This window comes from Pseudopodoces humilis, chromosome 2 (assembly GCF_049639895.1).
Source record: "Pseudopodoces humilis isolate 2021_Gansu_Grassland_sample_001 chromosome 2, ASM4963989v1, whole genome shotgun sequence".
Taxonomy (NCBI): Eukaryota; Metazoa; Chordata; class Aves; order Passeriformes; family Paridae; genus Pseudopodoces; species Pseudopodoces humilis.
The window spans coordinates 98,619,589-98,736,750 of record NC_142201.1 but is presented as its reverse complement, the minus strand read 5'-3'; the positions used below and the strand labels follow the sequence as shown (position 1 = coordinate 98,736,750).

The following is a 117,162-nucleotide window of genomic DNA, read 5'->3' as shown; positions in this document are numbered from 1 at the left end:
AAACACATTCTTAGATTCCCTTGGCTCAGCTGAGATACTGAGAGGCTGCAGGACAAATAAAGACATAAAGGTCTGAAGTTAAATTTTCATCCTTCCTCAGTCTCTCACCTTCTGGCCCTAGTCCAAGACTGATCTCATTAGGGCAAAACTCTGGAAGCTAGCAGTTGCCCTTGTGGCCTCAAAAGACCTTTTTTATACTTCAAAATTACTAAACTGAAAAAATATCCTACCCATACTACCTTTACACCACCAATGACTTGGGAAGGCATCAGACAGATACAGCATTAGTTAGGTATTTCTTGATGCTGTCTTTAACTGCAGTAGGATTTCAGAGCTCTGGCCCAAACAGCTAGTGGAAAGCTGGACTGCACCTATGACTACACTGACCATTTTCTCTTCTCTTGATGTGCTTCTGAAAAGATTGAGGGTTCCTCCCAAAATGTCTCCTTTGGAAGGGGCAGAAGACAGACTTGCCTCTGATCACAACCATCAATGCAAACAACATTCTACAGCTCAGTATCATCAGCAGCTGGTATTGATCTCCAGCTCCACATCCAATTACTGTGAAAGTATTTGCCGGAAGATACAGAAAATCCTGGCTCCAATGGAGTCACAAAAAACATTCTACATCAGTTTTCAGGGAGCCAGGGTTTTCCCCAGATCATAAGATATTGCTTTGTACGGACAGAGGGTATTCAGATGGTATTTATACCTTTGTTACATGCCATTACAGTAAAGCCTAAGAAGGGCTCTTCACATAAAACATTAAGACAAGCAAAATTTCCAGTAGCCATGATAGTAAGGATCTTGGACAGAAATGAAGTCTGAATAGTGCAGAGTGGTTTTTTCCAGATGGCTCAAACACTGCACATTTCCAGACTGACACTTCTGTTGTTCTCAGTTTAAATAGCATGTGCATTTGCAAATTAAGTACATCATTTTATGTCTTGTAGCCACTGTACCCATGCTTTTTTAAATTTCACTGTTTCTAGTTACATCTGTATTATTCATGGACTCATGGAATCACAGAGTTTTTAGGCTTGGAAGGGACCTCTGGAGATCAACTTGTCCAACCTCTCCTGCCAAGGCAGGGTCATCTGGAGCAGATGACATAGGAAATGCATCCATGTGGATTTGAATGTCTCCAGAGAGGGAGATTTCACAAGACCCTGAGCTGCCTGTTCCAGTGCTTTGCCCTGCTCCATGGAAAGAAGTTCTTCCTCATATGTGGGCAAAACTTCTTGTGTTTCAGTTTATGGCCATTGCTCCTTGTCCTGTCACTGGGCACCACTGACAAGAGTCTGGCACCATCCTCTTGGCACCCTCCATGGAAATATTTCTATGGATTATTGAGACCTCATCTCAGTCTTCTCCAGACTAAACAGACCCAGCTACCACAGTCACTCCTCATAAGAGATGCTCTAGAACCCTCATCATCTTTGTGACCTCTGTTGGACCCTCTCCAGTATCTCCATGTCTTTCTTGTCCTGAGGAGCCCAGAACTGGACACAGTCACACTTTTCCGTGAAGTGTGCTGCTTTTGAACTGTGGGCTAAGATCCAAAACTGCACAAACCAAAAGGTCCCAAATTTGCATTTAAGTATCAGCTCTGTGCTTTACATAATTTATTAGTCACCTGAAACTACTACTTTATGGGAGCTGACATATTTTAAAATGTGAGACTACTATAGCATTCTGCACACAGAAGATCAAATTAGAAGTATCTGGATGAATGATTTGACTGTAATTGCTTTGTCATCTATCTGTTCTTGAGATGATTGTGCTAAAACTCTCAACAACAGGGACTCAAACTCAAAATATTTTAAAACATTATTTAAATTTAAAAAAAAATTAATCTTTATAGGAGTAAACTAGGGAAGATCTCAATTTTAAACAGTGGGGAAATTGAAGTCTAGGTTGCTTCACTTCATTAACTTGCTCAAATTACTAGTCTAAAGCATTTGGGTAGAGATAATGCCCACAATTCTCAATTAACTAAACAGGTGATTAACCAAAACAAATTACTCTCCAATTTCTTGCAACACAAAAAATACTTCTCCCTGACAGACTGCACATACACCTTACAGTCATCTCTCTGAAAATTACAGAATGCTGATAACTCCAAGGTTTTGGGTCTTTTTGGGTGTGTAGGAGCACGGTCTGCCCTGTTCCTTTTCCAGAATACTCTTAGTCATCAGGTGCCTGGTATCCAATCAAAATTCTTTCAGTCCTGCATCACATTATCAAACTGGTGATGTGCTAGGATATCATGTTTTATTAGTCAAAAACAGTATATTCCTTAAAGGAATATACTCTAAATTAGGAAGACTAGGACTTACTGATATTCAGTAGTAGAAACATGCAAATTTTCAAGAAGTTTTAGGATGAAGTATCAGTCATTCTACAGATGTTAAAAAAAAGCCAATATCTGCAATCTAATAAAACACCTGTTGCTTTCACTTTTTAGCTGTGCTACTTTCAATTCATCTCAGTGTCCCAGTATAAGTAGTATTTTAGTAGCATATGACCTCATTCATACTAAAATGGTGTTTTGCAGATTGCCAGTCACTATTTAAAAATACACTTTAAATATTCTAGCATATGGAAGATGTTCCAAGAAGAAATTAAAAAAAAAAAAAAAAGTATTGCCTGAAATTGCACACAGAGCAAAAATCACTCACAATCTAACATCGCATATCCAGACAACTGGAGCAACCAAGAGAGCATTTCCTTATTGTTCTGAGGTATTACTTCTGGTCTCCTTGCCTAGGTAGTATTTTAACTCAGAAAAAGCTCTAGTCTCATGAATGGCTGAATTCCATCAGATTAATTAAATCATTAACACCAGCAGGAAAAACACATTGTGCACTGACTTACAAAATAAGACATAAGCAAATTTAGAATTAATGGCAAATTGATATGCAATAGCTGAATTCACTTACATGGGATCACACAGGTTTAATAAAGATCATTCCTGCAAAATTAAAGATTGGCTTAATCTAGGTAATGTAGATTTACAGGAGCTGACCCAGAAATTTTTACACCTGCATTAAGATCATTTGCAAATAACTACATTGTGAATTATTTGAAAACCTGACTAGTGAAAAACTCCATCACTTCCACAGCAAACTCCAGGCAGAAACTGTGAAAAGCTAATTCTGCTGAGAGAAAGAAAGCTGTAGCCTTTGAGATATGATGCTGCCAAAGACCCTTGTGTAACTGTGTGGAAAACAAGATGAAAGCTGAAGTTAGAAATATTACTGGAAAAGCTTCACTATTGTCAGAAATCAACAGGTGCAAATTTACACACTTTACTCACATCAGCATAGAGATGAAAATAACCTTTAGAAGCTAATTATGGGAGGAATGATGGTTGGTCATCTCAGCAGGGAATGCTGAAGAAGGATTCAGTTTGACAGTGTGCAGCAATTCTCTGCAAAGTCAACAGCTGAATGTTCAAAGCCAGCATTGGCTAGTACTGACTAACTGGAAACACCAGCATTTAAACAAAAATGCATCGATTTTGCTCATCAATTGTGCAGATAAATTACATTCAGCTTGGTCCTAGATGAGAAAGATAGTCCCCTCATATCTATGTAAAATGGAGTAATCAGTCCATTGCAACTGGACTTGCTGTTCCTGAAGGACATACTTAGCTTACCTTATTTAAGAGTTTACCTGAAGAGGGCACTGCAAGATATTACAGCCTCACCTTTTGATGATGGCTGAGGTCATCATACTATTATGGATACATGCACAAGACTTTCAAGGCAGCACACTCTTTCATGAAGTTTTGCTGCTCTGAGGAAGAAATCAGCATGCAGGAGAATATGGCAAAATCCCAAACAACAGCTGGTATTCTGGCAATACTTGAACCCTCACTGGATTCAGCACTGAAACTGCCTTTGGTAATACTGCCAGCTGCAGACACAGAGGAGAAGTTTAGAAACAACAAAATCTAGAATATTTATTAGCAAAAAGAACTCATCAGCAAATGCAGCTCATAATAGTCCGGGAAGTCCTCACACCTCTAGATATTTATCTGCACTTGCAGTCCAGTCAGCCAACTGTATCATGATCTACATCAAAAGAAGTATGATCAATAGGTCAAGGGAGGAGATTCTCCCCACTTGCTCTGCTCTTGTGAAGCTCTACCTGGAATGCTGTGTCCAGCTCTGGGACCCCCAGAATCAGGACATGGAGGAGGGAATCCAGAGGAAGCCACACAGAGGCTCTAAGGGTTGCAGCCCCTCTGTTCTGGAGACAGGCTGGGAGAGCTGGTGGTATTCTGCCTGGACAAGAGAAGGCTCTGAGGAGAACTTAAAGTTTCCAGTGCCTAAAGGGACTCTAAAAGAGCTCTAAGAGTGCTAAAAGAGCTGGAGAGCTGATTTTGGACAACATCTTAGAGTGACAGGACAAGGGAGAACGGCTTCCCACTGATAGAGAGAAGGTTTAGATTGGATATTAGGAAGAAATTCTCACCTGTGAGGGTGGTGAGGTCCTGGCACAGGTTGCCCAGAGAAGCTGTGGCTGCCTGTTGTGTTTTAATATTGACCAAACATCAGGCACCCACAAAAGTCATTTGCTCACCCTCTTCTGTTATAGTTGGGCAGAGAAGAGGGCAAAAAATTAACCGAGGGCTCATGAGTTGAGATAAGGATTGGGAGAAAAACACTCCAAGGGCAAAACAGGTTCAAACTGAAAGGTATAAGGTAATTTTTTTATTAAGAGTCAAAGGAGAATAATGAGAAGTAAAATAAGCCTTTGAAACACCTTTTTTTCCCCCCTCTCTCTTTTTCACTGACAGTGCAGGGAGACAGGGCATGGGGGTTTAGGTCAGTTCATCACCTAAGATCTTCTGTTTGCTCAGGGAGAGGAGTCTTTTCTCTGCTATGCCATGGGGTCCCTCCCATGGGCAAACAATCCTCCCAAAACTGCTGTGGCATGGGTCACTTGTCCATGGGGTACAGACGTTTAAGGATAGGCTGCTCTAGTTTGGAAGCAAGGGCCCTCTTTATCTCTTGAAGCAAAGGTCCTCTGTCTCTGCTTGGGTCTCCCACTGGATCACAGCTTTCTCTAGCATTCACCCTCCAGTGTGAGCACTTTTCCAATGGCATCCCCCATGGACTTCATGGATTACAGGAGGAAAGTTTGTTTTAGCATGGTCCTCACTGTGGCTTGAAGAGGAATCTTAGTTCCTATGCTTGGAGCACCTTTTTCCCATTGACCTTAGTGCTACCATGATGTTTACTCTTATATGTCCTCACTTCCTCCTCTGCTCTGACTAGAAGAAAAACTGCTGCTCACAGGTACCATTGTCAACAAGTTCCCCCAGTTCAAAGATTCCTACAGGATCCCTCAGCACTGAGAGGTTAATCTCCTCCTCTAACTCTCCGTGCTGGAGAGTCACTTGCCACGTTTTTCACTGCCGGCCATGCGGTCCCACCTCCACCACTTGAGCAGTGGCAGCCACCACGGCATTGACGCTGTTTAACGCCTCTCCTCATGCAGGGTGCTGGGAAGGAGAAGCTGCTGCCCCTTCCCTTCCCTTCCCTTCCCTTCCCTTCCCTTCCCTTCCCTTCCCTTCCCTTCCCTTCCCTTCCCTTCCCTTCCCTTCCCTTCCCGCACCTTCCCTTCCCGCCCCTTCCCTTCCCGCACCTTCCCTTCCCTTCCCTTCCCTTCCCTTCCCTTCCCTTCCCTTCCCTTCCCTTCCCTTCCCTTCCCTTCCCTTCCCTTCCCTTCCCTTCCCTTCCCTTCCCTTCCCTTCCCTTCCCTTCCCTTCCCTTCCCTTCCCTTCCCTTCCCTTCCCTTCCCTTCCCTTCCCTTCCCTTCCCTTCCCTTCCCTTCCCTTCCCTTCCCTCCTATCATTCTATGACTCTATGATGTCTCCCTGAAAGTTACAATATTATAACCAGAAAGAGCAGTATAGATGTATCAGACATGTGACTATCATGTAATGACAGGATATGTGTATGTGAATTTATGTTGCTCCATAGAATGAACTATATTAAACAAGAAATCAAATGGTTACAGTCAAAATCTGTCAGACCTATGACCCGCCTCCTCATTTATAGTTGTACTTCTCTGACATGATCTGCAATGATGGATGCTCACACCACCTTCTCCTATGAATCCAAATTCATCCAAAATTGCTTATTCCAGTGAAAGGCATTCTTTTTTTTATAAACCTAGAGGCACACCAGGAGAAAAAAAAAAAAAAACTCAAACAAATACTTTGCCAAGATTTATCTGCCAAGATAAATTAGACAAGACAACTTCAAAGACTATTGTACCTAGGGACAGCTCCTCTGCAGAATAAAAGACAACTCTGCCAATTTTCTACTAGGACATTAACAAGAAAAGGTTGGGTAAGGACAGTGAAGTGCTACTTTTTCAGAGGGGGTTAAAATAGCCCTTGAACTTTGCTTTTTATCAATGATCACCCTGAAATTGACTGCAAGTGGAGGACTAAGCAGTACAGCTCTTTCATTAGTAATACCACATTTTTCCTCTTGTTACAGGAATTTAATAGGGAAGAAGCAGATATTCTTGTGATCTAATGTACAGGACTAAGCCAGTCAGTCATATTAAGACTCCAGAATATTCCAGTATTAAGTGACCCACTGCAGAGGCCCAGAGAAGCTGACTTTAGTTGTGGGATGGATTATGCTGGTGCGTCCTCCTGCCCAGGTCACACTATGATCTGACGCTCATTAGACATCAGCCTTGATGAACTGCACCTGAGCTAACCCCCTCTTGAGCTTATCAGAAATATTGTTCCCAGGAAATGGTGGTATCTAGCAAGCACCTATTTTTTAAACACACTGCCTTGGAAATTTATTTTTCTTGCCTGAATCATAGTCCAAGTGGAATAATATTTTTGTTACTGAATCCTGAAAGAAACTCCTTGACCTGAATTGAAGCCAGGATGAAAAATTGCTAATGACTAAAGCCCATTCTCTTTCAACTCTATAAACAGTAGTTCAAAATGAGTTGCTTAGAGCTCTCAATTATAAGGGGCTAATGCATACTGAAGTCCACTCTCTATTGACTCTATTGAAGGTTAGGATTTTTCCTTCTATTTTTTTCTTTCTCTCAGGGAATTTTCTCATATTTGTTGCCTAAGAGATGGTAACTTGGGAGATGGCTACTTGGGAGACAAAAGATGTGGTTGGGAGGAAGTGGAGGGGGAAGGGTGTGGTTTGTTGCTGTCTCTTGGCTGGGGAGATTTTTCTTGGAAAGTGCAGAGATACCCTGAAGATTTTGGCGGTGGGGGGTGCATGCCACAGGGGCTGGGCTCAGCTCCTTGCTCTCTCTCGCTCTCAGGCTTGGAGGGGAATGGTGCCACTGTAGGGGAAAATTTACAGCCACCATGGAGGTCAGCCCTTTACTGCTTCTCGTACCGTGGGCGAACCTTTGCTCCTAAGAGTGGCCATAAGTGACCTAAGAGGTCCCAAGAACTGGGATCTTTTCAACACCTGACCTCACTGGGAAGGACCCTCACCACCTACTGGAGTGCCCCAGGGGAAAACCCAGGACACCTTCCTCCACCTGCCTCTGAGGGAGCATCTCCGAATTGCTGCTGCCCAGCCCCGCTGTTTTCTGCTTTGGCCTTTTTGCTACACTTTAACCTGAGATCTTATGACTGCCCTGTGGATACCCTGTGGTTCCTGGCACATCTCCAAAGTATTTGTTTTGCCACCCTGGGGGTGCTCACCGCTGCTGTTCCAGCCTGCTCTCTGAGGTTCCTGCTCCGGTCTGTTTTGCCATCCAGAGTGCCCCTGAGACCGGCTGCCCACTGTGAGTTTGCAGAGGGAGCCGCATCTCCCCCTCGCACCGGCCGAGGCGCCACTGAGCGTGTGGAGAGAGGCGGCTGAGCCCGCGCCACAGCGCCCCCTGCCGGCGTGGGGGAATCACCACACCCGCCCGGCCCGGAGCCATCAGCGCCCCTGCCGGCCCTGCCCGGAACTGCACCCACGGGAGCCTGACAGCCCAGAGAAGGCTGCTACTGACTGGGTCTCTGGTTGTTTTCCTGTTTGTTGTTACTGCTGTTGTTGCTGTTTGTTTGCCTTGTTATTTATTAAAAAAAATAATAATTATATATTATATATAGAAATATATTATATATATTATACACATATATATTATAAACATATATAATATATAATATATACACATGTATATATTACATATATGATATATATAATAACACAAACTATATAGTACAACATAAATTATATATTATCATTTATGAGCATATATTTATATTGTATGTATATTATATATGTATATATACATATATTTATCATTTAAATATATATATATGTATATATTCCAGCAAAAAACTGTTACTCCTTTTCCCATTTCTTTACCTGAAAGCCCCATAATTTTGAAGTTATAGTAGTTTGGAGGGCAGGGTGTCATATTCTCCATTCCAATGGAGATTCCGCCATCCTTGGCAGGCATTTGTCTTTCAAACCAACACAGTCTATAAATTGGAGTCCAAAGTGAGACCCCTTGAGCTCTCTATTCCCAGAAGAAAAGGGAGCTAATATGTATGTCCCAAAAATAGATAATCGGATGGCTGTTGAGGCAACAATTAATTGTTGGCAATAAACAAGGACTTTTGATATTAACATACCAAGATAAAGAACAAGATGTGGCTGGAAAAAGGGGCCAAGGTGGAGATAGGGCAGCACTTTTCCATGAGAAAGAACCACACAGAGTGTGGCAAAGGGGCAAGAATGGGCATAGAGGTGGAATTAAGACCACCAAAGGCCCCTGAAGCCCTCCAACACATTTCCAGAAAGGCCTGAAAGAACAGACTGTGCATGATACATACATTTTTCACATTATTATATAGAAAGTGAGAAAGCTGTCTTCAAGGTGGAGAAACATTTTCATAGAAAGATATCCCCTCAAGCCCAATTGGTGCCTGTCCCAGGACCCTGGACATCTCATGGGCCAGATCAACACAGCTGGAACACCACTGAAACCAGGATCAGCATCCCCTCTGCTGGATCTACATTGGCATCAGGACTAGTGAGGATCAGGTCTCCCCTCCCCTTCCCTCCCCTCCCCTCCCCTCTTACCAAAAACCCCAAAATTAACAAAATTCCCACCTTTTTTGTACGATTTCAAGTAATCCAATTCTGATGATTTTATCACTTAAACTGAAACATGCTTGCTACAGGGTTTTTGACAGATTGGCATTAATACTCTTAAACATATGAGTTACCTTTGAAAACCAGTAATTCCAGACAACAGAAAATAAACTCTAATTTTTTAATCCCTTCCTTACACCTAATCTATAGTATGACTAGAAGTAGCTGTTTACAGAAACTTGCTTTTCAATGCTGCCCCTCAGAGGGCACATTCTAGAAATCCACAGTATCACAGAATGGCCTGGGTTGGAAGGGAATTACTCGAGAATTTCAATCCTTCAAATACAACAGAAAATTAGAAAATTACTACTGAACAAACTAAAAGAGAAATAACCCCTTTTCTTTTAAGTCCTGTATACCCACATATTAGAAGGTTTTGCTATTCCTCTTCACACCACCATTCACAAATTTCCCCATAATCTCATTTAAGCTTCCTTAAACTAAGAAATGGATACAAAATTTAGGGCAGCAGATTTCTGTGAGACTATTAGATGCTGTGCAAATGACTCATTGTTTTATCATAGATTTCAGGGAGAAACATTGAAAGCATGGGTCTGGAATCCTCTAACACAGACAAGTAGAGATACATGACCAACAGAAAACAAACTGTTCTTTAGAGCTAGATTTTTCAGAGAACTTTGCAAGATATTTTCAACCTTTTGGAACCATACATCATACAATGGTGTGATACAATTTGTAATCCCACTTGTTCTAAGATTTCCCTTATTATCACTCTACTGATAGTCTGGGATAGTTTATTGTAACTCCTAAATCTGACAATAGATTAACTGAACAAGCCACACTGTTATTAGTAACTTAACCTACATCATCAGTGGGTAAAATCATTAAAAAAACTTTAACAGTAAAAATATTGTACATGGCACTCTTTCACTGTTTCAGCTTGGATTCTAGTATGTAATATCAATTATTAGCTCTCAAATTCATAATCCTTTGTCTCATCAGAACAGAACATTTTCTTTTGTAGTTTTTTTTTTGTACATGCATTGTATACACATTGTACAGTAACAAAAATTCAGTTCAAATTGCTGGTTACACTGTATTGTAAAGGATTAGAATCATGGAAGCACAGCTTCAGGGAAAAGACAACTTTCTAATATCCAGCCTAAACCTTCCCTGACACAGCTTCACTCCGTTCCCTCAGGTCCTCTCACCAATCACCAGAGTCAAGAGATTGGAGCTTCCCCTCCACTTCCCCTGGATTTGAGGAAGTTGTAGACTGCAATGTCATGTCCTCTCAGTCTTCTCTTTGATGTCCACATTTTAGTCGCTAGAACTCAGAACCTGGGCCATAAAGATGCATAATAAACATTCAGACATTCACTTTACTATACAATGTTAAAAGAAAAAAATTTAAAAAATAAAAAGGATGCTCAAGTCCACCACAGATAAAATCTATTTTTGATAAGCAATGAACACCTAGCCTGCAGAGTTACTAAGATAAGCAATACTGATGATGCAGAGGTATTTGGACAATTATCCTTCAAAAAGAAAAAAGGCAGAGATTTCTTTATGGCTTGATTACTGTTTAAAGAATCTTAACCCAAATACAGTGTTTGAAATGAAACCCACCTGATACTACTGAGTCATGGAATCATTACGGTTGGAAAAGACCTACAAGATCATTGAGTCCAACATATGACTGAACACCATCATGTCACCTTCACCTTGGAACTTCAATATCTGTTAGCTAATATCAGTGAGCTTGGGGCTCAACATCAGGATGTTACCTTTTTTATTCTTATTTGTATTCTTGTACATCTTACAGCACTGGTACATTAACAATGACTTGTCTTGAAGGTTTATTAGAAAATGGTCTCTGCTCATTCCTTATATGTAAACTTTATTGCACTACTTAAATGATACCTTGGTTAACTGTCTGTAATGATTTTACTTATTTACGTGTATATATATATATATATATATATATCTTTATTTTTAAGAATAAATTTTTAAATAAATTAATTAATTTTTAAAAATAAAATAAATAGTCTTCAGCATAACAGCTTTTTTTAGGCAGTGTGTATCTACTGTTCAAACAGAGGATCACACTTTGGGGATTTAGTGTGCAAGACTAAGAACAAGTCCCATGTGATAGTCTCCACTTGTGGTACTAATGAATCCACTCCGTGGCTCTTGGCCCATACTACATCATGGCATGATTCCCTTATTCATGCAGCGTGGTGTGGTAATCTCCTGCTTTGCATAAGTGCACAGCACTTGTTCATTAACATTTCTTTAAACACCCCAAGAAACAGGTAGGAAAGACTATGCATTTTCCATAGTGTGAGCTATGGCTCTTAGTTACAGCTGGGCAGGCTTTGCAGAGCAGAAATGAGGGCTGCAGGCATGTCTTCAGAGTTATTTTGATTCACAACCAGTTTTTTGATTCAGGCCAATTTCTGAGCTGCTGGCGGATACATGGGGCTGATAGAGTAGCCAGGAAATAATGGGACATGCTAAAGTTCCCCAGGTCATGCTGGTAGGTCACACTCCATGCTGGCAGCAAGAAGGACAGTGTGCTTGCAGACCCCGGGCCAGAAGACTGATCTGAGCTCTGGAGAATTAACTTCTCAACAGGTATTTTCAGATGACACATGATGAACAATCCTAATATTAATCCTCAAATGATAATATGAGGGATAATATGGGACAATATGAGAAACAAAATTTTTAGTTACTTGGGGAAGGTCTTTAAAATTATTTAGGCAGAGAAACAAAGTATTAAAAATTGGAAAAGCCTCTGTCTCTGTGCTGAAGACCTAGTGCTGGTTCAGACCATCCTTAGAAAATTCCAAATTGGGCATCAAAGTCACGATATGACAAAGTGAAGAAAGAAGACCACATGTCAGTGGCTCAGGCACTAGACAGCTTAAGTTGTGGTCTTGATCTCAGAATCCTGCCTTTTTAGCCACATATTTTTTTGCTTAGTGTTTTCAGAGCAGAAAGTAATGCAAATCAGGTGTGTTAGCAGCTTGTTTCCAGGAGGCTGCAGATAGCTGTTACTTATTCTACTCTTCATTACTTTATTTGGGTATTATTTCTGCCGAAGTCTTCATTCATTCAATGCCAAGTTTGCCCCTCTCTTCCACTATTTCCTATCTTTTCCAATTACAGCCTAAAACTCCTATTTCCCTCACTCTTTGGTTTGGTGTTCTCCAAGTTTCCATCACCACATAGGTCCTGGTAAGTCCTTCCCACCTGACAAGAACAGCTGAACTTTCAGTAACAGCAGGTATGTATTTCCAGGTATTTCCAGGTATTTCCAGGCTTTTGTGCACTCCACTGGATAAGAGTTCCCATATGACCAAGCTGAAAACTGAAGAGAGGCGTTTCACTAGCCCTTATCTGATCCTGCATTTAATTTCGTCAGTCAAAACAGAACTCACCATCTAGAGGACATGTCATTTTTACCCAATTATGCTTTTTTTTTTTTTTTTTTTTCCCCTTATGACAGCAAAATAAGAAGGATGTCAACAATTTTGCTTTCTCATGGGATAAAGACTCTTGGACTACATTTTGTTGAGAACTGTATCAGTGTCACAACATGTGTCTTGATTGTACCTGCAATACAAACTCAATATAAATAGCAATGATTCCTTTCTGAGACTATGACACTTTGCAATTTGCTTGTTTTGAGGAACTTCTGAATTCTTGTCACTTGTGCAGGTAGAATCACAGAATCATTTAGGTTTCAAAAGATCTCTAATACCACTGTGTCCAGCTGTTGCCCCTGCAGTCCCAAACCCACCACTAAACCATGTCTCTCAGTGCCCCATCTAAAAGTCTTTTGAACACTTCCATGCTAAGGCAGTACTCCTCTAAAATCCCCAGAAACGCTTTCCTGTGACTCAAGCTAACTGGATTGAGCTATAGCAGAGAGAGCATACACTGAGGTAAGAATACCAAATGCTAAGGAAATCTTGCTTTCCTGTTTAGCTTGAAATCCTCTGCACAAGTGAGAGAAGCCCAGGATGAGGGTAGTGTTTAACCCAGGACGTGTAAAACAATGAACAAAGTAATACTTAGCTGATTGGATGTACTCTAGTTGATTAGTCTAGTTGATTAGTCTAGTTGATTAGTTCCTTCCCATTATGTTACAAGTGACATAAATACAGTCTGGGGGAAAGCTAAAGTAAGTGCTGCTACTGTTACTAAGAGAATTATTCTGAATGTTCAGCACTATGTGGTTCACGATTTTCTGTTTCTGGTTTAAGCATGATCCTCTGCAAACTCAGCATGGCCCTTAGCCTTCCCTCAAGATGCCACTCACATTTTTTTCACTGGCCAGTATTATTCGTGAAATACAATTGTTCTACTCACACTTCAGCAGATGCTTTTCAAACCCTTCTTTTCCATTGCTCAGGTTCCCACAGCTAATAAGCAAACAAAAATTAACATTCTGTCCTTTTTATGAACTTCCCAAGATCTTGTTAAAATTTTACCATCCTAGAATTTGACAAACAAGTGCCTAGAGATAAGCTGGGGATTTCCATGTGCACAATTATAGGTTTTGGGTGGTGAAAGTGCAGCCAACGGCCAATAGCCAACCCTCTGACCTTTTCATGGTCCTTCAGCATGGCAGTGTCTGTGCAGAAAATAAATGGTGTAGATGCATAGCTAAAAAAAGATCAAGGCCAAGTCAAAGTCGTGATTAGACAGCGAGTCCCAAAGAAATCCTGTTTGTAACACAAAGAGATGTTTAGTGTTAATTCAATACAGCTTAATATATATATATATTCTATATTCATAGTCACAAGCATACATATCTATTATGATTTTAGTGATATTCTGACTTTAAAAAATGTAGGTAGCACAACCTTTGATAAAAGCACTGTACGAAGAGGGCAGTTCAGAAATCATAGAGTAGTAGAGTATCCTGAGCTGGAAGGGACCCACAAGGATCACTGAAGATCAGTTGAGTAAGTGCTGTGGAGGGAGCAGCCAGGTATTGTCTACTATTGGGGAGTTTCTGTGTGGATTGCTGATTTCCTCTGTCAGAAGTATTGTTGCTGTTAGTGTTTGTTTTCTAAACTCATTGGAGTTTCCAATAAATTGGTCTTACCTCAACCTGTGATCTTTACCTTTTGTGCTGCCTGTTCTCCTCTCTAGCCCACCATGTGGTGGGGTAGGGTGGGAAGGAAGGACAGTGAGTGCACAGTTTCAGTGGAAGCAATAAATTGGAGAGTACCATTCCTAAATGACTACACCTATCAGTCACCCTCTCCTTCAGGCTGGACAAGCCAAGTGACCTCAGCCACTCCTTGCAGGGCATCTTCTCAAGACCCTTCACCATATTTGTAGCTCTCCTTTGGATGTCCTCTAATAGCTTTATACCCTTCTGATATTGGGGCGCCCAAAATTGCCTCCAGCACTCAAGGTGAGGCCACCCCAATGCAGAGCAGAGCAGAGCAGAGCAGAGCAGAGCAGAGCAGAGCAGAGCAGAACAATTCCCTCCTTGGCCCAGCTGGTGATGGTGGGCCTGATGACCCCTAGGACACAGCTGGCCCTCTTGTGACTCATATCCAACTTTCTGTAGACCAGGATCCCCAGGTTCCTTTCCCCAGTGGTGCTCTCCAGTGTCCTGTTCCCCAGTTTGTCCATACCTGTGGGGCTGCCCAATCCCAGGTGCAAAATCTGACATTTGTCCTTGTTAAACTCCTTACAAATACCTGGAGACAGCAGAAGACAGCAATGGTACAGAGAGAATGTAGACTATAACGAGAAAAATTTCTACATAGACTTGTAGAATTAGGGAAAACTACAAAGAGTCATTCAAGCTGTATCACTAGCAGACATCCATCAGTTCATGGAATCTAAACTTTTCTGTGCTGACTTAGGAATAACTACCTCCTCTGTGCTCCATGGCTAACATTAGATTATGGAAGTTGCTTTATAAAGTATCTTGACTCTAGAACAGGATGGATATTTCCTTCTTCCTTTGCTTCAGTGTAGTGCAAGATACACTGGAAAAAAGAAGAGAGGGATAAATGGGGTTATGCCACTTGTGCCAACCCCCAGCAATTCTTTTTGGAAAAGCTCACACTTCTTGATCATGATAGACATGGCTGAGTAAGTTCCCTCTTCTGCTTCAAGTGGTATCTACCTCCAAATACTTCTGGCAAAACTGCATACAAAATTTTTTGAAGTTCATTTGTGGGGCAAATCATGTAGTTTTCCTCTATCATTACTTTTTTGTATAGGGGCAGTGTACAAAAGTGTTACCCTGTTACCCTGTTTTACAGGGTGAAGTGATTTAATTTTAAGAATTACAGAACAGTAAATTTAAACTGTGTTCTTCTGGGGTTACTTAAACAACACATATCAAGTGATTTAATGAACCTTGCAGGCAGCCTGCTATAGAGGTGGAGTAACAATCTGCTGGCTTACAGGCTCAGGTACTGCAGTATTATTTCTAAGGCTTTGAACTTCTTTTCTTTAAACAGTGTATTTGATTTTGTGTGGCACAGAAGCAAAGTTAATAAAACTTGTCAAACTTAAAGCAGATCCACTGTTTCCTGGCAGGACTTCAACTACCTGTTGAGGTGTGCAGGTGGGCCTCCAAACTGCTCTTCACCATGTTCTGTAGTGAGCATATTACTTGGCATTACCCTGGAAAACAAGAACTTGACTGTAATGCATCCAGCTCTGGGGTCCCCAGCACAGGAAGGACAGGGACCTGTTGGAGTGAGTCCAGAGGAGGCCACCAGGATGATTAGAGGGATGGAGCAGCTCTGCTGTGAGGAAAGGTTGAGAGAATTCAGCCTGGAAAAGAAAAGGCTTTCGGATGACCTAACTGCAGCCTTCCAGCACTTGAAGGGAGCCTACAAGGAAGATGGGAAAGAGACTACTTACAAGGGTATGCAGTGACAGTTTTGCAAAATGTGGAATATATAAAATTCTCATAAGAAATTATATTCCTTAATGTTTGGTCTTTGTATACTTTCAAGCCAAATCAACAAGAAGGGAGAGTTAATCCCTGAAACAGATAGCAGCTAACAAGTAAGTTCTAGGTGATGTCCAGGTGTCAGAAAAGCAAATTACTTGTTGGTAGAATTGCCTTGTTAAGGCTTAGGGCTTGACATGCTTTAATGATCTCAGATGTCGGGCAAGGAAAACAAAGGGAAGAAGGATATCCAATGATAGTGGGGAAAAAGAGTGCAGAATTTATGTGCCACAAGCATATCTGGCCAAAAGAACTATAATAAAGCCAACTCAGCAATCGTGCTGAGGTCAGCTCGAACTGGATGAAGGGTAAATCTGGCAAGGGGAGATTGTTACCACTGACTCACGGACCACCAACTCAAGAAACTCACTGACTCAAAAGACTAATTGGCATGAGAAGCAAGAATCATTAAAAAACAGCAGATAGAATACTAATTAATAAGAGAACTATGTAACTTGCAATGAATAAACACTAACTCTTTTGATAAAACGTATTAATAGTAAAAAGTTTTCATTGATAGCATGTGTTATTTGTGGAAGACCACTGAGCACCTAGGCTTGTGCAAGTATGAAATAAATTGTCAATGACTCTCTTCAGTGTTTAATTATTGGCAAGTTGCACATCAGGTTGCTCATCTGATTTTTGTGGACAATAACAGGACAAGGGGAAATGGCTTCAAACTGAAAGCAAGCAGGTTTAGATTGGATATTAGGAAGAAATTCTTCCCTTGAGGGTAGTGAGCCCCTGGCACAGGTTATCCACGGAAGCTGTGCCTGCCCCATCCCCATCAGTGTTTAAAGGCCAGGTTGGAAGGGGTTTTGAACAATCTGGTCCAGTGCAAGGTGTCCGTGCCCACGGCAGGGGCTGAAACTGGGTGAGCTTGAAGGTGCCTTTCGACTGTGGTTCTGTGGTGCTTAGTTTTCCTATCTATACACTGCGCTTCCATTTAGACAAGTATGTACTAAGCAAAACGCTTGACCGGAGTCTGCTCAGTTTTACGACGACCGTTTATTATCGGCGGCCATATGAAAAGTCAGCATTATTGCTGGAACTCCCATCGCAAAGCGCACCCGAGGAACGCCTACGGCACGGTCTGCCGAACCGAGGGATAGAGAAAGAAAGGCTGTGAGGGAGCCAACCCGCTCGCCCGACGCTCCCCCGGCTGCGAACGCGGTCAGGCCTCAGCGGGGCGAGCCCCGGGCCCCGTACGGCCTGAGGGGCGGCCCAGCCCCGGCGCGGCTCCGGCCCGCCCCGCGCTCCCGCCGTGCCCCGCGCGCTCCCGCCCTGCCCCGCGCGCTCCCGCCGCCGCAGCCCCGGCACGCAGTGGAGCGGAGATGGCGCTGCACGTCCCCAAGGCCCCGGGCTTCGCCCAGATGCTCAAGGAGGGGGCGAAGGTGAGTCCGCCTTTGGATGGATGCGCGGATGGATGGATGGATGGATGGATGGGTGCGGGAGGAGTCTCAGGGTAGCGGTGCGGAGTAAGCCCCGGAAGGCCGGCAGGGCCCGGCGGCGCCCCGTGTCCCGCAGGCCGGGCCCGGGGGGTTCGGGCACTGCTCCACTCCCGGCTCGGGGCCCCTCCGCAGCCTTTGCGCTGCGGGGATCGGTGCCTGCCCGGCCCTGCAGGGCGGTGCCCGGCGCACGCGGCCTTCCAGAAAGCTCTATGGGGCCGGGATCCCGCTTCTCGGCCTTCCCCCGGGCCGGGCCCTGCCGCTTCATCCTGCAGCCCCGGGGATGCGCCGGGGCCCGACTCGTGCCCGCGCCCTTCCGAGAGATCTCCGCGGGGCTGGACAGCAACATTCAGCCGGGGCCCTGTACTTGAAGCTATTCGGAAGTGTCTGGGTCGTCCTGCTCGACCTTTTGTAATACCTTTGTCAGTGATTCTGAACAATGTAGTGTTTTCTATATATTTCCTTTCATTTAATTTCCATTTCATTGTATTTAGCGTTAACTTAATAATTTGGTAAAGTTGAAGAACTGTGCCTTAATAAAGGAGAAGCTTTCTTTGAAAAGTGGGCAGAAAGCAAGCAGGTGTGGGATTTTTTTCTTTTTTATTCATAGAACCAACAGAAAAGTTTGGATTGGAAGGGACCTTAAAGATCATTTAGCTCCAAGCCCCATTCAACCTGGTCTTGGATGCTTCCAGGGTTGTGCATCCACAGTTTTTCTGGGAAATCTGCCAGAGCCTCACCACCCTCACAGGGAAGAATTTCTTCCTAACACTTAATCTAAATCTACTCTTTTTCAATGTGAAGCCATTCCCTCTTGTCCTTTCTCTCCAGACCCTTGCCCAAAGTCCCTCTCTCCCTCAAGAAAGAGGGAAAATAGGAAGAAAGAAATTCTTAAAGTAGTTAATTAAAGTTAAATTAAATTTAATTAAATTAAAAGTTAATTAAAGTAGTTTTCTGCTACTTAATAGAAGGAAAAGTGAAGATAGCAGATCTGAAACCCCTTTGTGTTTCTTTTTTGAATCCTTCTTGAATCCAAATAATGGCATATGTTCAGGGTAGGGGCAGAACAGGGAACCAGAGTGGCCTCAGTGTTGGAAAATTCAAGGCCAAAACATCAAGTTTTCTTATGCAAAACAAGGACACAGCTGGCAATCTAAAATGTTTGGTTTGTATTTAGAGAGTAAACATTATTACTACTTTTCTCCCTTCTATTATGGACTGCACAGTACTTTTTATCCTGCTTTTTCTTTCTTAACGTCCTTTCCGGGGATCCCATCTTGTCTTAAGGTTTCCAAACCAAAGCCAGGCTGACCACCTTCTCAGGCACAGGCATTTTACTTAATGATTCTACTTTGAATTTTCAAACTGCACATATTTTGAACGTGGAAGTGAGTTACATGTGAAGTGAGTTTACAATGGTGCGAGTAAAGAAGCATGTACAGAAACCCTTGCCCTTTGCCAAGTGGGTCTTGCTTGTTTTCTGTTTCTCTTTGGCATGTCACAAAACTTTTTTAGAAGATTGAAGGGATGCAAACTGTATTGCAAGTCAAGTCACTGTTCAGATTTTCTGTTTAGAAGTTTCTTATGCTTGCTGAGCTGCCTAGTTGAGGTGTACACGGTATTTCTCACTGTCTTTGGGTAAGGTTTGGTGTCTGTTTAAACTGTAAGTGAAATACCAAGTGCATATCAATAAAAAACTTTGGGGGACTAAGTAGATCAGCACTGCTTTGATAAGAAATTTCTAGCTCATCGCTTTTTTTTTTCTTAGCCTAATTCTGATCAGTCATTTTTCTCTTTAGCATTATTCAGGGCTAGAAGAAGCTGTCTATAGAAACATCCAGGCATGCAAAGAACTTGCTCAAACCACTCGTACAGCATATGGACCAAATGGTAAATAAATCCTAAAATTATTGCTGTATTTTTGAGACAAATGCTATGTTTGGAGGCTAAACATACCTTGACAAAGAAGCAGCTGTTTATTTCTGGGGGAAACACGTTGGACTTGCTCTAAAACTGCAAATATCTGACTATTTCTTTGTGTCTGTAGAAATCAGGTTCTGTTTTGACAGTTCTTGAGTTACCCTTAGTGTCTGCTTTTGCCAGGTTTTTAGCAGTTACTGTATTCTCTTTGAAAAGCGGTATAAAATACATGAAAAAGCATAAAAATTAAAGGAAACAGAATAACACGGCAGATAGTCATAGCGAACATAGTCTTGTTCAGCCAGATATATGGAAGCAAAAGGTTCTCCTGTATAATTTAATTAAATAATGTGCAGGTATTTCTGAACAGAAAACTTTTTACTCAGAAATTACTGATTTCTCCATAATGTCCCACACATCAAGTGTTATTTCGCAAAAATGTTTTAAAGTTCTTAAATGATAAACAGAGCTAACATTTTAATATGCAAGGTACACCTGAAAGTCAGGAAGCAGTGTCCGTGTGCAAAATATTGTTTGCATAATGAATGATTTTTTATAAATCGTTTTCCCATTTAGGAATGAACAAAATGGTTATCAATCACCTGGAAAAGCTTTTTGTTACAAATGATGCTGCTACTATCCTGAGAGAGCTAGAGGTAAGTTTTCTTTCTTGAGATGATGTCAGCTGTCATCTGGTGATTCTGCTCATGGGCTGTTAGGGTTCTGACTGTCAGTAAGGAAGTGTCACTACCAGATGGTTTACATGTGTCACTTTGGAAGAAATTTACTTTTTTCACTGAATTTGAGGTCCACAGTGAAGAATATAATTATTTTGTGAAGCAGCATTAATAGTTGTAGGAGATACTTAATAATACCATACTTCCCCCCAAAACCAGTAGGTTTCAAAGAGAATATATCTAGAAATGCACTAGTTTGCAAAAGTCTGCATGACACAGCTGTTGAGTTAATCTCCCGGTGTAGTTGCCTGCCATGTTCTCCTGACTGCTTAGAATCCATCAATGGAATTTAAGAGTCTAAGGCTATAGCAGCATCCTTCTGTAAATACTGTAAAGGCATGAAAAGGCTGTCCTCTCCTAATTATTTTTCCGACTTCAAATTGATATTTGTGACACAATGTGAATAATATTTTCCTGAATTTTATACTTAGTGATAGAAATAATGCAAATATAAAGTATTTCCTTACTGAATGTATTGTGTTGGTGTTCAGTATGAGTAGAATAACTGTGGAAGTCTCAGTTCTGTTTGTAAAAAATATTATCTGCGTACTAGTGACCTAATCTGATATGTTTTGCATGTTACTTTCTAGTATAAAATGTCAAGTATAAATATTCAGGAATACGGTGTTTTACTGCATTTATTTGAAAGAAAAGTGAAGCAGTGCAATCTTTAAGCAGAGCTCTCCCACATCTCCCCCCTGTAAAATGGGACTGTTACTTAGACATGTACTTTGTGTGTTACACATGAATTCAATTTGGAGATCTAAACTCCGGACTGTTTTCCCGTGTAGAACTCAGTTGTGAAGCCACTGCATCCTGTAAAAGTAGCTCAGAACCAATGTCAGGGATGTCTAATGCATGTTGTAGTGGCAATGTTCAGTTCTCTGATTTTTTTTTTCTTTGAATATATGTTTGTGTTTTGTCTTACTAGGGAAGTTAGCCAATTAAGATTATCTGTGCTGCTTTCTTTTCCAATTTTGTGCGTTCTTAGTATCTCTAGGCGCAATTCGAGATAAGAGAGTTTAGAGAGATGTGTAGAAAAGCCTGAAGCTGTAATCTTAGGTGGGGTGTTAGTCACTGAGATGTGTAACTTCTTTCAAAGGTCCAGCATCCTGCTGCGAAAATGCTTGTGATGGCTTCACACATGCAAGAACAAGAAGTTGGAGATGGAACAAACTTTGTCCTTGTTTTTGCTGGAGTTCTTCTGGAGTTAGCAGAAGACCTTCTGAGGATGGGGTTATCTGTCTCGGAGGCAAGTTATAGTCTCATTAAAGTTCACACAGCTTGAATCCAGATTGCCACTGATCACTTTTCTTGGGTCATAATACTGTGAATCATCTGCTTTCTTCTTACCTAATTTTTTAGATAAAGATGTTTGGAGGGGAACCATGTGTTATGTTGCTTGTGACTGCTTACTTGCCTTGTAAACTTCTGCATCTGTTAATGTTTTATGGCTATTGAAAAGCAGAAGCGTTGTAGTGAATATTTACTGTTTGCTGCACAGGTGATTGAAGGATATGAAAAGGCTTGCAAGAAAGCCCTAGAAATTCTTCCGGACTTGGTGTGCTGTTCTGCAAAGAACCTTAGAGATATTGAAGAAGTGGCATCTTTGTTGCACACATCAGTCATGAGCAAACAATATGGCAATGAACGGTTCTTGGCAAAGCTTATTGCTCAGGCCTGTGGTAAGTGGGCAGGAATAAGCGTGGGCACACAGCTAAAAAACTGAGTAGGTTTGCTTATTGTCCTTACATCTTCATGTAAGATAGAAAGTATGGTTAGTTTAGCAGGTTGGATTGGATGGAACACTTTACCTCTGAAATGAGGGTAATCTTCCTCAGGTTGAACTCTGCATTGGCATTGTAGCTCAGAAAAGGTTTGCCTTTCCTACTAGGCATTTCTAGAAATAGTTTTCAAGTCCTTTTAGTGCAGAAACCTCTCTTTCTCCCTCTTTTTTATATCATTAGGAGAATGTATTGCGCATCACATAAGCTGTTGCTAGTTGCAGCCACAGAACAATGCAAGTAAGACTAGTTGTGTTGAATTGTTCTCCCTTTAGATTTCTGGGATAAAACCTTCATTTCTAGTTGCAGTGATTTCTCTAAGTACTGTAGATCAGACTTATCTCTTGACTCTATGTGTGCATATTTGAACTTAATTAACTGAGCAGCCTGAATAAATGTTTCTGATTATTACTTTGTAAAAACGAAATTTCTGTTTCTCTTTATGCCAGTTATTAGCAGGTTATAATTGTCTTGAATTTAGACAGATATCTCATATCACTGAAATTTAGTGGTTCAGAAAAATTCCAGGCATTATTTTTGGTGTCACTGTTCTACTTTATTCATTCGGTTCATTAGGCAAGACATAATGTTTGTTTTTTTGGTTTTTTTTCTCCAGTTTCTATTCTTCCTGATTCTGGTCATTTCAACGTTGATAATATCAGAGTGTGCAAAATTGTGGTAAGTTTGAAGTAGCAGGCTTTACTGTAATTATTAAGGTAAACTGTGTAATGAGGGTTAATTTTTGAACTTCAGGAGAGTCTCTTCTAATTTTGTTCTGGCATTTGTACTAAATTTTGGAAATTAGTCTTTGCTGCTCTTTTTTAGTGCCCAGTAGCAGCATTCAGAAACAAAAATCATTCATATTGAAAATTATCTAAAATGGGTCCCTCTTAGACAATGTTTGTTGTTGCTGAATAAGCTAAAGTCTTATACTTTAGGGTATTACATCCAAATGATTGTAAGGTCTGCTTTTCAGGCAGAGTAATGCAGCTTTCTGATAAATAAAAGGTCAGTAATACAATGTTCCCGAATAGACTCAGAACAGTTTGGGTTGGGTTGGAATGTGTCTTAAAGATCACCCAGTTCCAGGCCCCTGCCATGGGCAGGGACCTTTCACATGGGCAGGGACCTTCCACTAGATCAGGTTGCTCCAAGCTCTGTGCAACCTGGCCTTGAACACTTCCAGGGATGGGGCAGCCACAGTTTCTTTGGGCAGACAGGGCCTCACCACCCTCACAGGGAAGAATTTCTTCCTGATATTTAATCTAAACTTACTTTCTTTCAGTAGGAAACCATTCTCTCTTGTCCCATCACTACTTGTCCTTGTAAAAAGTCTCAGATTCCATTTATTTCCTTTCAGGGTGCTGGTATTTCTGCTTCCTCAGTACTGCATGGCATGGTTTTTAAAAAAGAAACTGAAGGAGATGTTACTTCTGTCAAAGATGCAAAAATAGCTGTGTATTCCTGCCCTTTTGATGGTATGGTAACTGAAACTAAGGTATGTTAAAGCTCAAAATAAGTTGCATCTCTATTTATTCATATGTACTCTTATTTTTAGACTTAGCTATAAATATTCTCAACACTTGGTGATTGAGATATTTCAGTGAATATTGATTTTATTAGTTTAAAAAAGTTAGTAGAAAAGTTCTGAACTTTGATTGCTTCACAGGGTTTTTGAGATAGGGGAAATGGTGTTGGTTTTGTTGGGTTATTTGAGCCAAACTACAGCTTGAATTTCTGAACCTCAAGGTTGTTTAGAATGGCCTGGTGATTTCTGGTTTTTTTCCTTCCTGTTTTACCCTGTTGCCTGAGAGGGTGTCACTCTTACAAAATAGGATGACTTGAAGTTTATAGATAGATTGGGAGACAAAATGGTTTGTCAGAAACTTGTAGGCATGTGGCTTAATGCTAAATTGTAACAGTGTATGTGTTTTACTAGGGCACCGTCCTAATAAAGAATGCTGAAGAGCTGATGAATTTCAGTAAAGGAGAAGAAAATCTAATGGATTTGCAAGTCAAAGCTATTGCTGATAGTGGTGCAAATGTAGTAGTAACAGGTGGCAAAGTGGCAGATATGGCTCTTCATTATGCCAACAAGTACAATCTTATGTTAGTCAGGTAAGTACTAGGAGAGCATGAAAACATTTGGACTACCAGATTTATGAAATGTACTTGCCAAGTTAAGAGAATACTCTTGTATGTGTTAATGTTGTTATGGAAACTTGTTTTTAAAGGTTGAATTCCAAGTGGGACCTGAGAAGACTCTGCAAAACTGTTGGTGCAACAGCCCTACCCAGACTGGTATGTACTTCTCAAATGAGGTGTAGGAGGGTGAGAACTGATGAGCAGGTTCAGTTCTTAACTCATGTTTTTCTTTCTAGACTCCCCCTACTCTTGAAGAAATGGGTCACTGCAATAGTGTGTATTTATCAGAAGTTGGGGATACACAGGTTGTGGTGTTTAAGCATGGTATGTATGTTCTGTAGAACTGCTGACACTGCTGTTCTGAGGTGCGTTTGTATGTGTTTTGGATATAAGATTAAATAATTAGTTCAGTAATGCATGTCTCTGAACAGAAAAGGAGGATGGTGCCATTTCTACTATCCTCATTCGTGGATCTACAGACAATCTGATGGATGACATAGAGAGAGCAGTGGATGATGGTGTCAATACTTTCAAAGTACTCACAAGGGTAAGTAATGAGAACACTTGAGTTACCCGAAGTGAGAAGTGGATCATTTGAGGCACGGCTTGAGCCTGCTCTGTGCCCATTTGCTACAAAGGCTGTAGATATTAATCTGCTCAGGTGCCTTCTGGAGCTGGAGAGATAACTGTAGTATTGAGGTGTGGAGAGCTGTGTAGGGAAGACAGCTGTTGTTGTGAACACAGGGTACATAAAAGGTGGTGCTCAACATGGACTGCACTCAGTTTTCCAGTAGTGAGTGAGTTCTTGAAGGTGGATTACCTTTACCACTTTTTAAAGATAGTTAGCTCTTTCTTGACTTACTCCCTAAATGTTTTGTAATATTCCTTGGAAACCAGGCACAGAAGAAAAGCTAGATAGCTTTGGGATCAGGAGAAACTGATTTGTTGCAGACTCAATTTCTAGTTGATAATTTTGCTTCATTGCTGATAATTCATGCTTCCTCTACAAAATACAGGTAGGTTTTTATGGATAGAAAAACTCAGTTTTAGAGAGGATTTTTTTTTTGTGAGCAGTTTATGTGGTCTTAAATATAATTTAATTTTTATTCTTTTTATACAAAAGAAAATGTTCCTGTATTTAACTGGAAAACAGTATGCAAAAATGTTAAAACTGTTAGAATCTTAATCTCCTCTACATACCAAGACATGGACATTGATTTGAGTACAGAACTGCTGTGCATTTTTGGTTGTCTCCAGGAGCTGTCCTGTTTTAAGATTTATGATGATTACTTTGTGGGTTAAGAGACCAGAGTTAATAAGTAAATTCTGGTTTGCCAAAGGATGTACAAAGTGCTTAATTTAAAATGAAAGAATGAAATTAAATGAAGGAAAACAAAACTGAAACTCCCAACACCTTGTAATACCTGTTGACGTAAACTCAGTGTACAGTAGATTGGTTTTCTGTATGATATTTCCCACCAAAATAATAGAAAAGATGAGAAAATCTAGGAATGCTGTTGCAGTTAGCCAAGAGTTGCAATTTTTTAAAAAAAGCCAAAAAATCCTCCACACAAAACCCATTGCATTATTATTTTGATTTTTACAAAAGAAGCTGTTTTTCTCCAAAGACATTGGAATGAATGAGGAAATTCTGGTAGATTTCCCTTATAATGCATATTTGTTCTGAAGTGGATTCTTAATAAGTCTGTGTGGAACAAAATTCTGTTGCATTCTTGATAGACTAGAAAAATCCTTAAAAAAATAAGAAATAATGGATGCTTTGAGCAAAACATTGTTTTTTGGTGTGGTCTTTCCACAGGATAAACGTCTTGTTCCTGGAGGTGGTGCGACAGAGATTGAATTAGCCAAGCAAATCACATCCTATGGAGAGGTACAGCAAACAGGCTTCTTGGCTTTTCATCTTCATATGCACGTCTTACAAAAAAGTACAAATATTATTTCATACCAACATATATATATGTGTAATAACAAGTGTGGGAGGAAACGCCTTCCTATCTTACAGTTTATGAAGTGCTGACATGGTTTTCAATTTCATTTTAGACTTGTCCTGGGCTTGACCAATATGCCATCAAGAAGTTTGCTGAGGCATTTGAAGCCATTCCTCGAGCACTGGCAGAAAACTCTGGAGTAAAGGCTAATGAGGTCATCTCCAAACTGTATGCCGTGCATCAGGAGGGGAAGAAAAATGTTGGCTTTGATATTGAGGTAAATAGTCTCTCATGTTACTTGTTGCCTTGCAGTCCAGGGTTATACTTAACAGTACTTCTATCAGTATGAAGTATTTATAGATTATTTTAAATTGTTGGAAGCTCTGTGAGGCACAGTCTAATAACTTTCTGGAATTGAAATCCTTAAATGTTCTTTTTATCATCAAGTAGTTCAGTTCGGTACAGTATAATGGCCTTGTGTCAGAGGTGGAGTGGGATACAGAGCTAATATGTCAGGGAGTAGGTCTTGACTAATTACCAACTTCCTGCTAATGGATTAGGAATGCAGATTTTCTGAAGGGAGATGTGATTAGAAAAGTGATACCACCTTGCTAGGTGAAAGCCTGAGAAAGTTTTGAATAATGTTTTTTCCCCATCTGACAGGCTGAAGCTGCTGCAGTGAAGGACATGTTTGAAGCTGGTGTGTTAGACACCTATCTTGGAAAATTCTGGGGTATCAAGCTAGCTACAAATGCAGCAGTAACTGTCCTAAGGGTTGATCAGGTAAGCTTATGTGTCATTTGGGTGCTGAATTAAAACCTGACAGAACCCTCATGGAAATAGGTGGAATCTCATGGAAATGCAAGGCATAAACATAATGCTACTTGAGAATGTGGTTTGTTCATTTCTGGAAGCCAGGAAGTCATTTGTTCGAGAGCTTGTAATCTGGAATGTGGCTGCTTCTATAGCAGTACTATTAATGTTTGTTGGGTTTGGGATTTTTTTTTTTTTTTTCATTTTGTTGATATTTTGAAGACAGTTGATGTTTGTATCCTGAGAGTTACCCTAACTTCTGTAGGAACAAGCTTTAATAGAAGAAAAAAACATTCTCTCGTATATTTTTACATGAAAATCCAATTTTTAGGAAAAATAGAGGTTACAGGCTTGATGATAAAAATCTTTTGATTATTTTGTGAAACTTCATAAAAAATGAATTTGCATGTAAAATTTCTGTAGATTATTATGGCAAAAACAGCAGGCGGTCCAAAAGCCCCTAAGCAACAAGGACATTGGGATAAGGATGACTGGAAAGATGAGCCTGAAAACTAGTGTGCAGTAAGCTCTGTTTCTCTAGCAGAGAGGTATCTGTGTGAGTGCATGCTTGAGTTCATTGACAAGCACATGGCAGATTGTATGCTCCTTGAGAACACATAACACTGCTGTCTTCTGCTGTGTGCTGATTGCTGCATCCTATATTTGTGCCTTTGAAAATGGATTCTGCTCCTAAATCCAAATTTTCATGGAAGGGATGATACGTGCAGGTTCAGACTTACCTTATTTGTCTATGTAGCCAGTGCAGAGAATGAGCTTTAATATGGTAGGACTAATGGACTTCATGGTTTTAAAGTGTGATACTTAGAGACAGTAATTGAGAACAATATCTTTGATAATCTTCCTTTATGCAGTGTGCACCCTGTAAACTAGTCTGCTGTTGTCCTATTTGAGCACTCACTTTCTTGAGACTAACTGAAGTCTTACTTTGCATGCAAAAATGGCATAAAATACCTTTTTTTACTGTATCAAGGCTCAGCCTCTACCATTCTGAACAAAAATAACTAAGTTAATATCTCAATGAGATGGGTATTCACTGGCTTGGGTTCCAAGTAGGGAAACTGCATGAATGTAGTGAATGCTAGCAGTCAGCATCACATGGCTGTAGAGAAGGGTATGAGCCTGATTTTAACATTAGTTTTTTCTACTTCTCTATTCTCTTCAAGATCATTATGGCAAAACCAGCTGGTGGCCCAAAACCTCCGTCAGGAAAGAAAGACTGGGATGAAGACCAAAATGATTGAACAATTTAACTGTATTTCTTAAGTGACATGACTTTGTGAGTTTTTTAATATCCCAGTTGGAGCCTGTCACAATGTTTTGAATTTGCTTTAAATTATGAACAGTGTCCAATGGAGTGCAGAACTTCAAACACCTCAATAAATGTACTCACTGTTAAAATGTTGACTTACTTAATTTGAAGCTATCATGACATGGTTGTTCCCAATGTGTGAATGTGCAGGGGATGAATGACACTGTGGGTATGATGGGCTGACCCTTGGCTGGCTGCCTTATGCTCTCTTCTGGTGAGGAAGGAGCCAGAACTTCTCAGGGGCCGAGTTAAAGGAGGAAATCACATACCAGTTTCTGTTGTGGGCACAAGAAACTCAATCTGCAGGGAGGCCGACTGTGAGCCTGCTGCAGAGAGCTCATGATCGACGATTGTAAGGCTCTTGGTGCTCTTATTTGTGCTCCTTGGCCAGTACTTGAGTGTAAACAGTCAAATAAATGTTGAAATAATTGTTGGCAGCAGGTCTCCTGCCTACAGTAGCCCCTCTCCTGAGACCCCACTTGGAGCACTGTGTACAGGTGTGCCCCAAACATAAGAAAGATGGAGAACTGTTAGAGTGAGTCCAGAGAAGTCACCACGTTGATAAGGGGACTGAGCACTATGGAGCACAGAATGTTGGGGCTGTTCAGCCTGGAGAAGAGATGGTTGTGTGGAGACCTCACAGCACTTCCTATTATCTGAAGGGGCTACGGGGAAGCTGGAGAGGAACTCTGCATCAGGGAATATAGTAACAGGACAAAGGGGAATGCCTTCAAACTGAAATATGGGAAATTTAGGGTTGACACACAGAAGAAATTTTTCCCTGTGAGGGTGGTGAGGCCCTGGCACAGGTTGCTCAGAGAAACTGGCTGCCCCATGCCTGGAATTGCTCAAGGCCAGGTTGGATAGGACTTGGAGCAGCCTGGTGTAGTGGGAGGTGTCCCTGCCCATGGCAGGGGTTTGGAACTGAATGATCTTTAAGGTCCTTACCCATACAAATCAATTTGATTCTATGATTCATATTTTTTTACATGCATGCATCTCTCGCCTCACCCTTTTAAGTCCCCATGCTCTCAAAAGGGCATCCTGACAGCAGTGAACTGCATCACATTCTAATGACCTTAAAAATAAATGCTGAGTAGCACTAGCCAGCATGAATGCAGAGTGCTGGAATCTTTCAACTGAAGCCCCCTGTTAAGATTAATCTTGGGAAGTAAACAGCTTATGTGTCTCCAAGTAGCTTGAAAGGATAACTGCACTTGAAATCCAAGCCACTTCAATAATTAATCCTTTTACTACTCTTGCCAGCGCTACTCTATCTCACAACCAGAAGGGAGTGGAAGGCTAAATCAAGTCTGGAACTATCTTATGCCTAAATAAGGCTGCCATACAACAGCTCTACTAATGATGGCTTTATAGTCAGTTGGTGGTGAGGCTGAAAAATAAACTCAGCAAGTTTTCAGAAGGATTGGCATACTGCTATAGTCAGCTGCATGAGGGCTACTGCTGCTGGCTCTAAGGGTTGCAAGAACAAGATGCCCATTTTCTTAGTAAAGCTGTTGTGAAAAAATGCACTGAATGTAAGCAGCTGCTGCTCTAGCTTGGCAGAGCCAAGATTTCATTCACATGAAAGCCATCGTGAAGCTTGTGGAGAACTTCAAAGTCACGTCAGTGCAGGACTACTACTGGTCTTAAGCTTGCTGTGCAGAAAGGCTACACGGGACAGCCTGTAGTGAGAGCGAGCTGAGCACTCAGCCTTGCCAAACCACCAGCAAGAGAATGCCTGGAGCATCTGCAAACTTGAGAGCTCCTCTATTGGACATAAACTGATAGTGAAAAGAGAGCTGAGGCTGCAATTGTTTTGGCTCTTAAGATACGTAGGAAGAAACAGCTTCTTATGCTTGGAACCCAGGTCTAAAAAACGCATGGGAACACATGATAGCTAGTGAACTACAGTTCAAAAGTAGAACTGTCTGCTTTAAAGTGAAAAAGCTGCTGATCAAGATTTATATCAATATCCAAATTACTCAACAAAAACACAAAGCTGTAATTTTGGAAAAAACTTTTATTGAAAAGTAGTGGAAACACTGGAAAAAGTATAAGTTAACCACTTGTCAGTGTGTCTAAAATGCAGAAAGTGAATTCCTGCTGTATAGCTCCAACATGTTAACAACATGATTTGCAAGTCTTCTCTCAGACCTCCAAAGAAGGTGGCTGCAACACACAAGGCTCTTCTGATGAGTTACAGCAGCCTCTCATAGAACAGAAGATAGGCTTGGGAGCTCAGCACTTTGGACACAGAGACAGGTTGTACATGGGTATCGCTGATGTGGAACCACTGACCTTTCACTGGCTCAGTTTCTGAAGCTGTGAAAGGAAAAATGTAGGAGTAAAAGTTACAACAAAGAATTGAAGCAATCAGTTCTATTACTGTCCTTTAAGAATCATAGAGTACAATCATAGAATCATTGAGTTGGAAAAGACCTCCAAGATCCAACACCTGTGACTGATCACTGCCTTGTCAACTGGACCAGAGCATTGCTACACCTGGCTGTTCCCTGAACACCTCCAGGGATGGGGATGTCACCACATCCTTGGGCAGCCTGTTCCAATGCTTAACCACCATTTTGTCTTCATCCCTTCCTAATGTCCAACCTGAACCTCCCCTGGCACAGTCTGAGGCCATTTTCTCTTCCTGTCACTGGTTGCCTGGGAGCAGAGCTGGATCCCCACCTCACTACACCCTCCTTTCAGGCAGTTCTGGAAAGTAAGATCTCCCCTGAGCCTCCTTTTCTCCAGGCTAAGCCCTCCCAACTCCCTCTGCTGCTCCTTACAGGATTTCACCAGCTTCATTGCCCATCTCGGAGAACTTTTTGGCCATGGCAGGAGGTTTGAACTACATGATCTTTAAGGCCCCTTCCAACCCAAACCATTTTGTGATTCTGTAAGAAATAATTTGTAAAAATATTTCTAATGATTTACCTTGAGATTGTCCTCGAAGGACAAGATCAGAGAGGTGGTTGTTCATAGCTCTCATTTTAACATAGGCAGTGTAGTGCCCAGACCTCATTGTTCCGCTGTGTTCAACAACTCCATAGAGAGAGTACAAGACCTTTGTATTCCCTTCAGCCACATTCTAGAAAACCACAAGTTTAGCTATGTCAGCCAAGTGCTGGGTTTTGAAGAATGTAAACTTTGCTTTTTTTGCTGATGAAATGGAAACTGATCACAAGAGATTCATGCAAGCACTACAGTTGCAAGCAGTAAAGTACAAGTTAACACACAAAGTAGCAGGCTTGACAAGCATTCTACAAAGATCTTGCTATGCAGCTTTGTTGTGAAAGCACATTAGAACATGGCATAGGAGAATCTGATTGTTTTCCCACTTACTTTACATTTAGCTGTACAGAAAGGAGCCAAGTCTATCACTTCTGGGAACTTGATATGCCTGTTAACCTTCTGCAGATTAAATCCAGCCTTAAACAATCAAAGTAGAGGGAAAACCCCATAATGTTAAAATGGAGCATATTAAAACCATTCTTAGTTACTAAATGTTCCAGGTTAAAGTTTCAACAATACAAATTAGTTTTACATTATACAAAACTGGGAAAAAGCGAATTTTTTTATTTCTGATTTCCAGTATTCCAGCATTATTTCCTTGCCCCCACATGCTGCACTGGAGCACAAGTTAAGATGGCTCTTCAGCTCACTCATACATTAATGTAATGGTAGCAGAAGTGGAAAAAGAATCAGCTCTAATGTACTTCAGTAACTATGAGGACAACTCTTGCTTCTCAGATACTGTAACATGCCTGAGGATCTGATCTTAGAGCATCTGAACTGATGCAAACTGTGCTCCCACTTAAATAATCATCCAGTATCAAACTGGAAAAACAAAAGGAGATGATGATAAATGTTATTTTCTTCATATTACAGGCTCTTGGAACAGGCTACACATCTCTATTTTCTATATGAAATTGGTTTTCATCTGATCAAAGTTGCCTCACTTATTTTTTAAGTATATTGACCAAAACACCAAACAGGTTTAAATTTACAAGAGGTAATATTGTCTTCCCTTTCCTTTCCTCTTTCTCTCTTGAAAAGCTGAAGCCCCAAGTTAAAAATTTTTCTACAACTTGGCAATAAAGAGGTAAGTGACTTTACTTCAGTGTCTGTAAATAAAACTTAAGTTACTTTGCTTTCCTTTTATCCTTCCTTGTCCCCCACAAGGCTCAGAATCCTCTCTTTTCCACTTCTGCCAACTTGTTACTTATTTGTTACTAGTAAGGGATCCTATTTACCTCTACCTACTGAAATATACGAGCCCATGACCAGCAGTAATAGCAGGAAACCATTAATGCTAAAATTCTGCTTAATACAGTAAACAGTAAGAATAATGAGGGAATATGTTATGAATATGCTCACAAAACAATGTTTTCCATTTAATCAAGGAATATTCTTTCAGGAAAACACACTTCAATGCCTCTAAGACCACAAAACACAATGCTGCACACTAATGCCTTCCAAACTTTGGGAAAAAAAAACCAAACTAGTTGTATACAAAATAAAAGTAACACTAGCATGTTTTCAAGTTAAGCTAGGACTACATGCATATGTACATGTATTTACGTATCAACCTGAGGCTATATACATGTATCAGCCTGATACTTACCTGCTGAAACCTTTTTAAGTGAAGGGTTAAAATTGGAGGAGCTAGAGAGATAAGCATCTGCTTTTTGGCATTGGTATAAACATACTTCTTTTCACCTGCAGAAAAGAAAAATCACCAAAGATTAAAACAAGTTTTGTATCAAAACAAATGTTACAGCAGGAATTTATTTTCACTAAACTGTTACAGTGTCATCTACTACAAGAACTGAGAAGCTGAGCATTCCCCTTTAATATGATGAATGACAGTAGACAAAGTTGTACAAATACTACTTTAGGGATAATCCCCCCACCCTTTACCCACTCAAGAAGCAGACAGGGATATATTTAAAGTTTTCTTTTAAAAAAGTTTGTCATACTTTTTATGTTGTTCTTTGGTCCACAATGCCTTTGTGTACACACATCACACAGTAGTTTATTGGTTTCGGTAAGTGTTTCATTACGGGTAAATTGATACAAACAGTGATGGATTGAATCTTCCTCAGGGTTCAACTCTTCCCTGTTTGCCAGAGTACAGAATGCTGTTTCGGGGTCATCTGTAGACACTTCACACGTTTTGTTAGGAACAGGCTGTAGGCCATCCAAGGTACTTGCGTCAGATTCACTGGCACTCAGGTGGAGTTTTGAAAAGTCCGCAGCAAGCTCTTCCTCATCTTCATTTTCATCATCCTCCTCTTTCAAAGACAGGTTGTCAAGGCCATTGACAAACTTCATAGCAGAATCTAAGCTTTCCATAGAGAGATCCGTGAAAGACTCATTTTCCTCACACTCTTGTTCTGGCTTTCCTGTATTTTCATGCCTGCTCTGAATCTCTGTACTATTTCCCTGTATACTCAAGTCTTTCTGAGTTAAGCAGTGATCTTTGCAATCATGTGATGATTCCTCTTCTTGCCTCTTATCAAGAGTTTCAGAGCTTATTTCAGTCTCTGATTCTTGGTTGTACTCTACATCTACCTCTGGCTGTTCAGTTGCACAGAGATCTGTCAACTGAAACACCTTTCCTTGAAGTTTTTGCTGCCGGCGTTGGCTCTGCCCATTTGAATACATAATAAACAAGAGTACAAAAAACAAAGTAAGTACAAATTATATTTAGCAATTCTTACCAGTTCTTTATCAGAATGTTTGTTGCATGCCATAGATGCACAAGGCAGGAGGGGGAAGAACAATCTATGATTTAATGATCAGAGATGATCAGTTCCACTAACACTGAATTTATCCTCACTCAGACATAGTTCCCGCTGCTCCTTGTTACACAGTATCATCAAAATACAGCTAATGATGCCCTTGCTATTTTCCTGATCTTTCTTGCGTCTGTAGTCTAAAGTTTTGTGAATATTCTTGCAATCAGTGACAGGAAAACAGTCTGATACAAATTATGGCTACTTCAGACAGGCAACAAATTCTGCTGGATATTATTATATTATTCCTACACAGCAATGCTCAACAGAACATCTTAACAGCAAACACATGGGTATAATTGGTCTTTTCAGCTGGGCATTTGAAATAGGAGAAATTCTAAGTTCTCTCCTCCTTCATGTAAACTTAGGAAACAAAAGGAATTTCTTTCATTAGAAATAGCAAGCAGAACTGAAATACCTATCCAAACCAACCTTGGCTCGTTTTCTGGCCTGTTTCTTCTCTTTTTTCTCTAGGTGCTTACTTGTACGAGGGGGCTCATCTTTCTGCTTAAGGTAATGGTCATTGATTCTATTCTCTTCATCTTCGGACTCCTTTTCTTTTTTTTTCTTAGTATTTTCTCTCTTTGTAATTTTCACTTTCTACAAAACCCAAAAAGCCACAGAACAACCACAGAAACAGAGACGTTATCTGAGTTTTCAGCTCAAATATAGCATTTTAATGATGTAACATACAACTCACACCCTGATATTAATGGAAGGAGTGTCTCACTCAAGAGTCCACATGAAACAAGGACTAGCATGAATGAAACAGTATGAAAAGTAAGGCTTTTGAGGGCCAAATTCTGAACCTATAAAGGGGCAACATCACCTTTGCCTCTAACAGATCTCATTAAATGCATTGAAGAGTAATGTTTTACACAAGTAGAGACATTTTCAGTTGAACTGCCTGCCACAGAACTTGTTTGCTTCTGCTAAAGTGAAAAGCTTGTTTGTGGCAAAAGTCATGACCCCTTTGGCTCTGGGTGTTCCATTCCAATATTTATGAGTAAGCAGTGCTACACAAAAAATCTGAAATATTACATATACATGTTATTAATACAAAACACAAAGCAAATCAAATACTTTGAGTGAGTGGAGATTGATCAAATAAGTATTCACATACTATCCTATCAGCATTTCTTAACTTTATTCCATAACCTGAATATTAGGAGAAGTATTCTGGTACTTGGTGCAGAAAAATGGATGAAAAAAGTGAAAACAAACCCCCAAAGAACTCAAACAACCTGTATGATTTCCCAGAGACAATTTATGAGCCACAACTTACAGGAATGGCTCTCATGAAAAATCTTTTTCTCTACCTTTCTGTGCAATTTTGACTTGCAAAAGATACTTTTGCAAAAAAGTAGAAGTTTAAATGCTCTTCCTAATGACTGAATAATAAGTGTTTTCACATAAACAAAAAATATATATAAGCTGAAAAGCACCTATGTACTGTTTCTTACCTGAACATCTAGTACAGGAAGCGACAAATCAAGGAAAGACTCATGGACCAAGGACACCTTTAAATGAATAATCAAGAGCCCAATTTAATTTTGTTTGGAAGCAGATGGCTTGCTGTCAATAGATGCATTTGCATGTTTGCATTCAAGGCCTGCTTTCACTTGTGCACACAACTGTAAAACACAGCTCATTTATGTCCACAAATAGCTTTCAATGACCAAAAATCCAGCAGTCACATTACCACAGAAATTAGCAGGAAATATTTTGATGAATTTCAGTTATCTAGTGAGACTGCACCTTAGGGCCTAAGAGACTCACATTTGTAATCTATCATGATATTCAACTAGCCCATTTGTTAATGCACTCAATTACTTCATTCTCGGGATGTATTATCCCAGTAATGCCTTCTTAGCTGTCCTCCTGACAATCCCATGGTTTTTTCATTCTGGGAGAGGGGAAAACGTAATCCCCTGAATAAAAAAGGGTAGGGCCCCATAACAACTAATTTACTCTATGATCTGTATCACTGGAAGGTGTTCACTGGGAATCTAGGAGGGAATTCTGGCAGGGGCAGCTTGCTGTTGCTGACCTCTTTTTCTGGAAGGCTTTTGAAAGGAACTGGAAGATTATCTTTAAAAACACAAGGCAAGAAAAAATTCCAGACAAACCACACTCCTTTTTGAAAAGCATGCAGCTAGTCAAGTCTTATTTCTACAGACAGTCACTCTGGGCTTCTCCTGCAGATTACAGGACATAACTGTAGGTCATACATACTCTAGGTCATTCAGAGCAGGCACTTTACTTACAGTTCTGCATTCCTCACACATAATTGTGCTGGTTAATTCTCCACCAAAGATTCGATCTACAAAACTTTGTATTCCCTTTTTCTTTTCATATTCTGAGAATTCAAAAATTATATAGTAAAGTTAAAAATATTATACACAATACACTGGCAACCAATTTCATTACAACATACCAAATGAAAATGGAGAATATAACATGCAAGGTATATGATGGAACATGTTGACCTGCTCAGGTTTCCTCAGGATAGCAAGTACAGCAAGATTCTTAAATTAAGAATCTTTTGCGTATCAAAAGAATGGGGGTGAAAACACATTTGCAGAACACAGCTGGGTTAAACCATACCTCTACCACTTTCTCTGCTCAAATGCATTTCCCTCTTTTCTCAGAAGTACTGTGTTTCACTAAGAATTTCTGTTTTCTCTCAAGACTGAAACAACTATCTGAACTTAAAAAACAAGCACCAACTTTTGTCTGACAAACAAAACCATTTTCTTCAAGTTGTAATTTCAGAGTAACACAGTTTGAATTTAAATTGGTAGCTCATCTCCAAAGTCATGTTGAAAAGTTTAAAATTCTTCTGTTCATTGTTTGGATTTTTTTTATATTACTGTTAAGTAACAATGGACTATTAGCAGCTGCATAAATTATATTCACATACTAGTATTTTTATTTCTTACATGTTTGAATGATTAATCATGGCCCAAACATATTTTAATGTATGATGTCTACAGAATCAACTCTCTCTTATCCTATCAAGAAGGAAATGCCACCAAGACATTTCAGCAAAACATTTAAATATAGATTAGAACTACTGACCCTGTTATTCTAGCTAACACATGCATACTCAGGAGATGGCATAAAGTTTAACAAGTAAACATGTATCTTTTAGTTGATACTATTAATGTTACTTTATATACTTCAAAAAAAGAGATTTTACAAATTACTGATGCTGTGATAATTTATTTTACCTTTAATTTTCTTTTTAAGTTCTTCTTCATTTTGTTTGTTAGAGTCACTCAGCGCCTTTAGTATTCCAACACTTATTTGCTGAAATTTTCAAAACAAATATACTCTGTAAAATTTCCTAAACTAATTCAGTTAACTACTTCATTTTATGATGTGTTTCAGATAGAAGAAAAAGTATTATCTTCACCAATTAAGATAATCAATACAAACAACACAAGTACCTGTGGAACCACACAACAGTTCCTGTAGATATTAAAAGAAAAAATAAATCAACTGAGAAGTTGCAACCATCATGTTCCAATTAGTATGTAAGAAAATCAGTCTAAGGATGAAATACTAGCCCAAATTAAAAATGGCAAGAAACCCCTACAGAATTTCTACCAGTCTGTTTCAGAAATGAAGACATTCTTTAGAGAGACTACACATGTTCCAAACCCACTTTTTCTGTGAGTTATCTTTGCTAATATGCTTCAAGTGAGTGCTATGGATAGCACAACCATGCTACAGAGGCTGACATATCTCAGAAAGTATGTTCTTCCTCCCCTCAGCAGAGGAAAGAGTCTGGGTCTGGGACATGAAGAAGAAAGGTATGCACAACTATGACTCTAGCACTCACTTGGATTTCTTCTGCTCTCATTCCATCAAGTAAGTAACGAAGCAATTCATGACTGTCTTGCTGCTGATAACCTTTGAATCGTATTGCTCTGTTAAATGAAATTGTAAAGTATAACTGAACTCAGAGATAAAGCAAAAACAATTAATTCCAAACATGTATAGACAAAGTCTCCAGAATGTATGGATATAAAAGCAACAAGCATCTATACATCGTATTGTCTAAAAATATGATGCCAGCTACTCAGTATGGTATGTTACTGAGTATCTTTCATTTTACTGCTATTTATTTATATTTTTCTCTTCTTTCAAAAATTGTTAAGTACTCTACAAATTTTATATGGTGTGTTTTGAGCTAGACATAAAAAAAGAGGAAAAACTGACAGTCTTAGACAAGAAACTTTTTCAGAGTGACTATAACATGCAATTTGCACAGATACTCACTTTTTGCAAACCTGAGCAAAAAGTTCCTTAGGAGTCACTACGCCTTTTTTTGTCTCTTGCATTTCTGTCACAAACTGATGCATGGCTAGTGTTAAAGGACCTGGCTGATCCAGTTTTATTAGCTGAGGTTCCTGTTTGAAAGAAAAGCACAAGAGTTGTTTTGCCTTAATTCAGTGGCAGATTCTTTTGAAGTAAGTTTATTTTTTTTTCAGTTCCTGAAAATATTATTGTCAAATAGAATACACAAAATTCCAAAATGGCAATGAGTTAACCTGACAAAAACGTGTGGTTTATCATGAAATAGCAAAACTCATTTATTGTTTAGTTCAAAGTCTCGATTTCTTGCCTTTACTAGGAAAAAAACCCAATTTCTTAAAAAAGGTTGTGTATTTTCTTTGTCATCCAAATCTAACTGTAGTGACAGGCGTGTTATTTAACACAGACAGTCTCTAATTTCCTATTCTGCATTTAGACAAGTGGCATTATAGCAAGAGTTACACATTTTCACCCTTTAAATATCATCATAATGCAAGCACTCCTACAACAGAGTATTGAATCACTGCTCTTACAGTCCAAACAAAATACCTCTGCTGACTTCAGAAGCGCTTTATGGAAATCAGTGGTGAAGCTCCTGCTGATTTTACATCTTAATCTTGTTAGTATTATGTGGAACAGCTTTAAAATTGACAGATAAGTATTGCTTGTTTCCTTAATAGACTGGAAGGCAAGGACAAACACTACAGAGGTCAAAGCATTTTACCATGCATAGCTCAGGTGACTCAATTTTAACTGTTGTGCCAGGCACTTTAGCTTCTTTAAGCAGCTCCCTCAGGACTGGAGTTTGTGATAAATTCTGTAGAACATAAAAGACAGAAAGAGATTGGAAAACAGGGACAACAGGAAGGGCAGCTGAACTCTGCTAGTCATGGAATTTGTAGCAACCAGTTTAGTAGCAATTTATTTTCCCAAACACAGAACTAAAGTGGTTAACTACCACTTCAGAATTTCCATCTGTGTTTAAGACTTAAAGGTACATTCCAGATAGCTAATGGGACTTCCAGTGTCCTCTATAAACCTTACTTCATATTGCAGAAACCCTAAATGTATTTTTCTTCTACAGACTGATCTTTTGACAAGTGTATTTACCACTGACTGTTTCTAAAAAATCAAAGGATAATATGCTGTGTATGTATTTACTTGGGTTTAAAAAGTGTTTAAAAGTAAATCAAAAGCAGTTCACTAAAATCTGCAAGTACAGTGGGAATTTTGTTTGAGTAAAGCTTCAGTATCAAGAGCCAAAGAGCACAAGATCACATCAGTTTCAATACACATGGAAGAACAAGTTTATTCTACACTTCTTAGCTGAACAAGTCACGCAAGATGGCAATGCCTGCAACATGCTCATCTTGTTTTGTTCATCCAGTATTTCCTTTTGATTTCCTGTTCCTGAGAGAGACATTTTTATTACAATAAACACCCATGGTCTTTGAGTACTAATCTCTTATACTCAAAGAGGTCACAAGGGTGATGTGTCAGACTATTTCATATTTTTAAAAAATAACTAGAAGTTGGCACGCTTAATTTATATCAGTAAAAAATGCTGTCCCTCAAGGACAAGGCAGTTTCTTGTATTTCCCCTCAGAGCAAGTCTGAACCTGCAGCTCCATTTCTTTGTATTTCTCTGGGCCAACACACTATTTTTAGATAGATGCCATCATTCCTGGCAGATAAAAAAAACACATTCTAATTGTGTCACTGTAAAATGCTGGGGGCAGGGTTGTTGTGGGATGTTTTTCATTTTGTTTGTGGCTTTCTTCCTATTCAAAGTTTTTCTAAAAACAACAGCAAGTCCTGTACCTGCATCACTGCATTAAAGAAACATGTATTCCCCAAATTACTAAGTCCTTTCACAGTGACTTCTCCATTAGCAGTTGAATGAGAATTTTCTTCTTTAAGTGAAACTTCTTTTTCTTGCTCATTTTTGCTGTCTTTTTCTACTTTTTTATTTTCAACTTCTTTGTTCTCTTGTTTTTCTATTGAAATAATAAAAACATATCACATATTAAGATAGTCATAGGGTATAGGCTAGAAAAGATTATTACAGCCAGCAGCAATTTATGATGTTTAGAGCTTATACACATGATAATTAATTCTTCAATTTTTTAATATAAAACTACTGGTTTGGGTTCTTAAATTGTCTAGGTAGTAGAAGTTAAAAAATAAACACAACAAAAGAACAAAAACAACAAATCAAGAACCCCCGAAATCCCATTTCAAATTAGCAAGCAAATTAAACATGTCTTGGCCCACAAGCCATTCATGCAAACATCCTCTTAAATTCTTCAAGTGTTAAACTTTATTCCTGTGAAAATCATCTATGTGAGGGCTTTCCACAAAATTAAACAGGCTCCCACTGTCAAAGCATTCTCATGTTCGTTTCATGCACCTAAACAGATGATACTGAAAGGTTTACAGTCTTCAAGACGAGTTAAAAATATTTTCCCCAAAATTATTTTGGTGTATTGCTGAAAATTTCAACAGCCTGTTTAATAATGTTCTAAGGGAGTTCCAGGCAGTTTTCAAAATAACATCCACACTGGTTCTGCCAGTTTGGCAGTCAGCTATTGATTAGGTTTCTAGTAAATACAGCTGAGAGCTAATACTATCTTTAAAATCAAGTAACACAAGTTCAGAGAAAGCAAGGAAAACAGACAGTACAATCTTAGGACAAGAAACATATAGATGGACAACAACACACAGAACACATGAAACAGGCAACAACTGCACCCAGGTATTCACTGATTTTCTAGTTAAAACCCAAGAAGAAAATTTTGGCAACTGATATGAAGTCCAACTCTGTGTCTCAGAAAGACTGACCACTCAAAAAACTCTGCTCCCTGTGGGAAAACCTCACCTGCTTTCTCAAAAAATTGAATTCAGAGACAGCCACGTGGCATTGCTGGGTGTTTGTATTCCATTTCCCACAAGGCTTGTGATTGCACTCAAGTGTTGGAATTTCTGACAGTCATTTGTTATAGCATTTATTTTCTTATGCAAATTCTTCCAATTTTTCTAGTGGAAATGCCTTGTACAAAACCAGTTTTGCCATTATGGAAACTAGGAGGTTTTTGCTGTGTTTGTTTTCTTTTAAAAGAAAGACTGCAGGCTGAACACTATATTTTAGATGTCTAAAAGCACTGCAGCTGTCTATCATAAATGTACAGACCCAGTGACAAAAGCTCTGTATACTACTCCTTCCATTAGGAAATGTGCTCTAACAGCAGGAAACTTAGTCATTCTGATACATTCACAAATACCCACAAAAAAACTTTAAATCAAATCAAATCAAATTATCCTTAAGAAAGGCCAATTTTTCTTTAGATTTTAAGATAGACTGAGCAACACTGATGAATAAACACAGCACCCTAAGTACTGAAACTCAAATGCCTATTCACAGAAAAACTGAATGTCACCCTTTAAAAAAAGTCCCAGTAAAACTTCTTTTCCTCCTAGTCTTGGATGTCTTGTCTGTAAAAGTTTAGGGGATGCTGAGCAAAATCCTGACCTAATTAGGCCTGTGGGCTAGGACGTTACTTATGCTATCAGAATTGTGACAAAGAAGATAAAAGAAGGGAAGAAATTAGTTTTTCCCTTTACCATAAGATGCTAAATCTAATTTAGTGTAAATTCTGAATTTATAGTACTGTCTCCAACACTTAGGAGATCTTCTGATTGACTGTATCTATACTATAATTACTTACCTGCATGTGATGAGTCAATACCAACTTGTTTTCTAACAAAATCCACAGTCTGGCCCAAAAGGGTTGAAGTTTTATATGGAACTTCATTATCACATTGGTAGCACCTGTCTCCGCCGCCCCCAAAAGAAAACAATTAATCCTATTTTTTTTTCTAGTATTTAAAAATCCTAAACTATTTACTTGTTTGACACAATTTATTACACAAAGTTATAAAATTACAAGGTTTAGTGTAAGGTGACTGGTGGTTGCAATTTACAAGTATAAATTAAACTTTTAAAATATGTGCTTAGAAACTCTGCTGCAAGAAAAAGAAGCTTGGAAAATTTTGCCAAAAATCAAGAAACTAAGATATCAGGCCCTAAAGGAAATGACTTATGAACATTATGGCATGGGAAATATTTTGAATATTCTAGTCAAGCAAATACTTAATTGTATTTAAGTCAGATAAGAATTAATTCAAGAGTCCACCCTTAAATCTTGTATTTGCTCTTCTACTGCTGACACAAACCCTATTTGTCTGTTTATGAACAAAGAAGTGTATGGTTATGCCAGTAATCTGCTTTAGAGAAAATTGTTGGAGAAGCTGTGGTCATAAAGGCTTGAGAAGAGTAAAACCCTGACAGAACACAAACAGCTGAAGGAGTTTCAAGCATACCAATTTTGTAATTCCACTCGATCAACTCTTTGAAGAAGTGGCAAAAGGTACTGATCCTTCTGCATTTTGGAAAACACCAATTACAGTTCTTAGGCAGACTTCAGGATTACCATAAGTCACTCAATTTTCTTACATTAAAAGCAGAAGAAGTCTGCAGCAAAGCATTTCCCCAAATCTCTAGCATTAGCTATAGTCATCACATTTCCTCATATCTCATTAAAAAAATTGGCTCAACTTATTGATTTTTTATCTATTGTGTATCTGGTTAATCATAAAAATGGACATTCTCACTCCTGGAATAACAAAGGATAGTTACTTCTTCCATGGTGTGTTTTAACACCATAACCTTCTACCTGTCAAAAAAATTGCAGACAACCTTGAAAGAATCGAGGGATTGGAAAAGGTTTTGCTAGTGATGGCCATTTGAGCAGCACTGAAAATCAATACAACAGCACTTGTAAACCCAAAAGAGCAGAACTTAATGAATTCCTAGAATTCTCTTTCTTCTCCAAAACATGTCTTTAAACTCTTAACAGTAATTATTTATATCCAATTTGAACCACATGTGCATGGACACTACAGAGAAATTTGGTCACACATCCATATCATTAATAAAAGCAAAAGCAGTTTTGATCAGACTTTTTGTACTAGGCCGACTGTGAAATACAATTCTTGACTGTGGGTTTGATTTATAACTAATTTATAGTCAATATATCGATCTTTGAATCATTTCTTGCTCAAGTTTGTACAACCAAGAAACTCTAGAAGGAAGCCAAAACATCTTACTTCGAGAACTTCCTCTCATTTGCAAATATTTTGATTAAAAAGCAGGGAAAATAGAGCACTTCAAACCCACAATTTTAACAGTAATTTAAATTCACAAAGAGTAGTTCGCTAATTCATTAGTAATAATGTTACTAATAAAGTCCATTTCCATTCTAGAGTTCATTAAAAGTAGCGATCATTACAGGTAAGTGCTAAGTGTGATCAAGTAAATAGATAATGTTATGTAAAATTAATATAATGACAGATACTAAGTTGCAAAACCACATCACTAAGCAAAAGAAAAACTCTTTATGTCAAGTACAGTATTTCTATATAGCACAGTTTAGAAAATTAGGGTTCCCCTTATATATACAAGTGTGTAATTGCTTTTGAGAGAAGCAAAAACTACCAGGGACATGGATTTTGTATTGCGTGATCCAGCAGCACCTTGTAATTCTAGTGGCACTTCCTGTCTATATGTGGTATTAAAAAAAATTGTATTTACCGAGGAGATAAAAGTAAGGTTGTCACTAAGTGCATATCAGAAAAAGCCTTCTTCTAGGGTTGAAACTTAAGGTTTAGAGCTACAGATCAACATTTGTTTTCATGTGTCAGTATTCTGACCAAGTAAAAGCAGTAAAATATGAAGTCAACCATTTTTACTAGTTGGTCAAGTTCAACCTTAATTATGAAAATTTTCTAATCATAAATTTTACAAGAAAATAACACTTACTGCACAAATCTCAGCAAAGACTGCTGGAAATTACATGTCTGGAAACACTTGAATATATATCTAGAGATAAATCTCAGAATTCACAAAGAAAGGACAAATGATATTCTAGCTTCTGTTGCCCTCCAGCTTTGTCTTGTGCTGCCTGACAAACTCACCACACACTCCAGTTGTCCAAACTGAGAACCAAACAGTGGGGATCTGATCTCGGTGTTTCGTAATGCTTTAAAGCATGCTGGTCTGGAGAATTTCTGTCACAGCCCTACAATATTGATAACCACAAGTGTCACAAAATCCATTTGACTGTCAATGAAACATACATAAAGTCAGAGTGAAAACAAAGTGTTACAACGAAAACTGTTCAATTATGTTCAACTAATTGGGATCAACAGATGGCTATCTATTTCAAAACACTTATTTCTGCAGATGGGTAATTTACTGGGTGCAGAATAAAGCTGCTATGAGACTGAACATTTAATGAATGAATTTCAGTCTGAATCCCTGAAAGAATAAAACAGAACCAAAACCACTTCAGCATGCAGTTGTAAGTTTCATGAACTAAAGTGAGCATTAAAATCTTTTAAAAATTGACAGATTAGGAGCATTTTAATTTTCTCAGCAAAAAAAAATCAAACTTTCTAGGAAAACCAATCCTCAAGATGGTGTTTTAGCCTTAAGCCTGCTAAATGACTTTGGGCCATCTTCCAAGTACTTCATTTGACATTCAGAGCAGACATTTTTAAATCACACTCTAAAGCATATAAATTCATCTAGGTAGCATCATCTTTACAATAAAAAAAAGAATATAAGAGTTTAATTAGAAACTCTCTTGTTCCACTGTATTACAAGACACTGAAAGATATTAAGACAAATTAACAACAAAAGAGATACCCTATGGCCACATTTTAGGCATAACCATATCGAGGTGCCTTCATCAGTCTCCTTGTCCTCAGCCTTCTCTTGTGTCTTACTGTCTGCCTTGCAGTCCTGACAAACATGCCACTCCACATTGTGCAGTGCCCTTCTCACTTGCCCTTGGTCCAGTCCTTTACGAATATGCTTGCATACAGGTTCTACAAATTAAAAAGCACAAGAAGGATGTAGATAGCATAACAAATACAAACACTGAAGACACAGGCAGCAACCCAGAAGCTGAAGCAGTCTTTCTAGAGCCAAAGAAACACTGACAATTTATCATAGTATCAGAAAGAAACCTTTTGTTACCACCATGCACAATCTGGGTATACTGTTGCTGTATCATAAACTTTACTTTGAGGTGTTTTTATTGCTCAGATAGTGTAACAGCTCTGAATCCATCTTTGTTGAGGCAAGATTACAGCTTTAAGATTGCAAACTTCTATTAGCATAAGGTGAAACTGGTGCAAATTTTTGTACCTACAGTTCTGTTCCTGTCCAAGATTACAGGATTTTATCAAAGTGCAAATGCTGGCCAACAAGAGACAAACATAGATATTCAGCATTGTCTTAGCCTTTCTGAAAAACATAAGCTTCATCTACAACCTCAAACTCGTCATTTAAAAAGCAAACAAAAAAAATTTTATACTGGCAACTACTGTTACAGTGGAATTATTCATGTTACAGTAGAACATTCATGATCAGTCTTAGTTTCATATGTGGCTTTACAGGTCTCTGTCATCTTAAGATAACCTATTTACAGGCAAAAAATTAAGATGACAGCAGCAATTAGAACATAACTGATCTCTTTGCAGGAGAAAAAGAGAAACAGTTACAGCAGACATTGGCACCAGGAAACAAAAAAGGCCCCAACACCCCCAAGAACCAAATCAGACAAAAGCAGCTAAAAAAGGCATTCTTTAGAGACAGAAGCTAGCACAAGAAGATCAGGACAATCAGGAAACCAAAGCAGAGTGGACACCAAGCTTCCTCAAGCTCTAAGTGCTCTCTCCCAGCTAAATTAACCTGGTTCAACTCACTCCCCCAGCTGGGACCAACAAAAAAGACGAGAAAGACACAATCTGTGACTTGGCAAATAAGGTAGTAGAAGAGAATGTTACACAACACAAGTAAAAACAAAAGCTACCATAACCAGGATAAACAAGACCAAAAAAAAAAAAAAAAAATCTGCACAGGTGGGATCCAGTGGAGCCGAAGAATAAAACTTAGTATCTCTGATTAGGAGCAAAAGAGCAGAAAGAAGAGGTTAAGAGGTTTTAACCAAAATACACTATGGGAGCTGAAGTGTCTAGAGTTAGTACCAAATTAGCTGCAAGAATAAAGACAAATTTCTTCACAAAAAGTATTTTAGTCACAAGTTTTCCTGCTAAAGCAAGAATTTTCTGCAACAAAATTTCACTAGGAAAATGCAACCTGAGCTTGGAGGCTGACTCCACAAACCCTTAATATTCTGAGTAATTTTACACAATCTGTATCAGTAAAGAACTGTGTGTTTGAGTTTCCTTAAAAAACAGAAACTAATCTCAGTTTTCAAGACAGGATTATTATTTTCTAGCATACTTAGAAAAGTCACGACAACAGTATTTCTTGCTTAGACTTGAGTTTCAATTAAAAATCCAGATTTTGTAAATGAGACTTCAAAGCAAGTGACTAGTATGAAGGCCTTCTAATGTTAATCAGCTTTCAAGCTTTCTTTGAGGTTAAAAGAAACATTAGGTCCACAGACTTCTCCGAGGAAACATACCCAGCATATCTGGAGACTCATCAGACTGTGCAGTTTTGCCTTTGATGCGTTTCTTTCCCATATTTTTTGTCTGTAATTGTTCCTAAAAGGAAGGACCTAACAAAGAAAAACAGTAAGATTAGAAAGTAGTTATAGTTTTCCTTGTTCATTGCTACACAAGTTATTTTTATGGCCAAGCTGTCCCTTGAGGTGAATTAACTTGTTTTAATTTGACATTTTCCAAACAAAAAAAATTAACTATATTTTAACATTAAGCAATCGTAATTGTTGTATAGAAAAGATCACAGTGTGAATTAAAAAACTCAAATTATTTAAAATGTTAAATCAAAATCATTGCAGAAAATAATAAGGAAATAAAATAAATAATGGAAACTTCAGTATCAAAAATCCTATAAACCTTAAGGACTTAAACACCACAGGGATTTTATGAAAAGGAATTGCTTTTGTCCCAATTAAATCCTGAAGCATTTGCAACCTTTTCATTTTGTTTACTGCAAATTCCCTGTGTCTTTGATGAAGTCTGACACAAGGAAAAGGCTATTAACATATTTGAAAATATACAGACAATGGGAATTCGAATTTTTCAATTTCTTTACTGGAGAAGATTTATCATCACCTTCCCCACATATCAAGCAAATAATTCAGATGGCGTCTGTTACCTACTATGCCTATGGACCCTTCTCAAGACTGATCCACCACTACAGAGTCCTAAGTCAAGAGCTTGGCTTCAGATCAGTGGCTACTGCACATGTGGTGGGACATTTTTAGTTTCTAGTCTGTAGCCCTTGTAACTTAACTTACAGAAGATCATTCAAAAATATCAGGTATACTTAAAACTCAACATATGTTGTACAATGAAAACAAGGAAGCTAAAAGGGTTCAAAATCAATTCTCTGCAATCTTTGTGGGCTAGCTTAACCCTGCTGTCCACCCTTCATGTAAACACAACCAGCACTAAATCTGTATCAATCCACCTTTCCAAATCCATTTCTTTGCTTGTACTTGGCAGCACACCAGCCCCAGAGCACAACTGTCTGCTTGGAGGTGTCACAGCCAAAAAAATTAGGCCAGACCAGGAGAATCAGAGAGAAAAATTAAGCTGGGGAGAGCTGAGGCATGATACTCACAGAGGACGTTTTGTATGAAAAGCCATTTACAAACACGAGCGTGTTTGCTTAAGTATACTCTTAGGGCAGATGACCCAATTTTTGATGGCTGCTTGGCAGCCACTTCATCAAGAGCAGAATTATGAACTTCTGCAACTTAGCATTCAACTTGTCCAGAAAAAAAGTAACTGTTCATTCAACAAACTTCCTCTACAGCACTTTTTTCTGCAAAAAGCTACAACACTTGATCTTGTAAAAACAAATTTTAATAAATAAAAATCCTTTCTAAATTGTCCTTGCTCCTGCCGGGAAGGCAGGACAGCGTCAACACGTGAGGCTGTTAATTTAACCCACGCTGTGCCTGGACAGACTTGTCCGACAGGCTCTGCACCAGCTTTTCCACGGCACAGCCCTCAGGAGGAAATGCACAGCCTGAACGACTGAAGCGTTTTCTATTTTTTAAAATAAGACAGAGCGATCTGTAAGCGACCAAACGCGCACCCGCGTTTGATAGACATAATGGAAAAAAGCCCTCCGAGGCTCGCTTGTGGAACCTCCGTGTGGGGCGGGCAGCAGGCCGGACCCTGTCGCCAGCCAGCACTTCCCGTCCCGCGGCAGCAGGTGAGCCCCGAGCCCGCCCCCGTGACCCGGCACCGCCTGCTTCCGATTGGCTTGCGCCATGACCGACAGCTGTCGCAGCCAATCGGAATAGCCGCGCGTCCCGGCCGGAGCGAAGGCTATAGCGCGCCGGCGGAGCGAGTCCCGAACTGGGAGGAGAGTGGCCGCGGCAGCAGGAGCGCGGCGGCGGCCCCCGAGGACTCCCATCCCTCACCTGCCGCTGCGGCTGTGCGAGCAACTTGGTGTCGCATGACTTCACCACACGGAGCAGGCGGCAACCTCTCACCTCAATCACCGGTGGCGGGGCGGCGGTCACCGGCTGCCATGCGCGCTTCCGGCGCGCTGCATTGTGGGGCGCGGGTCACGTGTGCGCATGCGCGGGCGGCACGCCGGGTGCCTCCCCTCAGTAGTCTGAGGGCCGCGGGGGAGCGGGAGCGGCGTGGGTGTGTTCGAGGGGCATGGGAGGCTCCCCAGCGCTTAGAACACGTGAGCAACAGCCCTGACTGGAAAACATTGGTTTGGTGACACAGCAGCGCGTCCTGTCCCACCTCAGGGCAGTGGAAACCGCGAGGGCTGTCAGTGTGTCTGCGTGACCCGGAGTTCCCGGCAGAGACGAGCCGCTTATGATGGGCTTTTTAATAACTATTAAGATGCATTAAGTCTGCAGCTTCCTCGTGAGGGAAGCGGAGGGACAGGCACTCTGGCGACGAGTGACAGGACCCGAGGGCAGGACATGAAGCTGTGCCAGGGGAGGTTTAAGGTTGGGTATTAAAAAAAAAGGTTCTTTCCCCCGGAGGGTGGTTGGGATCTGGAACAGCCTCCCGGAAAAGTGGTCACTGCACCGGCCTTCCAGAGCTCAAGAAGCGTTTGGACAAAGCTTTCCAGACACAGGGTGTGACTCTTGTGATTTTCCTGTAAAGGGCCAGAAGTCAGACTCGATGATCCTTGTGAGTTCCTTCTAACTCAGCATATTCTGTGATTCTGTAACATGATTTGCATAGGAGTAGTTAATGAACTTTGTCCCATATTCAAGCTGTGTCTTTCTTCCCTGATTTTTTCTTTGCTCAAGGAACAACAGAAATGGCCAACCAAGAAGAAGCAGAAATACAAATTTCAGAGTTAGATTTACTGTCTAGCATGTTTCCTTATGAGGAAGAGTTTGCTGTGACAGACCAAGTGGCTCTAGCTGAATTGAAACACTATGTTGAAAATGAATCTGCAGAGGTGCCATCTTCAAAACTTCAATTTATACTGAACGTAAAGGCAGAGGTGCCTAATGCCTCTATGGTATTGTAAACAGCTTTTTTAAAAAAATATTTTATTACTTTGTGGAATTTTATGGTTTACATGAAGTAAATATTTGCTCATTTGTTTTTAGGTGGAATTCTCTATGGCCTGTGCTTTACCATTTAAATATCCGACTGTTCTCCCAGAAATTACTGTGAGGTATGACTGCTAATAAAAACATTTATAAGTTAAAGTGTGTTGCATAAATATGGTTATGATCAGAGAAAACAGCTTTTTTTTATGGTTTACTGCCAAATTAAGCAAGGTTGACAACAATGCTGAAGAAAAAACAAACGAGCTTATGATTTCTATGGTGTGCTCAGCAAATAAGTGAGGGAAAGGGAAAAAGCATGAAGGAGCCATCACCTGTACGGAAGGGTTACATGTAGATACTGTTCTTAGGTCTGATGCTCAAGAAGAAAGATGTGTCTGTTTTGATAAAGCTTAAGGTAAACTGAAGGGGTGAAGAGATAGTTAAAGGTCTTATTCTTCCCTTGTCACAATACTGATTCTTCCATCCTTCTGATTTTGTTATTTCTGTTTAAAGAAGTAGACTTGTATATTACAGGAAATTAGTTCAGCCACCATATTTACTTTTGAAGTACCTTTTTCTTGACTTTGTTTTACAGATTGGTAGTGCTGTGTGTGAATTCAAGAGTTAGCACACCAATTAAATACTAATGAAGATGTTTTCATAGCTAATATGAGTTAAATATGAATAGCAAGCGTATTATCTAACTATGCCTGATTTTCTTGGCTGCTTGAAGCAAAACTTTTGAAAAGTTATGAAGCTGGGGAAGGGGCTGGAACACAAGTCCTATGAGAAGCAACTGAGGGAGCTGGGGTTGTTTAGCCTGGAGAAAAGGAGACTCAGGGAAGACCTTATCACTCTCTGCAGCTACCTGAAAGAGGCTGTTGCCAGGTGGAGATTGGCCTTTTCTCCCAGGGAACACACAACAGGGTGAGAGGAAATGGCCTCAGGGAAGTTCAGGTTGGGCATTAGAAAGAATTTCTTCATGGAAAGGGTGGTCAGGCATTGGAAGTTGCTGGAGTCACCTCCCTGGAGGTGCTCAGTGCATGGCTGGATGTGGCACTTGCACTGGTTTGGTTGACAAGGTGATCATTGATCAAAGATTGGTCTTCATATTGGATGTCTTTTCCAAACCTAAGGATTCTGTTATTCTGTGTTTTTAAAAACATGCTAAATTGTAAACATGTCTATATTTATATGCATTCATATTTTTTCTTTTTCGTTAGGTCGTCATTATTAAGCCGCTCTCAGCAGATTCTCCTTAACTCTGATCTAAAAACGTATTTGATGCAAAACTTCAGTGGCGAGCCCTGCATGTTGAGTGCGAGGGAATGGGTTAAAGACCACGCAGCTGCTTACATTGACAAAGATCTTTCATCCTCCTCAGTGACAGCCTCAGAAGCCACACAGTCAGAAGTCACCATGTTCACTCGATTGTGGATCTATAGTCATCACATTTACAACAAACAAAAAAGAAAGAATATCATTGACTGGGCCAAGGAGCTCTCTCTGTCAGGGTTTTGCATGCCAGGGAAACCAGGTGTTGTTTGTGTAGAAGGTTTACAAAGTAGTTGTGAAGAGTTCTGGTCAAGGTTAGTTCTTCTTTGTATTTAAATGACATTAATAGTTAGAATATTGCATTTTATCATGTTGTACATGTGGCCAGAAGGTGGGAAACCCAACCACCTGCTAAGATGTAAAGATCTGCAGAGTATTGGTGTTTATAATAATGCATGTACAACTCTGAATATCCACTGTACTGTTGGTTGCAACAGTCAAAGCAATCAGTACCGCATGGTGCATATTTATTTCTGTTTTATTTTTCTGTGTTTCATTTTATAGAGATGGACCGCAGTACCCCAGTTGTGTTAGATAATGTGTGCTGTTCTATCACTTCACATTCGTGTTTATTCTGCTCCCATCATTTATCCTTCTGGGTGCTGCAGACTAAATAAGCATTGTAATTTGATTGTATCAGCTAAGACTGTCTAAGAATTCTTAACACAGGGAAGGCAGAAGTGAGCCCTGAAATGGCAACCACATCCTCATTGATTATTTTGTGAGAGATAGCATTAAAGTTTAATTAAAATTCTGAGGAGAGATAAAAAAAAAACAAGTTTCTGCTTATGGGAGTGTTTGCATGTGAGCAGTGTGTCTATTACCGGCTCATGTACCATTATCTCTGTCAATATATATATACAAATAGAATTTATTGACTTTTGGAATAGTAGTTATACCATAGTATTTCCTAAAACGGTCTTTATTTTGTAGTTAGATTAATATTTCCCCAATTGCTTTCAGGGTAAGAAGATTAACATGGAAAAGAATTCTTATTCGGCACAGAGAAGATGTTTCTTTGGAAGGTGGAGGACATGCTGAGATCCAGAAGCAACGGAAGTTCCCCACTTTGGAAGAAAAATGTTTTGATGCGCACGGTGCCAGGGGAAATCATATGGACTTGGGGCAGCTATATCATTTTTTAGAAGAAAAAGGATGTGCTGACATATTTCAAATGTACTTTGGGGTTGAAGGGCATTGAAGGGGTTGAAGATCAGTACAAGCCCCAGCACCTACATTTCTAATTTAATCCTTGTAACAGATTCCTTAGCTTTTCTGCAACAGTTGGTCACAGAGGGAATTAATAATTCATGATTTATGTGATGAATCTAGTTTTCAATGAAAACAAATATCCAGAATAATGAAAATGATTATATGAATGCTTTATACACTTTCAGGTGTTAAGGAGATGTAGGGTACATACCTACTTAAAATGAAAGAAAATGTGTTTGATAACCTACTGGACAGTTACAGAGCTATAGATGGATGAACAGATGGAATATGGTGAATGAATATACAAATAAGAAGAGACACAAATACAGTGTGGGTATCTCAGGAACAAAAACATGATGTTTACATTAATTGTTACTATCTACATTCACTTTATGAAAATTTTTTTTAAACAGTCTTCTACTTTCTACCTGGAAGTATAGTAAGCCAAGAGATCAATATTTTATTTAAAAAAGAACAAAGGGAGGGAGCAAGTTTACAAGAGTCTTACTCATGCTACCACGGTGAGCTAGGTTGCCTACTCTAAGGCATAAGAATTTTCTGTAGGTAAAAGTGTTTGTGCAGATAAGGTAGATACCATGGTGGCCCCACTACATCTCTTGGTTTGGTTTGTGTAAAAGCAGCAGTATACCAAGGATTGGGCTCTCTTACAGCGTGCTCCAAAACTCTGAAACACTCCTCAGCCTTCTGAGTTCGCAAATTTTCACTCCTGTAATATGAAGTGCATGTTGCATGTATTTTTGAGTGGGATTTCAACAAAGCTGTATCAATGAATTCTAATTTTGTAGATACTGTATCTAAATGCCATGGTAGAAAAACCAGGCATTGGTTTATTTGGATTAAATGTTTTTATTAAATACTGATTAAATATTTCTGTACACGTCTAGTAAAATCGCTAACATTCGGCGCTTTGGTGTGGACTTGGACCACCTTTTGTAGGGATACTTCACAGCGATGCCATTTGACAAGCGTGGGTGAAACTTTCTCAAATCCAAAGTCCCTGTAAGTGTACAAGAACGCCGCGGCTCCGTAGAGGCCCCCACGGGCCGCTCGAAGTTTAGGATGGATGGATTTTATTTTCTCGTTAAAGGATGTTGTTGAGTTGAAGGCCTCTCGCTGCAGTTCCTCCCCTCCCGCGCCGCGCGGCCCCGCCCCGGAAGTGTCGCGGTGCCCGCGGTGGCTCCGGCCGGGCCCCGGTCCCGGTGCCGCCGCCGCCGCCGCCATGGGGGGCAAGAACAAGCAGCGAACCAAGGGCAACCTGCGGGTGAGCGCGGCCCGCGGGGCCGAGGCGGGTGGCGGGGCCGAGGAGGGTGGCGGGGCCGGGCCCAGGCCTCGGGAGCTCCGGCACTCCAGGTGTCCTGGGCGGGCTCCGCGGGCCGCCGGAGCCCGGCTCCCACGGCGGGACAGCGCTGTCTTCGGGCCCGGCTGTGGTGGCTGGGGCCGGGGCCGGGTCCGCCTCTTGGCCTGGGTTGTGCTTGAGGGGAGTGTGACTCCTGCTGTGGTATTTGTACAGAGCGGGGCAGCAAAATCACCGCGGGTGTAGATTCAGCAAGGTGCCGGTAGTACATTCGGTGTGTTTTTCTGTGCGGAGTCTGTGCCAGAGATAATGTGACATCTGTCCTATCACTCAGGATTGTGGTAGAAGTCTAGTGTTCAGGTTCCCTAATTCCTCCCTGGATTTAGGGAAGACTAGGGAATACAAAGCAGCATGTCCTTAACAGCTCACATGCAGAAAAGGTGATTTATACTCCACAAACTCATAAAACTACTGCTGTCATTAGGAAATAAAAGGTATTTGCATTATGAGGTGTCCCAGAGGACATTAAAGCATCAGTCAGTTTTGGGATAGTCTTTCCAAGAGAGTGAGGTTGAAACAAACCTGAGCTAATAGTACAGTGAGCAAATGGAGTAAACTGGGAGAGGTGTTGAGCTCTAAAACACACACTGTGTGATGGTATTTATTATACTTGTTACATATGCATGTTTTTGTTCCATTCCTCTAAATAATTTTTGGCCACTTGGTTGCTGGGAGAATCCTTTATTTTGTCTCTTTCTTCAGAGAAAAAAGGAGCATTCCCTGGGAGCTGTATTGGCCCATGATAAGAACTAGGAAAACCAGAAACAGTGAAGGAGGATAAATAGTTTCTTAATAAATTGTTTGCTTGCAGGAGGAGTTTTCTGTTAGGCTTTTTTTGTGTAGCAAAAAAGCAATATATGGCAATAAAAGCAATGAAATTCTCCATAAGTATCCATGCATTATGAGAAAAGAGACTTCTGATTCACAGAATCACAGAAATGAAATAGAATCACAGAATTTTTTGAGTTGGAAGGGACTTTAAAGCTCATTTAGTCCCACCCCTTGCCATGGTTAGGGACACCTTACACTAGTCCAGGTTACTCCATGCCCCCATCCAGCCTGGCCTTGAACACTTCCAGGGATGGGGCAACCCCTGCTTTTCTGGGCAGGCCTGGGTGTCAGGGCTTCACCACCCTTACAGGCAAGAATTTCATATGTAATCTAAACCTATTTCATTTCAGTTTGAAGTCATTCCTCCTTGTCCTATCACTACAGTTCCTGATGAAGACTTCTCTCCAGCTTCCTTGTAGGCTCCCTGCTAATACTAGAAGGATGTTATGAAGGCTCCCTTTTCTATTTCACGCTGAACAGCCCCAACTTTCTCAGCCTGATCCTAAAGAGAAGAATCATTTTCTAGGTCAAATGTCTATGTTTAAAGCACAAGTGGACTCTTCTTTGAGAGACTTCTATTTTAATTAGCAGGTTAATTATACAATATATATAGGGTCATATTTTCAAATGCATGATGTGTGAAAAATAAAATTCAATAGTTAATTGACTCCTGTCCCTGCTTTTTTTCAGCCTTCTAGCAGTGGTCGAGCTGCAGAGCTCCTTGCCAAAGAACGTGGAACAGTGCCTGGGTTTATTGGCTTTGGAACATCTCAGAGTGATTTAGGATATGTTCCTGCAATTCAAGGAGCAGAGGAGATAGACAGCCTTGTGGATGCTGATTTCCGAATGGTGTTGCGAAAACTTTCTAAAAGGGATATCACAACCAAGTTAAAAGTAGGTGTATCCTTTTCCCCCCATAATTTATTTATTTTTAGTAAGAGAATAATACATTTTTCTTAAGGGTGGAAGAGCAAGGGGAAGTAACTAACACTAATTTCACTTCAGCGGATTTGCTAGAACTGCAATCCAGAAGATAGCTTGGATAACCTATAGCAAGGTCCATCATGCACTCTATAGATGCTCTTTTGTAAGAAATGAATTATTTCTTGGAAAAGAGAGTTGCAGTTTCAGATACAAACTGGTAAATTACAGAACATATGTGCCTGACTTCTTAAGTCATGCTCTTGATATTTTGATTTTAGGCTATGCAAGAGTTTGGGACGATGTGCAAGGAAAGAGAAGCAGAAGTTGTTAAAGGTGTTCTTCCTTACTGGCCGAGAATTTATTGTAAAATTTCACTAGTAAGTATTGAAGTATTTAAATTAAAGACTTACCTATATACTTCCTGTGACTACCTTTAAGGTGGTCTTTGTCGACCTATTTACCTTTGTTGGAATTACCGATTTGTTCTAGGAGAAACATCAAGTTGAAGGAAAATACTGTTCTTTTTTGGTGGACTTATTTCAGTATTGGCAGTCTGTGGAATCTTGAACTGTTGATGTCTGTGCTATACTTCCTTGATAGGTCTGTTAGACCTTTATGTTTAAAAGATGGTACTATATTTCTTAGGAAAAGTTCTTTTTCCAGAAGGGCTAGAGCGTCTGTTCAGTTAACATAAATTGTAAATTGACTTAGGAGTAATATCTGACCTTAAAATATCTAACACTAAAAAAAAACCCCAAACCCAAATATGAAAAGACAATATGTAGCCAGATTAGGAATAAGTATCTTGATATATGTCCTGTATTTCCAAGCTGTCTAGAATGGCTACTGTTGAAAGCATCATATGGGACAAAATTAATCATTATTCTTATCCATTAGAGTAATTCCTACTGTTTCTCTCTGGAGTCAAGAGTGTAGAAAATCATGATGTTGTAAATTCATATGCAAATAAAGAATAACAGTGCACAGCTTTATGGTTGTTCTAATTCAAAAGATGTCTTCAAGGCTTCCTGTTTCTCCTGCCTCTTGTCTGTCTGTAAAATGTTTGTATAAATTGGAAACAAAAACTGTTATTAAGGATATCAGGGAAAGGTTACAATTCTGAGTATACAGCAGTTTAGGAATATGATGCTACTAAACTGGGACTCTCCTCATACCTTGGGTTACCTTGGTAACCTTGGGTTACCAAACAGTTTTTGTCGTTGGTGTGTATTTTTAAATCTATGTTTCAAATCCAGTTAATTGCAAACCCGGCTTTTTAATCACCATTTTGCTTTGAAGTACCTGAAATCAAAGGTACATTTCTTAAACCAATAAACCTTTCTCCTTTTTTCCTTATTTTCTTTGTTTAATAGGATCACGATCGCCGTGTTCGAGAAGCAACTCAGCAATCTTTTGAGCAACTGATTCTTAAAGTAAAAAAACACTTAGCTCCTTACTTAAAAAGTATCATGGGTTACTGGCTGATTGCTCAGTGTGACACTTATCCCCCTGCTGCTTCTGCTGCAAAAGTAGCTTTTGAAAAAGCTTTTCCTTCAAGCAAGCAACCTGAAGCCTTAGTATTCTGTAAGGATGAAATTCTTAATGTGAGTTTATACTTTAGTATTTCTTTAAGGCTTTGTGTATATCAACTTCTATTATAAGTTTCAAAGTCATCCCCCATCTATTCTTCACAGTTAAACTTCTTTCTCACCTAAAACTTTGCCCCTGTGAAGAAAACCATAGAATGGTTTGGGTCGGAAGGGACTTTTAAAAGGTCTTCATGTTCCACCCCCTGCCATGGACGGGGACAACTTCTACTAGACCAGGTTTTTCCAAGCCCTGTCCAACCTGGCCTTAAACACTTCCAGGGATGGGGCAGCCACAGTTTCTCTGGGCAACTTGTGCTTGTGCCTCACCACTCTCACAGGGAAGAATTACTTCTGTAAGGAAATATAAAAAAAAAAGAAGACTAAATAATGCAGAGAAAAAATGTATCTGTTTTTTTGGACTTGAGAATGACGAACCAAAGGAATGAATAGTGAATTTCCTTGTGTGCATTCCTATGTAATGATGCTTAGTCAACACATAATGTTGCTGACATATGAAATGATGCTGGAGCAGTTTAGCTACAGTGAAGAAGGAATGAGGAATGTTGAACAGTGTTTCAGCATCTACAGGTTTAATTCTGACCAAGGTTTACGGTCTTCTGCCAGTCAGATATGATACTCAATTGACTCAATTGAATTAAAAAAAGGTAAAAGATTGCATTGCCAGCCCATCATGTGCAAACCTGTTTTGATTTGCCTGAGCTTGGCTTCTTTTTAGCAGGAGCACATTGGCAATAGGGCTGCAATTTACTAAGTATTATGAAGACTTAATTCAGACAGTACCACAGCTAGTATGTTCAGAATGAGTCAAATTCTTTTCTAGTGTGTTTACTAGCTTGTCTAAAAATATTAGAAATACAACTCAGAGGTTGTGAAATTTTATTGTAGGGCTGTTTCTGAATAATGTGTGGACTATATTGTCCACATAAAAGTATTAGATTTCTTTGTGTTTATATGTGTTGGTTTTTCCCCATAGGTACTTCAGGATCACCTTCTGAAGGAGACAGCTGATACACTCAGTGACCCTCAGTATGTTTGCCTGCTTAAATGTATATTTAAGACTTTAAATCTTGGTCTTTATTGGGTTCTCTGTCCCTGGAAGTAGTGAATTTAGTTTTGTTTGAGGACACAGAGTACTTACTTGAGTCCAGATCCCAGAACCTTTGTTTGAGACTTCAATAAAAATGGTTTTGAAAGTGTTACCAGTTATCTAATTCTTGTTTCAGCTCTTTTAAGAATAGCATTTGTGAGTAGCTGGAAGATGAGATAACTTGAAACTCTTCTTTTTCTAACACTTTATAGTGTAATTTAGAACCTATGGAAAGTTAATATATTTACATTGCTGGCATCTGGAATCGATAAAAGAACACAACAAAATGAAGGCAGTTTAGTTTAGACAAACTTGGGATGCCTACTGGTCTATTTGTGGTCCACTTTTGACTTTTTTGTTTGTTTTGTTTTCTGAGAACTGTACCAGCAGAAGAAAGGGAAGCCAAATTTTTCCGGATTCTGACCTGTTCCTTGTTAGCTTTAAAAAAGTTGCTCAGCATGTTGCCAAAGAAAGAGATGCATTCATTGGAGGAAAAGTTAATGTCACTTCTGTCTCAAAACAAATTTTGGAAATATAGCAAAAACAGCGTATCACAGGTGACTTTTTAATTTCTCTTTTATTTTGCTTGGTTTTTGTTAAAAGTCATACCCTTAACCTAAGGAAGTATATTCTACAAGGGTGAACTTGATACTTTGCTTGGATTTGAAACAGCCTTTAGGTTTCTAGGTAGATTTCAGAAAGGCTAAAGAGACTGTTCAGTTAACATAATTATGAATCTTTTCAATATGGGACTAATATCTGACCAGACTTAATGTTAAAAAGCCTTCAAACTCAATATAGACAATATTGTTTGAAAATTTATGTAGTAAGCTAAATTTTTATTTCCATATCATCACAATCTACATCTTGCAAATCTGCTATAATTTAAAATTCATGTAGAAGATACATACTTGGTCAACTTACAGCAGGTGTTCTTAATACTTTGGGATTTTCATTTTTTAAACCATTTTACTGGTCTTTAGTCTGCCAAGACCAGCCGTGCATAGGGTGATGAATTCATGCAATAGTATTTTGTTTAAAAGCTTTAAGTTGCTTTTGGGAAAAAAACGCCTTTTGAGAAGTATATGAAAATACAACTTTTAATAAACATTTTATCATTAAAAAAATTATGTTAAAATATTTGATAAAACTGCTTGATAAGTGCTTTGTTTTGCTTTATTTTTAATAATATTTTAACTTTTGTTAATATGTTAAAATATGGGGATGGTGTGTTGTAAGGTTTTGTTGACTTTAAAAGTAATCTTATAAACTACATGTAGTGACAAATTCTGTTTTTCCTTCTGTGGCCTCTGTCAGGTTCGCTCAGCTTTCTTTGAGCTGATTTCTGCTTTTTGCCAGCACTTGCCTGAGGTGATGAAAGCTGAAGCACCAAGAGTTTGTCCTGCTGTTCTTTTCAGCATTGATGACAGTGATGCAGTGGTGTGTCCTGCTCTTTGGGAAGCAGTGCTTTACACTATCACCACTATTGAGGTAATGTGAGAAGTGTAAGGGGAAGATTTTTTCATTAAAGTTAACTTTTCACCAAGTGTTGTTTTCTGTGTAGAATTAGGAAGACAAGCTTGACAGGGTTTTCTTTATAATTAATAACAGGAACTCCTTAAGGCTACATCCTCCTTCTTTCACTGTAACTTTCAAATAGATCATGTCCAGCATATCTGAAAATTAGAGTTGTTTCATGAGTTTAATTTAATTACCCTGAAACATTTTCATTAAATGTAGTTACTAGTAAGTCAAATAATGCTTAAAACATTTTTCTTTGTTAAAGACAGTTACAAAAACGACCTGCAGTGCAATTTTGGTTAGTTTGTTACAAAAACGATCTGCAGTTCATTTTGGTTAGTTTGTTTCCCTTCAAATGTAAGGGTTCTATAGCTTTTTCTTTTTTTTTTTTTCCCCTTAATTTTAAGTGAAACACCGGCTTTGAATTTATTAGGAGGATGAGGTGTTGCCATAGACTGGGATGCTTTGAGGGTTTAACGCTGCAGATCCCTTTTGCAACTGCTGTAATGAACTGTAATGAGTTTTCATGAACAGATGAAACAGATTTTGTTCAACTAGTTATAAATATAGGTACCTTGAACGATAATAAATGTGATGATAAATAAAAAAGATCAGATGACAAAAAAAAATTAGGGAGGGGAAGTGCCAAAGCATTTTCTAATTGTCAGAAAATTTTCGAAGAAAGTTGTGAAGTTAGTGATACTTCTAAATTCAGCCACTGGTTGGCCTTGATAATGAGAATTTAAAATGAAATACAGGACTAATTACAATAGTGATTTCTATGAAGCATCATGAAAACATTATTAAAGAGAAACCTTTAATTGCAGTTGGCTAACAAGGAAGGTCAATGGATTTTAAACATTGCAGAAATAGTTTTATCATGTTAACTTCACAAACCAAAATAGGGAGAAATTAATTTTGAAGAATAGTGGCAAGTGAGTAACTTAACAGAATTTAATTTTCACAATAACTTGTTTCAGCTGTAATACAGGGAGGTAGGTTAAATGGCTACCTTGGGAGTTCTCTTGAAGCAGCATACTGTTATTTAATTTATAGTAAGTGAATTTCTTTCTGTAGGACTGTTGGAGTCATGTAAATGCCAGAAAAGGAGTTCTGCCGAAGCTCTGGGCAGTGCTTCGAGAAGGTGGGCGAGGATTAGCTACTGTTATCTACCCAAACCTCCTGCCTTTCATTAGCAAGGTGCCTCCTGTTGTTGTGGAGCCAAAGCTGGAGTACTTCAGAGTTTTTTTCAGCTCTATAATTCAAGGGTATGGACCACAAATTTATTTATTTAGAATCAGTCTCTTTTACATTTGGAAATAAAGAAACTAACCTTTAAGCGTTTAAAGATGAATGAGATAATATTTTTAAAATTCTTTTTAATATCCAAACTGGAGTCAGTCCTTTGTGGCTGTTCCTGTTGTCTTAAACCTTCAGCTTTCCTTTTGACTTTACTACGTCTTCCTTGCATGAAGCATTCTTATCTTTCCTTGTCAAAGCTTTGTGTTTATTCCATGACAAATTTGAATATGGAACATTAATTATAGTCAAGGGTGACTCTTAAGAGTCATTAATTACTTCTCACCAGTGTGTAATTCTTACAGAGGGGATTAGCTTTGTGATAGTGACATTTCCTTTATGCAGAAACTGTAATACTCATGATACTCATTTATTTTTAAAGGATGAAGCTGCTTTTACTTTGTGCCTTTAAAATACATCAAAACCACCTTTCTGTCAAATGTAATTTAAATGTGCACCTGTACATTGTGTACTGAAAAGCATACAGAAATTATTTTATGAAATACTGAAATTTCATTTATTTTTAAAAAAAAACAGTTCTCAAATGATGTTGGTGTAGCAATTAGCCGAGCTTTTGGGGAAGAGAGTTATGTAGGAGTTTGTTTGAAAAGTGTACAGAATTTTATTACATGTAGGACAATGATTGTAATATTTCTATGATCATTTGTGTGATGTAATTATTAAAAACCAGAGAAATTACAGGTTTTCAGACTCAAAACTGGTGAGATTGTCCTTAGGTTGCTTTCTTTTTTTTCTCTATTTTTTCCTTCCTATTTTTATCTTTTTTTTTTTTTTTTCTTCTGTAATGACAAAAAGTGATGCTTTCTGAACCTCTATGGTGTGTATGGAGAATTGCAGAAGAGTTTCGCCAGCTGTCTGAAATATGAGACAATGTGCTGTATATGGTTTCTGTGTTTCCATAGGTCTTTTTTTTCTGAATGCGAAGACCAGATGAAGAAGTTATTTTGATACAGGTTCTATTAATTGCCTGGGTTTAGCAACCTTTTAAATTGACTTTATTTTGATCTGACTTCTGTAAATGATTCAGTGATCCTGTATTCTCATACTGGTGTTTGGATCAGAACATAATTGAGGGCGCATTGACATTTGTACTGGGTTTCTTGGAAGCACAACTGACTGTGTGTCCTCTCACAGGTTGTCACATGAGAGGACAATAGCCAGCCCTTCAGAAAGTTCAGCAATTATAACTGCATTTATGGAGTGTCTGTGCTTTGCTGTACTACAGAAAAGAGAAGGAGAAGACCAAAGCCAAATTCATCAAATGCTTATATGTGACCAGGTATTTATCAGAAATACTGAATATTGTTGTGTGTACATTTAATAACACAAAATTAAAGAAAAAATGTGAGTTTTAGGTGAGGATTAATTTATCTGTTGAGTTTCCCTAGATTTTATGAAAAAAAACCCACACAGAATTGCAAGTCTGGAAAAGACCTTCAAGATCATCCAGTCTCACTGTCAGCCCAGCACCACCAAAATCGCCCCTGGACCATGTCCCCATGTGCCTCATCCAAGTGTCTCTTAAGCACTTTCAGAGGTGGTGTCTCCACCACCTTCCTGGGCAACTTATTCCAATGCCTGACAACACTTACAGTGATTTTTAATTTTTTTTTCTAATACCTGGTTTGAATTTCCCCTGCTGCAATTAAGGGCCATTCCTTCTCATCCTTTCACTTGAGACATGGCAGAAGAGACCCACCCCCACCTCCTTTCAGGGAGCTGTAGGGAGCAGTGTGTAACAAAAATAAAGGTATTGAATTTAGGGGTTTTTTCTTCTGGTGAAATAATCCTTTTTACTGTGCAATTAAAGTTATGTTTAAGGGAAAAAAAGTGCCTCCCATCCTGTATATTTTTATAAAGTGTTCAAACATAAATAATCATCATATTTGCAGAATTGCTTCCAGAATGTTTTTCAGAATTATATAATTTCTTGGTATTATAAAGAATAAAATTATTTTATAGTTTGGATCACTGTTCTTTCATATTTTTTTTTGTCTTTATAGCTAATTCCTTTTACCAGTGCTGTACTTAAGGAGCCCAAGTTACAGAGTGGACCATTATTTTATCAAATAGCAGAAATGCTGAGTTCCTGGGAAGCTAAAGCAGAACTCTCCAATGATGACAGCACAAATGAAGTTTTCCAGAAACTGTTGTCAGATTTTTGGGACCATCTTTTAAAAATGTGTATACTTCATGTTGATAGGTTGGATGCTGATGAGAAATTACTGTTTGCCATATCTGGTATGCTAGAAATTCTTCAGAATCCAAAGAGTGCTACGAAACCAAACAATAGAAAATCTCTAAAAATCAGATTTACAGATGAAGATGAATCTGAAAGGAACACAGAGAGTCGAAAGCTCACAGAAGTGAGAAATAGTGATTCTGAAATTCAGGCTGACTTTCAGCAAACTTCACGTCTAAGGAAAGAACCTCTAGAGAGCTTAGTCTGCAACCTGGCTGAGCTGAGCATTGTGTATATCAATGAACAGAAGTCAGAACAGCATTTGAAATTTCTCTCTGCCCTGCTCAACTCCTTTTCTTCAAACAGAGTTTTCCAAGTACTTTTAGAGCAGGGAAATGATGTAAGCCCTGCTCAAGCTGAATCCCAAAACGAAGTGAAAGCTCATATCCAAAATCCATCTGTGCAATTTCTGTATATGAATTTAATAACTTGGCTGAAAGAAGACTGGAGAAAAGACACGCATTTCCTGGTTGATATTTTATACAGTGTACTTCATTGTTGCAACAATAATGATGAAAGGAAAGTCATTCTTGATGATTTAGCAAAGGTATGACTTGTACATGATGTTACTAATTTTTATCAAAGTCATTACTGTTATTGTGGGCTGTGGTTCATTAATAATCTTACTTTGGCACTGTCGCATGGAAGATAATTCTAGATTAATTTGGGTTAAATTCAGCATTAGGAAGGTACTTTTTGGAAAGTTTGACATGATAGTGATGGGTGTAAGGTTCTGTCCCTTTCTATACAGTATAAATCATTAAAAAAAAAGTATTAGAATTTTTATTTCTTGTTTCTCTTGTTTCTTTATACAGTGTACTTTAATAGTAGTCATTGGTAGCCTTTTGTATAAATACAATCCTTTACTGTATTTTGTGGGAGAGAAAGATTTGGAAGACAAAAATAATATAATCAATAACTTTGTTACTGAATTTTAGCAGCTTCTCCTTATGCCTACAGAACAGTTAAAATGGCCTTATTGCTTCCTATTCAGCAAAGATTTTTATTAAATATTGGGGAATTTTGTTTTTCCTTTTCCAGATGGATTTGAAATGGGTTATTTTCCTCCAGATAATTCAAAAGGTACCTCTTAAGATTTCTTTTTGTTCTTGTTATGCATAGTTTTTAATAAGTCTAATTTAATGTTAGCTTTGAGACTCACATGAGTTTGTAGTTGTAATTTCCATAGTTTGAAAATCTTACAGTTTCAGAGTAGTGTTTGTTTTAAATGCATTTAAATGTGGAGACTGTCTTAAAAATGAAGTGATGATGCCAAAACAAAAGAATCATTGCTTCTGATAATGGTCAGTTTGGTTTTTGAGCCAAAGGGATTCCTCATTTGTTGACCATCTCTTCCAAGCTAGAGAAAATGGAGCTGGGGATTAGACCTATAATTTAAATGATTATTTATGTCATCATCCTTATAAGGAAAAGGTAGTATTCCATTTTTTCACACTGAGTATTGACAAATTGACATTTAAGTAATTGGATGGAATGAAATAGGAAGTGTATGGTGAATTTCTGGACAAGAACTCATTGCACTTGACCTACAGTCCACTGCATAGACCATATGATCTTCCCTCACATATGCTGTGTATTTTAGGAATGATCAGGTTTTATGGTTTTTTAACTTATGGTGGCTCATCAGCAAAATAATGTTTTTAATTTGTGACCTTCTATTTCTTCTTAAAGAAATTCAGGTGCTGTAAACAGTTTTTATGTTTTAAATAGATTTGATTTCAGCCAACTTGGTCATCCAGAAGTTATTTTTCTAATTCTAATACAGGAGTTTCCTGGGCTCTATAGTTTGAGGAGAAAGGTAAAGGAAGCATGACTTGTTTCACTCTGCAGTAGAGATCTGACCCAGCCATAAGTTGCTGTCTCTGGCAAAGAGAAAGTTGGGGGGTGTTGTTGCAGATGTAAAATCTAAAGGCTGTTTGTGGCAGATTATATCATTCTCGCTCTGTGTATGCAAGTTTGACATACTAATCTTATGCTTAGGAATAAAAGTTAATTTTCATAACAGGGAGCTGCCCAGAGAAGCTGTGGCTGTCCCATCCCTGGAAGTGTTCCAGGCCAGGCTGGACAGGGCTTGGAGCAACTTGGTCTAGTGGGAGGTGTCCCTGCCCATGGCAGGGGGTTGGTACTTAAATTGGAACTTGGAAGATGATCTGTATAGTCCCTTCCAGTCCAAACCATTCTATTATTCTATATCCTCAAAAGATTCTTGGAATGTTTTTCTTGTGATCCAGGCATGCTCAAGCACAACAAAACTTTCCTTAGTCTCTGACTGGCTCAAAGGGGACACGCTTGGAGAAAAACTGGTAATGCTGGCAGATGATCTGTGTCACCTGGGTTTAAAACCTAGAGCAGCCTCATCAGGATCAGCCTCTTCAGAAAGGTGGACCCTCCTGAGCTTGGTGTTGTCACAGCATGTTAAAAATGGTGAGCATATATAATCCTTGGAGTTTATGAAGTGTAAATGCTGCACTTAGGCTCTGCATGAGGTTGAAAGGAATTTGCGATCTTCAGAATACTTCATGTAGAACATTTAAGGTTTTTTTTGGTAGTTTTTTGTTGATTGGTTGGTTTTTGTTGGGGTTTTAGTTTCTTAGTTTTGGGCTTTTTTTATACCTAAGCCAGTTCACTACATCCAGTTTAATTTTGTAAACACTAATTTGCAGCAGTAGCTGCCATTTTTTTGGTCCACATTGCTAAACAAAGGCAGTGTTTAAAGAGAAAATTCAGTTTTGCAAGTTATGAGAACTTGAGGAAAATTTAAGTAAGCTTGATCTATCAGCTGATGTACTGTAAAATAATATGAATTTTTAAACCATAGCATGTGAAATTCACCTTCAAAACTAGAATACCAACTCAATTGTTACAGACCTATGTGCATTTTAGTAATGCCTTGTTACAGGATCTTTAAATTGTTTCGGGCCATTTCCATTTATTTTCATGTCTTTTAAAAAGTTTGTGTGTGTTCTTATGCTGTATATGTAATCTGATTTTTTTTTATTAATAGCAGCCTATTTAATTTATTTCTTGCATTTTTAGTATCTAATATAGACTTCCAGGGTAGTTCAATTTTCTTCATGTTTTCCATGTAAAGTCAGCATTTACTTTGATCCCTGAGGTGACATATTTCAGTGTCAGTGGATGCTGTGCACATTCATGGTGCTTTCAAGTTTCAAAGGTGCACACAGGCAGCTCACTGTAGTGGATGTACTTAGACGAGTTACCTGAAGGTGTCCTAAGATTGTTTTTTCTGTTACTGGAACTTTTTATGTAAAGGACCATCAGGAAAACCTGTTTCCTCTCTCCACAGAGAGTTCAAAAAATGTGCTTGTGAGTCTGTGATGTTCTAGGGCTGATTGTCCAGTGACTTTTCTTTTTGACTCTAGAGCCAGAGACATTCTGAGCTCATTTTCTTCTGGGTGCTGGGTGACTTGTGTTTAAATCACACTGGATGAAGCCTAGGAGATTTTGAGGAGCTAAAGTGGTTCTTGAGTTAGCCATTCAAGCCAAAGTAGAGTATTTGGACTTTCAAAAAGAATCTTATAATGAGATCTCTTATCTAAGTTTATTATGGCAAATTGTTATGGAGGAAATAGAAGAGCCTTTAATGGATCAGTAGCCTATGATGAAAGGAATTCAAGGGGGAAAAGGATAAATAGTGAAGGGAAGATAATTGTTACTGAAAAGCCACAGACCCATAGCAGTGTGTTGTCATACCTAGTGCTTAAATGATACAAAAGATTACAAAATAAATCCAAAGCCAGTAAATATTACAAGTATACACGGGAAGAACATAATTGTAACTGTCAGTTCAATGATGGGCTCTGACCTGTTAAAACTCAAAAAGAGATCTTCAGTCATTGTGGTGTTTCCCTGTAAGTGACAGATAGTAAAAAAGGAATACAGGTTATTAGAAGCTGCTGTGAAAAGAACAGAGGACAAATGAAATTTTTTATAGTATCTAGTCAATATACTGAATATATTGTCAATATCTAGAATACTGCATGTAGTTTTGGTTATTGCAATGTTCTTGTTCATCTATATGCTTTTGAAAAATGTGTAATAGAATATGCCCAAGGAAATCTGCTAGGGATGGTTAGACAAGCAGTGGATCTACTGCTTGTAGATGCAGAAAAAAGGCTAGAATTTGTCAGCTTGTAGTGGAATTAGTTAGGGATGGGGTCGTGTTTAAGAGCCACAAAATCACAATTTATATAGGAAATGCAAATATGAGAAATTTATCATTATTTCTTTCAGTGGAAGAACGTGAGTTTCTAACATGCTTAGATAGCAGTCTTGAGGGGAAAGAAAAGTACACTTCTTCATACAGTTTATAATTAAATAATAGAACTCATTGCCTCAGGATACTGCAGAGTTTAAGGATAGATGTGATTGGCTTGCTTTCTATCCTATGAAAAAGGATCTAAGCATGTTCGTGGCTATATGCAATAGTCCGGTGAGATCTGGGGCTCACGGTTGCCAGAAGCTCGGAAGACATAAAAAGGGGAGGGATCACTTTGCACTTGATCTATTTTAAATGCCTTTTCCAAAGCTGCTTCAGTTGGTTTAGAGAAAAATACTTGGCAGTGTGAAATGTTGGCTGGTGTCTATGAAATAAGAGAGTTAAGTTATCCATTAGACTGAAACTGCTTTGCACTTTATTTTGCATTCAGAATTAGTAAATAGAAATCAAATTGGTCCATATTAATATGGCATCTTTGCACAGTCATGTTTATCATGCAATTAAAGCATACTGTCTTTTTCCTCTGCCCAACAGAATCATTGATTGGTGAAACTTTTGTTGAAAGGATTATTGATAAACTTCAAGCAGCTCTGTGTAAAGCGAAGGATCTTTCTGAAGCTGGAAATACTGAACCATCAGTATCTTTCATCTGTGATGTGGCCTCGAGCTTTTTCAGCTCAGTGAAAGGGTGTTTGCTGATGCCATCCTCAGAAGACTTGCTCCTTACCATCTTCCAGCTGTGTGCCCAGAGGCAGGATGCAACACACTTGACAGGTAATCTGGAAAAAGAACTTCAACCGAGCCTTTTCATAGGTGATGATTACATCTAAATTCTTCCTTTTCATGAAACAGAATCAAGTGTGTGATAGAATACTGAGTTCACATACACTGAGCATTTGCAGCTGTAACTCATGAAAATCTGCTTTAATTTACTGTGCTCATAGGTACTACTAAAGCATCAAGTCCTGAACATCTTTACAAGGATTTTGATGCTTTTTTAATGTTAGTATCAGCTAACTTGGAGGCTGTGATATTGCACACTGTTTGGACTGTTACAGAAGTTGTTTAAAGTCTATGAAATATAACAAATGAACATTTTTTTGTTAGTTTTGCAATCTGGGGAGTCTCTGAAAACCTGTGTACAATCACTTCTTTACAGATAACATGTATTTATTCTGAAACCATTTATATTGGCCAAGTTGCCCAGACAAATTGTGATCCATGCCTCTCTCTACCAGTGTCTCAAGTTCAGACTGAGATCCTGATTTATATTCTTTGAATGCAGACTTTGAGGGTGCTAAATTGTTACATGCATATACTGACATTAATATGAGTAAATACAATGTTTCAGTATTGTCGTAGAAGTGAAGTAAGTCAGTACTAGCTTGGAAACCACTGCTGCTTTATAAATGACTATTGATGTTGTGAATATTCCATATTTTGGTAGAAAGAGCTGTGGTTTTGAAGATTGTATGGCCATATGGTAGCAGACAACAGGAACATCACTCTTAATTAAATTGAATCTTGTGAGTCAGTTAATTTAAAATTGCTGTGCAACAAGAAAGCTCTGTGTGTGCCTTTGATAGTTTTTGCATGTAACCACAGAAAAGAGGATTGTTTTCCTACTGTAGGATCTTTAGACATTTGATTGTTGCTGTATGCTGTAGGTTGTAATTACAGTTTACCTGTTTGTGGTGGTTTTGCTTGTCCATTTTTTGTTGTTTTGTTTTCTTTTTTCTTTTCCCTACAATAGATGTACTTGTATGCAAATTAAAACACACTTGGATGTCTGGTGTAAATTCACTTGTGCATCAGCTTCAGAGCACTCAGAAACAGAGCACCTTTTTGCTTAAAGCTGCACTGTGGGTCAAGAACCAAGTTCAGTCATCCTCTTTAGATGTTAAAAGGTAATTGGGATGCCTGTTCCATAATGTATCATTCTCCAAAACAAACCAGGATCAGTGCTATAATAGCCTTTATTTAATTAACATCTGTAATACTGAAAGACTTTTCAGCCTCTTGGAGGCAATGGGTAGAGCAGAACTTAACCACCCCTGGTACTGCATGTATGGAGCATTGTATCCATGGAAAATATGCAGGTGGCTCTTAATGAATAGTGCACAACTTGTTTGCAGCGTTTTCTCCTTTTTTCAGTCTTCAGGTTTTGATCTCTGCAGTCAGTGATTTGTTGTTGAAGCTCATGGAAGCTGCTGGACAGTCTGGATATCTTGTGAGAGCTTACGTTGAGCATGTCACACCAAACAGAACGGAGTGGGGGAAGTTGCACGAGTCTCTGTGCTCTGAGGTATGGAAATGATAATGGATTGCACAGGGTGGTCAATCTTTCCTCAAGCCTCTGTTCCCTAGGGTGGTAAGCATTCTTTCTTTTGACATAGCAGTGCACTTATGAATACCATATGTTTGTGCAGAGGTTCTTTTCAGCCTCTGTCCATAAAGAGGACAAAATCTCTGTTCATGGACCCATCCAGTACTACTGGAGAAAAATTAAAATCTATGAAATTACCCTTTTCTGCACAGAACACCAGCAACTTGCTTTACAGTTCTGGAATTTTATCTGACAGAGTAACCGTTATGAAGATGTTTTTATCTCTAAGTTAATTCTTCATAAAGATTAGTTTTGTGAAAGACACCAATATCTGCAGAAGAGTGAGGTGTGCTATCTGCCAACAGAATGCTGACATACATAGAGGGTGTGGAGGGACAGCAATTTCCTGTGCAGCCAACAGTCTTCAGTAACCCTACAATTTCTTGTAAAATACATAGAGCTCTAAAGAAATGTATTTGTTTCTTAGCAGTAGTGCAGTTCCAAATTACTGCTGTGCAATTAGGTTTTTAATACACTGGAGTGGGTCATTGTCACCATTGTGCTTTTGATATGAATGTGTATGTGTCATGGTTATTTCTCAATAATTCTGAATTTTCAAGGTTAAACAGATCAAAGTATTTTTTCATACTCTTTTTATGCACATATTACAGTGGGTGCACAAGCCTCTTTTGGAAGGAAGGCTTAGTATGAATTGTGACCCTCTGGGATCAAGTGTCAAGCTGTGTGGCACAACCAAACTTCCAGGCCATCTGTGTACTTCAGCCTTGTTAAGTAAAATGGTACTACTTCAACTGAAAAATAGCGTAGTCCATGGAAATGATGATGCTGAAAGAAAGAAAATTGATAATATAAGTAAGTTACAATGGTAAGACTTTAAGGAATTTTATTTTATAGTAGTTGTAATCTGAATTGAAAATTAGAAACACATAGGTAAAGTTTGGCATACAGGTATGAGAAATTATCCTTTTACCTTTGGTTGCTGGTTTGTGGCTTTTTTTCTTGTTTATTTGGGTTTTGTTTTTGTTTTTTTGTTTTTTTTTTTTTTGTTCAAATCTCCTTGAAAAGTAGTTTTTTATATTTCTGGAACCTCTTTTGGTTATATACATCCTATCTCAACAGAACTTTGAGTTGGGAGAAGTATGAATTTTCAATGAACTTCAGATCTGTTCATTGCCCAAACACACCATGCATTGGCATGACTGGGCAATAAGAACTGAATCTCCCTTGAGGGTTTAACTATAATTTAAAAATAGCTTGAGACAACTTTTCTTAATTCCATGAGGTGAAATCTAGTTTCCTTTTATTTTCAAGAATGCTCAAGTTAAATGCAGCATTACCAAATTAACAATTCCATCTCCAAAAATCTCACCATGATGAGAAGTGTAATTGTTTAATGTTTGTAAGCTAATGAAGGAACCTCGTGCTAACTCTTATGAAATTTGCTTGGTTTTCTTCTGGACATAGGTATTGATTGCCTTGTCTGCAAGAAATATATATTAAAGAAAAGGGGGAGAACAGAGAGGAGTCATGCCATGCTTAGTTTGCTTTAAAATTTCTTGAATATCTAGAATAGATTACTGTAGCCTTTTTTTTTCTTGTATGTTATGATACAATGGCAAATATCCAATTCATACTCTGAAGCACCTGAGATTGCATGTAAAAATATCTTTAATGCATTAAAAGCATATTCAAAAAACCAGCAAAAACTTGAACTGCAAACTTCTTTCTTCTGTAAGTCAGTAGTCATTTATAAACATCAGCTGTTATTTAATTAGTTGCAGAACTGTTGTACTCATTACAATGGATTAAAGAATTGGAGAATCCTCCTTGTCTGCTTCTGGAGTATCTTCATATGTTAGAAGAGATGCACATTACATATGAGGAGTTCAGTGCTCTGAGTAGTACAGCTAGCCTGCAACAAACTCTATTTGACAGGTAGGCGAGAACAAGTGAAACAACTATTAGTTCTGTCTTCATGGTTTGTATTGTATAGAGTACCACTATATTTCCATTTGTGTGTTGATTCAAAATGCATCCAGATGCTTTTGTGGTGAAGAACCCTGAGCATCTGCATATATTAACCAGGGTCTTTCTTTTTCTTTGAAGATCAGAGGAACATGGAAGACTCTGGTCCTTAACCATGGCCAAAGTGATCCATGCTGAGAATGCTGTATCCTGGGAGAAGAAAGAACTTTTCAAGACAACAGAAGGGTATCTTAATACTGCTGCCTACAAACTTGCAGTTTGTTGTGAATGTTGATAGTATGAAACGATCCTGACTCTGACCTTTGACAACCGAAGGCTGAAAATGAAGTGATACATGTGTACAACATGTGAAAGTCAGATTTGGTTTAGCATGTGGGATTAGTTATGTCAGAGGCTATTATGTCATTATGAACTAATTGATACTTTGTTTCCTAGTTCAGTTTTTGGGTTCATTTCATTGTTGGTGTTTTACTTGTATGAATAGGTTCCTTCCATTGACAGAGGGCAGATTGCATACACTTCAGTGTTTATCACCTTTCTTAATTGAGGAAGAAAAGAGGGAACTTGTCTTCCATTGTGTGGCCAAGCTTATGACATGTACACAGACAGAGCTTTCCAGCACTGATGGTGAGTATGTTCTTACCTCAATCTAGTTCATTAGAATTTAAGAACATTATTTTGTAATAATGTTTGCTTTTAGATAAAACATATTTGCTATAATATTGCTCTTCCTAGAAAGAAATACTTTTCAGTTTGCCTCATTCTTTTAAACTGTTTGGCATAGAAATTTTCTGTCTCATTCAGAAAATACAAGCTCTACTGCCAGATACAAAGTTAGAATTAAAAGATTTGGACCATTATTATTAAAAGTGTCATGATGTTGCTGTCTTCTAGTTTGATCTATCTTATATAAGCATGTCTATAAATATCAACGTTTTCAGTGAACCATTCAGGCTTTAAACAATGTGCAAAAATATTACTGTTGTCAGCTGGTCATGATTGTCTTCAGATGCTTTGCCAGGAACTCTTTCAGAGTTTACATACAATTTTTGAGTAGCTCCTCCAGCTGAAAACTGTGCTACATTAACTGTCTGCAGCTGTGGCAAATTACTTAAGGGGTGGTTGAGGTGTATTATGATATTGCTTTGAATATAGCTACTTAATTTGGGTCTATGTTTTCACAAACTTGCTGCTTTCCAAGAAAATTATTTGGAAATGTTCACACAAAGTCCTTCTATCTGTATGAATTAGATGTCATTTAAGAAGAATGTCCTTTCTGTTTTTGTCCCTTACTGCTTTTGTGTGTTCTTTCACATACTCTTATTGATCAGTCTATATGAAAATTGAAGTGTAGGTTTTCTATTTTGTAACAGAACTGTGCTTACTTAAATTGAAAAAAACACTATATTTTGTTACTTTAAACCGTGGACATCTGTCCCATGGCAGTGTTCTCAGGATTTTAGATGACTTCTTCAAATGGATGTTCTTCAGGTGTGAAAATTGTCAGTGTTAGTGTCATGCAGAAATTGAGAGGAATCTTAAAAGTCTCAACTGTGGTAGTTTCGTACTCTTTCAACTTAGTTGAGGCTTCCTGGCTTTCTAAGTGAAACACTGAGGCAAAGAAATATGTCTATGAAACTTTGAACAGAAGAAAATGGAAGAATCCTCACTCCCCTGTTGTGGAGGCCTTTTATTTGTAATTGGCATTTCCCTTCTACTACTTCTCAATTTTCTAGGGATTCCTGAGCACATCATATATGTACAAATTCATGTTAAGTGGTATGTAGGTTGTGGGCTTACCATTCCAATGGTGTCTTTCTTTTCAGGTCAGCTGTAAAAAAACACTGATGAACTTGTTTAAGTGAAGCAGGGGTTTGGTTGGTTGGTTTTGCTATGCATATGTGATACTTTACCTTATTTTTTTGTCATCGTGCTTGTTGGAAATGTTCATTTTCTCCAAGAAATCTAGATAAATACAGTTCTTCTTAAAAATGGAAAACAGTACTAATGCAACAGTTGTACTTCACTCTAAAAGTAAAAACTACCATTTGGACTAGAACTCCAATTAACATTCCAATAACATTAGAATTCACAGCTTTCAGTTGCATTGTTGTAATTATCTGTCCAAATTGTTGCTTAGCATACTGTATTTTAAGTAGCACAAAGGAATTTCAGTCTTAGAAGGTATCTTTCCTTTTAAAAAATTTTATAAACTTATCACTTAATCTTATAGGAATTTTTTTTAAAAAAAGTTTGGATTGGATATTGCATTTTGATTTAACAATGACATCTGTGGATTAAGTGTTCAAAGAAGAAAGCTTAGGTATTGTCCAAACTGTCTTATGATATTAAAGTTAAGTTCCATTGACACACATTCTAATATTTGTTTTGTCTTGATAATTATGACTACTGAGTTTACATTTTTATTATTATAGGAGCATTTGGGTGCCTTTCCATTTTGAACTCCTGCTTGAAGGATAGAAGTATTGATTGTGATCATCTACTACCTGCAATCCTGAAAATCATAATATCTTGGAAAAATGATAATGAGGACAGCTTTCTCTTTAGCTGGTGGGCACAACTTTGAGATAATTTGACTTTCTTTTCTTATTTATAAGACAAGAGTTTAAAAATACAGACTAGTTAACAAAATCAATTTGTACAGCTGCCATCTACTGCTCTAATATTACATATTTAAGCTTTTGTAGAAACCTTGGTTTAGTATATCTGTTTTAAGTATACACTAACTCATACTGCAGAAAATTACCTGGATGGTTGAAGGCTGAGAAAACTAAGGAGCTTTGTAAATGCTTTTGAAAGATGTCAAGTGTTTTCAAATGCATTCAGAGCCAACCAACTTCTGTAGGTGTTGCTGGATATTCAGTTCCAAGTTCTGATTGGTTATTTTGGTAGCAGGAATAAAACTTGCACAGCAAGCTTAGGTGTCTGTCTTTTAAAAATTCTGGACCCAAAGATGTAACTTGAAAAGCTTCCAGCAAGGAGTAAAAATATACAGAGATTTATTTTTTTGGCTATCATGAGAAAAATCCAGGCAACAAAGTTTCAAAAAAATCATAAAACCATAGAGTGGTCTGGGTTGGAAGGGACCTTAAAGCTCCTCCAGTTCCAACCCGTGCCATGGGCAGGTACACCTTCTATAAGACCAAGTTGCCCCAAGATCCATACAGCTTGGCCTTCAACACTTCCAGGAATGGGGCAGCCACAGCTCCTCTGGCAACCTGTGCCGAGGCCTCACCTCCCTCCCAGGGAAGGATTTCTTCCTAATAATCTAAATCTGTAATGTATAATATTTGGACACTTGAGGGCTAATATTTTTTCCTAAATCAGTAACTTAAAATGATTATTTTTCTTGCATTGATTTAATTAAAATTTCTAAAATTCATAGTTTATGTAAGTGTATTGCTCAAGCAAATGTGTGAATTGTAGAAATGTATGAATCTGTAATTTAGGAATGTTATTTAGGCTTGGCAGCTAATGTAGCACTCTGCCTTTGAAAGACAGAATATCAAAAGCACATAGGGCAGAGTGTGGTGGAGCCCGACAAATTTGTCCTGTGAGGAGGAGTGAAGGTGAGAATATAAATACTCATGTCTACAACATGAAGCTATGTAAGCTTTGGTCGTGTTTGTATTACAGCAATCTGAAAGAAGCAAGTGCTCAATTGCTTGGTTTCAACATTGAGATGATGCGTTACCTTCCCTTGTTGCTGAAATATTCCACAGCTCCTTTGGCTGATAATGAGTGGGACTTTTTGATGTGCTCCATGCTGGCTTGGTTAGAGGTAATATGGAAGCATCTTCACTTCTAATGTACTTACCTTTTTGATTATTCCTGCATATGGCAGGGACACGGTAATCTCAGTGTACCAAATATTTGACACAATGTTAAAAAAATTGCACAAAATCCTGTTTATTTTGGACATTGGACAAAGGTCATACGTGGTTTAAAAGCACAAGCTGTTATACAGTCCTGTTTCTTTTTGTGTATGGAGATAAAATCAGCTCACTCTTCAAGTAATATGGTATTTAATAATGGCATTGGTAATTGGCAATATTCTTGAAATATGTCTGCTGTAGGTCTCTGTCTTGAAAAACAATATTCCTTTAAGACACAGTCTAACATGATACATCGAAATTACTGAATAAAAAGCAGTGTATGCATTTCAGTATCTAACTGATCATATGGAATATCAAAGTTATATTCTAATGCTGTTAGGAAAGAGGTCAGTAGTGGCAGTAGTCAGCTGATTCCTTCCTGATTAATTAAATAAAGATACAGAATCTCTCACTCTCTATCACCTATATATTTAGAAGGACAGGCTGGAAACTTGATGCGACCTTTCTTGGTCTCAGGATTAATCTTACCTAATGGTATGTGGCTCAGAGCTATGTGTTTTGTTTAAAAACAAACAAAAAACTTTCAAGAGAATCTTGTTGTGTAGACTAAGTAGGGAATATTTTAAATTGATAGTGATACTCCTTTCTGACAGAACTAGTAAGAACAAAAATGAAAGCAGCTGTGTTGGGGGAGAGGAAATAGCCACTTCAATAATTTCCAGATTTTAGTAGCATGTTGTCCATTGAATTTTCTTCTTGTCATTATAAGGAAGGTTATACAATGGAAACAATCCATGGTTCTAAATGTTGGTGAGACTTGAAAATTCATTTCAGGAAGTTGTATTAAAGTACAAATTCTATTTTTAAACACACCTCCCTACCCCAAATAATTTTCAAATGGTTCTTGCGATTGAATTGTCTTTGAAATGACACTTTCTGGTGTAGACAGGAGATGTGAAATGTATTTTAAAGCAAATTTATGGTTAAGGAATCTTCCTCTGTGTTTATTTCCTCCTAGACAACAAGTGAGAGCCGTTCACTTTACCATGTCCCGCTTGTGCAGATTTTTGCTTGTGTCAGTTGTGACTTGGCATCTGCCCTTAGTGCTTACTTTGAGGCTGCAGCTCCTGACACTACTGCAAATCTTCCTAAGAACTTGGTCAGTGAATGGAAAGAATTCTTTTCTGAGGGAATTCACAATTTGCTGTTACCTTTGTTGGTGAAAATCACAGGCAAGTATATGACAAGGGAATAATAGCCAGGGTGTTCTGAAATAGAACTGATCAGGTCACATTTTTGAATTTACAGGAATATAATGTAAATCGAGTTTATAACAACTCAGTTTTTTTAACACTTACATGCTAATTAATAAAGTGATTGCATGTAGTGTAGAGATTGTTAAGATTAGATGGAACCTGCCAAAAGCAGTCTTGAGTTGTTTCAGCAGAGCTTGTTTATGGTATCATCCATACATTCTTCATCACAGCTTGTCTTCTTTTAAATAGGAGAAACCAAAAATGCATCAGAAGGCTCTTTTCAGAATTCTGTGTTAACATCTTTGGGTGAAGCTCTAACTTACATCTCAAAGGACCAGTTGTTAAACCATAAGCTGCCACCGAAGTTTGTTGCAGGCCAGAAGACAAATCTTCCAGATAAACTCCAGACTCTACTGAACACACTCTCTCCATTGTTGCTTTTCCGGGCTCGACCTGTACAGGTTTCTGTCTACCATATGATGCATAAGTAAGAGGCTACAAATTTTTCACTCATCACCTCTCAGCCCTCCTGCCCCTTTTTTTAAAAAAATGGGCTGTAGAATATGCACTTGTAGCAAAATCATGTTGTGTTATGGGAGAAAATCTTTATCTGGGCAATTTGTTCTTATTTGGAGGACACTATATAAAACTATGAATGCTAAGGTTAATTGTATTAGCAGACTTAATAAAGGTATTTAGTTTTAGCCCATATTTTAGTACTCATAGAATCCTAAAATGTAAACTGAAATATTTCAGGTTTGATCTGGCCTGACACTACCATTAAATAGTATGGTATTTTTATTTTCACTAATTTAGGTAAGAAAATGAATATAGATGGGTAGTATTCTTGTGAACTTCTTGGATATTTCCAGTACCTAGAAAGGCAATACAGATTTTGAAAAATATGTACATTTGGCTCCCCAAAATGCAGATTGCAAGGCAGATTGCTTAAGCCAGCCACCATTATCTTTCACTTATACTGAGGCATAAAGTTGCAATATCTTTATTCTGATAGAGAATTTTATTTTGGCATGACTCAGGAAAAGTAAGAGGCCTGGAAAGAGAAGTGAGCAAGGATACATGCTCATTGGCTGTCACTCATGAACCATCTTTGCAATGGTGACGTGTCTCTAAAAGATTCTGTGTTGTTGTTAAAGAATAACTGCCATTATTTTATTGTCTGTCAGTAGTGTTGATGTTGATCAGCAAAGAAGCATGCATCACATATATTAAAATAATTTATTAAAAATTGTTTAAAAATTAAACTTTATTTCCTTTCCATATTTCTATAGATTAATGCCTGAATTGCCTAAATTTGATGATGAAGATCTCAAGTCCTATGGTGACGAAGAGGAGGAATTGGCATTGTGTGTATCTTTTCCCTCACTTTTTATATGACTGTCTTCCATATTTTTAAAATGTGTTAAAAGATTGAAATTTGCAGCAGAGTAGCAGTCAGCCAGGAGATGTTAAAAAATTGCATAGCTATGACAATAAGGTTATAAATACTTAAAATATTAAATATTTTGATCCTATCTGCCTTTGCATTAAAACTGGAGTCAGTATTTGCGATTGTTTTTGGTGCAGTTACTGGAGGTAAGTGCCATATATGCTTTATAATAGAAAATCTTAGCAAATTTTTACTTGTATTCAGAATATGTCCATCTGCACAGGTAATTTCAATTACTTGAAACGGAACAAAATTAACCTGTGTGTTTTATACAGCTTGAATCTAGTGAGGTCTCTGGTTTGAAGAGGGAATGTGGTAACTGGTTAAAATTCCTTTTTAACCTCAGCCCAATGATTAATACTTTCCTAACTGCAGAGCTGCAAAAGGCTTTTCAGCCTACAGCCAACAGTGATTAGGAGATCATTGTTCAGTTGCTCCTTTGTTGGTGTGACGCCAGAGAAAACAAGCAAAACAGCTATCGATGATGTAGGTTGTTAAATCAGCTCAGCCATAGGCCACTCCCAGATGAAGTGATCAGCATTCAGTTTAAATTTGTCTTCTAAGAAGGTAAAAATACCAACTGTCCCATTCAAGGAAAAAGAAGAAATTTTAAAAAGAGTAAATTTTCCTGTAAAAAAAGGCTCAATTTATGTTCTGTGCATGGTTTTACTTTCATGACATCCTAGGAAGGCTATAAACATAAATTCATTTCATGCTGTGCTCAAGATTTGAGTTTACTATTCCAGATAACGTTTTTCCACAGATCACCTCCAGCAGCTCTTATGTCTATCCTGGCCACCCAAGAACTCCTGCTAGAAAACATCCTGGAATGCATTCCGGTTGGAGAATTTGCAGTTATTCAACCCCTGAGCGATGAGTTCTGCCTTGTTCTAGGATATCTTCTTACTTGGAAGTTAACATTAGCTTTCTTTAAAGCAGCTTCTTCTCAGGTACATTTTCAGAGTCTTTTCTTTTTAACTGAATTTCTTATGCTACTTATTTAGTTTCAGTCTTGAAGTTTCGTCCAGCCTTTTTCTTTTAATTATGTAACTTCTTATCCCTTGTTTTTGTGAAATTAGTGAAAATTCTGAAAGCACCAGGAGACTTAGATTTCTGCACCGCTGTATTTGAGCATGGTAAGATTAGAGCAATGAAGAACTAAGAGTCTTTCTTGCATTTTCAAATCAGCTTAGTACATGTTATAATCTAATCATTCTAAATGGTGCAGAGAGCTAAACTTCTTTTCTAAACACTAGTTCTGAATCCCAGTGTTGCTCTTCCTCCCTGCAAGAACATAGTTGTATTATTTATAGAGTAAGCTGTATTTACTGTGTTTTGGTTTTTTTGTGATTTTTTTTTTTTAATGCCATCAGCTGCGAGTTCTCTACTCACAATACCTTAGAAGAACTAAAAGCTTGAATAAACTGCTTTATCACTTGTTCAGGCTTATGCCTGAAAACCCTGTCTTTTCTGGGCCAACTTCAGAAGTTCCGAATAAGGACACAAAAACCTTCTTTACTGAAGAGCTTCGTTTACATGTCAAAGGTTAGTAAAACTTGTATTTGTGCATTTGAGAGAGTTGTTATATTTAAATAAGCTTTTTCTCTTAAAAATAATTTAGAAAATCTTACCTATAAAACAAATGCACAGAGAGACAAATACATACATATGTTTAATAATCTTTGGCTAACACTCCCCATTTGAAGATTAACCAAAGTTGACATATTTATCAGAGAAACCAAGAAGGACAAAACCCAGGAATAATACATTGCTACTATTGAATCCTAACGATTCCAAAACACTAGAAATGTGTGATCTATTCTGGAACCATTGCTTCTAGATATATTTTTTTAATATTAAATAAAATGTTTGTATTTTATTGTATTTTAATATATAAATTCAAAATATTAAAAATATTTTAATACATATTTTTAAATGTTTGAGATGTTAAATTGTATGTTGTTTTTGTCATGCTGTTCAGAAGACCTGGTTAATCAGTGATGATGAGAGAAGATATGCTGCTTTTTTTAGCTGAAAAACATGAAAGAGAATTAGATTTTTGAGTCCCTTCATTGAATTATTTTTTATGTACCTATGCAGGTATAAGCAAGGAAATGGAGTTTCCATTTCTTAAGTTTTTGATTGGACATCACTGTATAATGCAGAACAATTTATGTGTATGACACTAAGAAAGAATCACTAACATAACATCCCAAGGAAAAGTCTTCCCTTAACTTGTCACAGAATCATTAAGATCTCTGGGATCATCCAAGTTCACCCTTTGAACACCACTGTGACCCTTAAACCATATCACAAAGTTCCCTGTTTGCATGTTTTTTGAACACCTCCAGGGATGGTGACTCCACCACTTCCCTGGGCAGCCTGTTCAATGCTTATCCACTCTGTCAGCAAAGAATTTTTTCCTAATATCCAATCTGAACCTCTGTTGGTGGAACTTGAGGCCATTTCAATACATGCCTGCAAAGCTCAGCTGTCCACCAAACACCTTATTGTTTGTTCACTCCAAAGTGAGTGTTTTGTGATTTCTGCAATACAAAATTACTGTTGATTCCTGGTGTTCACTTGGAGTTCAGTCTCTAAATTAGAAGGTGAATTCTGAGGTGTGGAGTGTCAGGCTAAGGAACAAAGAAACCAGCCTGGTGAAGAAGGCCTGAGTCAAACAAGCCCTTAGAATAGCAATAATAGGAACATGTACATGAAATTCCAGTTACCACTGTTATATTGGAATCAGAATTTTTTTATGTGCTGTGGAGGCACCAACATCTGTGACTAATGTATTAAGAGTATTTCAACACCTTTTCTTTCCCTCCCAGGGACAGGGGTGCTGTCATCCCAGATCCCACACTTGGCGTGCTCTGTGTACCATATAACACTGAAAGATCTGCCAGCAATGGTGAGGCTGTGGTGGAATAGCTGTGAGAAGCGTGTCTTCAATGTTGTGGATAAATTCACAAGCAAATATGTCAGCAGTGTGCTCTCCTCCCAGGAAATATCCTCTGTTCAGACTAGCACACAGTTATTTAATGGCATGACAGTAAGACTTTTTGTCCTTTCTTTTTATTCACTTGAGATTTTTACAAATATTTCAAGAAATTTTACTTCTCAGAACCAGACTGTCAGTTCTGTTTTATATTATTGCAATTTTGTTCTAAATAACTGATTAAACATATTTTTTCTTGGAAAATAAATTAAATGGATGTTTATTAATATTCTGCTTGGAAAGACATGAAAGAATGGATTTTAGGATGTTGAAGAAGTTGAGGGCATCAGTGGAAGGTACTGCTATCACTATAATACTTTTTTGTTTATTAAAAGGTGTAATCAATCAGTAGATTGAAAAATGGCTGGTAATTTCTTTTTAGTTTACCAAGATATGAGTAGATTTTTGTTTTCTTTGAAAAAAAGTGTTTACCTGATCTAAGAAAATAATTTAATGTGTACTGTAATGTTTTTAGTATATACATATATATATATATATATATACATACACATAGACTAGAGATGCTGAGTATGTCTCTGTGACATTTTTTAATACCTATATTTTTTTTAAAGGTAAAAGCTCGGTCTGCAGCTCGAGAAGTCATTGCAACCTATTCTGTTGATGATATCTTTATTGAACTAATAATACAGCTTCCATCAAATTATCCACTGGGATCCATAACAGTTGAGAGTGGAAAGAGGGTTGGTGTGGCTGTGCAGCAGTGGCGCAATTGGATGCTACAGTTAAGCACATATCTTACACATCAGGTGAATTGAAATAAAGCTCCTAGTTTTGAAAACTTAAAAAGTCCTTATAGCAGAAAAATATTCCAAGTAATGCAGTATTGTATGGATCTGTGTAATAGATCTCATCAGTAGATTGCAAAGGCCTTCATAGAATTGGGTCACTCTTACCATCTGCTTTTCTCCAGATACATGCACAGAGGTAAAATGATCAGCCTACTAGGTCCTGTTAAATCCAGAGCCCAAGTTGAAAATTTAGAGCTCTTAGGATGTGGTCCAGTGTTTGTCCTGTGTGGCAGTACCATCTCAACTATTTGGAAAAAACCCACAAACAACAACAACAAAAAAATCAAAACCAGAAACCCCATCCACGGAATTTTCTAAAAGACTGATGGTTGCTGAAATTGCATCATCTGTGGTTAGAACAAAACTAAGCAGTGATTGAAAATCTCAAAATCCCATTTTAAGTGCTCCTGAATACACTCTTCCTGCTCTGATGAATACTCACTTTTCTGTAAGTCAGAGTATTATAAATTATGCACTGCATGTATTGCATGTCATTTCAGATTATAAATCCTTCAGGCTTTGTTTCCTTCATGTTTTTATGACCACAACAGGAATAGTCCAAAGGAGTTCTACAGTATTAACAGCTCTTTTCTCTCTGTTAGAATGGAAGTATTATGGAAGGCTTATCTCTGTGGAAAAATAACGTGGATAAACGTTTTGAAGGCGTTGAAGATTGCATGATTTGTTTTTCAGTCATTCATGGTTCAAACTATTCTCTTCCCAAAAAAGCTTGCAGAACATGCAAGAAGAAGTTTCATTCAGCTTGCTTGGTAAGTACCTGGAGTAAATATTTTTAAACAGGCAAAAAATCATAGAGCAGTTTGGGTTGGAAGGGACCTTAAAGCTCATTAGTTCCAACCCCTTGCCATGAGCAGGGACACCTTCCACTAGACCAGGTTGTTCCAAGCCTCATCCAGCCTGGCTACCTATATAGTTTAAACCAGAAACTTCTGTATTACCAACAATTTTCCACTTTGTTATTGGAGTATCTGGGATTACCTGCACTCATAAATTATTTCTGTGGATTTTGTACTAAGATATAAGTGCAGGTAATGAGAGAAGAGCAGCTACACAGTGTTTGTCTAATATGTGTATATACAAATACATATGTACATATACACATGCATACATGCATGAAGGAAAAGGGTTTTTTTGCTGTTTCTTGTTGTTTTTTAAAAAAGTATAGTTAATGTTTTAATTTACATTCACAGAATCACAGAATTAACTAGGTTAGAAAAGACATTTTAGATTGAGTCCAACCTATGACCTAACACCACCTTGTCAGCTGGACCATGACACTAAGTGCCACATCCAGTCTTTCCTTAAATATCTTCAGGGACCGTGACTTCACCATGTCCCTGGGCAGCCCAATCTAATGCCCAATGACTTCTGTGAAGAACTGCTTGCTATTGTCCAGTCTAAACCTGCCCTGGTGCAGCTTAGCAACACAGATCCCTGGCAATAATGGTTATTATTGATTATGTACTAGTGTTTCTGATACTCAGCTTGCCTTCATATATTAAACAGATGAATTTCTCTTTTTCAGTACAAATGGTTCTCATCCAGCAACAAATCCACATGTCCACTCTGTCGAGAGACATTCTTGTGAAACAAAATGTTCTTTCTTCTTTCTGTGAGTTAAATAATAAATAAAGAGCAGGCAATAAACTGTATGTTGAAAGAACTTAACTATTTGGAAATAATGTCATTTACTTTAAATTCTTCACTAGTGGAATATGACACATATTTACCTCTGGACTGGCTTTTTGTAAATTTGAAGATTCTTCTTTGATATAAAGAAATATATAACAATAATTTATTTTAATTGGTATATTTTTAAGATATATTAAAAAATTCAGAAATAATGCAGAGTTATGTCTGAAAAGTGGTGTTTAAGCAACAGCATAGTTGATTAAAATGTCTCACTTGAGGCATATTCTAACATGGTGTTACGTAATTAACCCAGGTAACACCTCTTAATATAACAGCTGAATATAACATAGGTGGTGTAAAAATTTGATTTTTGATTATAATGCATTCACAATATTCCCTTCTATGGGGGAAAAAAGAATGTTGTTGCTGTTAGACATTAAGGCATGAAACTACAGTGATAATATGTTAAAGCATAAAATTTAAACATAGCCTCTTCTAATAAACTGAACCTTTCAAAGTTTCTTTTTTCCCAAACTCCTCAACCACCCAGTAGCCTAAAATCATGAAAATCCAGGAGCCCAGCTAAGTAGAGAGACCACAATCATTCCTGCATGACAATGAATGACACTATCTATTTATTGCTGATTGGCTTTTAAAGAGAAGGCAGACACACTGATCAGTCCTTGTTTGTCTTCATGAGCTGGCAAATTAGCTGTCACTGAATGTCTACTGTACTTCCACTGTCCTAGAATAATAAGGACTCTTAAGTGAACATGCAGATGTATCAGAATTTATTAGCCTTCAACTATACTTTTTTTTCATGCCTTTTTTTTTTAACAGTGGTAGCATACTAGTATATTCCAACTTGGATGGTATTTGTAGTGGGTTTCTTTGAAAAGTCAAAAAAATGGGGAATAAATAAATAAATTTTGTCAATCTCTGTAGTCTCTGGATTGCTGTCTCTTCCTGTGTGTGATAAACTCTTAGAAATTAATAGTATAAATTTTCAGATGCTGAGTTTGTAGCATGGTCAATTACATGACATACAGCTGTACCTCAACAGCTACTATTTTAGATTTTTAGCTGTTGATCACTGAAGTCCATTTTTTAATAGGTAATGCTGGGGTTCCAGAGGAGAAATTCCTAGACCTTTTGTTGAGTAGTTGAGAATGGAAAGGATTTAAAGCTGGCATTGAGAAGGTCCAACTGAAAAGACAGGGTAGGGAATGTGCTGTATTGTTTCATAGTTACTGATGCTAAAACTCCAGCATTGCCTCTGTTGCATCACTTTGATTATTCTAAATTGCTTCTTTGCAAGGTCAGTGACTGATCTTAAGGCAGATAACCTTAATACCTTTTCACGGATGAGTACTTTTCATCTAGATTACTCCACAGTAGTATCCTCCTTGTAAAATGGAATAAAAGGGAGTGTAATCACCACACTACTGCCCACAAGATTTCAGGGCAGTAATAGCATGCCTTGAATCATGGAATTGTTAAGGTTGGAAAAGATGTTTAAGATCCTCAAGTCCAACCATCAACCCAGCACCACCTCCCTCTTCACTATTGAACAGTATCCTCAGGTGCTGTATCCACGTGGGTTTTGAACTTGTGACTTGGCCACTTCCCTGAGAAGTCTATTCCAAAATTTGACAATCCCTTTTTCATAATTCCTAATCTAAACCTCCCCTGGTGCCCTTGGAAACTTGAGGCTGTTTTATTTTGTCCTGTCCCTTGTTCCCTGTGAGCAGAGCCTGATTCCCACCTGGCTCCACCCTCCTGTCAAGGAGTTGTGGAGAAAGTCCCCTTGAGCCTCTGTTTCTCCAGGCTGAGCTCCCTACCCCCTCAGCTGCTTCTGATGCTCCAGACCCTTCCCCAGCTCTGTTCCCTTCTCTGGATGCGCTCCAGCACCTCAATGTCCTCGTAGTGAAATGCCCAAAACTGACCCCAGGATTGGAGGTGCCTCAGCAGTGCCCAGCACAGAGGGACAGTCACTCTCTGGTCCTGCTGGACACAGCATTGCTGCTACAGGCCAGGTGCCCTTGCCCACTTGGGCACACCTGGCTCGTGTGCATCTGCTCTTGACCAGCACCCTTGGGGCCTTTCCTGACTGGCAGCTTTCCAGTCACTCTGCCCCAGCCTGGAGCACTGCACAGGGTTGTGGTGACCCAAGTGCAGCACCTAGCACCTTGGAAAGACCCTTGCTTCACCTTTCTGTTCAGAAGGACACCATTTTCTTCTGACAGAAACAAACTTGCTAACTGTGCCTTGGACCTGTAAAAGTGCCTGATAACTACATCAAAAAGAGCACCACTGATTCAGAGAATTCATTTAAACCCAGCATAGCTACAGAGAGCAGGAAGTTTTAAAGGTTGTCTGAAAGCTGAAGTACAGGATTTCCACTTCAGTGCTAGTTCTGCATAGTACATCTTGTATATATATTTATACAAGCCTCTAATAAAATTAGATTATTAGTCTCTAATAAAATTCCTGCCACCACTTGGCACACTAATCTTATCAGACCACAATAAGACTGGTCAGTGGCTGAAATTTAGGATTCAACCCAGCAAACACAAGAGTAGGCTTAGAATTTTGTCTGAGAAATGGAAAATGAATTTCTAGTCACAGCACTACTTACTTGTTACAGAAAGTGAAGTAAATAGTTCAGGCTCTGTGGTGGTGCATCCTCTTCCCCCTCAGGCTGCACTATAATCTCAGAAATGCTCAACAGGCTCTCTGTGATTTGATTTCTGTATCTATAGAATTGAGCTCATATTTCTTTGTGAAAACAGTAATTTTTAAAACATGAAAATGAGAAATATATCTGAGGGCTAAGCATTATTTATTATTGCATGCAGCAGTTATACTTGCATCTGTATAGGCAAGTGCTGTTATACTTACATGTACAGTGCACTGGATCCAAGGATGGAAGCCCTAAAGAGAGAAAGCTCTGGAAGATTTTTGTTTATAACATATAAGAGCATCACAACAGAAACAGAATTAGTCAAGACAGCATTATAAACAACTAAATTTCCTTTTCTTTTATTTCATTCCTTGATTTCTCATTTGATTTCCTTTCATGAAATGTAACTTCTTTGTTTTATGAAAGTAAATGAAATTTCTCATTTTCAAGTAATATAATTTAATTTAATTATGTTCCACTTAATTTTCCTTCATTTCACTTCATTATATTTATTTTTTGTTGGCATTTTTTCACAAATGGGATGGGACTGCCAGCTGATGCATCACAAGCTTTATTCAGGTACCAGTCTCAGCTACAGATACAGGAGATGGCACAAGCTCACGTCTGCCTTGAGCAGCCAAAGATCTCTTTGTTACAGAACATAATTTTATAAATTTTTCAGCCAATAGCATATTGCTAAAGCTTACAGACAATTGTTCTAGCCAATCAGTAAAAGCACACGTACACCTGCTTCAAACAATGCTTGCTTGTTTGCTTTCTGTTAACAATACACAATACTCCAATATTAAGCTTAAAACCTTCTGCTATCTTGGTAAGCATATTTTTGTGCAGCCTTAAGGTCTGTCTTAGCCAAGCCTAAAAACTCAACTATTGTTTCATATCCTTGCATGTTGTATTATTGTATCTTCTTTACTTTCAGACTTTGCAGCTGCAGCTAGCTCTAAGTTCTCTGCTTTTTCTTTTCTGAGGCCTATTTTCACAGCTTCTGAAAGCCTTACTTTTACTGTTTTCCTTCTTTTCACTTCACTTTCCTTCTCTGATCAAGATTGCACTTCATTGGTCTTAAACTAAAAACAAGAGCAGCCATTCAATGAAAAGCCTAAATGTATGAGAAGAAAGAGCATTAACCTTTTCAGGCTTCACATGACCTGGGTACAGGCTTTGCAGGAAAGAGGGAAAGGCCATCTTTACGGAGAATACATAGACATGAAACAATATTGTTCTTGAAAATACTTTGCAATGCTCTGCCCATGCCATAATACATGTATGGAGGAGTCTGAAGACATTCAGAAGGCTGAGGATGGTTTCTGGTTACTTGTTTGAGTTTCCAAAGTGGGTGTGTTTGTCTGGGCCTGTAGAGCTTTCACTGTGTCAGGCAGCTGAGAAGCACTGCCAGGTCTGTTCAGAGCAGCCCCAGAGCCACATCTGGGGCCTAGAATGAGACTGAACAGTGTCTCACCATCAAGAGGTGTGAAGGCTAGTGAAATCTAAACATGGCTTGTTTCACCTGTACAGGAAGGCTGAGCCTTGACTTAATCAGATCCCCAGAGAACCAAGTTTGATTTGGAAGATGAGATATTTGTAGATAAACAGGAAGTCCCTCAGCACCTTACCAACATGTGAGCCTAGAGAAGCAAAGCACAGGAGCCTGTGGTAGCTTCATTTTGGTAAGCAAACAAAAACTGTGCCTTTTGAAGCAGGAAAACAAAAGGTGGTGACTGAGAGCACATCCCTTTTAAGGTGCAGGTAATTTCTTCACATGAAGATCAGCATTGCTCAGTTGTCACAACTTTTTTTAAGAAATTTAAATGTTATTTCCACCATTGCAAGGCCCCGAGAAACTCACTCAACGAGAGTTTTAAAAGGGTTCATATACTCTGAGTTAGATGCACAGGAGAAATACTGACAAGATATTCTCAAAAGGTCAAAACAACACAAAAGACTTCACTGGCAACTTTAAAAAAATCAAGGAACTTTGGCAAAAAAATTTAGTGCAACATCAAATCAACATGAAACACTTCTCAAAGCATTAGCTTGGCTCACTCAACTTAGCAAACTTTAAGTGCGTTTGATTTCAAGTTACTCAAAATTCCTAGAAGAGGGAATTAGAAGAAGGAGAGAGAAAGACAGAAAAGATACAGAAAAGCACACATACAGCTACCAGTTCCTGGGTTCCAATGATGATAGAAAGGAGAGGTAGGGTCCAGACAATGTGATTACCTCATGTTCAGCCTTCAATACCCCTTGGCCTTCCTGGGCCCTTCCACCAGGTGGGACTTGTGGTCATTTGGCCACTCAGGAGCTGGGCTAGGGGCTCCAGAGGCAGGTGGGGAGCATCACCTGTGCTGTGCCCCTGATTGGAACCACTGCAGGATGGGACACAGGCTCTAGGGGTGGGAGGTGTGGGACAGAGCAAGGCCTGAGCTGCCCTTTTCCCCACACAGGCATCCCAAAATGTCTCAAGACATTAATCTTACCAGTCTTTCACAACCATCCACTGGCTTTAAAACTGGCCAGTGAATGGAAGGACTGTACTGTGTCACTTTAGGTGCAACACATTCATCCCCATCATCTTGTGTGCCTCCTGATAATGCTGTCAGATTTGACATCACACCCAACAACAGTTGCATTAAGACTCAGTGGATGGTCTCCAAATGTTATATATTCATGTTGCAGCATACTACTAAGGAGCAGAACACCAGCTGGAGGAGAGAAACCTCCTGATTCACCTTGTGCACTCAATATATGACTGAAAAGTGCCGCTACTAGGTTAAATCACACAGTGAAACCACATAATCACAACAGTGCACAAAGGGAAACAAATAGGCTCAGGACCCATTCTGTGGGAGATGTACAGCACTTGCACAGCCTTCCTAACACATGGTCCAATTTATCCTCCCATTTATACTACATAATTTCCTATGACTTGTCTTTCTTTTCCTATTTTTGCATCAAATATTCTGTAGAGGTATAGTCACACAGGAAGCCCAAAGAACAGAAACAAAGCTCTATAGCTCTCAAACCCAATAACCAACATAGAAGGAAGATAGTGAAATCTGTGGAACTAAAGGTCTGTTAATGCCAGCAAAGCACATTACTGCTCTTCACTGCAATCTCTTCTTGCAAGGGAGAGGCATGATGGGTCACTCCCACCAAAGCAACCCACACAGCATACAAGCCTTTTAAAAGATCAGATGAAATGAGTGAGCCCTAGACAGTCAAACACATAATAGATTTCTGATTGAAGTCTGAGAGGCTACAATAATTTTCTCTTATGCAATCTTCTCCAAAACAATACCTTTCTCAGTAAAAGAGATAGGATTACTGAATTTTGGTATGCAATAAGAAACTTGCCTACTCTCTAGTGTTTCTGGATTACAGGAAGGATAGTAAAACTATTTAAGTTGTTAACACACAGAAGTCTACTATGTAAATTTTACATCAGGAATTTAGACTGCATTTTTACAAATTCTACAGAGCCTGAGAACTTTTGGGAAATGCTATTTCAAATGCATTAAATAATGTAAAATAAAATTACTAGCTTTCATCTTCCTTTGTTCATACTTTATTCATTGACAGTCTTAGTTTTCTGGAGGAGTGATAGCTTCAGTAGACCCTCCATTTTCTCAAGAAAGTCACATTTAAAAAGCTGACTTCATGATAGGAAATCAAGGCACAAAAACTCAATATAATTTGTGGTTAACATATGACTAGCAGCTCCCCAGCTGGGGACCTCACACATGCACAAGATGGCCAACTACCTTGGTCAGAGGCTGAAAACCCTTGTGACCCACCAGCTTCCTCTTCTCTGCAGTCTGAGAACAGACTTTATTAAAACAATGGTCCTGCATTTTATGCAAGTGATGGGAAGTAATAAGCATACTTTGATTTTGGACACTGACTTTTCATGGTGAAACAAAGTTTGAGCAGAAATGGCTTCCAACACCCATGCAAGGCTCTGCTCCTCCAGTGTGGTTTCTTTTCTTTCTTAGAGGGGCTACAGAGCTCTAAGCCTACAAAAGAGAAATGAAACAAAAAACAGAGATAAATCAGGTACTCTGGCTGACCTCAAATTACAGAAATGCTGCCAGGAAGCAAGCACAGAATGTAATTGAACAAAACAAGAGAAAAACTCTCCCCAAGATTCTGAAGAACTTCATGCTTTTTTGCAACTGTCTTCCAAGGCTGTAGCCCTTACTGAAGTTCAGATTTCCACTGATGAGTGCAAGTTGACCAGTCTCACAGAGAGATGTTGATTGGGCCAGGTGGGTGTGCAAGGCTTCCTTTCCTCTGAAGGTTTGCAGCACCTGCCTGTTGCCAAAAGGATATCCGGTATCAGAATTAACACCTGTTACCAGCAGAGCAAGCCCTGGAAATTTCTTTCCCTAGCAAAAACATAAAGAAATGTAAGGCATCTCCGAAGTAATCTTTGCAAGATATTTCTCAGCATGTTTTGCAAAAATAGTACCCATTTTGCAACCAGGAAATGCTAACTGCTTGGAAATTGGACAATTCCTGGCTAACAGTTCCAATAATGAATGGGTACTGCCTTCCCAAACGCCATATGCACGCATTTTTGACTACATATGCATTTTCTCTTGTAAAGAGCAGCCCACCTAGGGTTATGTTTAACATCATAGGAGATATGGATGTGGAGGAGTGGATGGAACAGTCTGGTGACCCCTTAGTCCAGCTGGCACTTTAACTAGGGTCAGCTTTGAAGGTACACTGGCTTGCTCAGGGCTAGATAGTTTTTACCACTCCAGCTTTCCTGTCTGCACAATGAATGCAGTGACATAATGACTGCAGAGTAAAAGGCAAGAGAATGAATACTGTGAAGGACAAAATGATCCAGGAAAATGATCCAAGACAAGATCATTCTGGACAAGACTGAAGCCACCTTTGGTCTTTCACTAACTTATTTCTAAAGATCTTTAGTGATGGTTTTGGTCATTCAAAACTATATATGCCTGAATCTTATAATCACTACCAACAGAGACTTCTCCTACATGTTTATCCTGAAAACCTTTTCAGACTTTAAACCGTTACTTCTTACTCTGTTTGAAGTAGACACAGAGAATGTTTATTCTCATCCTCTTTACAGGTTTGCATTTATATTTTAAGACCTCACATCTCATAATATCCTCGTGACCTCAAGTCTTTCAGTCCTTCCTCAGACTAGCAGTCTTACTTGCTGTTCACTCTGCTCTTCCAGATTGGTTGACATCTCTTCTTGAAGCACAATGCCTGAAAAATTGGACCTGCTACCTTCTAAGATCCTATTTCTCTGAGTCAGCAAATAAAATTCTCAAATAATTCCTTAGTTTCTTTACAGGGAACAAGAAAATCTAGCGGTGCCCTGTGCTAGGCAAAAGATTGTACAGTCATAATTCTGAAAACACCATGATTGTTCCAGAAAATGTGCAGGTGCTATGTAATAGGTGTTCACCCTAATACTAGAAAAGCAATTTTAAGGCCATAATGTCAAGGAAAACATGGATTGTGAAAATGCTTTATACAGCTAGAAATCAATTTTCAAAATGTATGCATTTATTTTGCCAGGAGTTGTGACAGTTCTAGGCCTGGACACATCTGCCAACACCTACTTCAAAGACTGTGGAATAGGAGCCTTTAACTTCCTTCCTTCCTTCCTGCCTGCCTGCCTACTTTCCCTTACAGAGATGACATAATATACCTTAAAAGCCAGATAAATGCATACTGATTAGACCAAATATGTAACTGAGCTCTTTCAGTGATGACTTGGCTCACAAATACTTCTGCTACAAACTCTATGGTTTGGGACCACAAGAATTCTTTGCAAACCCCATCCCAACAAAGGTGATTGAGTCACATGCTTTGACATGTATCCCGAAGACAGACCACAGAGAAATTTAGCTTAGAATTTTGAAAATTTATCTAAAATCTGTAAAAGCTATCTGTAAACATGCTCCTAGACATACAGGGTGCAGAAGCATAGGAGAGGCTCATAAATGCTGGGGAGTCTACACTTCCTGGCTGCACACTACAGCAGCCACAGCCACCTTGGCACTTGGTAGGTGAGAGGGAGATGGCTCTTGTCCCCTTGGTCCAAAACAACCACGGTCAGCAGACAGAGCACTTCTTTGCAAAAAATGGGTGAGGAGCATAGCACCTAACCCATCATGACTGCCTGCTGCTAGGATCATAGCCAATAAGCCCTCATTCTGTCCATAATAATGAGCATCCTCTCCATGTCCCCAGGAGTGTATCAATCATCTGTGGCTTGACCAGACTGATAGCAGACCCCACTTGAGGGCTGATGCTTTGTCCCTATCCCCAGAGAGGTGCCCCCAGTGCCTGCTGCCTGCCCTGCTTCTGGCTGAGAGCTAGGACAAGTCCCAGCTGCCAGACTCACTCTGCTGCTCCAGGCCAACCCTGGCCTACTGCACTCTGGCACAGGCATAGAAATCACCTGTAATCCCACTCCACTACTGTTAGATACACTTCAGTTTCTCTGTGTGGGGGATGGGAAAGGATGTAAATAAAAAAGATAAAGTAATCTCCTGTTTTTACTTTATCTCATTACTGTGGAAGGTATGGTGGAAAGTACCAGACTTTCAAAGCATACTATTGCCTTTCATTTTCTACTTGCAGGGAATTTTTTGACAAATGTGTCAAAGCATCCTACTTCCTCTGGGAAATGTTTTACCAAAAAAACCCTGATAACCTGAATCTGCTTGCGGAAAAATAAATACTCTGAAGTTTACACTTGAAATATTTTCCACGTACCAAAAGTTTACAGATAAAACAACTTGTGCATTTCCCACAGATGGGGGATTCAGTGAACTGAGAGACCAATGCACTCACCTGCATTTGCTCTTGTAACAGATGTCAACATCCGAGTTAACCATTCTAATGTAATGGTTATTCCCAAATGGTTAAGTGATGATAAAATCTCACAAAAAGTGTGGATGCTACAGAACAGATGTCATGTACCAAGGACGGCCACACAGCTGGGGGTTGCCTGCACCAGGAAATTTTTGCCCAATGTATGCCAGAATTTCATCTGTCTGTTGCTATGGGGGAATGGCTGGTAGCACACCCATAGCCTGGCTGACTACATCAAGGTGTTCAAGCCTGGAGGGTGTTATTCCACCCAGCCCAGTAGCACCAAAGACCAAAAAAAACCCTTGCTGTGTTTCCACCATCCTCCACTTCAGTGCTGGCCAAACCCCAACTCAGCTATTCAGGAAACACCAAAGGTAAAACTTTAAAGCCCTCTCCAGCCTAGACCAGGTCATAGTGAGTGGATAAACCCTCTGCCACCTGGCCATCTTCTGGATGGCAGAAAGAAGAACGGGCAGAGGAGAGCAGGTGGGGAGAACGGAGGTGACTTGGCTGTGTAGGTGCAGAACCCGCTTCTCAGTGTTCCTTTCCTCTGGGCATGCAGCACCCCGCCTCTCTTCTGATGAGGGTTTTAAAGACATGAGCTGAGAGGCCTAGGACTGGTGCTTTGTCAAGCCACTAGATGGCAAGAAGCGGCAAGGATTGAGCACCCCCGTCCGTTCTTCCATGAGAGAGGGACCCCTCATGCTCCCCTCAGGTCCCGGGTGGAGCCGAGCCTGCAGAACGGTGCTCCTAACTTTATTTGAGCTCATTCATTAAAGCACAGGCACAACCCTCTACACTCAACAGCCCTCGAATTAATTTCCTCTTTTTTACTTTAAGGTGATATTTTGGGTATTCTTTGGTATTGCTTAGTTGTCTTGCTCTGCTAGAAGAAATCATAGCTCCTGTTTTGAGATGCCACTGAACTGTGGCATGGTGGTGATGTCTGAACAGAGCCTGCTCACTTTAGGGAAGAGCAGGTGCTTCTCTGTAAGACAGGTTGACATGCCACCAGCTGAAAGTGATGTTCATTGATTAAAAATAAGACAAAGCCCTCACAGGGACTTATATCCTTAATTGCTCAACCTTTTGCTCTTTTTGCTGCAGTGTTATGTGTCCAGAGAGAAAATCCCACAAAACTGTGGAAATTTCAGGGTTAAACATCTTTACTCTGATCAGTTTACAGCACTACCAGCTGAGGTATAATTTTTATTTGCATTTTTAGCCAGAATAACTCTCCTTTGCTTAACTAAGAAACACCAAAACCATTTTACTATATTTATCCATTTTCAAATATTTTCTCTAAGCTTTTGCTTTTTCATCATTTTGGTGTCAGTCAGAGGCCTTATAATCCAAAAATTATATTCCAAACAGAAACAGAACAAGATTCTTATTAGTACTATCTCTGTTATCTCCTGCCTTTATGGACCCAGAGGAATTCCCTACAAGGATGAAAGTTGTCCCCAGCCCCATCCCTGCCTGGACCCTGGATGTGCCTGGCCACATGAAGCCAAGGCAGGGAGCAGAACATCTTTTGTTTTGGTGACTCTCCAATTGCCACAGGTCCCAGTCCCTCCTTGCAACCTGCTAATTAGGTTGCCTTATCTGCAAGGCTTGCTTCTTCTTGGCTGTCCCAAACCAGCTGTTAAACTAATTGACATCTTTAGACTTTCTCAAAATAACATGTTTCCTTTGAATTTAATTCCTCTGCATTTTCTACTCCCAGCCAGATTTGTTTCTAATAGATACAGTATTTCAAAACACTCTTGTCTTTCCCCAGAGTTTGTTCCTCCTCCAGGGGCAACTAATCCAACATAAAATAAAGTGTTGTTTGTCACATGGGATGTAACCAAGCATCTTAAACGTGACTTTGTCATCTTCTCCCTGGAGCCCAGCTCTGGTGTGGGATTCATTCCACCTGTTGCAGACAATTACAGTGGAATATTTTCTCTGAGCCAGGCACCAAGAGCTCCATGAAGACCCAAGGGACAAAGATGAATCGTATCTCAGAATCTGTGCACATCATAATTATGTGGGCATTGGATGAATCACAACATCATCATCATCATTGGCTGATTCACTCCTTGATTGTGAAGGAAGCCTTCCCACCACAGAGTAGGGACCCAGTGACCTTGCTATGAGCTTTACCAAGAACACAAGTTCTTTTCATCTGCTGTCATGCACTTATTTTCCTTCTTCTGCAAGCTTCCTTTCCAACTGCTGTAAAAAACAACCACCTAGATCAATTAAGGCAGGTCTAAGACTGAGATCTGCTCACCTGATCTGTATGCTGGGTCTGATATCCTTTGGGTCTAGATCCAGGACTGAAGATCCTCAACCTGTGTTAATGTGTGGGCAGTGTCCTGCTATAGCTATGGAAAAAAATACGAGCAGGAAACAAAGCCACCACGAACCACAGCAGAAGGTACCTTTTGAGACAAAGATCCTTTGTCTCAGCCCTTCAAACACAGAGGATTGGAAGCAACTGAAACTACAGGGCTGATGTCAAGAGCTCAGAGCAGTGAGCAGGTAACACAAGGAAGGTCCCAGTGCAAGATCTGGCACCCACCATGCTGCAGTGCAGGTGAACAGAGCTGCTGCCTTTGTCCCTAACATCAAGGTGTCAGCAAAAGGGAATTCAGCATTTGTGTGCATAAAAAATTTCAGGCCAGACCATAGGTGTCCTCTGATCCCTGTGGCATCTGAAGCAAGCTACCAGATTTCTGGGTAAACAGGAAAAGTAGGGTGCTACCTTCCCCTTCAGGGTAGGTCATTACAGGGTCTGACATTACTTTTAATATCAAACGAAATGAGTATAACAGTTAGTGGTGGCAAGAGGTTGAGCCCAAATTTTCACTTCTGCTACACAGAAAAAAATTGATTCTGCTTGTCCTGACCATTTTCTGGGATAAACACCTTCTGAGGGCTCTTGGTAAATGAACCAGAAAGAATAAGGAAGAAAAAGAGTATTTTTATACTTTCATATTTGTCTAAAGCAGAGAGCATTTGAGGGTAGCAGACATACCATGCAAGCTGTTGCATCTAGAATTAACCTCTTTCCATCATGGAAGAGAACAACTTCCTTAAAATATGTGGGGGCAAGAATGTTTAAATTGCATGGCATGAGTTACTGTGAGACCAGCTCTGTTAAAATCACTGAAAGGCAACCATTAGAAACCCTCATCCATCACTGTAGAGAGTAAAGGAAAACTGAAGACTAAATCCTGAACTTCTACTTTTCCCCTTCTTCCTTAGCTAAGACAGGGCTGCTGGAAGAACCATCAAAGAGTGATGTCTATGAAGTCAGGAGACTACCAGGTCAGCCATTTAGGATAATCTCTCTTGTGTGAATTGCAGAAATGAAGGAGGGTAGACAAGGGAGGAAGGGAATTTTACTACACCCAGCAGATCAGTGCAAGCATGGAAAGAGTAGCTGTGTTAGTTTAACATAACCTGGTTTTCAGTGGGGCTGGGGGAAGCCAGAGGCAGCTTCTGAGAGAGAAGCTCCTCAAAACTTCTACTCTGTCCAGCACAGCCAATCCCTGAAGGCTCTGACGATGGACATATTGGCTGGCTTAATCAGAGAAGTTAGCAACGCCTCTGTGAGGACATGTTCAAGAAGGAAAAAAAGCATGCAAGCCCTCTTTCCTCCTCCGAGGTGTGGCTGAGGGGCCATGGCAGCACTGGGAGTGGCGGCTAGGCCAAGGTGGCGAGGCCGGGACTGCACGTCTGGGGTGGCGCAGCCGAGATTGCGCCGCTGCTGCCATCTCAGCATGCCTCGCAATGATCTTTAATTATTTAGCTGCTTTTAGCCAGCCATGCTGCAGACAGAAATGCAAGGGCTGCGGTGTGGCCTGCACGGTGCCAGAGGGACCACATGGCCAGCAGCGAGAGGCATGGCAAGCAATTCCCCAGTGCAGAGCCCGGGCAGGAGCCGCCTTTCAGCACTGTGAACTCTATGAAAACTTTTCAACTGATAGAACTTGAGAACAAATGAATATATGGACACCACTTTCTCCCAAGTCAGAGAAAAGGAAAAGACACTTGAAGAGAACAACATGGTGACACCAAGGGAAGTGAGAAGGAGGGAGTAGGGGGGAGGTGCTCTGATTGTTGGAACTGAGATTCTTCTGCAAGCTGTGGTGAGAACTGTAAATGCAACAAACTGTTTCCCTATAATTCATGAAGTGCATTGGGGGGAGGTAGAGGTCTACCTGCAGCCTGCGAGAAAAAGGCTCTTTCACAGGAGTGGGTGGATATTGAGAAGCTGTGACCTGGTGAGATGCTTGAACGGAGAGAGAAGACCCTTGCTTCCAAGGATAGAGGAAAAGGACCCTTGCTTCCACACTATCCTTTAAAGAACACACCCCATGAACTAAATGACCCACGCAAACAGGTGTGGGAAGACTGCTTTGCCCATGGGAGGGACTCACATTACAGCAGGTCAGGCAGGACTGTGACTTGTGAAAATTAGAACCAGGCTGGAGAAGTTTACAGAGAACTATCTCCTGAGGGAAAGACCCCACGGCATAGCAGAAGAGAGTCCTCTCCCTAAGTGAACTGAAGAAAGATTTTTAGAAGTGACAAACTGACTAAAAACGTAATGTTTTGTCTCCCTGTGCTGTTGGTAGGAAAGAAAGGCTGGAGGGCGGGGGGAAAGGTGCTCAAAAGGTTTATGTCAGTTCTTATTATTCTCTTTTAATTCTATTAATAATTTTTTCTTTATACCTTTTAAGTTTTGAGCCTGTTTTGCCCTTAAAGTGTTTTCTCCTAAACCTTATCTCACCCCATGAGTGTTTCAGATTTTTTCTTTCCCTCTCCTCTGCTCAGCTATAGCAGAGGAGAATGAGTGAATGGTTTTTCGTGGGTGCCTAGCATCTAGCCAGTATCAAACCCCCACAGCAGCTAACCCTGTATTTGGCAGTGTGCACCTGGGATCTGAACTGAGGAGGACTGCAGTGTGGAAATTTCATCACTGCACTTACTATTCTAATCCTTATAAAATGCCTTACCCCAGCAAGTATAGCTTTCCAGAGCCAGAAAAAACAGTTATTGCACTTAAATATTACTTTTGTCCCAAAGAACAGAAAACTAACATGACCTATTACAGGCTTCCAGAGAACTGAAATGCCCACATCTGGGGAAGGGAGACTATTCAAAATACATCCTGAATTTTTTTAACTAGATTATCTAAAACAAATTTCCCTAGAATTCTCACATTTATTTTTATAAATAATTTTACATTTTTTTGCTAGCTGCTGTTTTTTTGTAAAAAGCTGTACCTTTGTTTACTAGTTGCATGGGGTTAGATTTTCTTTAGGTGTTAATCATTTTTGTTTTATTTTGGCATTCTGAAATAGTAGATATACTCTCTAGTAGATTAGTCTGTTACTTAAATACAGGTAGACTTGTTTTAAAAATTGTATATTATCATACATACTCCCAGCATCACTTGAATGCCATTACTACACCAACCATTCCATTATAGTTACCATGAAGAAAATTGCACATACTGAGAAGCCATCTTGACCTTTGAGTATTTTTCTTTCTTACAGAGCTTCAGTCATTGGTGATGGATTGGGACATCCACATTCCCAAAGAAAAAGGGCGGCAGACAATCAGAAACATTCATTTAGAGATGACCTTTGCAATCAGCCAAGCTAAAATATTCATCCCCCATCCGCACATTGCATTTTTCCCCCCTTAGCTTATGCCTGCTGGTTGTTAGAAAGCAAAAGCAGCAGTGCTTTGTGGGGCCATCTCAGGCAGTGTGCCTGAGGTGCCTGAGGTTAAGGAAAGGTAAAGCTCACAGGAAGACTTGGGAGCTCTCATTAGGTTATCTGATCTGGCACACAGCTCTGATGCAAGTTTTCATTTGCTCCAAACCCACTCAGGGGTCACAAAACCCACAGAAACAAGTGAACATTGACAATACACAATGGGCAGCCTTAGAGCAGATGGGAGCGATTGGCCCCTTGTGAGTCTTCCAAAAAAACCCTAAGATCTAAGTGACAAAGTTCTGGTTTTCTTCTTAAAAATGATGACTGTGTTGTGGTCCTGTCCAGAGCGGAAAGTCTATGATAAGGAGAAATAAACTTAGTTCCTTTTGAGACTGTCCAGAGCTTGCAAGATTATTTGAAATAATGAGCAGGCACAACACAGCTTTTCAGATAGAAAACAGAAGGTTTAATGTCCTTCCTTAAAAAAAAAAATAAATAATTTCTCCTACCATGTCATCTTGTTTTCCCTGAATTTATTGCAAATGCAGTTTTGTTCCTGGCAGAAGGCTATATTTGTAGTGGATGAAGGACTATTGTCAGGGTTTGACACACAGAGAGCAACATATAATTTTCATAGACATGTAAGTGTCTGTGTCACTTCATAATTTCTTTGCTATGTTTAGGCCACAGGCTCAGTCTCTGTCAACATCCACAGAAAGAGAAGGGAAGTGCAGAAGGGCAAGTGTCCCCAGCAAGGCAGGAAGGGGTCGACATGGGCATAGCCAGGACACAACCACACGCCAACCTCTGGAATTCTGTTTGGACTTGCAATGTGCAAACTGGCTCCAATCACTTTAGGAAGGGGAGAAAATAAATTTATCAGGTGTATGAAAACAGCTATTTTATCTAAGGAAACACAGAAGGTATTTGACAACTTTGTTCAGTAGTTTGCACTGTGGCTCAGGTCAGTGGTACATACCTGTAATGTTAATTGCAGTTATCTTAAATGATCCCTTTACTTTTTTTTCCATAGGAAAGCTTTACAGAGTTTGTCTCCTCCTAAATTCCCCTAAAATGTTGATGGAAATGTTCAGAAAAAAAATGACCCCATGAAAAAATACCTTCTTTTTCAGACAGTTTTTTTTTTATTTAAAAAGAATAAAACACATTTCTGCAAGACTGTAAAATTTAATTTCTTCCATGTCTGAATAGGTGGTTTATTCTCTTCATTTGAAAAGGCAGGTTTAATTAATGTGTGGCTTGCCTTGACACATACTAGAAATCAGCTAGCCCCTTACCATACCAATTGTTGCTTCAGAAGTGGTTGCCTTGGTTAAGAAATGACAGGATGAGTCAAATGGGCCTTTTCTGATAGGCAAAGATATCTTCCATCTTTATGCTGCCATCACTGTAAAGTCATTGTCTGACTCTATGATGATTCATATTCCTTAAAGAAAGAGAAGACAAAGGTGGGAAGCTCTTACAATCCACTTGCAGGTTACTCATTTCCTGACCCTCTGCCAAGGCCCAATGCCCACCACCCTCAGGCTCCCATGAAACTCCTGAGGACTCTGCATATCCATGCCCTCTTCTTCTTCAGGAGAGAGGAGAAGGTCACAGGAAGAGAGGGCCACTGAAACACTGACATAGAACATTTAGAGCAGTGAAAGCCACTGAAAACCACATCTTGAACATCAAAATAGATGAGTGCTGTCCAGTCACCAGATGTGGAAGAGCCCCATGGGAAAATGTAGGTTGAGGCTATGCTCATTCAGTCTACCCAAGGAGGCCAAATTCAAATTACATGCATAAACTTTTCATTTTACAATTTCATACTTTCCATTTACACAAGGGGATAATGCTGGTTTCCCTGTTACTCATCCTGTTATCTGGGCAGCACATTTCTTTTAGGATTGTCTTTCCTCTTCTTAATTCAAGGGTAGATGGTGCTTCCTCTGGTTGCATCTTTTCCATTCTTCATGCTTCAAACAGTCAGTGTAGAAGAGGAATTCCCACACCCTTTTCCTGTGTTTTGCTTGCTGTCCATTCCTCAGCAGGATCCTTGTTGCCTATTCCCCTTAGGCTTACCAATAAAGTAACCAAAATTATGGTTCATCCACTTAGAAAAAACATTGCCTTTCCTGTTGCCTCCCATGAACTACTTTGTAACAGCACCTTGAGGGCAGCAGACTTCCTCTTCAGCTCCCCAGATCATATTTTGGGCCTCACAGAGTATTTTGTGGCATCACTGGACAAATTCTGGTCCAAGCAAGTCCAGGAAACTAAGGAAATTGCAGCCGAAAGTAAATGCATTTGCTTGCTACCCAACACCCAGGCTTAGATATTCTGAGCACGATTTTGAGGAAGTCCCCAGTTCCCAGACAATTAAGCTACTTACACATTTTTGGGAATACAAAGGAGTTTTGTCTTTAAAACACTGACTGCTTTAAATGGGGTATAGAAGTGGGTATCTCTTTGCTGATTTCACTCAGCTTCAGACTGGGTCAGTCCAGAAATGCTACCCATATAATGAATTATTTTTGGCCTTAAATAGATGCCAGCTGGCAAACTAGGAGCTGGGGAGAGCTAGCAGAGGTTTTGCTAAACATGTTAATGTAAATAGAAATGAAGAATTTATCCTGGACTCTACTAATTCAGCAAGGAAAAGAATATAAAGGCTTGCAGAACATTTCAGAAAGTTTTGATACATAAATTTTGTTTCGTTTTAGTGAAGCTTTTCTATTTTCATGAAGAGCATTATATTTCAGTTTCACATACTTTGTTGGTTATTTTTACTGGCCCTGACATCTGTAAGATTGGATGTCCTCTTATCATGTCAGAATGGCAGGTTACACATTTGGCAGCCCAAGTATGCATTCTCATAAAAAGAAAGACATTGTTTGTGGCTCGTCAAGATGGAACATATCACCAATCTTATCTGAACATCACAAAGTATTTTAATAACTTAAATCTCTCAGGTCAACATATTTCTAGCTAATAGGTGAGAAAATTCGCCTGGGTAGCTGAGTTGAAGCAAAGGCAAAGAAATCATAGAAAATCTTGAGTTGGAAGGGGCCTTATAGATAATCTTGTTCCAACCCCTCTGCCATGGGCAGGGACACCTTCCACCAGAGACCAGGTTGCCCAGGGCCCTATCCAATCTGGCCTTGAACACTTCCTGGGATGGGGCATCCACAACCTGTTCCAGAACCTTACTGCCCTCACAGTAAAGAATTTATTCCTAATATCTAATCTAAACCTACCCTCTTACAGTTTGGTGCCTATATCCCTTGTGTTATCACTACCAGCCCTTGTAAAAGGGCCCTCTCCATCTTTCTTGCGGGTTCACATGCAGGTATTGAAAGGCCACAGTAAGATTTTCCTAGAGCCATCTCTTCTCCAGGCTGAACAACCCAAATTCTCTCAGCCTTTCCTCATAGGAGAGGTACTCCATCCCTTTAATCATATTGGTGTCCTTCTCTGGACTTGCTCATGTTGCACATGTTCCTGTGCTGGGAGCCCAGGGCTGGATGCAGCCCTGCAGGTGGGATCTGAGCAGAGCGAGGCAGAGGGGCAGAATCCCCTCGCTCACCCTGCTGGCCATGCTGCTTTTGATGCAGCTCAGGACATGTCTGGCTTTCTGGGCTGCCAAGTGCTCATTGCCAGCTCATATCCAACCTCTCATCCACCAACATCCCCAAGTCCTTCTTGGCAGGGTTGCTCTCCATCTGTTTATGCCGTTCCAATACCAGGTGTATACCAGGTGTTGCCCCAACACAGGTGTAGCACCTTGCACTTGCTCTTGTTAAACCTTATGAGGTTCTCATGGGCAACTTCTCAAGCTTGTCCAGTCCCCTCTGGATGGCAGAGCCACATAGTTCTGTCTTACCTACATCTTTTCATTTAAGCACAGAAGGAGCTATTGCTCTGTCTCAGCTAGCACATACACATTTTTTTCCATGCAAGATTCTTAAGAATTTCCAGTTTGCTAAAAGAGTGAGTTAAGGCTCTGTAAGTGTTATGTGTTGCTTGAGGCTCCAAGTAGTTGGTTGTTAAATTTTAAATTCAAGACTATATACACAAATACATACACTATAGATATATATCTATCTTGTGTGTGTCTGTATATAAATATATACTATCTATATAAGCCAAGACTATATACAAATCCTGTAATTTAAAATTAATTCACTTACCTTCATGGCATGTTAGAATTTCAGCCTCCAGGTGGAAGAACTGCTATTGCAATGTTTGCTGCAAGCTGTTCAAGGTTTTGCATTATTTATTTGCTTGTGAGAGATTATATCTTCAGCTGGAGTTCCTTCAGGATTGCAGATAAGAGCCAAAGTCTTCAAAAATTATTTATATTGGGAAAATTAATGAATACAGTCATTTAGGGTCCACTTAGTACCTTCGAAGCCTGGTGCAAACCATACTGCACACCTATTCTGCAATACTACAGTGTAACACCCATCAGTACCTGCCACCCATCTTTGTATGAGCTGAACAATAGATCCAGGTAATGTAAAACCACAAAATGGTGGTTTTATACATGCAGCTGTTTCACATGCCAGTAATTAATGAGCATAATTCACAACAGAAAAATTTACTCCACATCAAAGGTCTCAGAATTCTCACCAAATAAGAAAAGGAGACTTTGTGCCCTGCAACCACAGGCTCTACATGAAACAGCCTATCAAGAGGGCTGAGGCTTGAATCCTCACCACAAGCCTTTATCCCTTGAGCTAGGATGTTAATAGGCAATACATGTTGTGCATGTGCTCTTACAGGAGCTATGGGTGGTCCAGAGGGTAAGATAACATCTTTCAGCAAGAGAAGCAATGCCCTCTGCCTCTTCTTCTATGCTGTAGCTGATAAGGAGGGGACAATGACAAATCTAGAGTCAGACTGGGGACCCTGGCACTCTATTGCTAATCTGCTGCAAGCCAAAGACACCAGGGTTTACATTTGCAATGTCAGATCTCTCTCCAATCAATATTCTGCTTCACCAGCCCTCCAGCAGACTGTGTGGAGGGTACAAAGGACTCCAAACATGGACTGGTCCCTCTTCCATTCCTGGAAATGGAAGGCTGCTGGTTTGACAGCTATGTAAATAGAAATAAGTTGTTTATATTTTGTTTAAATAAATACTTTTTGACAATGTACAGTAATGGGAAGATGGTTACTAGTTGCAGAGACAGGTACACACTTGTAGCTAACTTTGGCAAAACACTGGTATTCATGGATTTGCCTCCTCCTTGGGACCTACTTAAATGCAGACTTTCTTTGGAGTTTCCTGTAATCTATCAATTTGACAATCTTTCTTGAAAGATTCGTTTAATAATAGCAGCTCCAGATTTATTGAAGCTGTCATTTTTCCTTTACTTTTGCTGGAGAACTGAACGTAACTTCCCAAATTAGATGCTGAAGTCCATTGGGAATATGGATGTAGAACAACTTCCTGCGCAGAAAATAGTAGAACAGTATAGTTCAGCTGGAAGGGATCTACAATGATCATCTAGTCCAACTGCCTGACCAATTCAGGGCTCATTGAAAATAAAAGCATGATGTCAAGGACATTTCCCCAAATGCCTCAAACACTGCCAGGTTTGGGGCATCGCTGCCAGTCTAGGGAACCTGTTGCAGAATTTGAACTCCTCCTCAATAAAGAGATACTTCCTAATGTCCAGTCTACATCTTCCCTGGAGCAGCTTTCAACCACTGTCCTGTGACTGGATATAAAGGAGAAGAGATCAGCACCCCTCTCTCCCCTTCCACTCCTCTGTAGAGAGAGCTACTAGGTCCCCTCTCATCCTCCTTTCCTCCAAGCTAGACAAAAATTAGCTGCTCCTCATAGGATGTACTTTCCATCCCTTCCACCAGTTTTGTTGCCTCCTCTAGATGCATTCAAGTAGCCAAACACCCTTCTTAAAGTGTGGGGCCCAGAACTGCACACAGAACTCCAGGTGAGGCTGCACCAATGCTGAATACAGTGGGATAATAAATTTTTTTACTGATTGTGTTTGATGCACCCAAGGATGGGGTTTGCTTTCTTGGCTGCCTGGGCACAATGGTGGCTCATATTGAGCTGGCTGCAAACCAGCACCCCCAGATCTTCTGCAGGGCTGCTCTCCAGCCACCCGTCTCCCCACTTACACTGGCACCTGGTGTTACTCCATTCCAGGTGCAGAATCTGGTATTTGGAACTGTTAAATTTCGTCCCATTAATCATTGTCCAATGCTCCAATCTGTCTAGATCCTCTGTAATGCCTCTTCTTCCTTGAGTGAGTCAATGGCATTTTCCGATTTTGTATCACCAGCAGAGCTGCTATTGGTTCATTCAACTCCTGCATCCAGACCATCGATAAGTACAATAAAGAATCCAGATCACTGAAAAATGCAATAAAGAGAATTGGGCCTAGAACTGAGCCTTGAAGAACACTGCTGTGACTGTTCACCATCCAGATGTACCATTCACTACAGCCCTTTGAACCTTGCTGAGCCAGATCTTTACCCAACACACTACGTACCTGCTCATCCTACAGCTGGACAGCTTGTCCAAAAGGATGTCATGAGGGATAGTATCAAAAACCTAAAATTGATAAAAACTACCTCCATAGCCTTTGCTTTATCCACTAGGTATGTAACCTCACAGAAAGATACCAAATCAGTTCAACAGGACTTTCCCTTTGTGAACCCATGGTGACTGTGCCTGATTATTGCATTGTTCTTTAAATGACTTTCAATAGTATGCAGTATGGTCTTCTCCGTCATTTTTCCAGGTACAGACAGGTCTGTACTTTCCTAAGTCTTCACTCACATCCTTCTTTTAAATCAGAATAACACTATCTAGCTTCCAGTCAGAGCCCACCTGCCCAGACTCCTGAGATCTCTGGTAGATAATCTAGAGGGGTCCTGTCATAACATACTCAGCTTCTTCAGAACTCTGGGATGACTTCCATCAAGCCCTATGGGTTTATGAATATTCAGCTTATGGAACCAACTCCTTGCAATTTCAGCGTCCACAAATGAAAAGTTACTGTTCCTACAGCCACAGTCCTCTGACTCAGGGGACCAGGCAACGCAAGGGACTGAGGCGAAAAACCCATTGAACACCTTCCCTTTTCCTTCATCCCTATTTAGGTGATCATCTTCAGTAAGTAGTGGTTCAATGTTTTCCTGAGACTTTCTTGTTCTACTAACATACTTTAAAAAAGCCTGTTTTGTCATCTGACCTAACACTGGCCAGTTTCAACTCTAGTTCAGCTTTGGCCTTACATGTCTTCTCTGTACATGTGCAAACTACAGTTCTGTAATCTTCCTATGAAGCCTGACCTTGCTTCCAGAGATTGTGCCATTTCTTTTTCCTACAGAGTTCCATGTTCAACCAAGCTGGTCTCCTTCCCCGCTTATTTGACTTACAACACAGTGGATTTGTCTGGTCCTGTGCCTCTAAAAGGCAGTTGTTGAAAACTGATCAGCAGTTGTGGACCCCCAAGTCCCCAAAAGCAGATTCCCAGGGGACTGCTAAATAGCTCCTGAATAGCTTAAAGTTTGCTCGCCTGAAGTCCAGGGTAGAAATTCGGATGTCCTTCTTTTTTCTCATTATAGTGACAATTTTAAACACTTTCTTTGACAATTTTAAACCATTCTGTGATCACTGTGGCCAGACAGTCACCTATTGTCACATTCCCCTTGAGTCCTTCTTTAGTTCCAAATAAGTTTAAGAGGGCATCTTTTCCTAGCTGGCTCACTGAGTACTGGTGTCAAGCAACTCTTTTCAACAAACTACTGGAATTTCCCAGACTTCCTTGTCACATCAGTATGGCATTCCCAGCTGATGTCTGGGAAGTTGAAATCTCCCATACGGACAAAGACTGCTGATCCAGATATTTCCCTTGAATTTTTTTTTTTCTTGAGAATAACTCATCAGTCCTATCATTCTGCCTGGGCTACCCATAGTAGACACCCACTGCAACATTTGCTTTGTTTTCCATCCCCACTGTTCCTCACACAGAAGCTCCCAAACACATAATTTCTAACTGTAAGGACTGTACAGCCAAACCTCTCCTTCACACACAGTGCAACTCCTCCAGCTCACCTGCCCTGCCTGTCCCTCCTGAGCAGCCTGTGGGACTCATCCCACCACATCTCATACTGATGCCATCATAGGATTGGGAGCAGACCAGCGCTTCAAGTTCATCCTATTTGTTTCTTATACTGTGTGCAGTGGTGTGTAAGTGGCATTTCAGATTAATAAAATAAGTGTTTTGGTGAACAGGAGCACAAATCCTAAAGACTGGTGTTTTAATCACTTCCTACAGGATGGCAGGGCAGGATTCAAACCTCACAATGTGACTTTGAATAAATGTCTTATGTACATGCATAAAACACCTCCTATTTTATATCAATGAGTAAAGGTGAGCAGTGTGCTTAATTCAGTGCTAGCTCTTGTCAAAACCCCTTGAGGAGAGTACCACTGACTGAGGTGGATGATCGTTTGGCCTTCACTGGCAAGTGAGGGCTGTTGTGACACAGTCACCACACCCTTAACTCTCCCTTCTTGCATCTCTGCATCACTCCTGAGAAATAACAAGGTGCCATCCAACTCACCCTGCAAAAGATTTTCCAAAATTCTGAGAATAGCTCACTTCTGTGCAGGACCTTTGTATGAGGATAGGGAAGGGACTAGACCTAGTCAGATTCATTATCCCTTGGAAAGAGGGATTTGCCATTGGTTTCTAACGTACAGTCACTGTTTAGAGGTATCCCAGGGTGTAAATAAAATGAGATAACAGAGTACACATGGCATTGATGCTGCTCCAGGACTTCAGCACAGCTCCACTTATGTAAGAGGAAGCAGAATGTGATACTATACTACGTCTCTGAAAATATTTCCCTTAGCTTCCTAAAAATTGATTTATAATTAATTATTTCCCAGAATGAACCTCAATGAGTACTGGCACAAAATATTTCCTTTGTAATCTTCACAGCTTTTCAATTGTTCTCACTTAAAAAGAAAATGGCAAAACCTCTACATATCAGCCAAAAAAAATCCCTCAAAAGCAAACCAAAACCAAACTGGAAAAAATAACAAGGAAAGTTACAGCTTATGACATTTAATCAGAGCTTCTCAGTTCTGGAAGTGAAATGCTATGAAAGATAAATGAAAAGAATAAGTGGGGCCACATTTTTTTTCTCTGTTGTCGACTGAGTCATTCAGATAAAAGTCACCTGTGAAATACCAGAGTGTACAGTCTGCACTATTTCCTTTATAATTATCTTTTCATCATGTTTACAGTAACAGGTTCTGGAAAAAATGGGGCTCCATCCCACTTTTTGGTCTTTTATTGTTAAAATAAATATTAAAATATTTGATATTTTTAATATTTAGTATTTTACAAACATTGTGAATTCTTTTAATAAATCGTCATCTAAAGGGTTGACTGGACTGACCACAACACTCACAGCATGTTTGTCCATGACTGAAAATAAATGGCATGGGTTCTTCCTTTGACCCATGTCTCCACAACCTTCTTCAGCCCAAAGCAAACATTTCCATTACAACCACACCAGCATGAAACCCACCAATAAAGATCTGCAGGCATCTCAGCAGTACCTCCAAAATGTAAGCAATCCACTGGGAGCCAAAATATGCACAGCTGACTTATTCTCACTGCACTGTGTGTGGCCCTAGGGGACAATAAAAACAATAGCAAAAGGGCCAACAAATTATGAAGTAAAAAAAAAAAAAAAAAGAATATGGGTAGTCAGAAAAGTTAAAGCACAAGAACAGAAAATATACAAGATGGGGAAGACAGTGAAAACCTGTCTGAATCTGAACCAGTAAAGTCACCATAAAAGTTCCTTTCCTACCCACACCAACGACTTGCTCTGGCTCTCACTCCTTTCCTCCTAACCACTTCTTGTGACCTAAAATTAACAGCTGCACATTCTGTTTCCCCTGGCAATTTTCAGATACCTTCCATGGATTCAAGTATTGTAAGCTACAAAATATAAAAATAGCTCAGTGAACAACCCACACCCACATGTACATCTGGCATCCCCCCTTCCTCATCAGTCTGCTTGTAGGAAATTAGTGGTAGCCACCAGAAACCTCTAGGAAAAACAAAGGATGGGAGTTAACATTCAAAAGTTTTGTTGAGATGCTTCAGCCCTTCCTGTCTCTCTCTCTCTGGGCTGGGTCATTGCATCAACAGCATTGCTCACAGGCAGCAAGGCAAACTAGTGGTTGCAGCCCTACCTGCACAACTGCTTGGGAAAGAGAAAAGAAATGATGTGAAGAAAGCAATCTAAACTTTCTCAGGATGTGGAAAAGCCAAGGCATTGCTGAAAACTCACTCTCTGGAGATTATGGATGAGAAAGAAAACACACTCGAAATTAGGATTTAGTGAAAAAATTTAACTACTACTGCCATGGGACAAAACAATTTTTCTTCCAAGTTAGGGCAGAAAAGTGTCATTCTTAGTACTTTTCTGCACTACATTGCTTCATCATATGGAGGACAAATAACATGAGAAACAAAAGCTAAATCTCCACATTAACACCAAAATATTTTTTCCCAGTCTGAACTCATTGGATTTAGGCAACTGGGTTACGTCACATCTTTTTCTTTTCGTACTGTGTTTTCTATTTTTATATATTTTCCTCCCAGTGGACACAGTGGTCTGAGTATTTCTCTAATGCCTACTAGGAAAGATTAAAATTTCTGTTATGTAGCAAAATCAGACATTTTCCTTCTGGAGGACAAGGTAACCTGGACAACCTGGACTCAGTGTACCCAGAGAGCACTGCAGGACCCAAGGACATGCCTACAAGCACACAGCAAGGTGGGAACAGGATGCATACAGGCCCTTTATTTCTGTCACCTCAGTTTTCTCTTCCTAGAATGTGAAGACTCCTAGCGTAAATACTAACTAAACCCTACTTTTTTTGAATTTACAAGTTTATCAATGGAAGATCTTGTCTAGGGAAAAGGGCTACTTGAAGTCAAAGCTGGAGTAATCTCAGGATTTTATTGCAGAAGTCAGCAAGTGGCACAGTAAAGTACTAGTTGCATATATGTATGTATGTGTGTATGTCCATCTTAAAACAGAGGGAAAAATATGATTACATGTGCCCCAAGAAGGAGTATTCTTTAAGTTTTTCTGCAAGAATAAACCCCAAACATCTATATTTCCACAATTTTCTATTTGATTCTGTTATCTAGAATTAATGACATATCAAGAACTAAAGTTATATACACAGAAACTATCTTGTACACATGAGAATTTGTGTGGGTCTGGTTTGGGATGTTATAACACAGAAGCCATTAGCAAAATGACCTGGAAACAGGTGAGTTCACACAGTCAGCAAAAATCAGAAGTGCTGTATCAGGTTTCTATAAGCATAGGCTTTCCAGAGGGGCTCTCCCTCTGTACTTCAAATTGCAGCTGATCTCTGACTTGCACTCCCATAAAAATGTTCTCCATGACAAAAAGAAGTGGCCTCCTTCAATTCCTTTTCACAAGAGTTAGCTCTCTCTCCCCTGTATTCCTCTGTAATTCCCATAATCCTGCCTGCTACTTGCTGCAGTTCCTCTCCTGTTCTATAGCCCAGTGTTGATGGCACCCCATACCACACGGGGCAGCCTCAGAGTCTCTCCTCTAACCAGGGGCCTTGGCTCCACCATCATGGGTCTGTTAGTGCTCTGAAGACAAGGACACAGAGACACGTGGAGTTTGCTCTTGGCTCTTCCTTTAAGACAATTCCTCTTCAAGTCAGGTAAGAGGCAATTCCATTTCCACATAGTTACTGGTTTGAGAATGCCACTGGGAAAGGAGATTAACATTTTTATGAATTCATATTTTTATTTTATATTTTAATGAAACTCATAAATATATATGAATATTTTTTATAGTTATAGATTCATTTTTTATTCCATATTTTTATGAATCTCCTTTCCCAGTGGCATTCTCAAACCTCTACACAGTGTCTCAGAAAAGCTTATTTGGTTTGTTGTACATCCTAATCATTGCTCTCTATTTTCCCTCTACTGTGGTCTCTTATCTTCAACTAGAGCAGCAATTTAGAGTCTGAAGATGTAGAATTTTACATTATTTAGGGTTGTTCACAAGCTATCTATCCCTTAACATAAACCAGCTCATAGTAATTTATAAAGGTAAAATAAAACATTAAGGAACACTTTAACTGAAAGACTTATTAAACCTTGAAATACTTCTCTTGTAAAATATTTATTTATTCCACAGAAGGTACTTTCCACTATTTCAGTGGGAAGAGCAAAAAATCCACAATTGTTGAAACTTTCCCTGTTTTTGGAAGCAAAAGATCTGGCAGTGGAGATGTCGTAATACTTTCTTTTTTTGACTGGACATTATTTACACTGTAATAATAAATGTTGAGTAAACTCTTAATTTCAAAAATAGAATGCACCATATATGTGTATGCCAGCAGAAAAGAATGCTTTGTAAATAGCTAAATCATGCCAAATCTGAACTAAACCAGACAGTGTTCTGGGACAGGGTGATAAAAACAGACCCACTTCTCCAAATGTCTGTTCAGGGGAATTTACTCTGAGAAACAGCTCCAAGCCAATTACTTTCTCCAAAGGATAGAAATGCTTCTAATTCTAAAACTCTCACAAATATTTCAGCAGGAAAGGCTAACAAATGTGTACCAATTCAACCAGTTAGAAATACAAAATTTTATCTACATGAAAGCTGTGCCTGCCCAAGCCCACTCCATAATGGCATGGATATACACACACCATCCAAACAGCCACACTGTGCAAAGTACAAGCACACAAAGCAAGGATATTAAACTGAATCCTCTTGTGCTACCCCAAGAGTGAAGTTAAGCCACAGAGCAGAGGATTAACAGCTAATGTTAAATGATTTGTCCTCTTATCCACATAGTACAAATTAGGCTGATAGAAAATAAGTTCATGCCTAGTTTTTAGCATTTAACCTCTCAAATTTTCAGACTTAAGAAGGTCATAAAGAACAGAAGAAACAATTGTGCAGTTTGCAGGAATATCTTCCCTCTTATATTAAAATACCAACTTTTCAACTAATACTGAAAAATTTGAGAGGGGAAGACCTTGCAGCAGAAACCTCATTTTAAACACAAGGGGAAAACATCCTGATTATTGTTTCCAGGAAAACAGAAATGTCTTCCAGTTGATTCAGTTAGCTGCTTATGTAAACCATTCACAATTTGTCATGAATGGTTTACATAAGCAGAACGGTTTTAAAGCAGTAACTAAAAAATCACCAGAAAACTTACTTATTTCTTGCTGTGAGATATGGATTAGAACAAGAGCAAAACAGGCTTAAAACTTAAAAGGAACAAAAAAAGTTTATTAACATAACTACAAGAATAAGAAACCAGAATAAAACCTCCAGAAAACCCTTTTTTCCCCCAACTACCCAACCATTCCCTTGTTCACATGACAACATAGAGACAAAAAAAACAACTTTGGTGTTTACAACAGTCCCAATTCTTGCTATAGTCTTTTCATCAGTCTTTGTAGAGAAACAAAAGTCTTCTTCTGCTAATCTACGGAGTTTTTCACAAGAAAACTATTTTCTTCATAGCTTTCTATTTCTCTGATGCCAGCTGCCCAGAAATTCTGCCATCAGTTCTCTCCTCCCAGTTCACATCACTCTGAGGTGTGTTATGGGCTATGAGTCTAGGGATGTCATTTTTAAGGATGAGTTATTCAAAGGCAAAAGTTATCTTCATCTGTTTTTGTGAACCTCTCGGGAAGCAGAAGTTTTCTCTTTGCCTCTTAAAGGCCACAAATCTTCAACTTTTACTTCTCCCCCCCCGTTCCAGCATCTCACAGGATCACAATTACTCCACCTTTTGCTCAAAATCTACACTTTAAAATACTCCATTCCTCCCAATATACTCTGTCATGAATTAATAAGGGTTTTTTTCAGAACACTACTGCCCATCTCCATAGCTTTAACAGAAAAATATTTCAGCTTATTAAAGCATCTCCTTATTCCTCTTCCCCCTCTGAAACTTAGTTCCTTTCTTCACTGTCTCTGATAGTTTATAGTGTCTCCTTACATGTTGCTCACTCCCTCTCTCTTCCCCTCTTTCTGGGAAAAAAGGATTCATCTGCAAGTCTCATCCAGGTAGTAAAATAGTCAAAGTCTTAGAAAAGCTGCAGATGTTCATGGTGTCAGGTTTCAGTTCAGCAGCAGAAACTGCACACCAAGTCAGGCTGGCCAGTTACGCTTTTCTCCCCACCCCACACTCTGCGGCCTTGTCCGGCCGGGTGTGGGTGAGGAGGCCGAGCCATAGCCCTGTTACCTCTTAAGAACCCAGAAACCAAAGAGAGCCAGAAATTCCCAGGCTTACATCTTAAGGTGGTGTTGACAAGTTGATCTCTCTTTTCAATGGTCAAAACCACTGTCAATTCTCAGAAATTGCCAGTTATTGGCCAGGAGAACAGGCTCCCATCAGCCTCCAGCAGTTTCAGCTTCCCCAGCTCTCAAAGCCAGTCTTAAAGGTGCAGAACTTAATATAGAACATAAACTGGGCGTTTGGGGATACCCGTATCATAAAGTCACCCCAGGACACAATTTCCACATCTGATCTTTCTCAATGGCTCTGTGTTCCCTGTTTTTAGCATGACAATTTTTCAGGGTGCCCATACAGTGTTCTAGGGTTAATTTTACCCCTAGGTTCTTTCTATTGGCTAGATTAACATGGAAAGCTGTGTCAGAAGGGAGAGGAAAAATATTGGGGTCACCAGCAGAGACACAGTTCCTACTGGAAATGAGATTATTCCCATAGATGGAAGTGCTACTTACATAACAAAAAATAAAGGCATAATAAGCTCTTTATATGGACTGTTAGGCACAACTCCACACACAGTGGAGAGTTTTATCTTTTCCAAATTTAATATCAGACCAACATTTCTCAGAGAAATTTGGTCTGCACAGCACAAAGAGAAATGTGTCTGGAGACTCAGAGTCCGGATTTCCCATCATCCTGAACAGTACCAAAAAGCACTTAAGAGGAAATCCAGCTGGGAAACTGCGGCAAAAACCTCAGCCTTGATAGTTAGACAAGGCCATGCTGAGTAACCTCTATAACCTGATGCTGTATGTCCATCACAGGGCTTCACGCTAGCTCTGCTTCCTTACTGATTTGTAGGGGACAGGACCGTACTGGAGGGATTCCCCCTCAATGCTTCTCATTCTTGGTAGACCACCATTTAAATAGCTCCTATGTAAACCTCATTAATTTGTGTCTTTATTCCTCCTTGGCACTGGGATTTCTGCTCTTCCAGGGAACACTCAGCTTTTGTCTAGGAAGCAGCCAACCTACTCAAGGAACTAAAGTTCTCCAATTCCAGTTTTCCAGTTGCTCATGTGGCCAGTCTGCCACTGTACAAACACTGCAGTTCTGACAGGCAGCCGAACCAAAACATGTCTGGGAAGTGCAGGCAGAGTAACAAATCCTCTTTCCAGTGAAGCAAATGGGAAAAGGATCTCAGCTCATGATTACTGCTGCATGCTGCAATAAGATTTAGCTCCTCTGGTACCCGAATCAGTTTAGAAGCTAGGACTCTCAGCTGCAAATTAGGAAGAGATGGGAGTGTTGTGGGCAGTGAGAGAGGGGAACTGTTCACTACAGAACAACCCTGGCCAACAGGACTCTTATCCTATTGACAATAACATTGTGACAAACTCCCTGAAAATTCTAAAATTAAAATATCAATCCCAGGAAGCACTATGTACCTAAGTGCAAAAACATTGCTGAATAATTCATCTGAGATCTTACCATCAATTCAGGTCAAACAAAACACATATACCTTGGTTTGACTCAACTCCAATCCTGTTCTTCCACACAGACAACAGCACAAGTAGCTACTTGACTCCAGGCACATAATTTGGAGCCAGAGCAGGACACACAGCTCTCTCTCATCTCACCAGTGCAACCACTCTATTCTGGGATACTGAGAGCTGTCAGGGAAACAAGCCAGCTTTCTCTCATCCAAAGTTTTCTAACCTCTCATTCCCGGCATTATGTCTTCCATGCTGTCCAAGAAAGTATTCTCTTGTGCTTCCATCAAAGCCTAATAAAGTTTCCTACTGCTGCTCTCATCATCACAGAGTTCTCACTGCCAGGTTAATTAGTCCTGAAAAGAAACAAGACCTACTAAGTGAATTTCAAAATTATCACATAATCACACAACATTCTGAGTTGTGGAAAGGCACCCCACAAGGGTCATCAAATCCAACTCTCAAATGAACGGCCCATATGGGTATCAAGCCCTTAACCTTGGCTTTATTAGCACCATGCTCTGACCAACTGAGCTGTCTTGTCCCGGGCTGTGAAATGATAAAGGATGCCAGAGAATGCCAAAATTTATCATCCCTACATAGGGTCTGTTAGCTGAAATAGCAGCTGCTTAATAGGAATTAAACTTAAAGCATATAACAGTGGTGAGAGTACACTTTCCTTTTACTCCACATTGAGACATTGATCATGTTACTCAGGCCCCCAGTTGCACGTTTTATTTTTCTGTACATTTTGATGGGACAAGCATGCAGCCCAGCAAGGGAGGTGAACACGTCAGTGGGCTCCACATGAGCTCCAGGCAGTGTGTGGCCAGGATCTGGGCTCTGTGGAGCTCCTGCAGACAGACAGGAGCAGGGACATTTTCCCTAGGTCTGTCTACTGATGTCCATGTTGTCGTTCCTTGAGGGGCTGCCTCCTGGTTTGGAAGCAAGGACAAACTTTCACAGGAGCTATTTTCACTTTCTGGTTACTGTGACTCAGGAAGATGGAAACACCTTTCAGTGATGGAGTGGCTGTTGTGAACACTTGAGTACCAGAGAGGGAAAGAAGGAAATCAGATGGAGAGTGTGTCCACATAAGCAAAAAAAAATAGCTTCAGGCCAAGTCCTTTGCAAAGAACAAAGGTGATCAGGAAGGAACATGTCCAGGACCAAGAGGAACAATAAATCAGGGAAGCCTGAACAGTGAAGGGCAAAATCAGGAGGAAAGAAGTTGAAATCAGGACCACTTTAGGAGTGGATAAAATAAAATATAAATCATTCTCTCACTGTGTGTTTCTTTATCAAATTACATTAACAAACTCTTGCCAGAACAATCTGCCTGATACATACTTTATCAGCAAGAACCAGCCTGCTTAACCTCTGTTTCAAGTGAGAAGTAGGAAACTTTCTTTTGTCAACCACTACACTCAGCGACATTGTTTTCCAAAAATAATTTATTAGACTGAAATTAGTAATTAGTAATACTAATCCTTTGTCTCCTCCTTTTCCTCTAGGAAACTCCGATTAGTAAGGCTGGGGCTACAATCCTATTCTTTATTTCCCAGTTCTGCCTGTCCAGGTGGCCACACTTCCTTCTTGCAGGCAGAGTGACTCAAAGCACCAAATTCACTTTATTACCATCTCCCAGGATGCTCACTAAATATGGTCTTCAAAAAACAATTTAATTGCTTTCAACTTGAACCTGAAAGACTTTTAAGCCTTTCTGAATGAAGAAATACTGGTCATCAAGATGCAAGTTCTTGTTATGTGCTGATTCTGCCCCTAACTTCAATACATTTTAAGGAAAAAAAATCCAGGCAAACCCCCACCATACATCCTCTTAGCTTCTAGCTTAGTTTCCTTCCCTGACATCTTGTTGTGCAGCAGCCTTTGAGAGCAGCTGCCACTATGATTTCAAAGCAAACAACATTTTAGTTATCAGAGCAGCAGCTGGGAGACACAGAAGTGAAGCAGGCAGGCACATGGCA

At 39.3% G+C, this 117,162-nt stretch overlaps 4 protein-coding genes across 10 annotated transcripts; 3 read left to right on the top strand and 1 right to left on the bottom strand.

Annotated features, from left to right (window-relative positions):
* Positions 1-17,403: 17,403 nt before the first annotated feature.
* On the top strand, positions 17,404-28,343 carry CCT8 (chaperonin containing TCP1 subunit 8). Of its 2 annotated transcripts, XM_014253441.2 has the most exons (16): positions 17,404-17,522; positions 19,376-19,466; positions 20,073-20,152; positions 21,336-21,485; positions 21,738-21,918; positions 22,634-22,695; positions 23,378-23,515; positions 23,957-24,135; positions 24,252-24,318; positions 24,399-24,486; positions 24,594-24,709; positions 25,982-26,053; positions 26,224-26,388; positions 26,775-26,894; positions 27,348-27,446; positions 28,109-28,343. In XM_014253441.2, the coding sequence occupies exons 1-15, from the start codon at positions 17,463-17,465 to the stop codon at positions 27,438-27,440; spliced, it is 1,662 nt and encodes a 553-aa protein (XP_014108916.1). In that variant the 5' UTR covers positions 17,404-17,462; the 3' UTR covers positions 27,441-27,446; positions 28,109-28,343. The 2 variants fall into 2 exon arrangements, with proteins under 2 accessions (XP_014108916.1, XP_005524050.1); XM_005523993.3 differs by lacking the exon at positions 27,348-27,446.
* A 1,916-nt stretch (positions 28,344-30,259) lies between these two features.
* USP16 (ubiquitin specific peptidase 16) lies at positions 30,260-49,019 on the bottom strand. Of its 4 annotated transcripts, none has more exons than XM_014253297.2 (18): positions 48,947-49,019; positions 46,937-47,032; positions 45,148-45,329; positions 44,415-44,518; positions 42,107-42,210; positions 40,203-40,378; positions 39,106-39,198; positions 38,346-38,476; positions 37,906-37,993; positions 37,292-37,370; positions 36,326-36,417; positions 35,522-35,578; positions 34,491-34,658; positions 33,240-33,909; positions 32,885-32,979; positions 31,603-31,689; positions 31,195-31,348; positions 30,260-30,579 (listed from the first exon to the last, which is right to left on the bottom strand). In XM_014253297.2, exons 2-18 carry the CDS (start codon positions 46,995-46,997, stop codon positions 30,455-30,457), a joined length of 2,466 nt encoding a protein of 821 aa, XP_014108772.1. In that variant the 5' UTR covers positions 46,998-47,032; positions 48,947-49,019; the 3' UTR covers positions 30,260-30,454. The 4 variants fall into 4 exon arrangements, with proteins under 4 accessions (XP_014108772.1, XP_005524047.1, XP_087907383.1 ...); XM_005523990.3 differs by having other exon boundaries at positions 48,875-49,007; XM_088051257.1 differs by lacking the exon at positions 48,947-49,019 and adding an exon at positions 48,064-48,187.
* A 45-nt stretch (positions 49,020-49,064) lies between these two features.
* On the top strand, positions 49,065-53,424 carry RWDD2B (RWD domain containing 2B). 3 transcript variants are annotated; one of them, XM_088051258.1, is made up of 5 exons: positions 49,065-49,420; positions 49,730-49,947; positions 50,039-50,106; positions 51,205-51,570; positions 52,280-53,424. In XM_088051258.1, exons 2-5 carry the CDS (start codon positions 49,741-49,743, stop codon positions 52,515-52,517), a joined length of 879 nt encoding a protein of 292 aa, XP_087907384.1. In that variant the 5' UTR covers positions 49,065-49,420; positions 49,730-49,740; the 3' UTR covers positions 52,518-53,424. The 3 variants fall into 3 exon arrangements, with proteins under 3 accessions (XP_087907384.1, XP_005524046.1, XP_014108790.1); XM_005523989.3 differs by having other exon boundaries at positions 49,065-49,607; positions 49,739-49,947; XM_014253315.2 differs by having other exon boundaries at positions 49,067-49,607.
* A 296-nt stretch (positions 53,425-53,720) lies between these two features.
* LTN1 (listerin E3 ubiquitin protein ligase 1) lies at positions 53,721-84,998 on the top strand. The gene is made up of 30 exons (XM_005523988.2): positions 53,721-53,810; positions 55,425-55,628; positions 55,937-56,035; positions 57,032-57,262; positions 58,242-58,294; positions 58,732-58,912; positions 59,673-59,846; positions 60,954-61,144; positions 62,331-62,475; positions 63,200-63,985; positions 64,480-64,521; positions 65,691-65,883; positions 68,234-68,473; positions 69,453-69,606; positions 69,854-70,004; positions 70,697-70,898; positions 71,822-71,981; positions 72,153-72,257; positions 72,517-72,659; positions 74,468-74,603; positions 75,690-75,834; positions 76,908-77,121; positions 77,395-77,632; positions 78,438-78,512; positions 79,359-79,545; positions 79,969-80,140; positions 81,430-81,650; positions 82,169-82,363; positions 83,008-83,175; positions 83,952-84,998. Exons 1-30 carry the CDS (start codon positions 53,769-53,771, stop codon positions 84,012-84,014), a joined length of 5,310 nt encoding a protein of 1,769 aa, XP_005524045.1. The 5' UTR covers positions 53,721-53,768; the 3' UTR covers positions 84,015-84,998.
* Positions 84,999-117,162: the final 32,164 nt, after the last annotated feature.

Bases quoted from the DNA above. Each gene is read 5' to 3' on its own strand.
- CCT8 (XM_014253441.2), top strand. From the start codon at position 17,463: ATGGCGCTGCACGTCCCCAAGGCCCCGGGCTTCGCCCAGATGCTCAAG. The intron at 21,486-21,737 runs GCAAGTTATAGT...TTTGCTGCACAG, and splicing joins TGGGGTTATCTGTCTCGGAG to GTGATTGAAGGATATGAAAA. The intron at 26,895-27,347 runs GTAAGCTTATGT...AAATTTCTGTAG, and splicing joins CTGTCCTAAGGGTTGATCAG to ATTATTATGGCAAAAACAGC.
- USP16 (XM_014253297.2), bottom strand. From the start codon at position 46,997: ATGGGAAAGAAACGCATCAAAGGCAAAACTGCACAGTCTGATGAGTCT. The intron at 38,477-39,105 runs GTAAAATGCTTT...TCTTTCAAACAG, and splicing joins AGTCACCTGAGCTATGCATG to GAACCTCAGCTAATAAAACT. The intron at 31,349-31,602 runs GTAAGTGGGAAA...GTGGTTTTCTAG, and splicing joins TCTGTACAGCTAAATGTAAA to AATGTGGCTGAAGGGAATAC.
- RWDD2B (XM_088051258.1), top strand. From the start codon at position 49,741: ATGGCCAACCAAGAAGAAGCAGAAATACAAATTTCAGAGTTAGATTTA. The intron at 49,948-50,038 runs GTATTGTAAACA...ATTTGTTTTTAG, and splicing joins AGGTGCCTAATGCCTCTATG to GTGGAATTCTCTATGGCCTG. The intron at 51,571-52,279 runs GTTAGTTCTTCT...AATTGCTTTCAG, and splicing joins TGTGAAGAGTTCTGGTCAAG to GGTAAGAAGATTAACATGGA.
- LTN1 (XM_005523988.2), top strand. From the start codon at position 53,769: ATGGGGGGCAAGAACAAGCAGCGAACCAAGGGCAACCTGCGG. The intron at 58,295-58,731 runs GTATGTTTGCCT...TTGTTTTCTGAG, and splicing joins GATACACTCAGTGACCCTCA to AACTGTACCAGCAGAAGAAA. The intron at 64,522-65,690 runs GTACCTCTTAAG...CTTGTGATCCAG, and splicing joins TCCTCCAGATAATTCAAAAG to GCATGCTCAAGCACAACAAA.